The sequence below is a fragment of the Coregonus lavaretus genome (assembly GCF_964263955.1).
Source record: "Coregonus lavaretus genome assembly, chromosome: 1".
NCBI classification, from domain to species: Eukaryota; Metazoa; Chordata; class Actinopteri; order Salmoniformes; family Salmonidae; genus Coregonus; species Coregonus lavaretus.
In genome coordinates this window covers 28585693-28688506 of record NC_139988.1, presented here as the reverse complement: position 1 = coordinate 28688506, position 102814 = coordinate 28585693, and the positions used below count along the sequence as shown (strand labels likewise).

The following is a 102814-nucleotide window of genomic DNA, read 5'->3' as shown; positions in this document are numbered from 1 at the left end:
CTATGAAGAAGTACAGATCTCCATCCATTTCCATCCACTTGTATGGTACTGTGACGCCATGACACGTCATTTATTGAACATTCAACTGATTCCGACTGATGACATCCCAAAGGGCAGCTAATTAAATCCTTAGCAAACTAGAATTGTAGAATATAACACTATAAGGAGTTGAATTCTGTAATAGAACATGAATGACTGAACAAAAGCTCAAACTCAAAAGCTCTCAGCCTAATTATAATGGTAGAAATGACTTTGCACTCTACAGTGCCTTGCAAAAGTATTCATCCCCCTTGGCGTTTTTCCTATTTTGTTGCATTACAACCTGTAATTTTAATGGATTTTTATTTCGATTTCATGTAATGGACATACACAAAATAGTCCAAATTGTTAAAGTGAAATGAAAAAAAATTACTTGTTTCAAAAATTCTAAAAAGTACATAATGGAAAAGTGGTGCGTGCATATGTATTCCCCCCCTTTTCTATGAAGCCCCTAAATAATATCTGATGCAACCAATTACCTTTAGAAGTCACATAATTAGTTAAATAAAGTCCACCTGTGTGCAATCTAAGTGTCACATGATCTCAGTATATATATATACACCTGTTCTGAAAGGCTCCAGAGTCTGCAACACCACTAAGCAAGGGGCACTACCAAGCAAACGGCACCATGAAGACCAAGGAACTCTCCAAACAGGTCAGTGGAGAAGTACAGATCAGGGTTGGGTTATAAAAAATATATCAGAAACCTTGAACATCCCATGGAGCACCATTAAATCCAATATTTAAAAAAATGGAAAGAATATGGCACCACAACAAACCTGCCAAGAGCGGGCCGCCCACCAAAACTCACGGACCAGTCAAGGAGGGCATTAATCAGAGAGGCCACAAAGAGACCAAAGATAACCCTGAAGGAGCTGCAAAGCTCCACAGCGGAGAATGGAGTATCTGTCCATAGGACCACTTTAAGCCGTACACTCCACAGAGCTGGGTTGTACGGAAGAGTGGCCAGAAAAAAGCCATTGCTTAAAGAAAAAAATAAGCAAACATGTTTGGTGTTCGCCAAAAGTCATGTGGGAGACTCCCCAAACATATGGAAGAAGGTACTCTGGTCAGATGAGACTAAAATTGAGCTTTTTGGCCATCAAGGAAAACGCTATGTCTGGCGCAAACCCAACACCTCTCATCACCCGAGAACACCATCCCCACAGTGAAGCATGGTGGTGGCAGCATCATGCTGTGGGGATGTTTTTCATCGGCAGGGACTGGGAAACTGGTCAGAATTGAAAGAATGATGGATGGCGCTAAATACAGGGAAATTCTTGAGGGAAGCCTGTTTCAGTCTTCCAGAGATTTGAGACTGGGACGGAGGTTCACCTTCCAGCAGGACAATGACCCTAAGTATACTGCTAAAGCAACACTCGAGAGGTTTAAGGGGAAACATTTAAATGTCTTGGAATGGCCTAGTCAAAGCCCAGACCTCAATCCAATTGAGAATCTGTGGTATGACTTAAAGATTGCTGTACACCAGCGGAACCCATCCAACTTGAAGCGGAACCCGCCTGGCCTTGCTGCTATTCCAGTTTCAACTGTTCTGCCTGCGGCTACGAAACCCCTACCTGTCCCAGACCTGCTGTTTTCAACTCTTAATGATCGGCTATGAAAAGCCAACTGAGAGACCTGAGCCCTAGGACCATACGTCGGGACTACCGGCCGTGGTGACTCCTTGCTGTCCCCAGTCCGCCTGGCCTTGCTGCTATTCCAGTTTAAACTGTTCTGCCTGCGGTTATGGAACCCCTACCTGTCCCAGACCTGCTGTTTTCAAACTCTTAATGATCGGCTATGAAAAGCCAACTGAGATTTATTCCTGATTATTATTTGACCATGCTTGTCACTTATGAACATTTTTGAACATCTTGGCATGGTTCTGTTATAATCTCCACCCGGCACAGCCAGAAGAGGACTGGCCACCCCTCATAGCCTGGTTCCTCTCTAGGTTTCTTCCTAGGTTTTCGCCTTTCTAGGGAGTTTTTCCTAGCCACCGTGCTTCTACACCTGCATTACTAGCTGTTTGGGGTTTTAGGCTGGGTTTCTGTACAGCACTTCGAGATATTAGCTGATGTAAGAAGGGCTATATAAAATAAAATTGATTGATTGATTGAAGGAGCTGGGGCAGTTTTGCCTTGAAGAATGGGCAAAAATCCCAGTGGCTAGATGTGCCAAGCTTATAGAGACATACTCCAAGAGACTTGCAGCTGTAATTGCTGCAAAAGGTGAATCTACAAAGTATTGACTTTGGGGGGTGAATAGTTGTGCACGCTCAAGTTTTATGTTTTTTTGTCTTATTTGTTGTTTGTTTCACAATAAATAAATAAAATTGCGTCTTCAAAGTGGTAGGCATGTTGTGTAAATCATATGATACAAACCCCCCCAAAAATAATTTTGTTCTTTTAAATTCCAGGTTGTAAGGCAACAAAATAGGAAAAATGCCAAGGGGGGTGAATACTTTCGCAAGCCACTGTACATCAGTGTTTCCCAACTTCAGTCCTCCAGTACCCCCAACAAAACACATTTTTGTTGTAGCCCCGGACAAACACACCTGATCAACTCAGAGGGCTTGCTGATGAGTTGACAAGTTGAATCAGGTGTGCTTTGTCCAGGGCTACCATTGGGGGTACTGGAATTGGTATACATTTACATTTACATTTTACTCACTCAGCAGACGCTCTTATCCAGAGCGACTTACAGGAGCAATTAGGGTTAAGTGCCTTACTAAGGGCACATTGACAGATTTTTCACCTAGTCGGCTCGGGGATTAGAACCAGCGACCTTTCGGTTACTGGCACTACGCTCTTAACCACTAAGCTACCTGCTCTACGTGACAGACACACACACACACACACACACACAATTAATATTCTGCAAAAGAAAACGTATCAAAGAGGTAAACAAAATAAGTATCAGTATGACATCAATTACTGTTTTGATTGTGTTAAACATTGAAATGTGTATGTGTTTTGTGAATAAAACTCACCAGAGGAATCTTTAAGTAAAAAAATCAATTTCTAATGTTTAAACATTTTAAGAACTTTGCACCAAATTAATACATCTGAAATGCCATGCAGATGTGCAGATATCTCTCTGTCTGTGTGCCTGTCTGTGTCATTCTGTCTTTCTGTCTCTTTGTGAAGATCTCAATTGAATATTCTGGTCCAAATTAAAACCGTGTTTTCAGATTGACAAAATTGTTTCCATTCTATCTATTAAATGATAATATATCATGCAACAAGTAGGAATCCATATAATTACATAGTAATTTAATAGGAAATCTGTGAGGAATAGTTATAGTTGCTTTATGTTGAGCTTATAAGGGTAATTCTTCAACATCTTGAGTTGAAAGCTACTTTCAAGGCATTAGGCTAGGTTTGGGAATCCCCCACCTGTCCATGTAAATTAGGGTGTAACTTGTGTGGCACTAGTTACAGTACGTGTGTGTGCGTGCTTGAATGCGAGTGCGTGTGTGTGCATGTGTACGTGGTTACAAGCACTTGTGTGGCATCAGCCACAGGCAAACAGGCATTGGATGTAACAATGTTCCTGTTTAGAGTCATTTAAACTTTGTTTATTTTGACTTTATTTTTGACTTTATCTTTGACCGTCATTCTTCTCCCCAGCCAGCAACTTCACTCCCACTTGTCTCCAGTTCCACATCCCAACCCTCAGTTTCCCTCAGCCCATCCCACCTATCTCTGCTGGCCAGCCTCTTCGGATTTCTACGTGCCATATATCTTTCAACTATGCTGTGATGTTAAACATAACATTTTAATATATCTAATCGAATAGAATCTGCAGATTGCGAGTTGAAGATAAATACATTTACTAAGAGTATTAGTGATTCACTGACCAGGTCTCTCCAAATCTCTGAACAATGCTATTTCTAGGGTCAATTTTAGTTTAATATTAAGCTTTTTCAACCATTCCTGAACCTGAGACCAGAAACAGGCTACCTGAGGGCAATACCAAAACAAATGTTCTATTGATTCTGTATCCTCGCAACAAATTCTGCAGAGCTGCGATGGTTGTATGCCCCAAATATTCAACATTTTGTTGGTGGCAAGAATTCTGTAAAATAATTTTAGCTGAAAAGCACGAAGTGTTGAATCTTGCATAATTTTTATATACACTGTGCCATGGAATCAGTACATCAGTTTCATTTGAGGACCAGGATGGGCACAGCTGTCAACATCCTGGTCCTCAAATGAAACTGGTATACTTTCCCATTTATGCTATTTTTGTTCCACTGCCAGTTTTGATTGTTTATATTGGGCAGACAGTCCAGTTCCTTACCTTTTCCCTCTGCCACCTACCTCCTCCATTTTTGGGGTAGTGCTGTAATCAGTTGGTTGTAATCTTGGATTGAGCAGACCTTCCCATATATTTGCGATAGCTCCATGAAAGACATAACTCTACCATTCCAATTTACAATATAATTTACAAACAAAATACCTTTCTCAAACATATTTCCATAAATACAGGTATTTTTCAACCCGTACATTTGCGTTCAACCATAATATTTGTTGTAATATTTGTTCTATCATTTCTGGGGGATGAAATTGAAATTGTAACCAGCTCTGCATTGCTTGTTTGAAAAAGAGAGATACTTTGAACGGTTTAATTTTCAATTAATCAAAAAGGAGAAATGACCATCTGAACAAATGTAAAAAGGCAATTTTTAAACAAGGGATGGGCTTTTCTTAGTAATCTACTTGAGAATAATCCAGGCTCTGTCGTAGCCGGCCGCGACCGGGAGACCCATGGGGCGGCGCACAATTGGCCCAGCGTCATCCAGGGTAGGGGAGGGAATGGCTGGCAGGGATGTAGCTCAGTTGGTAGAGCATGGCGTTTGTAATGCCAGGGTTGTGGGTTCGATTCCCATGGGGGGTATGAAAAATAAAAAAAATAATGTATGCACTCACTAACTGTAAGTCGCTCTGGATAAGAGTGTCTGCTAAAATGACTAAAATGTAAAATGTAAATAATTTTGGGTTCAAGTAAAACTTTTGTATAAGTGAAGCTTTTAGAGAGAGGATTAGTGCTTTTATATTTAATAATCTCAGCCCACCCAGTTCATATTCATTATATAGATAGGCACACTTTATCTTGTCTGGTTTAGCATCCCAGATAAAGCAAAATATTTTTTGCTCATATAATTTGAAAAACGAGTCATCAGGAGTAGGCAGCCCCATAAGTAAGTGAGTAAACTGAGATATGAATAACGAGTTAGTCAGTGAATTTTTTTTCCATAAATAGAGAGGTATTTACCTCTACATGGTTGCAGGATCTTGTCAATGTTTTTGAATTTTCTATTGAAATTCATTGTGGAGAGCTCATATTTTGTGATATGAATACCAAGTATGTCTACTTCACCGTCAGCCCATTGTATAGGTAAACTGCAGGGTAATATAAATGTTGTGTCTTTTAAAGATCCAATACGTAATATGGGACACTTATCATATTTGGGTTTGAGTCCAGAGAGGCCAGAAAAGTTATCTAGATATTCAATGAGACATTGCAGGGATCGAGCTTGCGGACTTAATATAAAACTTGAGTCATCGGCATACATAGACACCTTTGTTTTTAAGCCTTGGATGTATAATCCCCTAATGTTGTTATTTGATCTGATTTTAATAGCTAGCATTTTGATGGCCATAATGAATATATATGGTGACAGCAGACACCCTTGTTTAACTCCTCTTGACAGTTCAAAACTCTCTGAGAAGTAGCCATTATATACTATCTTACACCTGGGGTTGCTATACATTACTTTTACCTATTGAATTAGAGACTCACCAAATCCAGTCGTACTTTATCAAAGGCCTTTTCAAAATCCATTATAAATACCAGGCCTGGCTTCTTAGACGTTTCATGTTGTTCTATTATTTCAAGTAGTTGTCGTATATTGTCTCCAATGTATCGTCCATGTAAAAAACCTGTCTGATCAGGATGAACAATACCCAGTAAAACCTTTTTAATTCGGTGTAAGAGGCTTCCAGTGTTTTAGATATAAGATTTGCCATCTGGGTCTTGTTTTAGTAATAGTGAAATCAGAACTTCCTGCTGAGTACCTGACAGACTACCATTCCTATAGGATTAATTAAAACAAGCTAAAAATTGAGCTTTGGGTATATTAAAAAATTGCTTGATATACCTCTACCGGTAGGACATCAAGCCCTGGGGTTTTTCCAGAATAAAATGATTTTAATAGCCTCAAAGTTATTCGTCTAATATATCTGGATTAGATAAGTATTCAACCCCCTGAGTCAATACATGTTAGAATCCCCTTTGGCAGCGATTACAGCTGTGAATCTTTCTGGTTAAGTCTCTAAGAGCTTTGCACTCCTGTATTGAACAATATTTGCCCATTTTATTATTTTAATAATTATTCAAGCTCTGTCAAGTTGGTTGTTGATCATTGCTAGACAGCCATTTTCAAGTCTTGCCATAGATTTTCAAGCCTATTTAAGTCAAAACTGTAACTAGGCCGCTCAGGAACATTCAATGTCATCTTGGTAAGCAACTCCAGTGTATATTTGGCCTTGTGTTTTAGGTAATTGTCCCGCTGAAAGGTTAGTTTTCCTCTAGGATTTTGCCTGTGTATAGCTCTATTCCGTTTCTTTTTATCCTAAAAAACTTTGAAGAGTGATGTGTTGTGTTGGATTTACCCCAAACATAACGCTTTGTATTCACAACAAAAAGTTCATTTATTTGCCAAATAATTTTCGGTATTACTTTAGTGCCTTGTTGCAAACAAGATGCATGTTTTGTCATTTTTCTATTCTGTACAAGCTTCCTTCTTTTCACTCTGTCATTTATGTTAGTATTGTGGAGTAACTACAATGTTGTTGATCCATCCTCAGTTATCTCCTATCACAGCCATTAAACTGTGTAACTGGCCTCATGGTGAAATCCCTGAGCGGTTTCCTTCCTCTCCGGCAACTGAGTTAGGAAGGGTGCCTGTATCTTTGTAGTGACTGGGTGTATTGATACACCATCCAAAGTGTAATTAATAACTGCACCATGCATTTTTTTTTTACTCATCTACCAAATAGATGGGGCCCTTCTTTGCAACCATTGGAAAACCTCCCTGGTCTTTGTGGTTGAATCTGTGCTTGAAATTCACTGCTTGACTGAGGGACCTTACAGATAATTGTATGTGTGGGTTACAGAGATGGGGTAGTCATTTAAAAATCATGTTAAACACTATTATTGCACACAGAGTGAGTCCATGCAACTTATTATGTTACTTGCCCTAAGGTTGAAAATCTAATTAGCATAATAAAAACAGCCCCATAAAATCTGTCAGTTTAAGCTAGAGAGATGTGTTTTATGCATTGGATATGTCTCAATTCACCACATCCGCCTATGTAACAATACCACATCTGCGGTGCAAGGTGACAGAGCTAGAGCGGTGTTTGTCAGACCATGAGACATCCCGAAAATTTCTCTTCTCACAAAATCGTCTGTAGTGTCCGAACAGAAAGACGCTCATGAACACGATGGTGTTCTCCATTTTGCTCTATGATCCCACACAAGAGTCTCGGTACAGCCGATTTGCCAACTTCTGTCTGTAGCGTCCGAACAGTTTGGGTTACACACTAATATGACTCTCACGAACACGTACATGTCAGTTGTTTTGCTCTAGGATGTCCACAGGCCTCACAAATTTATGGAAGTATACAGTGCATTTGGAAAGTATTCAGAGGTAACTCTGGGTCTTCCATTCCTGTGGTGGGCCTCATGAGAGCCAGTTTCATCATAGTGCTCAATGGTTTTTGCAACTGCACTTGAAGAAACTTTCAAAGTTCTTGAAATGTTCTGTATTGACTGACTTTCTTGTCTTAAAGTAATGATGGACTGTTGTTTCTCTTTGCTTATTTGAGCTGTTCTTGCATTAATATGGACTTGGTCTTTTACCAAATAGTGCTATCTTCTGTATACCGCCTCTACCTTGTCACAACACAACTGATTGGCTCAAACGCATTAAGAAATAAAGAAATTCCACAAATTAACTTTTAAGAAGGCAGACCTGTTAATTGAAATGCATTCCAGGTGACTACCACATGAAGCTGGTTGAGAGAATGCTAAGAGTGTGCAAAGCTGTCATCAAGGCAAAGGGTGGCTATTTGAATAATCTCAAATATAAAATATATTTTGATTTGTTTAACACTTTATTGGTTACTACATGATTCCATATGTGTTATTTCATAGTTTTGATCTCTTCACTGTTATTCTACAATGTAGAAAATAGTAAAAATAAAGAAAACCCTTGAATGAGTAGGTGTGTCCAAACTTCTCACTGGTAGTGTATATGGAGATAGTTTAGTGCCTAAAATAATGGGATAAATATACTGAACAAAAATATAAATGCAACAATTTCAACGATTTTACTGAATTACAGTTCATATAAGGAAATCAGTCAATTGAAATAAATGGGCCATAATCTATGGATTTTCACGACTGAGCAGGGGCGCAGCCATGGGTGGGCCTGTGAGGGCATATGCCCACCCCCTTGGGAGCCAGGCCCACCTACAGGGGAGCCAGGCCCAGCCAATCAGAATGAGCTTTTCCCCACAAAAGGGCTTTATTACAGACAGAAATACTCCTCAGTTTCATCAGCTGTCCGGGTGGCTGGTCTCAGAAGATCCCGCAGGTGAAGAAGCCAGATGTGGAGGTCCTGGGCTGGCGTGGTTACACATGGTCTGCGGTTGTGAGGCCAGTTGGACGTACTGCAAAATTATCTAAAACGACGTTGGAGGCGGCTTATGGTAGAGAAATGAACATTCAATTGTCTGGCAACAGCTCTGGTGGACATTCCTTCAGTCAGCATGTCAATTGCACGCTCCCTCAAAACTTAAGACATTTGTGGTATTGTGTTGTGTGGCCTTTTATTGTCCCCAGCACAAGGTGCACCTGTGTAATGATCATGCTGTTTAATCAGTTTCTTGATATTCCACACCTGTCAGGTGGATGGATTATCTTGGTAAAGGAGAAATGCTCACTAATAGGGATGTAGATAAATGTGTTGTTCCATGTAGTGAACCTGTTATTCAACACGTTTCTATTGGCTAATAGCAATAATGTCAAATTCAATGTTTCATCAAATTTTTGTATACCTTTAGTGGTCTTAAAATTCAAAATCAAATAGCTAAGTTATCCTTGGTATGACCATCTTAAAAAAATTCCTTATGTTCGCTTAGAACCCCCCCTCCACTAGATTAGACAGGGCTTAGAATCTAGAGGGTTAAGAAATGTAGTTTACTGCGAGTTGTGTATGTGTGGACCAGTGGCGATTTTAGCATGTAAATGTTGGTGGTGCAAACAAAAAAAATGTTTTTAAGATGCATGCCAGCAAAGCCAATACACAACACAACACTAAACAATACATTAATTGCTCTATAATGGTGACAAATGGTGCCCACAAACTGTTAGGGCCTACATTGTGGTCCTTTGTAGCTCAACTGGTAGAGCACGGCGCTTGTAACGCCAAGGTAGTGGGTTCGATCCCCGGGACCACCCATACACAAAAATGTATGCACGCATGACTGTAAGTCGCTTTGGATAAAAGCGTCTGCTAAATGGCATATTATATTATATTATATATACATAAAGCTGTCCCAACAGCAGAGTCCCAACAGCAGTCCCAACACCTTACCACTGCTACACCTGGCTATCAGCGGAGCCTTGTCTGGCAGCGAAACAGTTCATTCAGACTCATTTACTGCCTTTTTTTAAAACATAGCTGATATGGCTGACATGCTTAAACAAATGTGGTTTCTACTGACAATTGAGATGTACAAACTATGGCATTAGAGAACGACGAGCGGATAAGAGGCAATCCGTAATTTCGATTAAGATATTAATGAGCGAGCTAGGACGGACGTAGTCAATATAACTATTTGTTCAGCACTTTTGAAATGTACAGCGACAGAATTCAGAACATGGGCCATTCTTACAGTATTCTCTCTGTACACCAAGTCAGAACCGTAGGATAAATAAAGGGGTCATATAAGCAGACAATGAAAGCTCTTACAATATTCAATGATTACATTTCTCTAAAACAGGCTATAGGCTACATGTGCACCACCAAGTCAGAACAGTAGGCTAAGTTAAGAGGGGGAAAGGGACCAAATTATTAGCGTGAGGCACATGGGCTACTAACAGCTTACTACACAACATACACTTAGTATTACTTTCTTAGCTACAGTATACATATCTCCCTGGCATATTACATCATAATGCAACAGCATACAATACATTTTTGGACTCACCTTGTTGTTCTGTGATCACTTGAACAGGAAGGTGGTGCGGCGGTCCCTGTTGTGGGCAAATTTTGTCATCAAACTTTGTCATCAATGTCTGGCATTCTCTGGATTTATGGTGCTTTCAAGACAACTGGGAACTCTGAAAAAAACAAGGTTGAATCATGACGTCAGTGATCTTCTTGTCGGAGATCTAGAAAGAGGCCCGAGTTCCCGACTTGGAATTCCGAGTTTGATGACCGTTCAAAACGTATTTTCCCAGTCGGAGCTCGTTTTTTTCAAAGTTCCCAGTTGTCTTGCACTCACTGAAGTCTGAGATTTCCCAATTATGAGTTTCCAGTTGTTTTGAACGCGGCAGAAGTCATGCTGGATTGACAGCATGGCCAATGTATCCAACCTTTTCTGGCCCATGATGTTGTCTGTGAATGTTTATCCTTTTAAGTTTGGAAAAGAGACCCTAGACCGATGAGCACTGATACGTTTTATCTATAATTTCACTTCTTATGACAAGGATTGAAAAGGATTTGCCAGTAGATTGTTGACTTGATTCATGATGATGACTGCTTGTCTAGCTTGCTAGCTAAGATTTTGAAAGTATGATGTTGACATGATCAGTCCAATCAAAGCTACGGTAGATATAACGTGATTTGACATCATCTTATCGGTGACCAATGACTTTGAGCCTTCTTGGATGGGGATTTCTAATGTAAATCTATGGCAGCACCCAAGGGACTTGAAGTTTTGAGCTCTTCCTGTAGATTTTGCGGTGCTGTGGTGTCCCCATGAGTGACAGAATACTGAGCCAATCACAGCGCAACTAGAGAACATTACCAACCCCTACGCTCCGTATTTTACTGAGCTAGGCTGAAACACCTGCATTTTGGAGCTGCCTTACTCAAGAAAGCTAAAAAGAGACCATGTTTGTACGCAGCTTTATTATCTCAATTATTATTTATTTTTTACATTTTTTGCGAACTGATATGTGACAGGTATTAATTAAAAACTCCACTTTGTCCATGACAGCCAACAGAGGCTCATCAGAACACACCCCTTCTTACATGTTTCTCTTGGGGTCAGTCTTCTCCAGGTGAACCAGGGCTTGAGCTGCTCTGCCCCAGCTGCCCTGAATGGCGGGTCGCCACTGGTGTGGACTCTATTTATATCTCTCTTTCTTCACTCTTTTTCCCTATTTCTCTGTCTTTGTCACCTCCTTCTCTCTTCTCTCATCACTTTTCTCTCTTCCTTATCTCTTCTCTGTTCTCTCTCTCTCTTTTTCTCTCGCTCTCTCTCTCACTCTCTTGCTCTCTTTTCTCTGTAACAGTGGCAGTGGATAAGCTTCCTGACTTCCTAGCGGCCCCCACACCAGACGGCAAGCCTGGACCACACCACCAGTGTTCCATCCACCTTAACTGTGAGAGTGTGGAGGTGTTACAGACAGCCTACAAAGACTGCAAGGAGGGACGGCCCTCGTCCAGGTACACACGCACACAGGCACGCACGTACGGACACACTCACATCCAGGGACACACACATGTCCATACAGGTTCACATACTGCACGCACGCTCGCACACACACACACATTCTTCCTTTTCTCTCCCCTACAGGCCCATGATCGAGATGACCATTCCATCGGTGTTGGACCCAACACTGGCGCCCCCTGGAAGTCATGTGGTGTCGCTGTTCACCCAGTTTACTCCATATCGTCTGGAGGGAGGGAGAGCGTGGACAGAACAGGACAGAGAGGCCTTCGCAGACTCAGGTTAGAACGCACACACACACACACGGACACACACACGCACACACGTGGAGACACTCTTAGAGCAGTTGCCACTGATGCTAGTAACAAAAACATTGTCACCCACCCAGAAAGTGTTCATCCTCAGTAGATTTTGTATAACATTTTACTGCTCATCACAGGCATTATTGAACCTATATGAAACTGACTATGTCTCTGTGTATCTGTGTAGCATTTAGCTGGATTGAGCAGTATGCCCCTGGGTTCAAATCCTCCATCGTTGGCAAAGACGTCCTGACTCCCCCTGACCTGGAGAGGATATTTGGCCTAACTGGAGGGGTATGTATGTGTGCTTGTGTGTGTGAAAATGTCTGTGTGTGTGACGGTTCACATCCAGAATGTACGTGCATATCTATATTTCAAGTCGATTTGCGAATAGCTAGTAGTAGAGTAGATAGTGTTCCACTGGGAAGTAGCATGGATTTATACAAGAAACTGATATGCATACCACCAAAACACAGGCTCTGAACCAGGAAGTGATTTACATAGGAGTGCTCTCTTCCTCCTGCTTTTTTTCGTCAGAGAGAGAGAGAGTGTGTATGTGTGCTAACTAACGGCATTGAACGGTTTATGGTTACCAACAGTTACCATGATACTGTCCGTCAGAATCAAAGTTCATATCTGCTATTCAAAGTAGTTCAAGCACTTGTTTCTCGTTCATGGCTCATTTTGCATGCTTAAACTACTGTGCGCTTTTACACTGCTGCTTTCACAAAGCCGATGAATGGACTCTGAAAGTGCAGTTTAAAGATTTAAGTCTAAGACTAGTGCAGTTAGTAAGTCCCAAGTTTATTACCAGCTTGACTATGTTCACTTTTTCAATCTCATCTACTCATTCACGGACTCAATTCCATTACTCATTTTTTCACTCAGTCCTGTTCTTTCCATTCTCTCAGTTCCCCATCAGGGGACGACCATAGAGACGTGGATGAGTGAGTCAAAGCCCCTGTCTTCTTAGTCATGCCTAAATGAGAAGTAGGGTTAGCAAAGTTATGCCCTAAACCCTTACTGTTCCCTCTGTTCCCTGATTTCAATCATCTATTCCCCCCCCCCTTCTCATGGATCTAGGCCTAGAGCAAATCCATATTATCAGAAACTCCCTAATCTACTTTGATGGCTAAGAGGTTCAATGGAATGGAATATGGTTGAAACTCTTCCTAGCCCATGCTCACACCAATCCAATGCTTTTAGATCATTGTGGGGAATTGAACAAGAGTGCACTTTAGGGAGAAGAGGGCAAATTGGACTTGGGTTTATGTAGAATGGTATTTTATCCTCCACAGAATATCTTCCACGGAGCAATGTCATTGGATCAGCTCTACCTCGCTCGACCTCTGCCCTCCCTTTCAGACTACCGTTCACCAATCAAAGGGCTTTATCTTTGTGGCAGCGGCTCCCATCCAGGTTTGTGATTGGGTGTAAATGGTTTATTGGAGTTCTATCTGATGCCAGCTCCTAGTCATTCTAATGTATGTGTGTGTGTGTGTACTGATGTAGGATCTTCATTCGAGCCAGTTTGCTACAGCAGGAAAATAATCCTGCAGCAACAGGAACTGTGAATTATTATGTCGAATATAATTAATGGACATTTTTGTAGGGTATATAATCAAGTCTGAAATGTCAAAATGGAAATGACAAACTTTGGAAGCCTTTATAAAACTCAAATACACTACAAAAGTTTGCAAATTCTCAGCAACCAAAGAGTGATCAAATTAAGACCCTACATCTGTGTGTGTGTGTGTGTCTGTGTGAGTATCTGCACGAGTGTGTTACACTTAGCACCAGATTTTTGGAGGTGTACAGTGATGTGACTTTTGGACCTTTGTACTGTGTTAGATACAACTTCTCTAAGATAAGATAACTTGGTCAATGGGGATATGTTACTGCTGTTACTGCAGCTGTTCTCATATGCAACACAAAGAAATAGAATTACTAAAATGGACACAGTTTTGTGTACTCTGTGACAGGAGAAAATGTTTGAGTGAGTGTGTGTTCTCAGTTGTGTGTGTGTGTGTTCCATTCTTAAGTAAGTGAATTAATGTACAGTATGTAGTCGTATATAGTGCTCAGGTGTATGTGTTAATTCTGTTCTCAGCTGAGTGTGTGGACCAGTACGAAGAAAAATAAAATGTATGCACTCTACTGTAAGTCGCTCTGGATAAGAGCGTCTGCTAAATGACTAAAATGTAAATGTAATAGTGTGTGTGTTTCTCCTAAGGTGGTGGAGTGATGGGGTCTCCAGGGTGGAATGCTGCTCTGGCTGCCATGGCTGACCTGAAATGTGGCTGAAACCTTAACCCGCTCTGGTGGGATGATGGGCGGGAGAGATAGATGGAGGGAGGGAGGGAGAGATGGATGGAGGGAGGGAGGGAGGGAGGGAGGGAGGGAGATATGGAGGGAGGGAGATATGGACATCCATGCCTATGTCTCAACACTGCCCTCCCAGCTATAGGTGCTTCATAGCCCGGTGCACCGTTTGGGCAGAGTTTTAACTTTAGGAATAATGAAATGATTTCAAATGTGCAAACTCTGCCCACCTGGTGCACTTGGTGAGCTAAAACGAACACTCTGTTTCTAGAGGAACGATCTCGCATCCACAGACCTCAACACCCTATGAAGAAGTACAGATCTCCATCCATTTCCATCCACTTGTATGGTACTGTGACGCCATGACACGTCATTTATTGAACATTCAACTGATTCCGACTGATGACATCCCAAAGGGCAGCTAATTAAATCCTTAGCAAACTAGAATTGTAGAATATAACACTATAAGGAGTTGAATTCTGTAATAGAACATGAATGACTGAACAAAAGCTCAAACTCAAAAGCTCTCAGCCTAATTATAATGGTAGAAATGACTTTGCACTCTACAGTGCCTTGCAAAAGTATTCATCCCCCTTGGCGTTTTTCCTATTTTGTTGCATTACAACCTGTAATTTTAATGGATTTTTATTTCGATTTCATGTAATGGACATACACAAAATAGTCCAAATTGTTAAAGTGAAATGAAAAAAAATTACTTGTTTCAAAAATTCTAAAAAGTACATAATGGAAAAGTGGTGCGTGCATATGTATTCCCCCCCTTTTCTATGAAGCCCCTAAATAATATCTGATGCAACCAATTACCTTTAGAAGTCACATAATTAGTTAAATAAAGTCCACCTGTGTGCAATCTAAGTGTCACATGATCTCAGTATATATATATACACCTGTTCTGAAAGGCTCCAGAGTCTGCAACACCACTAAGCAAGGGGCACTACCAAGCAAACGGCACCATGAAGACCAAGGAACTCTCCAAACAGGTCAGTGGAGAAGTACAGATCAGGGTTGGGTTATAAAAAATATATCAGAAACCTTGAACATCCCATGGAGCACCATTAAATCCAATATTTAAAAAAATGGAAAGAATATGGCACCACAACAAACCTGCCAAGAGCGGGCCGCCCACCAAAACTCACGGACCAGTCAAGGAGGGCATTAATCAGAGAGGCCACAAAGAGACCAAAGATAACCCTGAAGGAGCTGCAAAGCTCCACAGCGGAGAATGGAGTATCTGTCCATAGGACCACTTTAAGCCGTACACTCCACAGAGCTGGGTTGTACGGAAGAGTGGCCAGAAAAAAGCCATTGCTTAAAGAAAAAAATAAGCAAACATGTTTGGTGTTCGCCAAAAGTCATGTGGGAGACTCCCCAAACATATGGAAGAAGGTACTCTGGTCAGATGAGACTAAAATTGAGCTTTTTGGCCATCAAGGAAAACGCTATGTCTGGCGCAAACCCAACACCTCTCATCACCCGAGAACACCATCCCCACAGTGAAGCATGGTGGTGGCAGCATCATGCTGTGGGGATGTTTTTCATCGGCAGGGACTGGGAAACTGGTCAGAATTGAAAGAATGATGGATGGCGCTAAATACAGGGAAATTCTTGAGGGAAGCCTGTTTCAGTCTTCCAGAGATTTGAGACTGGGACGGAGGTTCACCTTCCAGCAGGACAATGACCCTAAGTATACTGCTAAAGCAACACTCGAGAGGTTTAAGGGGAAACATTTAAATGTCTTGGAATGGCCTAGTCAAAGCCCAGACCTCAATCCAATTGAGAATCTGTGGTATGACTTAAAGATTGCTGTACACCAGCGGAACCCATCCAACTTGAAGCGGAACCCGCCTGGCCTTGCTGCTATTCCAGTTTCAACTGTTCTGCCTGCGGCTACGAAACCCCTACCTGTCCCAGACCTGCTGTTTTCAACTCTTAATGATCGGCTATGAAAAGCCAACTGAGAGACCTGAGCCCTAGGACCATACGTCGGGACTACCGGCCGTGGTGACTCCTTGCTGTCCCCAGTCCGCCTGGCCTTGCTGCTATTCCAGTTTAAACTGTTCTGCCTGCGGTTATGGAACCCCTACCTGTCCCAGACCTGCTGTTTTCAAACTCTTAATGATCGGCTATGAAAAGCCAACTGAGATTTATTCCTGATTATTATTTGACCATGCTTGTCACTTATGAACATTTTTGAACATCTTGGCATGGTTCTGTTATAATCTCCACCCGGCACAGCCAGAAGAGGACTGGCCACCCCTCATAGCCTGGTTCCTCTCTAGGTTTCTTCCTAGGTTTTCGCCTTTCTAGGGAGTTTTTCCTAGCCACCGTGCTTCTACACCTGCATTACTAGCTGTTTGGGGTTTTAGGCTGGGTTTCTGTACAGCACTTCGAGATATTAGCTGATGTAAGAAGGGCTATATAAAATAAAATTGATTGATTGATTGAAGGAGCTGGGGCAGTTTTGCCTTGAAGAATGGGCAAAAATCCCAGTGGCTAGATGTGCCAAGCTTATAGAGACATACTCCAAGAGACTTGCAGCTGTAATTGCTGCAAAAGGTGAATCTACAAAGTATTGACTTTGGGGGGTGAATAGTTGTGCACGCTCAAGTTTTATGTTTTTTTGTCTTATTTGTTGTTTGTTTCACAATAAATAAATAAAATTGCGTCTTCAAAGTGGTAGGCATGTTGTGTAAATCATATGATACAAACCCCCCCAAAAATAATTTTGTTCTTTTAAATTCCAGGTTGTAAGGCAACAAAATAGGAAAAATGCCAAGGGGGGTGAATACTTTCGCAAGCCACTGTACATCAGTGTTTCCCAACTTCAGTCCTCCAGTACCCCCAACAAAACACATTTTTGTTGTAGCCCCGGACAAACACACCTGATCAACTCAGAGGGCTTGCTGATGAGTTGACAAGTTGAATCAGGTGTGCTTTGTCCAGGGCTACCATTGGGGGTACTGGAATTGGTATACATTTACATTTACATTTTACTCACTCAGCAGACGCTCTTATCCAGAGCGACTTACAGGAGCAATTAGGGTTAAGTGCCTTACTAAGGGCACATTGACAGATTTTTCACCTAGTCGGCTCGGGGATTAGAACCAGCGACCTTTCGGTTACTGGCACTACGCTCTTAACCACTAAGCTACCTGCTCTACGTGACAGACACACACACACACACACACACACAATTAATATTCTGCAAAAGAAAACGTATCAAAGAGGTAAACAAAATAAGTATCAGTATGACATCAATTACTGTTTTGATTGTGTTAAACATTGAAATGTGTATGTGTTTTGTGAATAAAACTCACCAGAGGAATCTTTAAGTAAAAAAATCAATTTCTAATGTTTAAACATTTTAAGAACTTTGCACCAAATTAATACATCTGAAATGCCATGCAGATGTGCAGATATCTCTCTGTCTGTGTGCCTGTCTGTGTCATTCTGTCTTTCTGTCTCTTTGTGAAGATCTCAATTGAATATTCTGGTCCAAATTAAAACCGTGTTTTCAGATTGACAAAATTGTTTCCATTCTATCTATTAAATGATAATATATCATGCAACAAGTAGGAATCCATATAATTACATAGTAATTTAATAGGAAATCTGTGAGGAATAGTTATAGTTGCTTTATGTTGAGCTTATAAGGGTAATTCTTCAACATCTTGAGTTGAAAGCTACTTTCAAGGCATTAGGCTAGGTTTGGGAATCCCCCACCTGTCCATGTAAATTAGGGTGTAACTTGTGTGGCACTAGTTACAGTACGTGTGTGTGCGTGCTTGAATGCGAGTGCGTGTGTGTGCATGTGTACGTGGTTACAAGCACTTGTGTGGCATCAGCCACAGGCAAACAGGCATTGGATGTAACAATGTTCCTGTTTAGAGTCATTTAAACTTTGTTTATTTTGACTTTATTTTTGACTTTATCTTTGACCGTCATTCTTCTCCCCAGCCAGCAACTTCACTCCCACTTGTCTCCAGTTCCACATCCCAACCCTCAGTTTCCCTCAGCCCATCCCACCTATCTCTGCTGGCCAGCCTCTTCGGATTTCTACGTGCCATATATCTTTCAACTATGCTGTGATGTTAAACATAACATTTTAATATATCTAATCGAATAGAATCTGCAGATTGCGAGTTGAAGATAAATACATTTACTAAGAGTATTAGTGATTCACTGACCAGGTCTCTCCAAATCTCTGAACAATGCTATTTCTAGGGTCAATTTTAGTTTAATATTAAGCTTTTTCAACCATTCCTGAACCTGAGACCAGAAACAGGCTACCTGAGGGCAATACCAAAACAAATGTTCTATTGATTCTGTATCCTCGCAACAAATTCTGCAGAGCTGCGATGGTTGTATGCCCCAAATATTCAACATTTTGTTGGTGGCAAGAATTCTGTAAAATAATTTTAGCTGAAAAGCACGAAGTGTTGAATCTTGCATAATTTTTATATACACTGTGCCATGGAATCAGTACATCAGTTTCATTTGAGGACCAGGATGGGCACAGCTGTCAACATCCTGGTCCTCAAATGAAACTGGTATACTTTCCCATTTATGCTATTTTTGTTCCACTGCCAGTTTTGATTGTTTATATTGGGCAGACAGTCCAGTTCCTTACCTTTTCCCTCTGCCACCTACCTCCTCCATTTTTGGGGTAGTGCTGTAATCAGTTGGTTGTAATCTTGGATTGAGCAGACCTTCCCATATATTTGCGATAGCTCCATGAAAGACATAACTCTACCATTCCAATTTACAATATAATTTACAAACAAAATACCTTTCTCAAACATATTTCCATAAATACAGGTATTTTTCAACCCGTACATTTGCGTTCAACCATAATATTTGTTGTAATATTTGTTCTATCATTTCTGGGGGATGAAATTGAAATTGTAACCAGCTCTGCATTGCTTGTTTGAAAAAGAGAGATACTTTGAACGGTTTAATTTTCAATTAATCAAAAAGGAGAAATGACCATCTGAACAAATGTAAAAAGGCAATTTTTAAACAAGGGATGGGCTTTTCTTAGTAATCTACTTGAGAATAATCCAGGCTCTGTCGTAGCCGGCCGCGACCGGGAGACCCATGGGGCGGCGCACAATTGGCCCAGCGTCATCCAGGGTAGGGGAGGGAATGGCTGGCAGGGATGTAGCTCAGTTGGTAGAGCATGGCGTTTGTAATGCCAGGGTTGTGGGTTCGATTCCCATGGGGGGTATGAAAAATAAAAAAAATAATGTATGCACTCACTAACTGTAAGTCGCTCTGGATAAGAGTGTCTGCTAAAATGACTAAAATGTAAAATGTAAATAATTTTGGGTTCAAGTAAAACTTTTGTATAAGTGAAGCTTTTAGAGAGAGGATTAGTGCTTTTATATTTAATAATCTCAGCCCACCCAGTTCATATTCATTATATAGATAGGCACACTTTATCTTGTCTGGTTTAGCATCCCAGATAAAGCAAAATATTTTTTGCTCATATAATTTGAAAAACGAGTCATCAGGAGTAGGCAGCCCCATAAGTAAGTGAGTAAACTGAGATATGAATAACGAGTTAGTCAGTGAATTTTTTTTCCATAAATAGAGAGGTATTTACCTCTACATGGTTGCAGGATCTTGTCAATGTTTTTGAATTTTCTATTGAAATTCATTGTGGAGAGCTCATATTTTGTGATATGAATACCAAGTATGTCTACTTCACCGTCAGCCCATTGTATAGGTAAACTGCAGGGTAATATAAATGTTGTGTCTTTTAAAGATCCAATACGTAATATGGGACACTTATCATATTTGGGTTTGAGTCCAGAGAGGCCAGAAAAGTTATCTAGATATTCAATGAGACATTGCAGGGATCGAGCTTGCGGACTTAATATAAAACTTGAGTCATCGGCATACATAGACACCTTTGTTTTTAAGCCTTGGATGTATAATCCCCTAATGTTGTTATTTGATCTGATTTTAATAGCTAGCATTTTGATGGCCATAATGAATATATATGGTGACAGCAGACACCCTTGTTTAACTCCTCTTGACAGTTCAAAACTCTCTGAGAAGTAGCCATTATATACTATCTTACACCTGGGGTTGCTATACATTACTTTTACCTATTGAATTAGAGACTCACCAAATCCAGTCGTACTTTATCAAAGGCCTTTTCAAAATCCATTATAAATACCAGGCCTGGCTTCTTAGACGTTTCATGTTGTTCTATTATTTCAAGTAGTTGTCGTATATTGTCTCCAATGTATCGTCCATGTAAAAAACCTGTCTGATCAGGATGAACAATACCCAGTAAAACCTTTTTAATTCGGTGTAAGAGGCTTCCAGTGTTTTAGATATAAGATTTGCCATCTGGGTCTTGTTTTAGTAATAGTGAAATCAGAACTTCCTGCTGAGTACCTGACAGACTACCATTCCTATAGGATTAATTAAAACAAGCTAAAAATTGAGCTTTGGGTATATTAAAAAATTGCTTGATATACCTCTACCGGTAGGACATCAAGCCCTGGGGTTTTTCCAGAATAAAATGATTTTAATAGCCTCAAAGTTATTCGTCTAATATATCTGGATTAGATAAGTATTCAACCCCCTGAGTCAATACATGTTAGAATCCCCTTTGGCAGCGATTACAGCTGTGAATCTTTCTGGTTAAGTCTCTAAGAGCTTTGCACTCCTGTATTGAACAATATTTGCCCATTTTATTATTTTAATAATTATTCAAGCTCTGTCAAGTTGGTTGTTGATCATTGCTAGACAGCCATTTTCAAGTCTTGCCATAGATTTTCAAGCCTATTTAAGTCAAAACTGTAACTAGGCCGCTCAGGAACATTCAATGTCATCTTGGTAAGCAACTCCAGTGTATATTTGGCCTTGTGTTTTAGGTAATTGTCCCGCTGAAAGGTTAGTTTTCCTCTAGGATTTTGCCTGTGTATAGCTCTATTCCGTTTCTTTTTATCCTAAAAAACTTTGAAGAGTGATGTGTTGTGTTGGATTTACCCCAAACATAACGCTTTGTATTCACAACAAAAAGTTCATTTATTTGCCAAATAATTTTCGGTATTACTTTAGTGCCTTGTTGCAAACAAGATGCATGTTTTGTCATTTTTCTATTCTGTACAAGCTTCCTTCTTTTCACTCTGTCATTTATGTTAGTATTGTGGAGTAACTACAATGTTGTTGATCCATCCTCAGTTATCTCCTATCACAGCCATTAAACTGTGTAACTGGCCTCATGGTGAAATCCCTGAGCGGTTTCCTTCCTCTCCGGCAACTGAGTTAGGAAGGGTGCCTGTATCTTTGTAGTGACTGGGTGTATTGATACACCATCCAAAGTGTAATTAATAACTGCACCATGCATTTTTTTTTTACTCATCTACCAAATAGATGGGGCCCTTCTTTGCAACCATTGGAAAACCTCCCTGGTCTTTGTGGTTGAATCTGTGCTTGAAATTCACTGCTTGACTGAGGGACCTTACAGATAATTGTATGTGTGGGTTACAGAGATGGGGTAGTCATTTAAAAATCATGTTAAACACTATTATTGCACACAGAGTGAGTCCATGCAACTTATTATGTTACTTGCCCTAAGGTTGAAAATCTAATTAGCATAATAAAAACAGCCCCATAAAATCTGTCAGTTTAAGCTAGAGAGATGTGTTTTATGCATTGGATATGTCTCAATTCACCACATCCGCCTATGTAACAATACCACATCTGCGGTGCAAGGTGACAGAGCTAGAGCGGTGTTTGTCAGACCATGAGACATCCCGAAAATTTCTCTTCTCACAAAATCGTCTGTAGTGTCCGAACAGAAAGACGCTCATGAACACGATGGTGTTCTCCATTTTGCTCTATGATCCCACACAAGAGTCTCGGTACAGCCGATTTGCCAACTTCTGTCTGTAGCGTCCGAACAGTTTGGGTTACACACTAATATGACTCTCACGAACACGTACATGTCAGTTGTTTTGCTCTAGGATGTCCACAGGCCTCACAAATTTATGGAAGTATACAGTGCATTTGGAAAGTATTCAGACCCCTTGACTTTTTCCACATTTTGTTACAGCCTTATTCTAAAATAGATTAAATTGTTTTTCCCACTCATCAATCTACACACAATACCCAATAATGACAAAGCAAAAACAGGTTGTTAGAATTTTTTGCAAATGTATTGAAAATAAAAAAAACATATCACATTTACATAAGTATTCAGACCCTTTTCTCAGTACTTTGTTGAAGAACTGTTAGCAGCGATTACAGCCTCGAGTCTTCTTGGGTATGACGTTACAAGCTTGGCACACCTGTATTTGGGGAGTTTCTCCCATTCTTCTCTGCAGATCCTCTCAAGCTCTGTCAGGTTGATGGGGAGCGTCGCTGCACAGCTATTTTCAGATCTCTCCAGAGATGTTCGATCGGGTTCAAGTCCGGTCTCTGGCTGGGCCACTCAAGGACATTCAGAGACTATTCCAGAAGCCACTCCTGCGTTGTCTTGGCTGTGTGCTAAAGATTGTTGTTCTGTTGGAAGGTGAACCTTAGCCCCAGTCTGAGGTCCTAAGCGCTCTGGAGCAGGTTTTCATCAAGGATCTCTCTGTACTTTGCTCCATTCATCTTTCCCTCGATCCTGACTAGTCTCCCAGTCCCTGCTGCTGGAAAACATCCCCACAGCATGATGCTGCCACCACCATGATTCACCGTAGGGATGGTGCCAGGTTTCCTCCAGACGTTACGCTTGGCATTCAGGTCAAAGAGTTCAATCTTGGTTTCATCAGACCAGAGAATCTTGTTACTCATGGTCTGAGAGTCCTTTAGGTTCCTTTTTGGCAAACTCCAAGTGGGCTGTCATGTGCCTTTTACTGAGGAGTGGCTTACGTCTGGCCACTCTACCATAAAAGCCTGATTGGTGGAGTGCTGTAGAGATGGTAGTCCTTCTGGAAGGTTCTCCCATCTCCACAGAGGAACTCTGGAGCTCTGTCAGAGTGACCATTGGGTTGTGACCAAGGCCCTTCTCCCCCGATTGTTCAGTTTGGCCAGGCAGCCAGCTCTAGGAAGAGTCTTTGGTGTTCCAAACTTCTTCCATTTAAGAATGATGGAGGCCACTGTTTTCTTCGGGACCTTCAATGCTGCAGAATTTTTTTGGTGCCCTTCCCCAGATCTGTGCCTCGACACAATCCTGTCTCGGAGCGCTACGGACAATTCCTTTGACCTCATGTCTTGGTTTTTGCTCTGACATGCACTGTCAACTGTGGGACCTTATATAGACAGGTGTGTGCCTTTCCAAATCATATCCAATCAATTGATTTACTCCAGGTGGACTCCAATCAAGTTGTAGAAACATCTCAAGGATGATCAATGGAAACAATGCACTTGAGCTCAATTTCAAGTCTCAAATCAAATCAAATTTTATTGGCCACATGCGCCGAATACAACAGGTGCAGACATTACAGTAAAATGCTTACTTGCAGCCCTTAACCAACAGTGCATTTATTTTAAATAAAAAAAGTAAAATGAAACAACAACAAAAAAGTGTTGAGAAAAAAAAGAGCAGAAGTAAAATAAAATAACAGTAGGGAGGCTGTATATACAGGCGGGGTACCGGTGCAGAGTCAATGTGCGGGGCACCGGCTAGTTGAGGTAGTTGAAGTAATATGTACATGTGGGTAGAGTTAAAGTGACTATGCATAAATAATTAACAGAGTAGCAGCAGCGTAAAAAGATGGGTGGGGGGTGGGGGTGGGGGGCAGTGCAAATAGTCCGGGTAGCCATGATTAGCTGTTCATGAGTATTATGGCTTGGGGGTAGAAGCTGTTGAGAAGTCTTTTGGACCTAGACTTGGCACTCCGGTACCGCTTGCCGTGCGGTAGCAGAGAGAACACTCTATGACTAGGGTGGCTGGAGTCTTTCACAATTTTGAGGGCCTTCCTCTGACACCGCCTGGTATAGAGGTCCTGGATGGCAGGAAGCTTGGCCCCAGTGATGTACTGGGCCGTACGCACTACCGTCTGTAGTGCCTTGCGGTCGGAGGCCAAGCAGTTGCCATACCAGGCGGTGATGCAACCAGTCAGGATGCTCTCGATGGTGCAGCTGTAGATTTTTTTGAGGATCTGAGGACCCATGCCAAATCTTTTCAGTCTCCTGAGGGGGAATAGGCTTTGTCGTGCCCTGTTCACGACTGTCTTCGTGTGTTTGGACCATGATAGTTCGTTGGTGATGTGGACACCAAGGAACTTGAAGCTCTCAACCTGTTCCACTACAGCCCCGTCGATGAGAATGGGGGTGTGCTCAGTCCTCTTTTTTTTTCCTGTAGTCCACAATCATCTGCTTTGTCTTGGTCACGTTGAGGGAGAGGTTGTTATACTGGCACCACACGGCCAGGTCTCTGACCTCCTCCCTATAGGCTGTCTCATCGTTGTCGGTGATCAGGCTGTTAGAAATTGCGTAATTCAAATCTGGTATTGGAATAAGAGAAAACATAATCAAGAGATATTCAATCCAAGCTAAATTTATTATATGCAAAATGTATGTATGATAAGTATGTTGGTTCGTATACGGGCTCACTGAAATACCACGCAGGGCAGACAGAGAACTAATCCATTGTTATGAGTTCTTCTTAAAATACTCTGACAGAGATAGTTCCCGCTCCCTGCTGGGCCTATCAGAGTAGAGACTGAGCGTGGTTTAGACTTACTCAGCCAATCCGTTGGCGCACCGGCTGGTCCCAGCCCCTTGGCGCTCCACTGTTGCACACTGTTGCCAGGCATAAGTTGCTATCATAACAACCTGTAGAGTCATCACCCATAGACACCGTTCCACTGTACTGTAAGTACCTACGTTCAAGGACGGTTCACAGACAACAAAGAGGCAGTGTTTGTATCTGTAAGAAATACAAGTCTTATCTGTAAGAAATACAAGTTTTATCTCATCCTAGCCCCTAACGTTCCTCACATGAATCACAGCTTGTTATGTGAAACAATTCATATCAGTACAGTATAAACCTTATATGCTTTAATCATTAATGCATTCTTTGTAAGTTAGTCATCCCATCCAGTTATGAGAAAATAGATCCCCACAAGGCCTACCACTGTTGTGTCGTCGGCAAACTTAATGATGGTGTTGGAGTCGTGCCTGGCCATGCAGTCATGGGTGAACAGGGAGTACAGGAGGGGACTGAGCACGCACCCCTGAGGGGCCCCTGTGTTGAGGATCAGTGTGGCAGATGTGTTGTTACCTACCCTTACCACCTGGGGGTGGCCCGTCAGGAAGTCCAGGATCCAGTTGCAGAGGGAGGTGTTTAGTCCCAGGATCCTTAGCTTAGTGATGAGCTATGAGGGCACTATGGTGTTGAATGCTGAGCTGTAGTCAATGAATAGCATTCTCACGTAGGTGTTCCTCTTCTCCAGGTGGGAAAGGGCAGTGTGGAGTGCAATAGAGATTGCATCATCTGTGGATCTGTTGGGACGGTATGCAAATTGGAGTGGGTCTAGGGTTTCTGGGATAATGGTGTTGATGTGCGCCATGACCAGCCTATCAAAGCACTTCATAGCTACAGACGTCAATGCTACGGGTCGGTAGTCATTTAGGCAGGTTATCTTAGTGTCCTTGGGCACGGGGACTATGGTGGTCTGCTTGAAACATGTTGGTATTACAGACTCAGTCAGGGACATGTTGACAATGTCAGTGAAGACACTTGCCAGTTGGTCAGCACCAGTGGCGGCTCCTGAAAAAATTCTCGGGGGGGGCAATTTTTCTGATGATTTAGGTGACCTACACACATTTTTAAAAAGATATGTCCAGCAACAACATGAAGACAGGGGCGGCATATAAGTCAATACCAGAAGCATTTGTTGACTGATCTCAAAACTGTTGGCTTACAAAAGCAAAATAAGTTATCACAGTAAAAATAATCAAGGGTGTTCTTTCACATTCCTCAACACTGCATAAACAATATGTATGGCTTTGTAAAAATGAACAACCATATTCTGGCCAATTGTATAGATTTGTAAATATGAACAACCATATTCTGGCCAATTGTATAGATTTGTAAAAATGAACATGAACAGATTTTTTATTTTTTTTAATGGCAGTACCTTTCAAACATGTCTGCTTGCAGTAAGGTAGCACTCACAAGGTGGCCAGAGAAAGAGAACCTTTCTTTCGTGTGATCCAGGATGGTGTTGCAGACCTCTTCAGACAGCCTCTGCTTCTCCTCTTCTCTCAAAGCTGTTCTGGGTCTTTTGGCTCCTGTTGCTTCTTGCAGCTGCTGTTGAGAGGAGTCCCTGAAGGCAAACAGACCAATGTGTTTGTTGGCTTTGTACAGTATTGTTGTCTACGTGATGCACAGGTATATGCAATGTATCCATGTATAGTACAAATACTTCAGTTCCACTTAAAATGGGCAGGGATGCATAAAGTCTTTAGTGTTTAAGTTAGCCTTTGTGTCTCACATAGCCTGGATGTTCAGCACAGTATACAGTGGTGCTCATAAGCTTATGATCCCATGCTAAAGTTGACTAAAAAGAGGAATAAAAAAGAAAATAAAATTGGTGTCCTTAAAGGTTGGATTTTCCAACTTTTTTAATTAAGTCATTAAGATCAATTTCCAAAAGATGATTTTTTTATTTTTTTATTCCTCTTTTTAGTCAGCTTTAGAATGTGTTCATACACTTATGAGCACCACTGTACAGTACACATAGTATATAAAATAAGATAGATTACACCACTGGCCATATATAATGAGAATAATGTAATTTCAAACACAAATGCAGTCTCCTTTCATGCATACATTTTCAAATAAAGCTCTGCTTTGAGAAAGATCGAATGATATTGTTTAATCTTTATCTTACCTTATGGCCTGCACACTGCTTGCGAAGCTGTCGAGGGCACGTTTGATAAAGACAGCATCGATGTCCTTCTTCTGTAGCTTTTGGTACGGTGGGCTGGTCAAATGAACCCAATGAACCCGTCCGGATGGCTTCAAAACATTCTATGAGGTCGTCTCGATTCTCGTAGACAGTGTTCACGACTCTGCTGTTGCTAACCTCATCGTTGTGGCGGCGGACAGCTACCCTGTATCCCTCATCCAGTTGAGTGGCAATATTCACTCTCCCCAAAGCAGACAATCTCAAACAGCTATCAATGTGGGTCTTTGACAGCTCATTTTTCTTAATCTTTTCTGAAAGATGGTGCATGTCGGTTACACCAGTCGCTGTCCAAGCGTTGCTGTCTGCCGTGCCGCCTTCAGGGTGAAAGAGTAGTTTCTTAGTTATGTTCATGGTTACGTTACGTTACGTATGACGAAAGCGCGTAAGTGCAAGCCCTCAGACACCCATAGAGATTGTATTGAAAGCTCAGAAATTTGAAAAAAAAATATTTTACATTAGAGGCTATGAGAGACTTCTGGGCGATTTTCAACCTGACTGAAATCGCCCCAAAACGGGCGGGGACATTTGAAGCACGACTTTAGCCTGATTGGACATTTAGTGGCTGGCAGATCAGACGTGAACACTGAACTACTGTTGCCGTGATATAATTGATTAGAAAAAAAATCCCTTCCTTTTCCCGTTTGGCAGTGCGTCGCCCATATCGCCCTATTGAACACACCGCCCATGGTCAGCACATGCTCGGAGTACACGTCCTGGTAATCCGTCTGGCCCTGCGGCCTTGTGAATGTTGACCTGATTAAAAGTCTTACTCACATCGGCTACGGAGTGCGTGATCACATAGTCATCCGGAAGGGGTCTGATTACTTATAAGGTATTTCTGTTTTTTAGTAGCATCTAGTAATGACTCCCTCATCACCCTGTTTTTGCTGAGTAGACAATCCATGTTGGAATCGAGGGTTTTTACCTTGGCTGTGACCTGGGAGTGCTTTGTTCTCTCCTTGGAGCGTGAGAATTTCACTCTGGCTAAACTCCAAACTCCCCCTCAGACCTGCTACCTCCTCACAGAACTTTTCCAGTGTTGCATGGATTCCAACAAGCGCACTAGCCTCTACTTCAACAGTGAGTAAATTGTCCGTGTCTGTAGATGAATCTGTCTTTCTTTTTTTGTCAGGTTAGAGTTATGTTGTGAGGTAGCCGGATCTTTTCACGATGGAGTATGTTGTTCCTCCATAGCATAAAGCTGTTGATACTTATCGATTTCCCTCAGGATCTCCTTAGTATCCAGGTTGGCTCAGAACTGCAAGCAGTTGTTTACAAATGTTTTAACGATGTGTCTTTCCCACGACGACCGAAGATGCAACAATGAAGGGTTTGCCGCATGTACTTGTCGTTGTTCTGAAATTAAATGAAATTAGATGTATCTTTGGATTAGACCTCGTAGTAAATCTCTGATCATCTCTGTAAACAAACTGTAGTCCCATACTAAATCACCCACAGAAAATTGGTGGTTCCAAACTTCTTCAATTTAAGAATGATGAAGGCCACTGTGTTTTTGGGGACCTTCAATGCTGCAGACATTTTTTGGTACCCTTCCCCAGATCTGTGCCTCGACACAATCCAGTCTCGGAGCTCTACGGACAATTCCTCCGACCTCATGGCTTGGTTTTTGCTCTGACATGCACTGTCAACTGTGGGACCTTATTTAGACAGGTATGTGTTTTTCCAAATCATCATGTCCAATCAATTGAATTTACCACAGGTGGACTCCAATGAAGTTGTAGAAACATCTCAAGGATGATCAATGGAAACAGTATGCACCTGAGCTCAATTTCGAGTCTCATAGCAAAGGGTCTGAATACTTATGTAAATGAGGTATTTCTGTTTTTTATTTTTTATAAATTTGTTTTTTCTTCATCATTATGGGGTATTGTGTGTAGATTGCTGAAAAAAATACATATTTAATCAATTTTAGAATGAGGCTATAACGTAACAAAATGTGGAAAAAGGGAAGTGGTCTGAATACTTTCCGAATGCACTGTATATGGAGACTGTTTAGTGACAAAAATAAGAGGTTCTATCCTATATCTCTCAGATATAGGATAGACACTTCAGAACAAACTTCCTTTAGATTTTTTTTTGGGGGGGACTATCTGTTGTTCCATGTAGTGAATCTGTTATTCAACACCTTTGTATGGGCTAATAGCAGTCAGGACAAAACATTGTTTTATATATTTCTTTGCTACTTCAAGAGGTCTGAAAATGCAAAATCAAACAACAAAATGATCCTTGGGCCTGAAGGCAGCTGGTTGGCATAGCTAGCTTACAGAAATCGGTGGCAGTAGTCAAATTTGTTTTTAATTGTAATGCAGTTGATTGATGAAGATGACATGAACATGTGTTGGGATTGACATCCATACAAGCATTATACTCCTATTTTTATTTAAACATAGTGTGAAATACTCATATAAACAATAGCCAAAATGTAGGCTAATTTTGCTGGGGGGCAATGAGGAGATTCGGGATCTTTCCCTGGCAGCCCTTTTCCCCACGCGTTTCCATGGCAATTACATTGTTTTGGCCGAGTTCAATTGACCTCTTTACCGCATCTATTTGACTATGCAATCGTTTCCATGGTAATATGGAATGTTCTATCACTGACGCTGGATTACATGATAATGTAGAATATTAATTCAAATTATGCTAACTGATGTGGCTCATGGAATGGAATGTATTTGTTGTAGCCTAATGTTAGGCTGGGTACCAGTCTGTTTAGCTATCATTCCACTCATTGCCACTCCTTGTCATGCTAAACAGACTGGCCTTTCTGCCATTTTCAAATATGAACATTCTATCATTAATGAGCTTGAGGAGAACAGAGGATTTTATCCTGATTGATAACCCTCACAGCTATCATCCAATCACAACGATTATGCAAATATAACTTTTTATCATGTTGGTATTCAGTTGCTAAGCAACCGTTTGTTTGTCGACTCTGTCCAGACATTCTTATTATACCTCAGTGTTCCAGACTATAAACCAGTCTGAGTCTGTTAAAAGTTGCTAGCTCACAACTAAATACATACAACAACTTGCCTAGCAAACGGCTAAATGTTTGTTTTTGACTTTGTTGTTATGATTCTAATTCTATTTTCGAGACTCTACATGTTGTCATGGAATTTTTTATATTATGTTTAACAACCAATCAGCAACTCTGCTGTAAATCCAGCTGCATATTGAACATTGAGAACTCTTTGGCAATGACAGGGAGTACAAGGAGTGGAATGAAAGCTAAACAGACTGGTATCCAGGCTAGCCTAATGTCAGTTGAGTTAACTAAAAAAATCACAGGACAGATTGAAGGTACTCTTTCTGTTTCTAGATTCTATTTCGATGTGAAAAACTTCTGTAAACATTGGATTTGAGTGAATGGTGAGCCAGCTCATTTGGCTCCATTCACGTAGAAGAACAGTCTCATTTGGGTCCCAAATGGCTCTTCGTTCAAAATGCTTAAAAATCGACCTAGAACCATGAAAAATATTGCAAATCTCAAAGCCCAAAAGGTAGGCTACCATTATGTCAGATCGTGAAATGCACATTCAAATACATTTCTAGCTGTCCAAATTATTAGATGGCCTGCAAAAACATGGCCTGCAAAAACACACCGAAGAAATGAGCGTGGTACTGATTGACGCGCTCTCCCAACTATTTATTGTTTCTGCAGTGAGGATTCACCCTCTTTAGAGAATTATTTTGTAACTTATCTGCAGAAAAACGTTGTTTTGAGCTCAAAAAGCAGTAGTACCAGTATGCAAATCAGGGAGCCAAATGAACGTCTCTTTTCTCCAATGCGATTCGGTTCCCGACGTTCACCAAAAAGATCAGCTCAAAAAGAGCCGTTCATTCGCGAACAACCCATCACTAGTTGGCATTGTGCTGTACCACCAACGACAATATGCCGATGCCCAGGAAGCTCCGACTACTCCGGTATCTCAGAAATTGAACCTGACAAGAGTGAGGATGGATTACCGGCAGTGGCAGGTGCGGTGTAGACTGCCGAGTTCGGGCCTAGTTCCGATGATGACAAGGATGATTCTGGCCCAGTGGGAGTGATATTTTTGGAGAGAATGGATCATTGCCTTCTGGCTGACCCATATGTGGTGTCCAGATGGGTGGAGAAGAGGTTGGAGACTGTTGAATTGGTGAAAGTAACTCAAAGTGGACTTGTGCTGATTTTTTTGTGTTTCTTCTGTCCAGAAGGCACCACGCGTTTCGGGACAAGACCTGTGACTTGCTTGCTCTCCGGAGCAGGGCGCCTTTGGAAGGAGTGAAAACTGGAGTGGAGCGAAGTGTTGAGGAGGACCAACTGAAATAGAGGATTCCTGGTGTCTGTGATGCCCACCGTTTGGTGTGACGCAGACCCGGTGGAGAGTGTGGTGAAACAAAGAAGAAACTGTCTGTCCTGCTGAGTTTTGATGCAGTCTTTACCTGACAAAGTCAAGTTAGGATGTGTCAGTTATCCCGTGAGAGTTTTTGTTCCAAACAATTACGGTGTTTTAGGTGCCAAGCTTTTGGTCATGTTGCATCAGTGTGTAGAAGGGAGATTCCTAGATGTGAGAAGTGTGCAGGAGGGCATGAGACAAAGGAATGTGTATTATCGGTGGAAAAAGCTGTGTGTGTTAACTGTAGGGGTACCCATCGTGCTTGAAATCAGAAGTGTCCGGTGAGAGAAAGGCAGGTCGAGCAGTGAAGAGAAGTAGAGGAAGATAGGGCGAGGAATCCTAAGAGGCTCCATGTGAGTAGGCAGAGGCCAATAGAGAGTGATAGGAACAACGTGTTTCAGTAAGGTTGGCTTCTTAGCACTCATAGCCATGTTTAACAAGTGTACCACAGAAATTGAACGTAAATAACAGAAAATAGACGTTGTGGTGGCAGCTGCAGAGAAGTACTTCGGTGTACAATATTTTATTGCAGAGGAGTTACAAGGTGTGTTGAATGATAGTGTCCTGCAGACCCGTCGCCAGACCTCAGTCTTAAGGGGGGCATATGAAATGCATGGGAGGGCAGGGCACAATTATTATTAGCCTACAGTCCGTATATTTAATAATAAATTCCCTCAAGTGGGGTTGGGGTGGGGGTGGGGGGGGGGGCGGGCCCGGCCCCCTATGGCACGCCCATAGCGACGGGTGTGGTGTCCTGTCCTCCCATGCTGCCGGCCTAGTGTAGGATCAGATAGGGCCAAGTAGTGGAATAGTGGGGAGGTTTTAATGGGTGTAGAGTTTTCTGGAGGCATGCCGAAATTCGGAGCCGAAGTCTACGCCACTTAGTCAGTGATTGGACAACACTAGGGATTCTTCAATAAAGTATTTGTTGTCATTCAACGAGACAACAACGTTTTCATTCAAAGTTTTTCATTAAAAAAGTTAGATGTAAAATTGCGAGACAAAGATCTCTTCAGCAAAAACGTCAAAATTAATGACTCATTCGATTCAGCTAGGTGCCAGCCTACGTGGCAGCTGAACTGAAGCATGCTGAAGCATTTAGTTGGTTGGCCAATTTTTCTTCCCCTTTCCCTGTCCTTTTTCCCGTTCCTTTTTTTTTGGTCACAAAGTGTAATGAATTCACACTCCAGAACAGTAGGCGGAAACACGGGGCTAGATAAGAGAAATATGACTGACCTCACACTCCAGTACAGTAGGTGGCGGTATATGCACCTTTCATTTGGTTGCGATCCGCCAATTCATATTTGAAGAAGAAGAAGAAGGAAGCCTGGACAAAACCTCCCAGATTCCCGCAGACATCAATTGTTCCCATGTTCTAATCGTGTTTACTTTGTAACAATGTGTTTTGGTTTTATTAGCGGGTATTTGAGACGATAATGCTAGAAGGTCGCAGTCATGCGGTTCACACGGGACATTTGCAGGCTGTTGGGGCTTGGGAGCGGTAAGAAATCTTCACTTTTTCCAACTCTTCGAACTTTCCTTGGCCTTTGAACTAGGATTGTAACAATTTTATGGAGTGTTTGTAACATTTGACTAGTTACACGGGTAGAATAGCTACTTGGTAACAAAGTTCGGCGCTTTTGTTGCTTGTTGATGATTTAGAAGTTGAAATGCATTCAAATAATAGGGCTACACATGACGCTCTCCCGCTAGCCTTTTCTGCTACATTGGTCTAATGCGGTGGTCGACCGAGCGAAGGGGCTACAACTCTCACATTGATAAAAGTTGGTTTGATTCGATATTCGCCAGACATTCGGACCTTCAAACTTCAATAGCTCGCGAACAGTTTGAGTTACATACATCAGGTTAGGCTCTTTATGAAGCAATAAAAGTGTACAACATTGCACAGTTCTTATTTTCCCGATTCCGACCCGAGTTTCATAATCACACAGCAACAGTGTAGACAGCCTGGAGCACTGTCAATGCAACTAGTTAGGGACCGTCAACAAAGTGCATTATCACAATATTCAAATTTAGCAAAAACAGCTATATTCAATAGCTGTTACACCATGTGACTTAGCTACCTCATTTAAATGGTCCATTATTCCTTACATAGAGGCAAGCTGCACACCTTTTAGGGCTCAAAATATTCCTGCATTCATTTATTTATTTGATACAAAATCACAATATTCAGTCACTCCTTGACCATGTGACCTAGACACCACAAACCAACTTCAGAATGTTCACAGGGTAGGGACACATTGCACACCCTTTGGTTTTCCCCATTAAGCGCATACACAATTTTTATATAAATATTTGAAAATGTAACATTTCAATAGCTCTTCAAGCATGTAATTTAGCAACCTAATTTCGACTATCTATTATTCTTTATATAGAAAGGCATGTTGCACACCCTTTAGTTTTCTCATAAAATGATTCCTACATAAATGTTTGGACACACCTTCTTCTCATTCAAGGCTTTTCTTTATTTTTACTATTTTCTACATTGTAGAATAATAGTGAAGACATCAAAACTATGAAATAACACATATGGAATCATATAGTAACCAAAAAATTGTTCAACAAATAAAAATATATTTTAGATTCTTCAAAGTAGCCACCCTTTGCCTTGATGACAGCTTTGCACACTCTTGATGTTCTCTCAACCAGCTTCACCTGGAATGCTTTTCCAACAGTCTTGAAGGAGTTCCCACATATGCTGAACACTTGTTGGCTGCTTTTCCTTCACTGCGGTCCAGCTCATCCCAAACCATCTCAATTGGGTTGAGGTTGGGTGATTGTGGAGGCCAGGTCATTTGATGCAGCACTCCATCACTCTCCTTCTTGGTCAAATAGCCCTTACACAGCATGGAGGTGTGTTGGGTCATTGTCCTGTTGAAAAACAAAAGATGGTCCAACTAAGCGCAAATCAGAAGGGATGGCGTATCGCTGCAGAATGCTGTGGTAGCCATGCTGGTTAAGTGTGCCTTGAATTCTAAAGAAATCACCAACAGTGTCACCAGCAAAGCACCATCACACCACCTCCTCCATGCTTCACGGTGGGAACCACATATGCGGAGATCATCCGTTCACCTACTCTGTGTTTTACAAAGACAATTTGGACTCATCAGACCAAAGAACAGATTTCCACTGGTCTAATGTCCATTGCTCGTGTTTCTTGGCCCAAGCAAATCTCTTCTTATTGGTGTCCTTTAGTAGGGGTTTCTTTGCAGCAATTCGACCATGAAGGCCTGATTCACACAGTCACCTCGGAAAAATTGATGTTGAGATGTCTGTTACTTGAACTCTGTGAAGCATTTAGTTGGGCTACAATCTGAGGTGCAGTTAACTCTAATGAACTTATCCTCTGCAGCAGAGGTAACTCTGGGTCTTCCTTTCCTGTGGCGGTCCTCATGAGTGTTAGTTCACAGAGGGTGTGCTGTGGGATTATTTAAGATGTATGTTTTCGGAAGATGGGCAGGGACTCTGTTGTCCTAGCCTCAGGGAAACTGGTTCCACCTTAGGAGTGCCAGGATAGAGAAGAGCTTTGACTGGGCTGAGCGAGAGCTGCCCTCCCGTAGAAGTGGGAGGACCAAGGACCAGAGGTGGCAGAACGTAGTACTCGGGTTGGGGTGTAGGGTTTGAGCATAACCTGAATGTAGGAAGGGGCAGTTCCTCTTACTTCTCTGGAAGCCAGTGGAGTGTGCGGAGGAGCAGGGTGACATTGGAGAACTTGGGAAGGTTGAATACCAGGCGGGCTGCAGCATTCTGTATAAGTTGCATGGGGTTGATGGTACAAGTGGGGAGGCTAAGATGGTTTAGAATAAGAGTTTGTCAGCTCTATTCATGGCATTTCTATCTGAAATGTTCCACAACATTTGCCTACTGAATATAACCTTTTTTCTCTCTGCTATACTGATTAGTGGGAGTGGAGGCTTGTCTCTGAGAGCTCCTCAGATATGCTGTTTTCACTAGAGAACGACCGATAATCGGTCAAGCCAATATATATATATATATATATACATATATAGGCGGCAGGTAGCTTAGTGGTTAAGAGCGTTGTGCCAGTAACCGAAAGATCGCTGGTTCTAATCCCCGAGCCGACTAGGTGAAAAATCTGTCAATGTGCCCTTAGTAAGGCACTTAACCCTAATTGCTCCTGTAAGTCGCTCTGGATAAGAGTGTCTGCTGAGTGAGTAAAATGTGAAAAAAATTGTGCCGATATTGGCCTTTTCTAGTCCTTTCTATCTGCTATCGGCCCTTCTCGGCTTTGCCGATAGTCCCTCTACATGGCAAAACTGCTGCCATGCCAGCTGTCACTCACCGCCTGAGCCATGAGCACTGCACAATGCCAAGGAATGTTTAGCTGGGAGAAACATCAGCAGCAAGCTAGCTCATTCTCCAACAGAAAGGTGCAGTATTGAGAAACGTATGAATTGACACAGTGACCAAAATCCTGTTGCAAATATCAGTTTAGTTAGTCACTAATAAGGCTTGTGTCGACGTGCCCGACATGCATTCAATAAGCAAGCTAGCTAGCTAACTAAGCAGATAGCTATGTGACCTGTTAGCAAAGATTACGATAACTAACCCTTTCATCTGTGGCGTTAGCTAGCTAGCTATATTAGCTACTATGCTAGCTAGCTGGCTAGATAAACATTGTGCTAAGATATCAGATAGGAGTTCATAGCCAATGTAGCTAGCTAACGTTAGCTGGTTATCATTTTGAACATGCACCATTTTTGGCAACGAGCCATCTGACTTGCCATGTAACCAGAGTTTCTAAACCTCTTTGGTGTAACGTAAGATATTTACTGGTGTGCTCATCTGACCAGCCGCAACCGTATCCGTAAATTGACTGTTGACAGTCGGATTAGATGATTGTCGTAATAGGGAAAGAAGGAAGTGTTTTAAAATGCCATATAAAGGTTGGCTATAGGTTTAGCTACCTAAGAATCTCCCTGCATGTTTATGGACCAAGAAAGCTTTAGATCAGCGCCAGCATGTGCGCATTCTCACTTCTCAAACTTGAGTCATTCAGACAAAGTGCATCGTCGTTTAATCTTTTTTCCTACCCTCGCTCTCCTTGTTAGACATTATGCACATTTATGGCTTGGTAGCAAATGTCATTGCCATTGAGCTAGTTATCATAGTAGCAGAAAACTGCAGCCAGCAAGTGATATTTTGTTACGATTTAATCCATCTACACACAATAACGACAAAGCAAAAACAGGAAATATATTACATTTACATAAGTCATCTGACCCTTTGCTCAGTACTTTGTTGAAGCACCTATGGCAACAATTACAGTCTTGAGTCTTCTTGGGTATGACGCTACAAGCTTGGCACACCTGTATTTGGGGGGTTTCTCCCATTCTTCTCTGCAGATCCTCTCAAGCTCTGTCAGGTTGGATGGGGCACCATAGGGATGGTGCCAGGTTTCCTCCAGATGTGACACTTCGGCATTCAGGCCAAAGAGTTCAATCTTGATTTCATCAGAACAGAAAATCTTGTTTCTCATGTGCCTTTTACTGAGGAGTGGCTTCCGTCTGGCCACTCTACCATAAAGGCCTGATTGGTGGAGTGCTGCAGAGATGGTTGTCCTTCTGGAAGGTTCTCCAATCTCCACAGAGGAACTCTGAAGCTCTGTCAGTGACTATCAGGTTTTTGGGCTCCTCCCTGACCAAGGCCCTTCTCCCCCGATTGCTCAGTTTGGCCAGGCAGCCAGCTCTAGGAAGAGTCTTGGTGGTTCCAAACTTCTTCCATTTAAGAAAGGGATATTCAAGATGGCGTAGTAGTGCAGTCCTGTTTTTTTCGTGTGTCTGTAAATAGCCTGTAAATACCCTGTTTTTTTGTATTTTTCTTACATATTTCCCTATCAGACTTTTCATCGTTCTACAAAATATACTTTCCTGCAACCCGCCTCACTCAATGTGGAACAGATTCTATTATTGACTTACCTTTTATCTCCAGTTGAAACTAGCTAGCCAGCTAACTAGCTACTTGCTATTAGCCACAGTTAGCGGTATTTCACCCAGAACATTGGATTTTTCTGCCGGAATAATTTAATCACTGGACATTAATCACCGGATCGCAACTAGCTAGCCGCAACCAAATGGATGTTGCTGTTTAGTTAATCACCACTGCCCCCGATGCAAGCACCAGTTAGCCTCGAGCTAGCCTAGAGCCAGGCCCATATCCCGGCTATCTACCTCTCGGTCTACCGAACGGGAGTAGCCAGCTAACTAGCTACTTGCTATTAGCTACCGTTAGCGGTTTTTCACCATTATCCGTGGCCTGCACCACCTACCAGCCATCTCTAGCCTGGACTATTATTCGGCCAGTCTGCACTGTCTGTACAGTGCGTTATCGACCCAGAACATATACGTTTTTCTGCCGGAATCACTGAATCACTGGACCTTTAACTCCGGATTCATCGCTAGCTGCAACAAAATGGACATTGTGGTTTGGCTAATCATCCTGAGCTAGGCCCATCTCCCGGCTATCTACCTCTCTGTCAACTGGACGGGACCACCTAGTGTTGACACGGAGTCCCGCCGATCCTACACGACTGGTCTGCCGACGAAATCGTCTGATGTGGTTACAACAGGCTTCCTGTTACGACGTCAACCACGAAGATTCCATCTGCTAGCCCCGGCCCGCTAGCACGCGCTAGCCGTGGCCTCTTGCTCGCTAGTGCTTTAGCAGCCCCCGAACTACCTCCGAACTATCCTATTGCTGTTCACCGGACCTTATGATAACTCAGCTATACAGCTGAATGACTGCTGGACTGTTCCTTTTTACGGTACCGCATCCTGTTTATGTTTAGCCTCAGCTGTTGTCTTAGCTCTCTCAAATTACACCTGTGATTGCTTTATCCCTCTCTCCCATGTCAATATGGTTTGCTTATTGCTGTTTCGGTTATTTCTAATTGTACTATTTCACTGTAGATCCCCCAGCCCAGCTAAACCTGCCTTAGATAGCTCCTTTGTCCCACCCCCCCATACACGCGGAGACCGACTCAATCAGTGCCTCCAGTGATGAGAGCTCTTTCATTGTTACCCAACGCTTAGGTTTACCTCCACTTTACTCATATCCTTCCATATCCTTGTCTGTACATAATGCCCTGAATCTATTCTACAACACCCGGAAATCTGCCCCCTTTATTCTACAGTGGGGAAAAAAAGTATTTAGTCAGCCACCAATTGTGCAAGTTCTCCCACTTAAAAAGATGAGAGAGGCCTGTAATTTTCATCATAGGTACACGTCAACTATGACAGACAAAATGAGAGAAAAAATTCCAGAAAATCACATTGTAGGATTTTTTATGAATTTATTTGCAAATTATGGTGGAAAATAAGTATTTGGTCAATAACAAAAGTTTCTCAATACTTTGTTATATACCCTTTGTTGGCAATGACACAGGTCAAACGTTTTCTGTAAGTCTTCACAAGGTTTTCACACACTGTTGCTGGTATTTTGGCCCATTCCTCCATGCAGATCTCCTCTAGAGCAGTGATGTTTTGGGGCTGTCGCTGGGCAACACGGACTTTCAACTCCCTCCAAAGATTTTCTATGGGGTTGAGATCTGGAGACTGGCTAGGCCACTCCAGGACCTTGAAATACTATTTACGAAACCACTCCTTCGTTGCCCGGGCGGTGTGTTTGGGGTCATTGTCATGCTGAAAGACCCAGCCATGTTTCATCTTCAATGCCCTTGCTGATGGAGGAGGTTTTCACTCAAAATCTCACGATACATGGCCCCATTAATTATTTCCTTTACACGGATCGTCCTGGTCCCTTTGCAGAAAAACAGCCCCAAAGCATGATGTTTCCACCCCCATGCTCCACAGTAGGTATGGTGTTCTTTGGATGCAACTCAGCATTCTTTGTCCTCCAAACACGATGAGTTGAGTTTTTACCAAAAAGTTATATTTTGGTTTCATCTGACCATATGACATTCTCCCAATCCTCTTCTGGATCATCCAAATGCACTCTAGCAAACTTCAGACGGGCCTGGACATGTACTGGCTTAAGCAGGGGGACACGTCTGGCACTGCAGGATTTGAGTCCCTGACGGCGTAGTGTGTTACTGATGGTAGGCTTTGTTACTTTGGTCCCAGCTCTCTGCAGGTCATTCACTAGGTCCCCCCGTGTGGTTCTGGGATTTTTGCTCACTGTTCTTGTGATCATTTTGACCCCACGGGGTGAGATCTTGCGTGGAGCCCCAGATCGAGGGAGATTATCAGTGGTCTTGTATGTCTTCCATTTCCTAATAATTGCTCCCACAGTTGATTTCTTCAAACCAAGCTGCTTACCTATTGCAGATTCAGTCTTCCCAGCCTGGTGCAGGTCTACAATTTTGTTTCTGGTGTCCTTTGACAGCTCTTTGGTCTTGGCCATAGTGGAGTTTGGAGTGTGACTGTTTGTTTGAGGTTGTGGAGGGGTGTCTTTTATACTGATAACAAGTTCAAACAGGTGCCATTAATAGGTAACGAGTGGAGGACAGTGGAGCCTCTTAAAGAAGAAGTTACAGGTCTGTGAGAGCAAGAAATCTTGCTTGTTTGTAGGTGACCAAATACTTATTTTCCACCATAATTTGCAAATAAATTCATTAAAAATCCTACAATGTGATTTTCTGGAAAAAAAATTCTCAATTTGTCTGTCATAGTTGAAGTGTACCTATGATGAAAATTACAGGCCTCTCATCTTTTTAAGTGGGAGAACTTGCACAATTGGAGGCTGACTAAATACAATTTTTCCCCACTGTATGTACCCAATGCACTAGAAGACCAGTTCTTAAAGCCTTTAGCCGTATCCTTATTCTAGTCCTCCTCTGGTGATGTAGAGGCTAACCCCTGCAGCCCTCAGTATCACTCCTACTCCCCAGGCGCTATCATTTGTTGACTTCTGTAATCGCAAAAGCCTTGGTTTCTTGCATGTTAATATCAGAAGTCTACTTCCTAAGTTTGAGTTATTCACTGCGTTAGCACACTCCGCCAACCCTGTTCTAGCAGTGTCTGAATCCTGGCTTAGGAAGGCCACCAAAAATTCTGAAATGTCCATCCCCAACTATAACATTTTCCGTCTAGATAGAACTGCCAAAGGGGGTGGAGTTAGCCTGCAGAGCTCTATCATACTATCCAGGTCTGTGCCCAAACAGTTTGAGCTTCTACTTCTACAAATCCACCATTCCAGAAATAAGTCTCTCACTGTTGCCGCTTGCTACAGACCCCCCTCAGCCACCAGCTGTGCTCTGGACACAATATGCGAATTGATTGCCCCCCATTTATCCTCAGTTCGTACTGCTTGGTGACCTAAATTGGGATATGCTTAACACCCCGGCCATCCTACAATCCAAACTAGATGCCCTCATTCTCACACAAATTATCAACGAACCTACCAGGTACAACTCTAAATCCGTAAACATGGGTACCCTCATAGATATCATCCTGACTAACTTACCCTCTAAATACACCTCCACTGTCTTCAACCAGGATCTCAGCGATCACTGCCTTATTGCCTGCGTCCGTAACGGGTCCGCGGTCAAACGACCACCCCTCATCACTGTCAAACGCTCCCTAAAACACTTTAGCGAGCAGGCCTTCCTAATTGACCTGGCCCTGGTATCCAGGATGGATATAGATCTCATTCCGTCAGTAGAGGATGCCTGGTTGTTCTTTAAAAGTAATTTCCTCTCAATCTTAAATAAACATGCCCCATTCAAAAAATACAGAACTAAGAACAGATATAGCCCCTGGTTCTCCTCATACTTGACTGCCCTTGACCAGCACAAAAACATCCTGTGGCGTACTGCATTAGCATCAAATAGCCCCCGCGATATGCAACTTTTCAGGGAAGTTAGGAACCAATATACACAAGCAGTCAGGAAAGCAAAGGCTAACTTTTTCAAACAGAAATGTGCATCCTGTAGCACTAACTCCAAAAAGTTTTGGGACACTGTAAAGTCCATGGAGAATAAGAGCACTTCCTGCCAGCTGCCCACTGCATTGAGGCTAGGAAAGACTATCACCACCGATAAATCTACAATAATCGAGAATTTAAACAAGCATTTTGCTACGGCTGGCCATGCTTTCCACCTGGCTACCACTACCCCGGCCACCAACTCTGCACCCTCCGCTGCAACTTGCCCATGCCCCCCCCCGCTTCTCCTTCTCACAAATTCAGACAGCTGATGTTCTGAAAGAGCTGTAAAATCTGGACCCCTACAAATCAGCTGGGCTAGACAATCTGGACCCTTTCTTTCTAAAACTAGCCGCCGAAATTGTCGCAACCCCTATTACTAGCCTGTTCAACCTCTCTCTCGTAACGTCTGAGATCCCCAGAGATTGGAAAGCTGCCGCGGTCATCCCCCTCTTCAAAGGGGGTGACACTCTAGATCCAAATTGTTACAGACCTATATCCATCCTGCCCTGCCTTTCAAAAGTATTTGAAAGCCAAGTTAAGAAACAGATCACCAACCATTTCGAATCCCACCGTACCTTCTCCGCTATGCAATCCGGTTTCCGAGCTGGTCATGGGTGCACTTCAGCCATGCTCAAGGTCCTAAACGATATTATAACCGCGATCGATAATAGACAGTACTGTGCAGCCGTCTTCATCGACCTGGCCTTTCTCAAATGACTGCCTCGCCTGGTTCACCAACTACTTCTCAGATAGAGTTCAATGTGTCAAATCGGAGGGCCTGTTGTCTGGACCTATGGCAGTCTATGGGGGTGACACAGGGTTCAATTCTTGGGCCCGACTCTTTTCTCCGTGTATATCAATGATGTCGCTCTTGCTGCTGGTGACTCTCAGATCCACCTCTACGCAGACGACACCATTTTGTATACATCTGGCCCTTCATTGGACACTGTGTTAACAAACCTCCAAATGAGCTTCAATGCCATACAACACTCCTTCAGTAGCCTCCAACTGCTCTTAAACACTAGTAAAACTAAATGCATGCTCTTCAATCGAACGCTGCTGGCACCCGCCCACCCGACTAGAATCACTACTCTCGACGGGTCTGACCTAGAGTATGTGGACAACTACAAATACCTAGGTGTCTGGTTAGACTGTAAACTCTCCTTTCAGACTCACATTAAGAATCTCCAATCCAAAGTTAAATCTAGAATCAGCTTCCTATTTCGCAACACAGCCTCCTTCACTCATGCTGCCAAACATGCCCTCGTAAAACTTACTATCCTACCGATCCTTGACTTCGGCGATGTCATTTACAAAATAGCCTCCAACACTCTACTCAGCAAATTGGATGTAGTCTATCACAGTGCCATCCGTTTTGTCTCCAAAGCCCCATACACTACCCACCACTGTGACCTGTACGCTCTTGTTGGCTGGTCCTCACTACATGTTCGTCGTCAAACCCACTGGCTCCAGGCCATCTATAAATCACTGCTAGGCAATTCCCTGCCTTATCTTAGCTCATTGGTCACCATAGCAGCACCCACCCGTAGTCTGCGCTCCAGCAGGTATATCTCACTGGTCATCCCCAAAGCCAACACCTCCTTTGGCCGCCATTCCTTCCAGTTCTCTGCTGCCAATGACTGGAATGAATTGCAAAAATCTCTGAAGCTGGAGACTCTTATCTCCCTCAATAACTTTAAGCATCAGTTGTCAGAGCACCTTACCGATCACTGCACCTGTACACAGCCCATCTGAAATTAGCCCACCCAACTACCTCATCCCTATATTGTTATTTATTTTGCTCTTTTGCACCCCAGTATCTCTATTTGCACATAATCTCTTGCACATCTAGCATTCCAGTGTTAATACTAATTGTAATTATTTTGCACTATAGCCTATTTATTGCCTTACCTCCAGAACTTGCTACATTTTCACACACTGTATATATATTTTCTGTTGTATATTTTTACTTTGTTTTTTTACCCCATATGTAACTCTGTGTTGTTTTTATCGCACTGCTTTGCTTTATCTTGGCCAGGTCGCAGTTGTAAATGAGAACTTGTTCTCAACTGGCTTACCTGGTTAAATAAAGGTGAAATAAAATAAAATAAAAGAGTGATGGAGGCCACTGTGTACTTGGGGACCTTCAATGCTGCAGAACTTTTCTGGTAGCCTTCCCCAGATCTGTGCCTCGACCCAATCCTGTCTCGGAGCACTATGGACAATTCCTTCGACCTCATGGCTTGGTTTTTGCTCTGACATGCACTGTCAACTTTGGGAACTTATATAGAAAGGTGTGTGCTTTTCCAAATCATGTCCAATCAATTTCATTTACCACAGGTGGACTCCAATCAAGTTGTAGAAACATCTCAAGAATTATCAATGGAAAAAGGATGCACCTGAGCTCAATTTTGAGTCTCATAGCAAAGGGTCTGAATACTTATGTAAATAAGCTATTTCTGTTTTGTTTAAATACATTTGCAAACATTTCTGAGAACCTGTTTTTGTTTTGGTATTGTGTGTATATTGATGAGGGGAAAAAAGTATTTGAATCCATTTTAGAATAAGGCTGTAACATAATGTGAAAAAAGTCAAGGGGTCTGAATACTTTCCGAATGCACTGTATGTGAAAGGGAGCAGAGTTACAGCCTCACTCTATCCAATCGTAGCAGTAGGATCAAGTTACAACCCGCCCACTTGACAGATAGCTGAACTAGCCAATTGAGTCGTTTCGAATTTTGTCCTGGCAGCCGAGTTGTTTAGAGATATGTCCTGACAGCTTTAAAAAAAAAATTCAGATCATGGAAAATGACAAAAAATACTAGTTCCATTAGCATCCGTGATCACAAATCATGACGTTACATTGGACCATTTGCCAAAATAAGCTCAATAACGGAATGCATGCTCACTCTCCTGTTGAATATGCATTCACCTATATTGTGAGTATGGCGTCTTAATTTACCCAGTTTATCAAGAGATTTACCGTTCAAATAAAATGATTACCATTATGTTATGTAGTTAGGTTGGTAGAAACAAAGTCAAATTTGTTTGATTTTAAAATTGATGCATACATGGCTGTCTCTGGGAAATTTTGTCATCAACATTTTCGAATTTAATGATATTGAATATCGGCCTAAAATATTGGCGATCAGCCTCCTTGACCCCCAAAAATCGGCATCGGCCCTAAAGAATCCATATTGGTTGTTCTCTAGTTTTCACACACAGCTCATAGTCCACTGAGATCAACGTGGGGCATGGTGTCACAGCCAGGCTATCACTGAAAAGCTAACTGCAAGCCATACAAAGTTGATCCCTGTGTAAGGTTATCTTATCAAGGACATATTTCTAGAGCAGTCACATGTACACCTCTTGACTGCCATTTCACGTCTTTTGAATGCCCACGTTTTGGTCTATTGGTCTCCATCAGAATTCAATTGTTTGAAATGTAAAAATACAAAAGATTGACTCCTGTTGGTTTAAGGCATGCTTTCATAGTAAACAAAAAAAACTGTTCTCCTTCTGCAAAAGGAACTGTTCGGTCATTAGACTTCTGTGCGTGACTGACTGTTTTGAATCAGACCGCAGCGAAGCCGTGACCGGGTACAAACCAAATCTGACTTACCTTTCACAGTTCAGATGTTGACTTTAGCTTGGTTTCAACCCATTCTCTACACCAGACATTGATTAGGTTCTCTTTCAGCATGTAGCGTAAGGATCGAACCCTGATGTATGTTGTGCTTTTTACCCAGAAACCCCCAGTGCTCAGCGCCAGGAGGAGATGGAATGTGGAGCAGCTACCGCTGATCCCACTGACGATGTCACACAGGTAAGGTAATGATGATGTCACACTGTCCTAGGTAAAGATATGTTACACTGAAGGACAATGTACTCTGTTTGACAGTGTTCAGATCATTGTGGTCTTGAAGTTTAAGTGTGTGTGTATATACACTACATGGCCAAAAGTATGTGGACCCCCCTTCAAATAAGTGGATTCGGCTATTTCAGCCACACCCATTGCTGACAGGTGTATAAAATCGAGCACAAGGCCATGCAATCTCCATAGACAAACATTAGCAGTAGAATGGGCTTACTGAAGAGCTCAGTGACTTTCAACGTGGCACCGTCATAGGATGCCACCTTTCCAACAAGTCAGTTCGTCAAATTTTTGCCCTGCCAGAGCTGGCCCGGGACAACTAATTGCTGTTATTGTGAAGTGGAAACGTCTAGGAGCAACAATGGCTCCGCTGCGAAGTGGTATGCCACACAAGGTCACAGAACGTGACTGCCAAGTGCTGAAGCGTGTAAAAATCGTCTGTCCTCGGTTGCAACACTCCCTACCGAGTTCCAAACTGCCTCTGGAAGCAACGTCAGCACAAGAACTGTTCGTTGGGAGCTTCGTGAAAGGGGTTTCCATGGCCGAGCAGCCACACAGAAGCCTAAGATCACCATGCGCAATGCAAAGCGTCGTCTGGAGTGACGTAAAGCTTGCTGGCATTGGACCCCGGAGCAGTGTACCTGCCCCAATGCATCGCGCCAACTGTAAAGTTTGGTGGAGGAGGAATTATGGTCTGGGTCTGTTTTTCATGGTTCAGGCTAGGCCCCTTAGTTCCAGTGAAGGGCAATCTTAATGCTACAGTGTACAATGACATTCTAGACGATTCTGTGCTTCCAACTTTCTGGCGACAGTTTGGGAAGGCCCTTTCCTGTTCCTGCATGACAATGCCCCGTGCACAAAGCGAGGCCCATATAGAAATGATTTGTCGATTGGTGTGGAAGAACTTGACTGGAATGCACAGAGCCCTTAGGATGAATTGGAACGCAGGCTGCGAGCCAGGCCTAATCGCCCAACATCAGTGCCCGACCTCACTAATGCCCTTATTGGCTGAATGGAAGCAAGTCTCCGCAGCAATGTTCCAACATCTAGTGGAAAGTCTTCCCAGAAGAGTGGAGGCTGTTATAGCAGCAAAGGGGGGACCAACTCCATATTAATGCCCATGATTTTGGAATGAGATGTTCGACGAGCATTGCGCTCCACACTGCCCTCACCCACCCAGATAAGAGCAATACCTATGTGAGAATGGTGTTTATTTCCTATAGCTCCGCTTTCAACACCATTTGTCCCCTTCAAGCTCAACACTAAGCTAAGGACCCTGGGATTGAACACCTCCCTCTGTAACTGGATCCTAGACTTCCTGACGCGCCGCCCCCAGGTGGTCATTGTAGGCAACATCACCACCTCTTCGCTAATCCTCAACATGGGGCCCGATGGGGGTGGGTGCTTAGTCCTCTCCTGTACTCCCTGTTCACCCACGACTGCGTGGCCACGCACTATGGTGTAGAACACTGAGCTGTAGTCAATAAACAGCATTCTCACGTAGGTGTTCCTTTTGTCCAGATGGAAAAGGGTTGTGTGGAGTACAATAGAGTGCGTCATTTGTGGATCTGTTGTGGCGGTATGCGAGTTGGAGTGGGTCCAGGGTGTCTGGGATGATGGTTTTGATGTGAGCCACCACCAGCCTTTCAAAGCATTTCATGGCTACAGATGTGAGTGCTACAGGTTGATATTCATTTAGACAGGTTACCTTGGCATTCTTGGGCACAGTGACTATGGTGGTCTGATTGAAGCATGTAGGTATTACAGACTGGGTCAGGTAGATGTTGAATGTCAGTGAAGACACTTGCCAGCTGGTCAGCGCATGCTTGGAGTATTGAGCCTGGTTATCCATCTGCCCCTGCGGCCTTGTGAATGTTAACCTGTTTAAAGGTCTTACTCACATCGGCTACGGAGATTGGAAGAGCTGGTGCTCTAATGCATGGTTCAGTGTTGCTAGCCTCGAAGCAAACACAGATGGTATTTAGCTCGTCTGGTAGCTTGCAGCTGGGTTTCCCTTTGTAATCCGTGATAGTTTGCAAGCCCTGCCACATCTGACGAGCGTCAGAGCTGGCGTAGTAGGATTCGATCTTGGTCCTGTATTGACGCTTTGCCTGTTTGATGGTTCGTCAGAGGGCATAGCGGGATTTCTTATAAGAGTCCGGATGTTGCCTTCAATCCATGGCTTCTGGTTGGGAAATGTACGTACGGTCACTGTGGGGACAACATCGTCGAGGCACTTATTAATGAATTTGTGTGTTAGGAACAGGACATCAGTGGAGAGGACGGTCTGTCCGAGGAGGAGAAGGCCAAACACAGAGCGGCACGACGCAGAGCCAAGAGGAAGGTAGGCAACACACTAACATTAATTTATACAGACTGTACATACACGCACGCACGCACGCACATACACACATGCTCACGCATACTCATAAACCTACACACACCAACTCTTCCTGAGCCGTAGTATTTGGTTAAAAACTATGATGGACCTGCTCAGTCCATAGTGAACCACATAGTCAGCACCCAATCTGTGTATCCTGATGCATGATGCTGTTTCTATGTTCCACTCAGCGTCGACGGGAGCGCAAGAAGCTTGAGCAGGTGAAGAAGCCGGAGAGCACTGACCAGGTAAACTACAAACCAGTATTATATGTATTCTGAATTAATCTGAATCATGCGATGCTTAACAGCCTCATTTACAGTAATTTGAAAACAAATGTGTGTAAAAAGGAATGGACCGTTTGCATTTCAGGTAGTTTATGATATGCTGTCTCTACTGTGTTTTCCAGGATGTGGAAGATGATGATGGTGAATCTGAGGAGGAAGAGGAGAAAGATGAGAGTGAGTCTGAAGAGGAGGTAGAGGAAGAAGAGGATAAAGCAGCCATCCCTCGCTCCAAGCAGCCCCCCGTCCCATCGCCAGCCCCCTCAGGAAATAAAGGACCCCAGAAGACCGCTGCACAAACCTCTGAAGAGGTAGGGACAGACTGACTCATTCATCTTGGTAAAGCAATGGCGTAGAAGCCTGGTCCAAGATCTGTTTGTGCTGTGGCACCTTAATTGGGGAGGACGGGCTCATAGTAATGGCTGGAACGGAATAAATACAATGGTATCGAACACATCAAATACATGTTTGATACCATTCCATTGACTCCTTTCCAGCCATTATTATGAGCAGTCTTCCCCTGGCTAGTTTTTAGGGGAGCTGTGTGTACTTGAGAAGGAGTCTTCATATACAAGCTGATGGGCACCTTAGTAAACCAGTCCCTCTCTCCTGTAGGAACCGGAGTGGGATGTGAGCAGTGCGTTCTTTGCTAACGCTGCTAGCTACATCAGGCCAAAAGGCTGGACCAAACCTGGCCGCAAGTCCAAAGAGAATAAGGAGAACGAGGGCAGGACCAGAGAGGTAAGTGGTCCCTGAGTTTTGGGATATCTACATTGCTGACTACTTGCTATTGTAAGAGTGGTGATAGCCAGGATATAGCTAGCTAGCTAGATAGTTGCTGTGGTGGATGTTTTGTCAATAGCTGTCAGTCTGTAAGAGGTGTTGGGGCCAAGGATAGCTAGCTAGCTACTTTGAAGTTGCTATGGTAGGAGTGTTGTTGGCTAAGGATGGCTGGCTAGCTAGCTTGTTTCTGTGGTAGAAGTGTTGGTGGCTATAGGGCACTATAAAATCATTTTTGTAAAACTTTTTTTGAGGTTTCAGATTTTTCTGTTTTTGTAGGTTTTCCCTCTGAATCACACCGATGCTTAAACCACATCAGGAGACTCTTTAATTGATGGTTATCATTAGCATCATCGCTAACAGCTACTCAAAGTGGTATACAAATGCACACAGACAGTGTTACCAACTATTAAGACCAGACAACCCAGCTGATTAATTTCCTGCTCTGTGTACAGGTGACACAAATTTCTCAAGATTGTGTTCAGTGTTTTGTGTTCCTTGCATCTGCTATGTTCGCTGTAGTAATTTTTCAGTGAGAATCGCTAGTGGCTCCTTGATTAGTTGCTAGAAGACGTGATGCTGCGATGGCGTCACAGCACCGATTTGCCTTGGTGCGAAACAGCTGCGGTCCCTGATGTAGAGTTTTCACCGCCGCACACCCCCTGCCCCTGTCCTTCTCTGCTTGTGTGTGCACCGTTGCTATGACTTCTGTTGCACAGACGGCTTCTCCCAGTCTCTTTTGTGGTAGAATTGAGTGGGTAAAGTTGCTATATGCTATATAAACCATAGAAACTCTCTGTGGCAAAACTCCCACAAGAATTTGTCGCTAGCCTCTTTTACCAACAAAAGTCACTGGAGGGGTCTGAAAACTCACTAAATAAAAATATTGCCAACACTGTTCACACAGGCAGGGGCATTCCCGCATTGCCTCTTCAGAAAGTTGAAGGAAACTACGAATCACTGTTAATGTCTTAAGATAATTTAGTAGTGCTGAGCGATTTTGTGCTTTTTGAGGTCTGTTTGGTCTTGGTTCAATTATTTAAAAAATAATCATGGTTTTCAATTTTGGTTTAGATTATTTTGGTTGAATGCTATAACAGCATAGAATAAAACAATGACTATAAGTCCCATGATGGTAGTGACTGCCCATTATTGCTTATCACTTAACAATAATCTATTCACATTGCTTTAATAAAAAATGTCAGTTGTGTATATTCCATTTATTTTATTCGATGACTTTATTATTTCACTCCAAGTCATCATCTCATCTCTAGGCTGCTGCATATGCTGTCTGACAAAATCACTATTTTTGTAGTTCTTCAAAGTAAATAAGACATACTTTTATGACTGCTGAATACCAACTATCAATCACTTAGATCAGGGGTTCCCAAACGTTTTAACTCTGGGCTCCCCTTCCAGCATTGGGGAACATCCCGCGCCCCCAACGTCTATTTCTATGGGCCCAAGCACTGTTCATGACAAACTGTTTACACCCCTCTTGTTGGTGGTGAGAAATTGTTGCAGATTTAAAGCTTATTTCCTGAAATACTACACATTTTGTCATGGGGTGCAGAGAATTTAGTTTAGTTTTAAAGCAGATTTTCTTGCAATTCTATACATTTTGCCATGTCTGTGTATTCATGTGATATTTCAGTGACTCAAACATTACAACAAAATCTATGGGCAAAAAAAACCTAGCTGAAAACCAATTAGCTGACTTGAGCTAATTGATCTGGACATTTCTGACAAGTTATAAAAAGGTATGCAATGACTGACATGAGATGATGAGGAAAACTGATGATGCACTACCCCATTTTCGAAATTGCACCTTATGCATTCTAGTATGGACTGAATTCCTTAAACATTTATTTTACAAATTTTAACATTGACTGACTTAGATCAGGGCTTCCCTTGTATAATAATAGTTATATACATTACTTTATACTGGATTAAGTGAACATTTTTGTTAATTGTAATTTTGTTAATTATGTTCAAACATTCCCTTCATCTTGTGCCAATATCGCTTCTTTTTAAGTCCTGGTAACAATAGTTTATATATTTTTCCAAGAGATTGTCAGTTTGATAGGCTCTCTGCAAGGTTTTGTTTATCTTACCTATGTGAATATCCTTTTCTGATGCTTAGAATAACTTGCTTGCTAGAAGTCACTGTGTGGGTTCGATTCCCACGGGCGGCCAGTATAAAAAATATATATGTATTCACTAACTGTAAGTCGCTCTGGATAAGAGCGTCTGCTAAATGACTAAAATGTAAATGTTATAGGAATGCCGTTGGCGCTAAGGATAGCTAGGTAGCTAGCTAGTTGGTGAAAGTTTGCTGTTTGATAGCTGTGGTAGCAGTTTTGATTATGGCTTGCTCTCTAGTAGGAGTGTTGGTGATAGCTGTGTTCTCTGGTAGAAGTGTTGGGTTAGTGGATAGCTAGGTACAGTAGCTATTTACTGTGATAGGAGTGTTGGCGATAGGTTGCTGTCAGTAGTAGGAGTGTTGGTGATAGCTAACTGTCTGCTGTAGTAGGGGAGACTGGGGCTAATACGGGGTCAGTTGAAATGGCTAAACTCAATTAGAAACCATTTAGAAAAGTTGTTATTCAATGTGCTAATGCTTGGTTAGTGTGTCCACATACCTGAAGTTTTATGCGTACCCGTCAAATTACTATAATTTTTTTTTATTGACAAAAGTGTCTCTTTTTTTTAGGCCTAAAGTGAATATTCGTGCCGCCTCCCTTTTTTAATTATTGACCTGTGGAACGTTCCCCATGTATCTAATCATATCATTTCTATCAGTAAGAAGAGCTTTTTGATTGGTATAATTGAAAATAATGATTATTGTACTTTCTCATTAGACTCAAATTAGTAATTGGGGGTCAAATGTACCCCTTACCTAAAGTCTGTTATTTTATATGGTATTTAGACACATTCACATAATTATATTGAATTTCACTTCTTTACATCAAGTTTACGAGTACAACTAAGATAATACCTTAGAAAAATTGAAAAAAAAGTCAAATTCATACTTCTGTACACAACATTTTGGCTACTATTTTGGATACTTTTGTCAATAGGACATGCCTAAAAGATCAAATGAAAATATGTTTGGTCAATTAAGTGTGTTTTCATTCAAATATCAATTTTCAAATCATTACATTTTTCAATTACCACTCATTTTTACCACTGAAGACTGTTATCGCTCACATACACTGGTAGGATTGTCAAACGTTTGTTCACACAGCAAAGACCTTGAAGTCGTCAGCCACTCAGGCTTGTTAAAATACTCCAAACCAGAAGGTGGCAGTAGTGTTTTGCAATGCATGTCAGAATGTTGCTTTATGGTCTAGTCCCCTCAAACTCAACTCTGGACCTCGAAGCCAGTTCCAATGCGGTTTTTCATTGTTACCTTCTAATCAGGGACTGATTTTAGACCTGGGACACAATTCATTATCAGCTAGAACAGAAAACCAGCAGGCTCCGGACCTCATAGGGTAAGAGTTGAATACCCCTGGTCTAGTCTGTTAGCTAGCTAGCTGTGCTAATGTTGCTATTGTTGTAGAAAGCCCTTATTGACACTAGCCAGATGGCCACAGCTAGATAACTAGTTAGCAAGATGACAAAGAAACAATTTAATTCACTCTCCATAATTGCATACAGCCCATAGATACATTTTTAGCTAGCTGGCTAAAGTTAGCTAAATTGTTAGCATAATTCGCTAGCTAGCTAGGTAAAGACACTTCTTTGACTCTCGGCAACCAGCTTCAGCCAGCTGCTTTATGGAAACCATTGTGATTTAATTTTTACTAGCTACAGTGGCCACTTAATTGTTTGCAGCTTTGTTTTAGTTAGAACAATTCTGATGAAAAGAGTGGATTAGACCAGAAAAGTGCCCTCTTTTCCTCCTTGTCAATTCTGTCGGCTCCCTAACGTGGAGGTTCATGCTCTCTGATTGGCTCAAAGTAAAGTTGTCGGCCACTGCCGAGCATTGCGATTCTACAAGTAGAAACGGCAGTTTCGTCGGTACCAGGTCAGTGCACAGCAGGTACGTACTTTTGCTCTAGCAAGAGAAGAAACTGTAAATTACTTTGTAACAGGAAATACATTTATTTCCATGACAGAATTAAAAATACATTTTGGACTGACTAATAGTTTCAAATACATGCAACTTAAAAGTTACATATCATGAAATTTCGATTTGAAATCTTTTGGCCATCAGAGCAACCTTGAGGGAATCTTAAACATGATGTCAGAAAATTATGTTCATATGATGGGGAAGATGTACGAAATCTTGCAGAGAGCAGATCCAACTGACAATCTCTTAGGGAAAAAGTATTAACTATTAGAACCAAGACTTAAGAACTGATGTTGGCACAAGATTGAGGGAAAGTTGGAGCATAACTAATGAAATTACAGTTAATTAAAATGTACGCTTAATCCAGTATAAACTAATGTATAGAATTTATTTTACAAGAGACAAAATTCACAAATTCTACAGCACAACGGCAGAGTCATGTCTCAAGTGTAAAACTAACAATGACTCCATAATCCATGCTTTCTGGGAATGCTATAAAGTCTGGAAGTTGTGGGTGGAGCTATAAAGTTGGCTGTCAGAAATATTACAATGTAAACTTTTAATCCGTCTGTCTGCATAGTTCAAGACATGGCATATGGGGGTGTAGTGAGAGAACCAATTGCCTGGACGATTCTCTTATCACTCATCTTGAAAAAACGTATACTAAAAACGTGAAGTCAATCAATCCGCCATCATTGAGACAATGGAAAAATCAAATTATTTATTATTGAAATATTGAAATGGCATGGGTGACCGAGGAAAAATAAATGATTACAATTTAAGGCCAAGTGGCAAAAAAAATACAGGCACTAGGGATGGGGGTGTGAGCAAGCGGGTCTGGGCAGATGAGATGTAGTCATTGTTTGTGTGTGTGTCTGTAAGTTGTTGTTCGTATTTATGTTTGTTTTTGGAGTGAATAAAATAAAAAGGGGAAAAAAAGGAACATATTATAAATAAATAAGAATATTCTCTGTGTATTTTTATGCTTTTACATCTAACCCTGCAGCAGCTATTTTAGATTTAGTTTTAGTCTTAGTTGTAATTCTAAAATACCTTTTTTAGTCTGTCACATTTTAATCATTTCACATTTTAGTCATTAGTTGGAGTTATCAGTCGACTTAAACTCTGGAAAATTGTCTAGTTTTTTTGTTAAATAATTCATATTTACCACTAGCTTCTATCGTGGACATTCAGATAACCTTGTCCAACTCGGCCTACTATCCCCTCGTGTACCTTAGCTGGCAACATTGCTATTGTGGCAGATTGTAACCAATGCCAGCCATAATTAACAATATGGCTATAAGCCTTGGCTACAGGTTAAACAATTTACAGCTCTGATTTTATTCCCATCATAACCATTGGAATGGGGTAAATGAGAGTGAATTCCTTAAAGTGGAGAATCTGAGATTTCCAACAATGCCAGAAGTATTACTGTACTCCTAATATTCAGAAAATAGCATTAGCTTTTCCAATGAAAAAAAGCAACCGCAACTCTCATTTGGACCACGTGAGCGGCAACAAAGATGAATAAATGTACACATGGAAAAATTGAGCTTATGATGTGATCAGAGCAAAAATGGCCTACAGTGAGGGAAAAAAGTATTTGATCCACTGCTGATTTTGTACGTTTGCCCACTGACAAAGACATGATCAGTCTATAATTTTAATGGTAGGTTTATTTGAACAGTGAGAGACAGAATAACAACCAAAAAATCCAGAAAAACGCATGTCAAAAATGTTATAAATTGATTTGCATTTTAATGAGGGAAATAAGTATTTGACCACTCTGCAAAACATGACTTAGTACTTGGTGGCAAAACCCTTGTTGGCAAGCACAGAGGTCAGTTGTTTCTTGTAGTTGGCCACCAGGTTTGCACACATCTCAGGAGGGATTTTGTTCCACTCCTCTTTGCAGATCTTCTCCAAGTCATTAAGGTTTCGAGGCTGACGTTTGGCAACTCGAACCTTCAGCTCCCTCCACAGATTTTCTATGGGATTAAGGTCAGGAGACTGGCTAGGCCACTCGAGGACCTTAATGCGCTTCTTCTTGAGCCACTCCTTTGTTGCCTTGGCCGTGTGTTTTAGGTCATTGTCATGCTGGAATACCCATCCACAACCCATTTTCAATGCCCTGGCTGAGGGAAGGAGGTTCTCACCCAAGATTTGACGGTACATGGCCCCGTCCATCGTCCCTTTGATGCTGTGAAGTTGTCCTGTCCCCTCAGCAGAAAAACACCCCCAAAGCATAATGTTTCCACCTCCATGTTTGACGGTGGGGATGGTGTTCTTGGGGTCATAGGCAGCATTCCTCCTCCTCCAAACACGGCGAGTTGAGTTGATGCCAAAGAGCTCCATTGTGGGCTCATCTGACCACAACACTTTCACCCAGTTATCCTCTGAATCATTCAGATGTTTATTGGCAAACTTCAGACGGCCCTGTGTATGTGCTTTCTTGAGCAGGGGGGACCTTGCGGGCGCTGCAGGATTTCAGTCTTTCACGGCGTAGTGTGTTACCAATTGTTTTCTTGGTACTATGGTCCCAGCTGCCTTGAGATCATTGACAAGATCCTCCCGTGTAGTTCTGGGCTGATTCCTCACCGTTCTCATGATTATTGCAACTCCACGAGGTGAGATCTTGCATGGAGCCCCAGGCCGAGGGAGATTGACAGTCCTTTTGTGTTTCTTCAATTTGCAAATAATCGCACCAACTGTTGTCACCTTCTCACCAACCTGCTTGGCGATGGTCTTGTAGCCCATTCCAGCCTTGTGTAGGTCTACAATCTTGTCCCTGACATCCTTGGAGAGCTCTTTGGTCTTGGCCATGGTGGAGAGTTTGGAATCTGATTGATTGCTTCTGTGGACAGGTGTCTTTTATACAGGTAACAAACTGAGATTAGGAGCACTCCCTTTAAGAGTGTGCTCCTAATCTCAGCTCGTTACCTGTATAAAAGACACCTGGGAGCCAGAAATCTTTCTGATTGAGAGGGGGTCAAATACTTATTTCCCTTCATTAAAATGCAAATCAATTTATAACATTTTTTACATGCGTTTTTCTGGATTTTTGTTGTTATTCTGTCTCTCACTGTTCAAATATACCTACCATTAAAATTATAGAGTGATCATTTCTTTGTCAGTGGGCAAACATACAAAATAAAATAAAATAATTTTTTCCCTCAGTATATATGAAAGAAAAGATTATCAAATACATTTGTTTCTAATTGTGGTAAATTACAATTTAAGTGTCATTGTTGCACATCAGTTCAAAAGAGACGAGTGATTGAAGTGCCCGCCCTGGAGCTGTACGTGTGGGAGAGCCGGGTTTGCTCAATCAGCCCGAGCAACTGAAATACGTTATCGGCCAATGAGAGGATTGCATTAGTCTGCAAAGGCATGCATGCTTATGATCAAAAGAAGCTTCATGTCAAATTGAATGTCCATTAGTCTCACGTGGAAGTCTCGTTACGTCAACTAAAATAAAAAGTAATTTCTGTGTTTTTTTTCAGGGCGTCTTGTTAGCGTCATTCATTTTTCGTCAGGAAAAATAGGTAGTTGACTAATATTTTTCGTCATACTTATTATTGACAAAATTAACACTGCCCTGCAGCCTGTTGAATTTAACCCTGCCTACGGGGTGAATTGAAAAATGTCACTTCCGCCAATGTTTAATTTGTAAATGACTGGTATGTCCTAGAAACGTAGTTACAGCGTGTAATGTATAAGAATATTATTAATCTATCTTTTCATAAATAAGCAAAAGGCAAAAAGTGTTTAGGCTCGGTCTCCACTAGTGTTGATGGCTAGCTGTAGGTTGTGCAGGTTCAATGTGCTCCCTAATGCGAATTCTGGACCTGCAAGGCATGATAAACAGTTCTTGGAATGTTTGTGTGTTTGACCTCAGTGCGCAGTCTAGTGCGCAGTCTAGAGCATGGTCACTCGAGTTGCTGGGTCGGAAGTGACCAACAATTTGATCGATATAAATTGTTTCTCTGGTTTCACTCTAGGTTAATGAAAAAGATGCTGTGACCAAGAGAAGCGCCTTGTTGACAGGTGAGTGTTTATGTCCATCCAGGTTACATGTTGAAAATGGAGTGTGCGGAACCGTTAGGCAGTGATCAATTACACACGCGCGCACACACACTCCTCTGTACACACTCTCGTGCACACACACACACCTTGCTGTACAAACATGCTCAGATTTTGTTTGTGTACTTGAGCCTCTGACTGTGTGTGTCCTGTAGAAAAGGGGATCAAGCTGGTCCAGGAGGGCCAGTATTCTCAGGCAGTCAGTATGTTTACAGAAGCCATCAGATACGACCCAAAGGATTACAGGTAATATCACACCATTACATGTTGTATAGCTACATTATATCACTAACTAATAGTGCTGAGCAATTAATCGAAATGTCGGTTATTTTTTTGTTTTTGAAACAACAAATTGACATTTTCTTTTTCTGTGAGCTCAATGTGCACATTGCACTGCGGTTTCTCTAGAGATAAATCCGATCATGCCCGAACTGTGCGACATAGTATGGAGTTGTAGTTTCCAACAGGCCAATGTTCTACATAGTTAAGCGCAGAAAACATGATAATTAACTACAATGACCATAATCCATTGCGCGGCTACTTGTCCGTTTCTTTTACGCCTGCTATGTAAGAAACAGAAGAATGTGTGATCAAGAGGAGATGCATAGAGAGCAGTTGCTTCGCGGGCTATTGGGATTTCTGCGGTCATAAAAGTATGCCTAATTTACTTTGAAGAACTACTAAAATAGTAATTTTGTCAGACAGCATAGGAAGCAGCTCTATAGAGATGAGATGATGACTTTTAATGAAATAATAGTAGTCAAAAATATAAAATGTGATACACAACTGAAATATTGTATTAATGTGAATAACTGATGGTTAATAAGCGATAAGCAGTCATGGGCAGTCACTACCATCATGGGACTTTTATTAATCGTTTTATTCTGTGTTACAGCATTCAACCCACAATGCATAGTGTATTTAAAAATAATAATTGAAATGGAAATTGAAAATCGTGAATATTTTTTATAATGTAACCGAAACGACCTCAAAAAGCACTAGTTGCTCAGCACTACTCACTACCGCATGTCCTTCGACTAGGGTTGCAAACCTACCGGTAATTTACCGGAATCTCCTGTAATTTTGGTAATTAACAAGTTTATGGCAATCTATGTTAACTTTGGTAATTTATACTTGAAAAACTTTTTAGAAAAAATATATATATAATATCTGTGTCCATATTATGAGTTTAGTGGATAGACCATATGGTTCAAGAGATAATAGCCTAATTAATTGAAAAAGCATCTAGTCAGTGGCATTTTCAATTAACTCTGCAACTCTTCCAACTATTGACTTTTTTCACAACTGCCACCAGTTTATGCACCAAAACATTAACAACAAAGACAAAGTTCACTAAGTTGATGGTTTATGTTTAGGATAATGTTTTACAGCTTGGTCATTCTATTTTAAATTTTAAAATCATTTTATTTGATTATTTTGTTTATTTTACGTGATAAGGCCACACAGATGGCCAGAGATAATTACACACCTGTGATAATCTGAAGTACCCACAAAGGCCACTAGATGTCAACTAATAAAATCCCCCCCAAAAATGTAAAGTTACCCAAATTCTGGTAGTTCACTGGTAAACTTTTGAAAGTTTCAAGAAATGTACCCTCCCTTTGCAACCCTACCTCTAACGCCAATACACTTATTGTATAGCCGATATCAATACATTGGCAGCAGTGTACATGACATTGATAATTAACAACAATTTATCCTCTGTCCACCTGTGTATTTGTATGCATATGTCTGTTTGTCTATATCTCCAGGTTCTTTGGGAACCGGTCGTACTGTTATAGCTGTTTGGAGCAGTACCCCCAGGCCCTGTCTGATGCTGAGAGGTCCATCCAGCTGGCAACTGACTGGCCTAAAGGACACTTCCGCAAGGGTAGCGCACTCATTGGCATGAAGGTGGGCCACAGACTACTTAACTCTCCTGTCCTATTCTATTGTCATGTATTGTAATCTATTCTATAGGACGCATATTCTGCATTTAGTGCTTATTCATCAATTCTATAATATATGTTTATGCCGGCCTTTTGTGTCTTGACCTCTAAACGTGTGTGTCTGCGTGTGCGTGTGTGTGCGTGTGCGCGCGTGTGTGTGTGTGTAGAGGTACAGTGAGGCGGAGAAAGCCATGGAACAGGTGCTGAAGCTGGATGAAGACTGTGAGGAGGCCGTCAACGATCTCTTCAACTGCAAAGTCCTACAGCTTATGGTACACGCACTCTCGCTCGCTCACACTCTTTCTTGGTGAATCCCAAACCACCCCCTTGCCCCTACCAACTGTCTTGGATGGCGCTCTGTTGCTGACGAAACTCAGAGGGTGACTTCCAGAGAGTGGCGAGGGGATCAATTAACCCATCAACTTCGGGACACACTCGTGGCTTGAATGATACAATTCATGTTCCACTTTTAAATAATAAAATAGCATGAAATTCTAATTAACAAATCACCCCTGTTGTTTTACAAGATGTAAACCTCAGTAGTAGTTAAAAACAGCTGCATTGGACTTTTATCTCAATATCAAATAATTTCTTTGTAACAATGAAGTAACTTACTGTGATTGTTTTCAATCAAAATGGTCAAAAATAAATAGCTTCTTAGCAAAGAGCAATCTCTCAAGCAAGAGATTTTCTATGACTGTCTGGGAGTGGTCTGAGTGGGGAGGGGGAAACTGAAAACTAGCTGTTATTGGTAGAGAGGTTTGGAACGGTCTTTCTTATTGGTCTATTAACTAATTTACCTCCTGATGATTGCACCAGGCAGGGCAAAACTCTATCCCACCATTACACGCTGAAATCTCAGGTGGTCTTTTCAAACAGCTCTTACACTAAAAGGACATTATCATAATTTTCACATTATTCCAACCTCATAGTGTGGAAATATATGTAAAACACAGGAACATCACATTTGTGACGGCACAGGGCGTTTAAACATTTAATTTGGGAGGCATTTAATCTGTTACATGTGTCAAGTCTCGAAATGAGACATAAACAAATGCACATGGCATATAATTAGGCACACCTCTCCATTCTTTTCAAATTGCGTGTCGGGATAGCACTTCGCTCTGAAGCCTGCCACCTTGCTGGCTTGGCCGAAGTGGCTACCGGAGGGTCTAATTAGCCCCTACACCCTTGATAATTTTCACTCCCTCAGCTTTGGACACTTGTGCATATGGCGGAGGCGCATGTGAACGCTTAAGTGGAGGGGCGAGGTGAAGGAGAAGGGAGTGATTTTGGATTCAGCCTCTCTCTCTCCCTTGCGCACACACACACACAGCCTTTTCGACTTCAGAGTACTACATCAAATATTAATACACACAATTCAAGCCTACACACACACACACACGTGCTGATGTGCTGTCCATGGGCACACAATACGTATGTGAAATGGCAGAGTATGGTTATGTTCCAGATCGCCTACACTGCTTCCTTTCCCTGTCTCCTTTCCTTCATGACAAGCAGCTAAGGACAGGAAGACTGGAGTTTAGGTCAGGTTTTCAAACCGCTCCTCTGGGACCCCCAGCCGTTCCATGTATTCTAACTACATCACACCTGATTCAACGTGTTAATTAATCATCAATTCCTTGAATAGGTGAATCAGGGGAGTTAGTTCAGGGCTACAACAAAATTGTGAAACATCAAGGTGTCCGGAAGAGAAGTTTGAAAACCACTGAGCTAGTGTGCACACAAGTGTTCATGCACTTTGTCCTTAAGTTTTAGGGTCATCTCAATAGTCTAAAGTGGTCTCCTACATCTGCACTGATCTGAAAACACAGGACAGGGGAAAGCATTGTGCTGCATTCTTAACAAAGTTTGCTTTTAACTCTCCAATCACTCTCCAAGCAGACGAGAGGACGCCACTAGACTGTTGGGATGGATCCTTAGTCTTGCCTCCTAACTCTCTCTCCCTCTGTCTCGCTCTCCTTTTCTCTCTGTCTCTAGGAGCTGGGTTTTGAGGAGATGCAGAGTGTGTTGCTGCTGGAGAGATTCACCACTGTACAGGCTGTACTGGCCTCACCTGAGGCTTCTAGGGGTGAGGACTAGGGCTGTGGCGGTCATGACATTTTGTCAGCCGGTTATTGTCAAGCAAAAGACTGCCGGTCTCACGGTAATGTACCGTTAATTAACATAGACACGTTTAGCATTTCCAGGCCTCCACGCATACAAGCCGCTGATGTGTGCCTTTCGAACATCTACATTTAAAAAAAATCTAATAAATCAATTTAATATACACCATAACAATAAATCCATTATTTATTTTAGGTAGGTGTAAAGAAGCATCATGATATGAAGATAATTTCAGAAGAACAGAATGAGTTGGCCTACTGTATGTTATCTGGCTATGCTCCAAGTCCTGTGTCATTATTTTATATTATATGATTTTATAGAAAAAATAATATTATTGAACTTAGCTGAATAAAATAAAAATGATATTTTTCCCATTCCAGAATGAGTGCGCATATGAGGTGGCTATCATTTTAAACAGGTCCTATACGCTAGATTTAGTTATTTGGCAACTTTAGTTGTAAATGATACAGACCTTAGACTGTCTTAGAAATCAAAACATATATGGGCTGCATGATGCGACTATAGGCTATTGATGATTTGAGTCGGGGGAAAAAGCTTGCTCCGTTCCTTGTCTCAGCCTGCACACGATGTGATCTTATTTATTTGTGTCTTTACTAATATTTAAAATGAGTTTTAATTTAGAATGGCCCATTATCAAATGGGCAGGAACAGGGGCAGGGGAATAAAGACGTCATCCATATGCACTGGAAAAGCTGGTTTGTTTTTCAATCATGCTGGTTATTTCACTCCATGATTTAACCACCGTTTGAGGCGCATGCAGCCTCTCGCTGCGTGACAGGTAATAATACTCTGTATGCCATGGTCTCTCCAAACCTGTTCCAGCAGCTACCAAGTGCTTAATTTGGGAAACCAAGGGAAATCTGTTCGGGAATATCGATAGTAACATGTTTTCACAACAAAACATATTTCATTAAACTGCGCGCTCGAGAAAGGAATGGAGGAGGAGATGGAAATGCACAGTGGTGAGATATTATGTAGCTAAAGGGAATGTGCCAGCCTATTAATTATGAAAATACAATCAATGAACCAACCACATCGCCTAGGCCTATACATTCTCTCCCAGACTCATGGATAAAAAGTTTAGAGCATAGAGTAAGGCCCATCCAATATGCATAATAATACGGTCCACACTCAAAGGTGATTACTAGAATTTGTTTAATTTTGGAGTATAGGCTAGACCAAATATGTACCAAAGAAATCTTAAATCGGTTTTATTTTTTTTTAATTCTGCCATGCATAATATGCGGTAGGCTATGTATTGTATAACGGCACAATCATTATTTTAATTTAGTTTTTTTTGGGGGGGGGGGGCTTTGGCTCATAAGCCTATTCATATGCATAAGCTCTAATATGCGTATGGTGATTTTAATTGATCATCACCTTAGAAAGCGCTGTCCATTTTGTTGTTAGGCTTTGAAACAACATCCACAGCGACCATGTTTTCCACTCAGTTTCAACCTGTTGTTGAACTTCTTTCTTCATGTCCAGAGTGCATAAGTCCAGAGTGCACATGTCCAGAGTGCATAAGAGGAAGTTACTGTGACTCAACTGTCACGTGGAATTTTACTGCGGTCATGACTGCCTGTGTGGTGGAAATACGGTCACCGCAACAGCCCTAGTGAGGACGCACACACACATTTTAAATACTGTATTTGAATCCACAAATTACATTACAGTTGAGAAGGATTCAACCATTTCAAAGAGCATGGCTATTTGGACACTTATGGATGTCGTGGTCAAAAGTTGAGAATGACACAAGTATTGGTCTTCACAAAGTTTGCTGCTTCAGTGTTTTTAGATATTTTTGTCAGATGTTACTATGGTATACTGAAGTATAATTACAAGCATTCCATAAGTGTCAAAGGCTTTTATTGACAATTACATTAAGTTTATGCAAAGAGTCAATATTTGCAGTGTTGACCCTTCTTTTTCAAGTCCTCTGCAATCTGCCCTTGCATAATGTCAATTAACTTCTGGGGCACATCCTGACTGATGGCAGCCCATTCTTGCATAATCAATGCTTGGAGTTTGTCAGAATTTGTGGGTTTTTGTTTGTCCACCCGCCTCTTGAGGATTGACCACAAGTTCTCAATGGGATTAATGTCTGGGGAGTTTCCTGGCCATGGACCCAAAATGTCGATGTTTTGTTCCCCGAGCCACTTAGTTATCACTTTTGCCTTAAGGCAAGGTGCTCCATCATGCTGGAAAAGGCATTGTTCATCACCAAACTGTTCTTGGATGGTTGGGAGAAGTTGCTCTCAGAGGATGTGTTGGTACCATTCTTTATTCATGACTGTGTTCTTAGGCAAAATTGTGAGTGAGCCCACTCCCTTGGCTGAGAAGCAACCCCACACATGAATGGTCTCAGGATGCTTTACTGTTGGCATGACACAGAACTGATGGTAGCGCTCACCTTGTCTTCTCCGGACAAGCTTTTTTCCGGATGCCCCAAACAATCGGAAAGGGGATTACCCCAGTCCTCAGCAGTCCAATCCCTGTACCTGTTGCAGAATATCAGTCTGTCCCTGATGTTTTTCCTGGAGAGAAGTGGCTTCCTCGCTGCCCTTCTTGACACCAGGCCATCCTCCAAAAGTCTTTGCCTCAATGTGCGTGCAGATGCACTCACACCTGCTGCTGCCATTCCTGAGCATGCTCTGCACTGGTGGTGCCCCAATCCCGCAGCTGAATCAACTTTAGGAGACGGTCCTGGCGCTTGTTAGAATTTCTTGGGCACCCTGAAGCCTTCTTCACAACAATTGAACCTCTCTCCTTGAAGTTCTTGATGATCCGATAAATGGTTGATTTAGTTGCAATTTTACTAGCAGCAATATCCTTGCCTATGAAGCCCTTTTTGTGCAAAGCAATGATGACGGCGCGTGTTTCCTTGCAGATAACCATGGTTAACAGAGGAAGAACAATGATTTCAAGCACCACCCTCCTTTTAAAGCTTCCAGTCTGTTATTCTAACTCAATCAGCATGACATAGTGATCTCCAGCCTTGTCCTCGTCAACACTCACCTGTGTTAACGAGAGAATCACTGACATGATGTCAGCTGGTCCTTTTGTGGCAGGGCTGAAATGCAGTGGAAATGTTTTTTGTGGATTAAGTTCATTTTCATGGCAAAGAGGGACTTTGCAATTAATTGCAATTCATCTGATCACTCTTCATAACATTCTGGAGTATATGCAAATTGCCATCATAAAAACTGAGGCAGCAGACTTTGTGAAAATTAATATTTGTGTCATTCTCAAACCTTTTGACCACGACTGTAGATAGCACCTTCTATAGAGCTACACTGCATATGACAGCTGACACGGCGCAGTACCTTGCTAGCTGCTTTGCCTTCGTCTTATGCAAGCACACACACCACCTCCCACCCACCATCCAGGCTGTGCCAGTACATTACATTTCTCGTCTAAACCCTAGAGGGCAGCAATGTCAGGAATTAGTCTAATTTCAATGACTGGGAAGGAAAGCGACACATTTTCTATGAGTTATTGCTCTGAAATGTGAAGGTTGCACATAAGTAATGTAAAAAAAAAAAAACATTCTAATTCAGTTATTGTCTTCTCTCTCCTCAGTGGTGAGCCAGGACTCCTCCTTGGGCCTGCCAGGGTAGGTGGATATTAGCCAATCATGTTTACCCAAAAAGGGTCAGGGGGTCATGGCCTCTGATTTTGATTTCTGTATTTGGTGTGGACGTGTGTGTGTAACATGACGTCTGTGTGGACGTAAGTGTGATGTCTTTTCGGTCTCGCTTTCTTTCCTTCAGGTCCCTGTGTGCGTCTCTCTGGGTGGGGAACGTGACCGCTGAGCTTGCTGAGAAACACCTGTTGGACCTCTTTAAAACCTATGGGGAGATAGACAGCATACGAGTTCTCCACGAGCGGTTCTGTGCCTTTGTCAACTTCAAGAACGCCAACATGGCATTGCGGGCCATGGAGAAACTCAATGTGAGTGGCCTTCTCTGACGTCATAAGATGCTGTGGCCTTTTAATTTGGCTCTCTTTTCTGTTTTGTATATTGTAGGTCTTGTTTTAAAACTTTTTCTTTAAATTTATTTTTATCTTTCTGATTCTCACAAAAATGCACAATAAAGTATTATATTCTATTGATCTTAATGGATTTGTATTTTGTGGGTGTATGTGTGTGTTCCCCCACAGGGCTACAGTATAGAGAACACAAGGTTGGTGGTTCGCTACCCAGACCGTCACACCCAGAGGGTTCTGCCAATCCCCATCAAGACTAGCCCCCCCGCATCGCAACAGGCAGCTGCTGCTACTGGGTAAGGAACCACACCCTTTTAAGGCTGTGATATGCTAAATGTAAAACGGTGCCACTGATCGCCCCCCAGGCGCATCTTTTATTTTTTTTGAAAAGGAGATTAGCCACCAGCAACATAATAAAAAATAGAACTAGTACATACTCTGTTGTAATACTGCAAACGGACGTGGCAGTTTCACTGCAACTTTAAAGGGATAATCCAATTTATTTTGTTTTAGCCTATTTTCAACACCCTAGGTAAGTCGAGAATAAGCTAAAACTTTGAAAAGGTGGAATAGTTATCCCTTAAAATAAACTCTTTATAAACCAAGAGGAAATCAGTTGCGGATGAGCGATGTTGCCTACTTGAAAAGGTGTATCATTTCATCCCAAAATCAGTTTTATGTAACATTCCAACCTTGCCCCTTTTCCAGTCCCAGACGTCGTGGCCCAGTGAACGGAGATGAGTGTTACTTCTGGAGGACCACCGGCTGCCATTTTGGGGACAAGTGTCGCTACAAACACATTTCCGAACAGAGGGGCAAAGACAGGAAGCCCTGGCAGCCCTGAGCACAGTTTCCTCCCCACCTCTGGGCTTATATAGAAACTGGAACCCCATTACGGACACTGACTGAGCTGATGAACTATTAAATTGGGCCGTGTTCTCCCCCCAAGGACAGCAGTAGGACTGTTGTTGTTATGGAGGACAATGTTAAGACTAATAAAATGGTGGACACCATAATTAATGAGTGAACACCATCATTAATCTAAGAGCACATTATGACTGTAATAATGGACCAATTGACAGCAGTCCCACTTGACCACAGCTGGGCCTTTAGGCTCATTATGGGAACCAACCTCAAAAGCTTGAAGCCTTAAAAACTTACTAGCCTTGCAGTTAGCCTTACAGCTAGCATCAGCCAGCATCCGTTAACCTAGCCAGCCATGGCCTGTCTAGTTCAAGGCTTAGAGGAAGGATGATGACATAGATTGTCAAGATTCTCTAGGAGGGCTCCTTTCTCTGCTTTGGTGAAGGTAACCAACTGAAACAATTTTCTATGACATCTCTGTTCTATCCTTTGTCTGATTTGAGGCTTGATCCTGGGAAAGGGAAAATGGGCGCGGTTTCTCTAGTAAGGGCAAGCTGCAGTCTCGGTCCCTTCAGCGCTGGCTAGGAAAGGCTATGCTATGCTAAGCTACAGCCACTACTGTCTGGAGTTTGTGGCCTGGGAAACTGTGCTGTCCTCGTCCTCCTTCTCTCATTTCCCAACCACATCTCTCTCTTCCTGTGCCAATACCACCAGACCAGAACAGACCAGGCCCTCCACATCAAAGGATACCCAGCATCCATCCAGCATGCAGCAGATTCACCCTGACGTTTCAGTTCCTCCCTAAGAAAATGGTGCCTCCCTTCCACTCTGCTTTGGTGCTAAGTCACCTGCCTAATAATAGGATAATGTTCCTTAGGCACCAAATGGAAGAAAACAGACAAACATAAACAAATTTTCCGTTGCCAAACATTTTCTAAAATGTTCCTTGGCATACCCTGATACCTAATACCCTACACTGGGCTATGGTCTCTGTGCCATTGGCCTTAGCTATGTGGGCCATTGCAATGTGCTTTCGCCCCTAGTTATATAGATAGATATAGATATAATTTAAAAGAGAGAGTGGGGCAGAGAGCAGTACCACCAACTTAACAGAGAACCTAACTTGTTCTTCAGTGTATTAATGCATGTTTCTATTATCTTTCATTTTACCACTGTACCCGATGGCCAACCGCTTAAATGCACACATAATCTGTTGGGTGATTATGGCACTGAGAATTGACACCGACTTTTCTATGTGTTTGTCAAGGTTTCAGTAATTTTAGTTGTTTAGTTTGCTAGTTTTTAAAACATCTGGGAAATAAGCCTCTTGTTTCTAGAATGAACCAAATATATTTTTCTTGCGGTTTCCATCTACCCTCTATTCTCTAGAGACCCCTCACCCTCTTTGTGTCCTATGAAGGGACAGAATCACTGAATTTACAGTGCATTTTAAAGGTATTCAGAGCCCTTGACTTTTTCCACATTTTGTTACGTTACAGCCTTATTCTAAAATGGATTACGTAGTTTTTTCCCCTCATCAATCTACACACAATATCGCATAATGAGAAATTGAAAACAGGTAAAACATTTTTTGAACATTTATAACAAATAAAAAACATACCTTATTTACATTAGTATTCAGACCCTTTGCTATGGAGACTTGAAATTGAGCTAAGGTGCATCCTGTTGCCGTTGATCATCCTTGAGATGTTTCTACAACTTGATTGGAGTCCACCTGTGGTAAATTCAATTGATTGGACATGATTTGAAAAGGCACAGACTGGGCCTCCCGAGTGACGCAGCGGTCTAAGGCACTGCATCACTACAGACCTGGGTTTGGTCCCAGGCTGTATCACAACCGGCTGTGATCGGGAGTTCCATTGGGCAGCGCACAACTGGCTCAGTGTCGTCCAGGTTAGGGCAGGGTTTGGCCGGGGGGGCATTACTTGGCTCATCGCGCTCTAGCGACTCCTTGTGGCGGGCCAGGCGCCTGTAGGCTTACTTCTGTTGTCAGTTGAATTGTGTTTCCTCCGACACATTGGTGCGGCTGGCTTCCGGGTTAAGCGGGCGGGTGTTAAGAAGCGCGGTTTGGCGGGTCATGTTTTGGAGGACGCATGACTCGACCTTCGCCTCCCGAGCCCGTTGGGGAGTTGCAGCGATTAGACAAGATCGAAATTGGGAAGAAAAACCCGATCTAACATCTCTGGAGAGACCTGAAAATAGCTGTGCAGTGACGCTCCCCATCCAACCTGACAGCTTGAGAGGATCTGCAGAGAACAATGGGAGAAACTCCCCAAATACAGGTGTTCCAGGCTTGTAGCGTCATACCCAAGAAGACTCAAGGCTGTAATCGCAAGTACTAAACAAAGTACTGAGTAAAGGGTCTGAATACTTATGTAAATTAAAATATTTCCGTTTTTTATTTTGAATACTTTTGCAAAAAAATCTAAACCTGTTATTGCCTTGTCATTATGGGGTATTGTGTGTAGATTGAGGGGGGGGGGGGGAAACAATTTAATTTTAGAATAAGGCTGTAACATAACAACATTTGGAAAGAGTTAAGGGGTCTGAATACTTTCCGAATCCATTGTATGTAGGCTTAATCAAGTGTCTTAAAAATAGTATAAAGTGGCTAGCTAAAGCTACGTAAAACTAAACTAGCTGCATCTTTTGTTTACATCTGTCTGATTTGACTAATGGTGGTTATTGGAGGAGCGTTTTCAGAAAGGGGTCTACCACATTGCAGTAAAGTCCACTTGGTCTCTTCTCACACTATCCCCTGTCCCTACAACGTTATGCTGTCATTTTCAGCTCCCCATGTAATTTACATGCCAGTATTTAGTCTGAACCAAAGAATGCTTCAAGCAAACCAAAGGCTGTCTGCATTGGCCACACATTTAAGGTGTTTCTTTATTCTGTCACTTACGCTTTGCAACACGATGTGCCAGTTTACCTCACCCAGATTAAGCGTAGTCCTTAACTAAAAGCACTTTTAATGGCAAGTTTCCATTGAGCACGCTTTTTAGTCTAGGACTTGCCTTAGTCTGGATATGGTAACTGCTCACAACAAGCCTCAAGTGGTGGGTGATGCTGTAGCTGCCACTAGAAATTAGAATTCTTTGTTTAAAAAGTCAACACTACTACTCTATCTCAAATTGAGTGCCTGCTATTTATTTACGAATTTATATGCATGTGTCTGCTATACGTGCAAGACCACCGTTTTTCACCTGTCAGTGATGCGTTCTCCCTTTGACACTGGTGTTGTTTTTTTTTTTTTTATGATTCAAATTCAATTGATGACTTGCCAGACGCTAGAACTTTATCTGTTCAGTAACTGTCTATAGAATGATTATTGTAAGTGGTGGGGAGGTTCTGCTTTTCTGTGGTTGCGTTATTTCCAGCCTCGTAGAGATTGGTCAAAGAAATCAGAACTTCATATTGGGAAAATATCACGAGAAACAACTAGAATATTACCTTTAAACGACTATCAGAAGTGTATTTTCTTAGTTGAATGACCCCAAGTGCACAGTATTCACTCATTTGGGCCAATGCATGTTTTATAAATTTGATAGAAAGTAACAATTAAGTATTTCTGTGTGAGGCCCACTTTTTTTTTTTAGTTGGCACGTGTGGTTTTAGTAAAGGAGTCCATTTCTGTTTTTCTCGAGTCCCTATTTCAGGAGAAAGTGTTTTTAATGATATACGCCCTAAAATTGATATACGCACCAAAATGTTTAACTCAAGCACTGTAATCTATGTTCATGCTAAATCTACCAAATATTTATGTGTTAAAGTATTCTGCACTGCGAAGTGTCCTTTGTAAGTAATACATTTATTTGAATCATTTCAGCCTCCCAATGTTTTTTTATTAATTATTTTTTTACCTTTATTTAACCAGGTAAGCCAGTGGCCAAGATAAAGCAAAGCAGTGCGATTTAAAAACAACAACAACACAGAGTTACATTACATTTACGTCATTTAGCAGACGCTCTTATCCAGAGCGACTTACAGTTAATGAATACATATTTTTTTATACTGGCCCCCCGTGGGAAGCGAACCCACAACCCTGGCGTTGCAAACGCCATGCTCTATCAACTGAGCTACATCCCTGCCGGCCATTCCCTCCCCTACCCTGGACGACGCTGGGCCAATTGTGCGCCGCCCATGAGTCTCCCGGTCGCGGCCGGCTGCGACAGAGCCTGGATTCGAACCAGGATCTCTAGTGGCACAGTTAGCACTTTGATGCAGTGCCTTAGACCACTGCGCCACTCAGGAGTACAGAATAATCAAATATGGAATAATCATATGGAATAATCAAAAACGTACAGTCAATAACACAATAGAAAATATAAAATCTATATACAGTGTGTGCAAATGTAGTAAGTTATGGAGGTAAGGCAATAAATAGGCCATAGTGCAAAATAATTACAATTTAGTATTAACACTGGAGTGGTAGATGTGCAGAAGATGATGTGCAAATAGAGATACTGGGGTGCAAAATAAATAACAATGTAAATAACAATATGGGGATGAGGTAGTTGGGTGGGCTAATTACAGATGGGCTGTGTACAGGTACAGTGATCGGTAAGCTGCTCTGACAACTGATGCTTAAAGTTAATGAGGGAGATAAGTGTCTCCAGCTTCAGAGATTTTTGTAGTTCGTTCCAGTCATTTGCAGCAGAGAACTGGAAGGAATGGCGGCCAAAGGAGGTGTGGGCTTTGGGGATGACCAGTGAGATATACCTGCTGGAGCGCAGACTACGGGTGGGTGTTGCTATGGTGACCAATGACCTAAGATAAGGCGGGGATTTGCCTAGAAGTGATTTATAGATGACCTGGAGCCAGTGGGTTTGGCAACGAATATGTAGTAAGGGCCAGCCAACGAGAGCGTACAGGTCACAATGGTGGGTAGTATATGGGGCTTTGGTGACAAAACGGATGGCACTGTGATAGACTACATCCAATTTGCTGAGTTGAGTGTTGGAAGCTATTTTGTAAATGACATCGCCGAAGTCAAGGATCGGTAGGATAGTCAGTTTTACGAGGGCATGTTTAGCAGCATGTGTGAAGGAGGCTTTGTTGCGAAACAGGAAGCCGATTCTAGATATAACTTTGGATTGGGGATGCTTAATGTGAGTCTGGAAGGAGAGTTTACGGTCTAACCAGACACCTAGGTATTTGTAGTTGTCCACACATTCTAAGTCAGACCTGCCGAGAGTAGTGATTCTAGTCGGGCGGGCGGGTGCAAGCAGCGTTCGATTGAAGAGCATGCATTTGGTTTTACTAGCGTTTAAGAGCAGTTGGAGGCCACAGAAGGAGTGTTGTATGGCATTGAAGCGCATTTGGAGGTTTGTTAACACAATGTCCAATGAAGGGCCTTATGTATACAAAATGGTGTTGTCTGCGTAGAGGTGGATCTGAGTCACCAGCAGCAAGAGCGGTAACAATGTATTTTGTTCTGTTTTCTTCCTGCCGTTATGGTGTATGTTAACCAGTGGTGTCATCACGCACACGCCCTATTCTATTCACTGTGTTCATGGCACAACTGTCCTCTCTCCTTTCCCAGATGTTTAGTTCATTTCATTCCGATCTCCTTTGCATTATTGTAGCCATTTTCTGTAGCCTGTCAACTATGCCTCTGTCTATCCCTGTTCTCTCCTCTCCGCACAGGCTATACAAACGCCTCACACCGCGTGGCTGCTGCCTCTCTAACCTGGTGGTCCCTGCACGCACCACCCACGTGGAGTTCCAGGTCTCAGGCAGCCTCTGGAACTGACGTTCTGCTGCCAACAAGGCAGAATTAATCTCAGCCTATACTACCCTCCAGTCCCTCGACTTCTTGGCGCTGACGGAAACATGGATTACCACTGAAAACACTGCTACTCCTACTGCTCTCTCCCCGTCTGACCATGTGTTCTCGCATACCCCGAGAGCATCTGGTCAGCGGGGTGGTGGCACAGGAATCCTCATCTCTCCCAAGTGGACATTCTCTATTTTTCCTCTGACCCATTTGTCTATCTCCTCATTTGAATTCCATGCTGTCACAGTCACTAGCCCATTTTAAGCTTAACATCCTTGTCATTTATCGCCCTCCAGGTTCCCTTGGAGAGTTCATCACTGAGCTTGACGCCTTGATAAGTTCCTTTCCTGAGGATGGCTCACCCCTCACAGTTCTGGGGGACTTCAACCTCCCTACGTCTACCTTTGACTAATTTCTCTCTGCCTCCTTCTTTCCACTCCTCTCCTCTTTTGACCTCACCCTCTCACCGTCCCCCCCTACTCACAAGGCAGGCAATACGCTTGACCTCATCTTTACTAGATGCTGTTCTTCTACTAATCTCACTGCAACTCCCCTCCATGTCTCCGACCACTACTTTGTATCCTTTTCTCTCTTGCTCTCCTCCAACACTACTCACTCTGCCCCCACTCCTGAGTGGCGCAGTGGTCTAAGGCACTGCATCGCAGTGCTAACTGTGCCACTAGAGATCCTGGTTCGAATCCAGGCTCTGTCGCCGCCGGCCGCGACCGGGAGACTCATGGGCGGCGCACAATTGGCCCAGTGTCGTCCAGGGTAGGGGAGGGAATGGCCGGCAGGGATGTAGCTCAGTTGATAGAGCATGGCGTTTGCAACGCCAGGGTTGTGGGTTTGATTCCCACGGGGGGCCAGTATAAAAAAATATGTATTCACTAACTGTAAGTCGCTCTGGATAAGAGCGTCTGCTAAATGACTAAAATGTAAATGTACTCAGATGGTAATGCGCCGTCGCAATCTTCGCTCTCTCTCTCCCGCTACTCTCTCCTCTTCCATCCTATCATCTCTTCCCTCTGCTCAATCCTTCTCCCTCCAATCTCCTGATTCTGCCTCCTCAACCCTCCTCTCCTCCCTTTCTGCATCCTTTGACTCTCTATGTCCCCTATCCTCCAGGCCGGCTCGGTCCTCCCCTCCAGCCCGTGGCTTGATGACTCATTGCGAGCTCACAGAACAGGGCTCCGGGCAGCCGAGCGGAAATGGAGGAAAACTAGACTCCCTGCGGACCTGGCATCTTTTCACTCCCTCCTTTCTACATTTTCTTCATCTGTTTCTGCTGCTAAGGCCACTTTCTACCACTCTAAATTCCAAGCATCTGCCTCTAACCCTAGGAAGCTCTTTGCCACCTTCTCCTCCCTGCTGAATCCTCCTCCCTCTCTGTGGATGACTTCGTCAACCATTTTGAAAAGAAGGTTGACGACATCCGATCCTTGTTTGTTAAGTCAAATGACACTGCTGGTCCTGCTCACACTGCCCTACCCTATGCTTTGACTTCTTTCTCCCTTCTCTCTCCAGATAAAATCTTGCGACTTGTGACGGCCGGCCGCCCAACAACCTGCCCGCTTGACCCTATCCCCTCCTCTCTTCTCCAGACCATCTCCGGTGACCTTCTCCCTTACCTCACCTCGCTGATCAACTCATCCTTGACCGCTGGCTATGTCCCTTCCGTCTTCAAGAGAGCGAGAGTTGCACCCCTTCTCAAAAAACCAACACTCGATCCCTCTGATGTCAACAACTACAGACCAGTATCCCTTCTTTCTTTTCTCTCCAAAACTATTGAGGGTGCCGTCTTTAGCCAACTCTCTTGCTATCTCTCTCAGAATGACCTTCTTGATCCAAACCAGTCAGGTTTCAAGACTGGTCATTCAACTGAGACTGCTCTTCTCTGTGTCACGGAGGCTCTCCGCACTGCTAAAGCTAACTCACTCTCCTCTGCTCTTGTCCTTCTAGACCTGTCTGCTGCCTTTGATACTGTGAACCATCAGATCCTCCTCTCCACCCTCTCCGAGCTGGGCATCTCCGGCGCGGCTCACTCTTGGATTGCGTCCTACCTGACCGGTCGCTCCTACCAAGTGGCGTGGCGAGAAGCTGTCTCCGCACCACGTGCTCTCACCACAGGTGTCCCCCAGGGCTCAGTTCTAGGCCCTCTCCTATTCTCTCTATACACCAAGTCACTTGGCTCTGTCATATCCTCACATGGTCTCTCCTATCATTGCTACGCAGAACGGCACCTCCTTACCTCCAGGCTCTGATCAGACCCTACACCCAAACGAGGGCATTGCGTTCATCCACCTCTGGCCTGCTGGCTCCCCTACCTCTGCGGAAGCACAGTTCCCGCTCAGCCCAGTCAAAACTGTTCGCTGCTCTGGCACCCCAATGGTGGAACAAACTCCCTCACGACGCCAGGACAGCGGGAGTCACTCACCACCTTCCGGAGATATTTGAAACCCCACCTCTTTAAGGAATACCTGGGATAGGATAAAGTTATCCTTCTACCCCCCCCCCAAAAAAATAAATAAATAAATAAATAAACATTGTAAAGTGGTTATCCCACTGGCTATAAGGTGAATGCACCAATTTGTAAGTCGCTCTGGATAAGAGCGTCTGCTAAATGACGTAAATGTAATATTCTGCACTTTAGTGGTTATTTATCAATTTTTATAAAATATGGTTAGGCAGACCTCTGAACGTGTGTGTATAGAGGTACAGTGAGGTGGAGAAACAATTGGAACAGGTTCTGAAGCTGAATCGAAACTGAGGAGGCCGTCAACGATATCTTAAACTGCAGCGCATGGTAAAACACACACGGATGACTGATAGTGGGTTAGAAGTACAGTTTATGGGCTCAGTGACGTGTGCAGAGTGTAGTTTAGGTTGCCTAACACCAGGGGGCGCAATAGCATCTATTAATACTAAACTTAACTCAAATAGAAAGGAGAGTGGCGTTTGTAGATGGATTGTATATTTTAAGTTCCAGAATAGGCATTGAGATTTTGGTTTAAGTTGCTCATGTAACACTTGTGCCAGCAGTAATTGCAGAGCTTGATCAAAGCTGCTGCTAATCAGATGGGGCGTATGGTGCCCCATCATCACACACAATGAAGCTGACGTGTGTATCAGTCACATGTTTGTGTATGTGAGCGAGATGAAAGCTGACAGTGGTTAGTATATGCGTGGAGGATGGATGGATGGTGTGTGTGTCACAGATATAATCTCATAGTGGTTAGTATGTGTGGTGGAGGATAGATGCAGTAGGGCGGATGTGTAACCATTCTAAACAGGGGGAGAAGGATTGATGTAGATTACTGTACTATTGGAGGCGTGGGAAAATTCAACTACACGCCCTATTTCTAAAGATGTTTAAAGCAAGTGTCTGACCCTCCATACAGTGTGAGTGTTACAAAACCCTTACTAAAGCTCTGGGAAGGAGGTGTGAGTTATGTGTCATTTGGAAAGACACTTGTTTATTGTTAGAGCATGTATTTAACCCCTGCCAGTGTAGTGTGTGTGTGTGAGCATCTATTTATGCCCTGCCACCGGAGGCTGAAAAGATTTGGCATGGGCCCTCAGAACACCTTGACTGGCTGCATTACCACTTGGTACGGCAACTGCAAGGCACCCGACCGCAAGTCGCTACAGAGGGTGGTGAGCACGGCCCAGGACACCACGCCGAGCTCCCTGCCATCCAGGACCTCTATACCAGGCGGTGTCAGAGGAAGGCCCCCCAAAGAATCTGACTCCAGCCACCCAAGCGATCGACTGTTCTCTCTGCTACTGCATGGCTAGTGCTACCAGTGCACCAAGTCTGCAACCAACAGGACCATAAACAGCTTCTACCCCGTAGCCATAAGACTACTAAACAAGGTTTCTAAATAGCTATTCAAATGGCTACCCGGACTACCCTTTTTTGAACTAACTCTCTTGCACTGACTCTTCACACACACACTGGACTCTACCCACACACACACTCACACATACTTATACTGACCCCAACACACACGCCCATACACACACATGTGCACACATGCATACTGCGACCACACACACACACGCTCACTCACTCAAACACACAAACTTTCACACTCACCATATACATCTGCTGCTCCACATACGCTGCTGCTACAGCTCAGTCTATCTACCCTGTTGCCTAGTCACCTTACCCCTACCTATATGTATATAGGTGCCCCATGTTGGCGGTGGGGTTATGGTATGGGCAGGCATAAGCTACGGACAATGAACACAATTGCATTTTATTGATGGCAATTTGAATGCACAGAGATATGTGACGAGATCCTAAGGCCCATTGTCGTGCCATTCATCCGCCTCCATCACCTCATGTTTCAGTATGATAATGCACGGCCCCATGTCGCAAGCATCTGTACACAATTCCTGGAAGCTGAAAATGTCCCAGTTCTTCCATGGCCTACATACTCAACAGACATGTCACCCATTGAGCATGTTTGGGATGCTCTGGATCGATGTGTATGACAGCGTGTTCCAGTTTCCATCAATATCCAGCAACTTCGCACAGCCACAATCAATAGCATGATCAACTCTATGCGAAGATGTTTCGTGCTGCATTAGGCAAATGGTGGTCACACCAGATACTGACTGGTTTTCTGATCCACGCCCATACTTTTTAAAGGTATCTCTGACCAACAGATGCATATCTGTATTCCCAGTCATGTGAAATCCATAGACTACAATTACATTTACATCATTTAGCAGACGCTCTTATCCAGAGCGACTTACAAATTGGTGCATTCAACTTATGATAGCAAGTGGGACAACCACTTTTTTTCTTTTTTTATGTGGGGGTGGGGGTGGGGGGGGGGTGTAGAAAGATTGCTTTATACTATTCCAGGTATTCCTTAAAGAGGTAGGGTTTCAAGTGTCTCCGGAAGGTGGTCAGTGACTCCGCTGTCCTGGCGTCGTGGGGGAGCTTGTTCCACCATTGGGGTGCCAGAGCAGCAAATAGCTTTGACTGGGCTGAGCGGGAACTGTGCTTCTGTAGAGGTAGGGGAGCTAGCAGGCCAGAGGTGGATGAACGTAGTGCCCTCGTTTTGGGTGTAGGGTCTGATCAGAGCCTGAAGGTAAGGAGGTGCCGTTCCCCTCACAGCTCCGTAGGCAAGCACCATGGTCTTGTAGTAGATGGAAGCCAGTGGAGTGTGCGGAGGAGCGGGGTGACATGAGAGAACTTGGGAAGGTCGAACACTAGACGGGCTGCGGCGTTCTGGATAAGTTGTAGGGGTTTAATGGCACAGGCAGGGAGCCCAGCCAACAGCGAGTTGCAGTAATCCAGACGGGAGATGACAAGTGCCTGGATTAGGACCTGTGCCGCTTTCTGTGTAAGGTAGGGTCGTACTCTGCGACTAGGGCCTAATGAATTTATTTCAATTGACTGATTTCCTTACTTGAACTGTAACTCAGTAAAATCTTTGAAATGGTTGCATGTTGCGTTTGTTTTTGTTCAGTGTATGTATATACAGTCCCTTCGGAAAGTATTCAGACCCCTTGACTTGTTCCACTTTTTGTTACGTTACAGCCTTATTCTAAAATGGATTTAAATTATTATTTTTTTTTACACACAATACCAGATAATGACAAAGCGAAAACAGGTTTTTAGAAATGTTTGCGAATGTATTAAAAATAAAAAACTAATGGGTCTGAATACACTGCTCAAAAAAATAAAGGGAACACTAAAATAACACATCCTAGATCTGAATGAATGAAATAATCTTATTAAATACTTTTTTCTTTACATAGTTGAATGTGCTGACAACAAAATCACACAAAAATTATCAATGGAAATCAAATGTATCAACCCATGGAGGTCTGGATTTGGAGTCACCCTAAAAATTAAAGTGGAAAACCACACTACAGGCTGATCCAACTTTGATGTAATGGCCTTAAAACAAGTCAAAATGAGGCTCAGTAGTGTGTGTGGCCTCCACGTGCCTGTATGACCTCCCTACAACGCCTGGGCATGCTCCTGATGAGGTGGCGGATGGTCTCCTGAGGGATCTCCTCCCAGACCTGGACTAAAGCATCCGCCAACTCCTGGACAGTCTGTGGTGCAACGTGGCGTTGGTGGATGGAGCGAGACATGATGTCCCAGATGTGCTCAATTGGATTCAGGTCTGGGGAACGGGCGGGCCAGTCCATAGCAACAATGCCTTCCTCTTGCAGGAACTGCTGACACACTCCAGCCACATGAGGTCTAGCATTGTCTTGCATTAGGAGGAACCCAGGGCCAACCGCACCAGCATATGGTCTCACAAGGGGTCTGAGGATCTCATCTCGATACCTAATGGCAGTCAGGCTACCTCTGGCGAGCACATGGAGGGCTGTGCGGCCCCCCAAAGAAATGCCACCCCACACCATGACTGACCCACCGCCAATCCGGTCATGCTGGAGGATGTTGCAGGCAGCAGAATGTTCTCCACGGCGTCTCCAGACTCTGTCACGTCTGTCACATGTGCTCAGTGTGAACCTGCTTTCATCTGTGAAGAGCACAGGGCGCCAGTGGCGAATTTGCCAATCTTGGTGTTCTCTGGCAAATGCCAAACGTCCTGCATGGTGTTGGGCTGTAAGCCAACCCCCACCCGTGGACGTCGGGCCCTCATACCACCCTCATGGAGTCTGTTTCTGACCATTTGAGCAGACACATGCACATTTGTGGCCTGCTGGAGGTCATTTTGCAGGGCTCTGGCAGTGCTCCTCCTGCTCCTCTTTGTACAAAGGCGGAGATAGCAGTCCTGCTGCTGGGTTGTTGCCCTCCTACGGCCTCCTCCACGTCTCCTGATGTACTGGCCTGTCTCCTGGTAGCGCCTCCATGCTCTGGACACTACGCTGACAGACACAGCAAACCTTCTTGCCACAGCTCGCATTGATGTGCCATCCTGGATGAGCTGTACTACCTGAGCCACTTGTGTGGGTTGTAGTGCTACCACTAGAGTGAAAGCTCCGCCAGAATTCAAAAGTGACCAAAACATCAGCCAGGAAGCATAGGAACTGAGAAGTGGTCTGTGGTCACCACCTGCAAAACCAGTCCTTTATTGGGGGTGTCTTGCTAATTGCCTATAATTTTAATCTGTTGTCTATTCCATTTGCACAACAGCATGTACAATTTATTGTCAATCAGTGTTGCTTCCTAAGTGGACAGTTTGATTTCACAGAAGTGTGATTGACTTGGAGTTACATTGTGTTGTTTTAGTGTTCCCTTTATTTTTTTGAGCAGTGTACTTACCGAAGGCACTGTGTGTATAAATACAGCGGCTTGAAAAAGTATTCATCCCCCTTGGCATTTTCCGTACTTTGTTGCGTTACAACCTGGAATTAAAATTGATTTTGGGGGGTTTTGTATCATTTGATTTACACAACATGCCTACCACTTTGAAGATGCAAAATATTTTTGAGACTGCAAGTCTCTTGGGGTATGTCTCTATAAGCTTGGGACACCTAGCCACTGGGATTTTTGCTCAGTTGGATGGGTTCCACTGCTGTACAGCAATCTTTAAGTCATACCATAGATTCTCAATTGGATTGAGGTCTGGGCTTTGACTAGGCCATTCCAAGACATTTAAATGTTTCCCCTTAAACCACTCAAGTGTTGCTTTAGCAGTATACTTAGGGTCATTGTCCTGCTGGAAGTTGAACCTCCGTCCAAGTCTCAAATCTCTGGAAGAATGAAACGGGTTTCCCTCAAGAATTTCCCTGTATTTAGCGCCATCCATCATTCCTTCAATTCTGACCAGTTTCCCAGTCCCTGCCGATGGATGGTGTTCTCGGGGAAAAAATCTCAATTTTAGTCTCATCTGACCAGAGTACCTTCTTCCATATGTTTGGGGAGTCTCCCACATGCCTTTTGGCAAACACCAAACGTGTTTGTTTATTTTTTTCTTTAACCAATGGCTTTTTTCTGTCCACTCTTCCGTAAAGCCCAGCTCTGTGGAGTGTACGGCTTAAAGTCGTCCTATAGACAGATACTCCAATATCCGCTGTGGAGATTTGCAGCTCCTTCAGGGTTATCTTTGGTCTCTTTGTTGCCTCTCTGATTAATGCCCTTCTTGCCTGGTCCATGAGTTTTGGTGAGGGCCCTCTCTTGGCAGGTTTGTTGTGGTGCCATATTCTTTCAATTTTTTATAACCCAACCCTGATCTGTACTTCTCCACAACTTTGTCCCTGACCTGTTTGGAGAGCTCCTTGGTCTTCATAGTGCAGCTTGCTTGGTGGTGCTGCACTCTGGGGCCTTTCAGAACAGGTGTGTATATATATATATACTGAGATCATGTGACAGATCATGTGACACTTAGATTGCACACAGGTGGACTTTATTTAACAAATTATGTGACTTCTGAAGGTAATTGGTTGCACCAGCTCTTATTTAGGGGCTTCATAGCAAAGGGGGTGAATAAATGCACGCACCATTTTTCCATTATTTATTTTTTAGAATTTTCTGAAACGTTTTTTTTTTTTCACTTCACCAATTTGGACTATTTTGTGTATGTCCATTACATGAAATCCAAATAAAAATACATTTAAATTACAGGTTGTAATGCAACAAATTAGAAAAACGCCAAGGGGGATGAATACTTTTGCAAGGCACTGTGTGTGTGTGTGTGTGTGTATGTGTGTGTGTGTGTGTGTATATGTGTATGTATATATCTACATATGACCTGTAATTAAAAATGTTATCTGACTCCATTTAACATTATAGTAAAACCATGTGCAATCAAGTATTATGTGTTTAGCTGGCTAAGATCAAGGAATGGTCATGAGAAGCGAATATCAAAGCAAGTATTATTTAATAACTTTGCAAAATGAATGGATTCACATACAAGGCATAAAGCAATGCTGACGTTAACAAAGCATAATTCTAGGCATATAGATTAAAAGGTTAACTTACAATACAAAGCATGAACAAAGAGATGCTTACTAGGCTAGAAGCCTTGGAAATTAGAAAATATACAATCGTTCTCCAATGGACAGGATACAGGATAAGTGAGAGGGAACAGACCATTTCATTTATAACATCTGAAGGTGTCCCCTGGATACTGTAGAGAGAGAAAGATACAGTTTGGCCCCTCAGTGGGGAAGGGCTGACTGGTCTTTGGGCATTGTCCTTGATCCATTTGCCATGTGGCCGGAGGTGACAGAGAGCACATAAATTAGGGCCGAGCCTACACCTCCATTCTAGCACCCAGCCATACACACCCTGTCCCGGCCTGCCTGGCTAGCACACAAACAACTAGATTGCTGGTTCTGTATTCAGACACGCACACACACTCTACCGTAGTCGGCATGAACCAGGTCTTGCCCCTTAGTTTAAATATCTTTATAATTAGAGCATGTAGTTGATTTTTCCCATGCATCCAATAGTACAGTAATCTACATCAATCCTTCTCCCCCTGGTTAGTAGTTACATTCTCCCTACAGTATCTATCCTCCACCACACACTTATTAACCAATATGAGCTTTCATCTGTGACACACACACCATCCATCCATCCTTCACGCGTATACTAACCACGGGCAGCTTTCATCTTGGTCACATACACAAACACACAAAACTGCATAAAAAGTAGATTTACAGTATATGAAAACATAGCTGTTTTCATAATAAGTTAGAAATCTGCAGAGCCATGCCATCTGAGTTTATCTGTGAATTTATGGTAATCACGGATGGTTCTGTCCCCCTGCTCCCCTCCTCTCTCGTGACATGAGAATATGAAGTCTATGAATACACCCTGTCCTTCTCAAAATGGAGACACTGAGGTTTGCGTTTACACTGAAATATCCTTTATCAACAAAGCACCCGGGGGAGGAATATTCCAGGTGGCTAATTCTGTCGCTATTTGCCCCACACCCCCACCCCCCAACAGCTTCCCAACAACAAGCAGACAAACGAACCTGGACACCTGGAGGAGGGAACCCAGAGACTTGGGCTGTGTTTATTAGGCACCAAATCGAGGAACATTTTACTGAAACAGCCAAGGACTGTGTGGGGACTTATTGGATTTGTCCAGTAAGAAACAAAACATTTTATTTTCCATTGCAAAACGTTTTAAAACATTTTCTGTTGCATGCCCTAATTAACATGACCCTAATCAACTGAGCACTGAACTGAACCCAGAATAAGCCATACATAGATACTGTATGCCATATAAGGAAGAAAGCGCATTTACAAATTAGTAGTAGAAAACATCATTCATGGGGGAAGAATAGAAGAATCCCTAACGTATAAAAACACATCACTACAATGATGATTGACTAAAAGACAATCCCATGGAGATGGCTCCTTTAGAAAATACATAAATAGTTTTAGATACAGTGTATATATAGGCCTACTACAATGTATAAAAGAAACAAGTCTATCAAAACCCTGTATCTGAGGTCAAATGGTTCCTGATTTATCAGTAAGTTAAGTACTCACTCAGGTAGTCCCAAAGTGAAGTGAGGGCAAGTTACCTCACAAATCCACCTCTCGTGTATCACACGTACCACAATGGGGCTATACCATCCCACCAACACTCCCATCTCTGACTACCGCCCTTACACTGGGGGAGAGAGACAAGGAGGCTGGGCCTATTTTAAAACGCTGATTTACGGTTGGGCTCAACAAGAAAATATCTACCCTGTGGTTTACGCAACTTCTTTAGAATACTTGGAACTTTACATTTTGGAGCTATTCCTGACATAGCAACTTCCTGTTGGTAGCATTTAACACACACACACACACACACACTACACAGCTATCTGTTGGTAGCGTTTACACAACACTGGCCTCCTCAATGACTCGTTGTGTAAAACGTCCGACCGAGGTTGTGTAATGGCAACCAGCAGAGAAGAGAATCATGTGACACTTTAAATGTGAATAATTTCATGATTAGGTTTATTCATTCATTTGTTCATGTGTTTGTTCATTCATTCATTCGTTCATTCAATCATAAATTAATTTGTTCATGCATTCAGGACACATAATCAATCTTGAATGTACAGGACATTACCCTCATATTCAATTATTTAAATGGCAAAAATATATATTTTTTAATGTTTACCTTTATTTATACAGGTTTTTCTCATTGAGATCAAATCTCTTTTTCAGGAGATACCTGGTCCAACAGCAGCAGGGGCAACAAAGTTTCAGACAAAACAACTTACACCCACTAACAAAACATTGAACAAAACTATAGACACACATACAGCACAACAATTACATATTACATAAAGAAACACAAAAGTCATAATAAAAAAACAGCTGTCATAAAGAAAATTACAAACTTCTATGATATTTACATCGACCAAGTGTTTAAACTCCACCAACATGACTAGATCATCACATTTTTTTAATGTTCTGGAAAGAATTCCAGGAGCACAGAGCTGAGTAACTAAAACTAGTTCTACCATGACTAGTTCTAATTCTTGGTACTGTTAAAAGCAAATGAGAAAGGGACCGTAATTTATATTTATTTACTGACCTGATTAAAAAATTACAGAGAAAGTGGCATTTTACCCTATATGGCCTATAAATCAGTGTATGTCAGTATTTAAGCCTACGCAAGGTCCATGACGACCAGCTAACGGCGCTGTAGAGATCACAATGTGTTAGGTGTTTTTGATTTGATAATGATTCATTGATTAATTAGTTCAAAGGACAGACACAGATTTGTCTTTCATGTGAAATATGTTACCCCAGTATTTCATGTTTCTGTGTTGGAAAGTTTGAATTGACATGTTTTTGACATTAAAGTGATAGTTCGGGATTTTGGCAATGAAGCCCATTATATACATTTTAGTCATTTAGCAGACGCTCTTATCCAGAGCGACTTACAGTTAGTGAGTGCATACATTTTCATACTGGCCCCCCATGGGAAACAAACCCACAACCCTGGCGTTGCAAGCGCCATGCTCGACCAACTGAGCTACAGGGATCTACTTCTCCCAACTAAGCTTTTTATAAGTTATATACTTTAAGAATCAATGGATACATAGATATACAGTACCAGTCAAAGGTTTGGACACACCTACTCATTCCAGGGTTTTTCTTTGTATTTACAATTTTTTTCATTGTAAAATAATAGTGAAGACATCAAAACTTTGAAATAACACATATGGAATCATGTAGTAGCCAAAAAAGTGTTAAACAAATCAAAATATATTTTATATTTGAGATTCTTCAAAGTAGCCACCCTTTGCCGTGCTGGCAGCTTTGCACACTCTTGGCATTCTCTAAACCAGCTTCATGAGGTAGTCACCTGGAATGCATTTTGTCTCCTGAGTGGCGCAGTGGTCTAAGGCACTGCATCGCAGTGCTAGCTGTGCCACTAGAGATCCCAAGTCTCTTGGGGTACGTCTCTATAAGCTCGGCACATCTAGCCACTGGGATTTTTGCCCATTCTTCAAGGCAAAACTGCTCCAGCTCCTTCAAGTTGGATGGGTTCCGCTGGTGTACAGCAATCTTTAATTCATACCACAGATTCTCAATTGGCTTGAGGTCTGGGCTTTGGCTAGGCCATTCCAATACAATAAAATGTTTCCCCTTAAACCACTCAAGTGTTGCTTTAGCAGGATGCTTAGGGTCATTGTCCTGCTGAAAGGTGAACCTCCGTCCCAGTCTCAAATCTCTGGAAGACTGAAACAGGCTTCCCTCAAGAATTTCCCTGTATTTAGCGCCATCCATCATTCCTTCAATTCTGACCAGTTTCCCAGTCCCTGCCGATGGAACAACATCCCCACAGCATGATGCTGCCACCACCATGCTGAACTGTGGGGATGGTGTTCTCGGGGTGATGACAGGTGTTGGGTTTGCTCCAGACATAGCGTTTTCCTTGATGGACAAAAAGCTCAATTTTAGGCTCATCTGACCAGAGTACCTTCTTCCATATGTTTGGGGAGTCTCCCACATGCCTTTTGGCGAACACCAAATGTGTTTGCTTATTTTTTTCTTAAACCAATGGATTTTTTTTTTCTTTTTTTCTTTTTTTCTGGCCACTCTTCCGTAAAGCCCAGCTCTGTGGAGTGTACGGCTTAAAGTGGTCCTATGGACAGATACTCCAATCTCCGCTGTGGAGCTTTGCAGCTCCTTCAGGGTTATCTTTGGTCTATTTGTTGCCTCTCTGATTAATGACCTTCTTGCCTGGTCCGTGAGTTTTGGTGGGCGGCCCTCTCTTGCCAGGTTTGTTGTGGTGCCATATTCTTTTCATTTTTTAATAATGGATTTAATGGTCCTCCGTGGGATGTTCAAAGTTTCAGATATTTTTTTTATAACCCAACCCTGATCTGTACTTCTCCACAACTTTGACCCTGACCTGTTTTGAGAGCTCCTTGGTCTTCATGGTGCTGCTTGCTTGGTGGTGCCCCTTGCTCGGTGGTATTGCAGACTCTGGGGCCTTTCAGAACAGGTGTATATATGCTGAGATCATGTGACACTTAGATTGCACATATGTGGACTTTATTTAACTAATTATGTGACTTCTGAAGGTAATTGGTTGCACCAGATCTTATTTTGGGGCTTCATAGCAAAGGGAGTGAATACATTTGCATGCACGCACCATTTTATTTTCACTTCACCAATTTGGACTATTTTGTGTATGTCCATTACATGAAATCCAAATAAAATCCAATTTAAATTACAGGTTGTAATGCAACAAAATAGGAAAAATGCCAAGGGGGATGAATACTTTTGCAAGGCACTGTGTGTGTGTGTGTGTGTGTGTGTGTGTGAAAATATATACACTACCGTTCAAAAGTTTGCGGTCACTTAGAAATTATCTTGTTTTTGAAATAAAAGTATTTTTTTTGTCCATTAAAATAACATCAAATAGTTCAGAAATACAGTGTAGACATTGTTAATGTTGTAAATGGCTGTTGTAGCTGTAAACTGCTGATTTTTAATGGAATATCTACGTAGGCGTACAGAGGCCCATTATCAGCAACCATCAGTCCTGTGTTCCAATGGCACGTTGTGTTTGCTAATCCAAGTTTATCATTTTAAAAGGCTAATTGATCATTAGAAAACCCTTTTGCAATTATGTTAGCACAGCTGAAAACTGTTGTGCTGATTTTAAAGAAGCAATAGAACTGGCCTTCTTGAGACTAGTTGAGTATCTGAAGCATCAGCAATTGTGGGTTCGATAACAGGCTCAAAATGGCCAGAAACAAATAACTTTCTTCTGAAACTCGTCAGTCTATTCTTGTTCTGAGAAATGAAGGCTATTCCATGCGAGAAATTGCCAAGAAACTGAAGCTCTCGTACAACGCTGTGTACTACTCCCTTCACAGAACTGCGCAAACTGGCTCTAACCAGAATAGAAAGAGGAGTGGGAGGCCCCGCTGCACAACTGAGCAAGAGGACAAATACATTAGAGAAACAGGTGCCTCACAGGTCCTCAACTGGTAGCTTCATTAAATAGTACCCACAAAACACCAGTCTCAACGTCAACAGTGGCGACTCCGGGATGCTGACCTTCTAGGCAGAGTTAATAATAAGACTAGCCAATTAAAATGTCTATCTGACTCCATTTAACATTATAGTAAAACCATGTGCAATCAAGTATTATGTGTTTAGCTGGCTAAGATCAAGGAATGGTCATGAGAAGCGAATTTCAAAGCAAGTATTATTTAATAACTTTGCAAAATGAATGGATTCACATACAAGGCATAACGCTTATGTTACAAGGCAATGCTGACGTTAAAACATTAATTCTAGGCATATAGATTCAAAGGTTAACTTACATTACAAAGCATGAACAAAGAGATGCTTACTAGGCTAGAAGCCTTGGAAATTAGAAAATATACAATCGTTCTCCAATGGACAGGATGCAGGATAAGTGAGAGGGAACAGACCATTTCATTTATAACATTTCATTTATAACATCTGAAGGTGTCCCCTGGATACTGTAGAGAGAGAAAGATACAGTTTGGCCCCTCAGTGGGGAAGGGCTGACTGTTCTTTGGGCATTGTCCTTGATCCATTTGTCATGTGGCCGGAGGTGACAGAGAGCACAAATTAGAACCGAGCCTACACCTCCATTCTAGCACCCAGTCATACACACCCTGTCCCGGCCTGCCTGGCTAGCACACAAACAACTAGATTGCTGGTTCTGGATTCACACACACACACACACACACACTCTACCGTAGTCGGCATGAACCAGGTCTTGCCCCTTAGTTTAAACATCTTTATATAATTAGAGCATGTAGTTGATTTTTCCCATGCATCCAATAGTACAGTAATCTACATCAATCCTTCTCCCCCTGGTTAGTAGTTACATTCTCCCTAATGTATCTATCCTCCACCACACACTTACTAACCAACATGAGCTTTCATCTGTGATACACACACCATCCATCCATCCATCCTGCATGCATATACTAACCACTAGCAGGTTTCATATTGGTCACAAACACACAAAGCTGCATAAAAAAATAGATTTACAGTATATGAAAACATAGCTGTTTTCATAATAAGTTAGAAATCTGCAGAGCCATGCGATCTGAGTTTATCTGTGAATTTATGGTAATCACAGATGGTTCTGTCCTCCTGCACCAGTCCTCTCTCGTGACATAAGAATAAGAAGTCAAATCAAATCAAATTGAATGTGTCACATACACGTGTTTAGCAGATGTTATTGTGGGTGTAGCGAAATGCTTGTGCTTCTAGCTCCGACACTGCAGTAATATCTAACAATTTCACAACACATACCCAATACACACAAATCTAAGTAAGGAATGGAATTTAAGAATATATACATATATGGACAAGCAATGACAGAGCGGCATGGACTAAGATACAGTAGAATATTCTAGAAAACAGTATATACAGTGAGGGAAAGTATTTGATCCCCTGCTGATTTTGTACGTTTGCCCACTGACAAAGAAATGATCAGTCTATAATTTTAATGGTAGGTTTATTTGAACAGTGAGCGACAGAATAACAACAAAAACATCCAGAAAAAAGCATGTAAAAAATGTTATAAATTGATTTTCGTTTTAATGAGGGAAATAATTAAGATTTCTTGCTCCCAGGTGTCTTTTATACAGGTAACGAGCTGAGATTAGGAACACACTCTTAAAGGGAGTGCTCCTAATCTCATCTTGTTACCTGTATAAAAGACACCTGTCCACAGAAGCAATCAATCAATAAGATTCCAAACTCTCCACCATGGCCAAGACCAAAGAGCTCTCCAAGGATGTCAGGGACAAGATTGTAGACCTACACAAGGCTGGAATGGGCAACAAGACCATCGTCAAGCAGCTTGGTGAGAAGGTGACAACAGTTGGTGCGATTATTCGCAAATGGAAGAAACACAAAAGACCTGTCAATCTCCCTCGGCCTGGTGCTCCATGCAAGATCTCACCTCGTGGAGTTGCAATGATCATGAGAACAGTGAGGAATCAGCCCAGAACTACACGGGAGGATCTTGTCAATGATCTCAAGGCAGCTGGGACCATAGTCACCAAGAAAACAATTGGTAACACACTACGCAGTGAAGGACTGAAATCCTGCAGCTCCCGCAAGGTCCCCCTGCTCAAGAAAGCACATATACAGGGCCGTTTGAAGTTTGCCAATGAACATCTGAATGATTCAGAGGAGAACTGGGTGAAAGTGTTGTGGTCAGATGAGACCAAAATTGAGCTCTTTGGCATCAACTCAACTCGCCGTGTTTGGAGGAGGAGGAATGCTGCCTATGACCCCAAGAACACCATCCCCACCGTCAAATATGGAGGTGGAAACATTATGCTTTGGGCGTGTTTTTCTGATGAGGCGACAGGACAACTTCACCGCATCAAAGGGACGATGGACGGGGCCATGTACCGTCAAATCTTGGGTGAGAACCTCCTTCCCTCAGCCAGGGCATTGAAAATGGGTCGTGGATGGGTATTCCAGCATGACAATGACCTAAAACACACGGCCAAGGCAACAAAGGAGTGGCTCAAGAAGAAGCACATTAAGGTCCTGGAGTGGCCTAGCCAGTCTCCAGACCTTAATCCCATAGAAAATCTGTGGAGGGAGCTGAAGGTTCGAGTTGCCAAACGTCAGCCTCGAAACCTTAATGACTTGTAGAAGATCTGCAAAGAGGAGTGGAACAGAATCCCTCCTGAGATATGTGCAAACCTGGTGGCCAACTATAAGAAACGTCTGACCTCTGTGACTGCCATCAAGGGTTTTGCCACCAAGTACTAAGTCATGTTTTGCAGAGGGGTCAAATACTTATTTCTCTCATTAAAATGCAAATCAATTTATAACATTTTTGACATGCGTTTTTCTGGATTTTTTTGTTGTTATTCTGTCTGTTCAAATAAACCTACCATTAAAATTATAGACTGATCATGTCTTTGTCAGTGGGCAAACATACAAAATCAGCAGGGGATCAAATACTGTGTAATGTAAACAGTATTAAAGTGACTAGTGTTCGATTTCTTAAAGTGGCCAGTGATTTCAATAGGCAGCAGCAGCCTCTAGTGTGCTAGCGATGTCTATTTAACAGTCTGATGGCCTTGAGATAGAAGCTGTTTTTCAATCTCTCGGTCCCAGCTTTGATGCACCTGTACTGACCTCATCTTCTGCATGATAGCGGGGTGAACAGGCAGTGGCTCGGGTGATTGATGTCCATGATTATCTTTTTTGCCTTCCTGTGACATCGGGTGCTGTAGGTGTCCTGGAGGGCAGGTAGTTTGCCCCCGGTAATGCGTTCGGCAGACCACACCACCCACTGGAGAGCCCTGCGGTTGCGGGTGGTGCAGTTGCCGTACCAGGCAGTGATACAGCCCGACAGGATGCTCTCAATTGTGCGTCTGTAAAAGTTTGTGAGGGTTTTAGGTGCCAAGCCAAATTTCTTCAGCCTCCTGAGGTTGAAGAGGCTCTGTTGCGCCTTCTTCACCATACTGTCTGCATGGGTGGACCATTTCAGTTTGTTAGTGATGTGTACGCCAAGGAACTTGAAGCTTTCCACCTTCTCCACTGCGGTCCCGTCGATGTGGATAGGGGGGTGCACCCTCTGCTGTTTCCTGAAGTCCACGATCATCTCCTTTGTTTTGTTGACATTGAGTGAGAGGTTATTTTCCTGGCACCACACTCCCAGAGCCCTCACCTCCTCCCTGTAGGCTGTCTCGTCATTGTTGGTAATCAAACCTACTACTGTTGTGTCATCTGAACTTGATGATTGAGTTGGAGGCGTGCTTGGCCACGCAGTCATCGGTGAACAGGGAGTACAGGAGGGGGCTGAGCACCTTGTGGGGCCCCATGTTGTTTCCTACCTTCACCACCTGGGGGCGGCCCGTCAGGAAGTCCAGGACCCAGTTGCACAGGGCGGGGTTCAGACCCAGGTCCTCAAGCTTAATGATGAGCTTGGAGGGTACTATGGTGTTGAATGCTGAGCTACAGTCAATGAACAGCATTCATACATAGGTATTCCTCTTGTCGAGATGGGATAGGGCAGTGTGATGGCGATTGCATTGTCTGTGGATCTATTGGGGCGGTAAGCAAATTGAAGTGGGTCTAGGGTGACAGGTAAGGTAGAGGTGATATGATCCTTGACTAGTCTCTCAAAGCACTTCATGATGACAGAGGTGAGCGCTACGGGAACATAGTCATTTAGTTCAGTTACCTTTGTTCCTGTACCCAAGAAAGCAATGGTGGCCATCTTGAAGCATGTGGGGACAACAGACTGGGATAGGGAGAGATTGAATATGTCCGTAAACACACCATTAAGCTGGTCTGCGCATGCTCTGGGGACGTGGCTAGGGTATGCCGTCTGGGCCGACAGCCTTGCGGGGGTTAACATGCTTAAATGTCTTACTCACGGTGGCTACGGAGAAGGAGAGCCCACAGTCCTTGGTAGTGGGCCGCATCGGTGGCACTGTGTTATCCTCAAAGCGGGCGAAGAAGGTGTTTAGCTTGTCTGGAAGCGAGACGTCTGTGTCGGCGACGTAGCTAGTTTTCCTTTTGTAGTCCATGATTGTCTGTAGACCCTGCCACATACATCTCGTGTCTGAGCCGTTGAACTCCACTTTGTCTCTATACTGATGTTTTGCCAGTTTAATTGCCTTGCAGAGTGAGTAGCTACACTGTTTGTATTCTGCCATATTCCCAGTCACCTTTCCATGGTTAAATGCGATGGTTCGCGCTTTCAATTTTGCGTGAATGCTGCCATCTATCCACGGTTTCTGGTTAGGGTAGGTTTTAATAGTCAGTGGGCACAACATCTCCTATACACTTCCTGATAAACTCAGTCACCGTTTCAGTGTATTCATGTAAATTATTTTCGCACGCTACCCGGAACATATCCCAGTCCGCGTGATCAAAACAATCTTGAAGCGTGGATTCCGATTGGTCAGACCAGCGTTGAATAGTCCTGAGCATGGGTACTTCCTGTTTGAGTTTCTGCCTATAGGAAGGGAGGAGCAAAATGGAGTCGTGGTCAGATTTGCCGAAAGGAGAGCGGGGGAGGGCCTTGTAGCCACCCCGGAAGTTCGAATAGCAATGGTCGAGGATTTTAGCAGCCCGAGAACAACAGTCGATATGTTGATAGAACTTCGGCAGCCTAGTCCTCAAATTTGCTTTGTTAAAATTCCTGGCTACAATAAATGCAGCCTCAGGATATGTGGTTTCCAGTTTGCATAAAGTCCAATGAAGTACTTTGAGGGCTGTCATGGTATCGGCTTGAGGGGGGATATACACGGCCGTGACTATAACCGAAGAAAATTCTCTTGGGAGATAATACGGTCGGCATTTGATTGTGAGGTATACTAGGTCGGGTGAAAAAAAATAAAAAAAGGACTTGAGTTCCTGTATGTTACTACAATTACACCATGATTCGTTAATCATGAAACACATACCTCCGCCCTTCTGCTTCCCGGAGAGATATTTATTTATGTCTGCACGATGAACTAAGAACCCATCTGGCTGGACCGATTTCGACAGAATATCCCCAGAGAGCCATGTTTCCGTGAAACAAAATATGTTACAGGCCTTGATGTCACTCTGGAAAGAAATCCTTGTCCTGAGCTCGTCGACCTTGTTATCCATAGACTGAACATTAGCGAGTAATATTATTGGAAGCGGTGGTGGTGTGCGCACCTCCCTAAGTCGAACCAGCATGCCGCTCTGAGTGCCTCTCCTCTGCCGGCGATGTTTTGGGTCAGCTGCTGGAATCAGTTCAATTGCCCTGGGGAGAGCAAACAAAGGATCTGCTTCGGGAAAGTCGTATTCCTGGTCGTAATGCTGGTGAGTTACCGCTGCTCTGATATCCAATAGTTTTTACCGGCTGTATGTAATGAAACAAAACACTTTCTGAGCTAATAATGTGAAAAATAATACATAAAAAAACAAAATACCGCAAAGTTTCCTAAGAGCTAGTCGTTAGGCCGCCATCTTCATCGGCGCCAGGTCTACTCTGTCTATGAATAAGTCTATGAATACACCCTGTCCTTCTCAAAATGGAGACACTGAGGTTTGCGTTTACACTGAAATATCCTTTATCAACAAAGCACCCGGGGGAGAAATATTCCAGGTGGCTAATTCCACCCCCCCACCCCCCAACAGCTTCCCAACAACAAGCAGACAAACGAACCTGGACACCTGGAGGAGGGAACCCAGAGACTTCGGCTGTGTTTATTAGGCACCAAATCAATGAACATTTACTGAAACAGCCAGGGACTGTGTGGGGACTTGTCCAGTAAGAAACAAAACATTTTATTTTCCATTGCAAAACGTTTTAAAACATTTTCTGTTGCATGCCCTAATGAACATGTCCCTAATCTACTGAGCACTGAACTGAACCCAGAATAAGCCATACATAGATACTGTATGCCATATAAGGAAGAAAGCTCATTTACAAATTAGTAGTAGAAAACATATCATTCATGGGGGAAGAATAGAAGAATCCCTAACGTATAAAAACACATAAACACACACTACAATGATGATTGACTAAAAGACAATCCCATGGAGATGGCTCCTTTAGAAAAGACATGAATAGTTTTAGATACAGTAGATATAGGCCTATTACAATGTATAAAAGAAACAAGTCTATCAAAATCCTGTATCTGAGGTCAAATGGTTCCTGATTTATCAGTAAGTTAAGTACTCACTCAGGTAGTCCCAAAGTGAAGTGAGGGCAAGTTACCTCACAAATCCACCTCTCGTGTATCACACGTACCACAATGGGGCTATACCATCCCACCAACACTCCCATCTCTGACTACCGCCCTTACACTGGGGGAGAGAGAGACAAGGAGGCTGGGCCTATTTTAAAACGCTGATTTACGGTTGGGCTCAACAAGAAAATATCTACCCTGTGGTTTACGCAACTTCTTTAGAATACTTGGAACTTTACATTTTGGAGCTATTCCTGACATAGCAACTTCCTGTTGGTAGCATTTAACACACACACACACACACACACTACACAGCTATCTGTTGGTAGCGTTTACACAGCACTGGCCTCCTCAATGACTCGTTGTGTAAAACGTCCGACCGAGGTTGTGTAATGGCAACTAGCAGAGAAGTGAAAAATTATATATTTGTTATTCTTTTAATGTTTACCTTTATTTATACAGGTTTTTCTCATTGAGATAAAATCTATTTTTCAATAGAGACCTGGTCCAAAAGCAGCAGGGGCAACAAAGTTTCAGACAAAACAACTTACACCCACTAACACAACATTGAACAAAACTATAGACACACATACAGTACAACAATTATATATTACGTAAAGAAACACTAATGTCATAATTAAAAAAACAGCTGTCATAAAGAAAATTACATACTTCTATGATATTTACATAGACCAAGTGTTTAAACTCCACCAACGTGACTAGAACATCAAAAAAAATGTGTGTTCAGGAGAGAATTCCAGGAGCACAGAGCTGAGTAACTAAAACTAGTCCCGTGTAGCTCAGTTGGTAGAGCATGGCGCTTGCAACGCCAGGGTTGTGGGTTTGATTCCCACGGGGGGCCAGTAGGAAAATGTATGCACTCACTTACTGTAAGTCGCTCTGGATAAGAGCGTCTGCTAAATGACTAAAATGTAAATGTAAAATGTAGTTCTACCATGACTAGTTCTAATTCTTGGTACTGTTAAAAACAAATGAGAAAGGGACCGTAATTGATATTTATTTACTGACCTGATTAAAAAAGAACAGAGATAAAGTGACATTTTACCCAATATGGCCTATAAATCAGTGTATACTAGTATTTAAGCCTACGCAAGGTCCATGACGACCAGCCAATGGCGCAGTAGAGATCACAATGTGTTAGGTGTTTTTGACTGCTAATGATTCATTGATTCATTAGTTCAAAGGACAGACACATATTTGTCTTTCATGTGAAATATGTTACCCCAGTATTTCATGTTTCTGTGTTGGAAAGTTTGAATTGACATGTTTTTTACATTAAAGGGATAGTTCGGGATTTTGGCAATGAAGCCCATTATCTACATTTTAGTCATTTAGCAGATGCTCTTATCCAGAGCGACTTACAGTTAGTGAGTGCATACATTTTAATACTGTGGGAAACAAACCCACAACCCTGGCGTTGCAAGCGCCATGCTCTACCAACTGAGCTACAGGGATCTTCTATCCCCAACTAAGCTTAGTTAAGAACAATGGATATATAGATATACAGTACCAGTCAAAAGTTTGGACACACCTACTCATTCCAGGGTTTTTCTTTATATTTACTATGTTCTACATTATAGAATAATAGTGAAGACATCAAAACTATGAAATAACACATATGGAATCATGTAGTAGCCAAAAAAGTGTTAAACAAATCAAAATATATGTTATATTTGAGATTCTTCAAAGTAGCCACCCTTTGCCTTGATGGCAGCTTTGCACACTATTGGCATTCTCTAAACCAGCTTCATGAGGTAGTCACCTGGAATGCATTTCAATTAACAAGTTAACTTGGGGAATTTCTTTCCTTCTTAATTCGTTTGAGCCAATCAGTTGTGTTGTGACAAGGTAGGGGTGGTATACAGAAGATAGCCCTTTTTGGTAAAATACCAAGTCCATATTATGGCAAAAACTGCTCAAATAAGCAAAGAGAAATGACAGTCCATCACTACTTTAAGACAGTCAATACGGAACATTTCAAGAACTTTGAATGAAGTGCAGTCGCAAAAACCATCAAGCGCTATGATGAAACTGACTCTCATGAGGACCGCCACAGGAAAGGAAGACGCAGAGTTACCTCTGCTGCAGAGGATAAGTTCATTAGAGTTAACTGCACCTCAGATTGTAGCCCAACTAAATGCTTCACAGAGTTCAAGTAACAGACACATCTCAACATCAACTGTTCAGAGGAGACTGCTTGAATAAGGCCTTCATGGTCGAATTGCTGCAAAGAAAACACTACTAAAGGACACCAATAAGAAGAAGAGACTTGCTTGGGCCAAGAAACACGAGCAATGGACATTAGACCGGTGGAAATCTGTCCTTTGGTCTGATGAGTCCAAATTTGAGATTTTTGGTTCCAACTGCGTGTCTTTGTGAGACGCGGTGTAGGTGAACGGATGATCTCCGCATGTGTGGTTCCCACCATGAAGCATGGAGGAGGAGGTGTTATGTTGTGGGAGTGCTTTGCTGGTGACACTGTCAGTGATTTATTTAGAATTCAAGGCACACTTAACCAGCATGGCTACCACAGCATTATGCAGCGATACGCCATCCCATCTGGTTTGCTGTTAGTGCGACTATAATTTGTTTTTCAACAGGACAATGACCAAACACCTCCAGGCTGTGTAAGGGCTATTTTACCAAGAAGGAGAGTGATGGAATGCTGCATCAGATGACCTGGCCTCCATAATCACCCGACCTCAAACCAATTGAGATGGTTTGGGATGAGTTGGACCGCAGAATGATGGAAAAGCAGCCAACAAGTGTGGGAACTCCTTCAAGACTGTTGGAAAAGCATTCCAGGTGAAGCTGGTTGCTTAGAGTGTGCGAAGCTGTCATCAAGGCAAAGGGTGGCTACTTTGAAGAATCTCAAATCTAAATATATTTTGATTTGTTTAACACTTTTTTGGTTACTACATGATTCCATATGTAATATAAATAAAGACAAACCCTTGAATGAGGAGATGTGTCCAAACTTGACTGGTACTGTACAGCGGCTTGCGAAAGTATTCACCCCCCCCCCCTTGGCATTTTTCCTATTTTGTTGCCTTACAACCTGGAATTAAAATGAATTTAGGGGGGGGTTGTATCATTTGATTTACACAACATGCCTACCACTTTGTAGATGCAAAATATGTTTTTTTGTGTAACAAACAAATAAGACAAAAAAAACAGAACTTGAGCGTGCATAACTATTCACCCCCTCAAAGTCAATACTTGGTAGAGTCACCTTTTTGCAGCAATTACAGCTGCAAGTCTCTTGGGGTATGTCTCTATAAGCTTGCCACATCTAGCCACTGGGATTTTTGCCCATTCTTCAAGGCAAAACTGCAACAGCTCCTTCAAGTTGGATGGGTTCTGCTGGTGTACAGCAATCTTTAATTCATACCACAGATTCTCAATTGGATTGATGTCTGGGCTTTGACTAGGCCATTCCAAGACATTTAAATGTTTCCCCTTTAACCACTCGAGTGTTGCTTTAGCAGTATGCTTAGGGTCATTGTCCTGCTGGAGGGTGAACCTCCATCCCAGTCTCAAATCTCTGGAAGACCGAAACAGGTTTCCCTCAAGAATGTCCCTGTATTTAGCGCCATCCATCATTCCTTCAATTCTGACCAGTTTCCCACTCCCTGCCGATGGAAAAACATGGATGGTGTTCTCAGGGTGATGAGAGGTGTTGGGTTTGCGCCAGACATTTTCCTTGATGGCCAAAAAGCTAAATTTTAGTCTCATCTGACCAGAGTACCTTCTTCAATATGTTTGGGGAATCTCCCACATGCCTTTTGGCGAACACCAAACGTGTTTGCATATGTTTTTCTTTAACCAATGGCTTTTTTCTGGCCACTCTTCCGTAAAGCCCAGCTCTGTGGCGTGTACGGCTTAAAGTGGTCCTATGGACAGATACTCCAATCTCCGCTGTGGAGCTTTGCAGCTCCTTCAGGGTTATCTTTGGTCTCTTTGTTGCCTCTCTGATTAATGCCCTCCTTGCCTGGTCTGTGAGTTTTGGTGGGCGGCCCTCTCTTGGCAGGTTTTTTGTGGTGCCATATTCTTTTAAAAAAATTATAATGGATTTAATGATGCTCCGTGGGATGTTCAAAGTTTCAGATATTTTTTTATAACCCAACCCTGATCTGTACTTCTCCACAACTTTGTCCCTGACCTGTTTTGAGAGCTCCTTGGTCTTCATGGAGCTGCTTGCTTGGTGTTGCACCTTGCTCAGTGGTGTTGCAGGCACTGGGGCCTTTCAGAACAGGTGTATATATACACTGAGATCATGTGACACTTAGATTGCACACAGGTGGACATTATTTAACTAATTATGTGACTTCTGAAGGTAATTGGTTGCACCAGATCTTATTTAGGGGCGTCATAGCAAAGGGGGTGAATACATACGCATGCACCACGATTCCGTTATTTATTATTTTGAATTTTTTTAAACAAGTTATTTTTCCATTTCACTTCACCAATTTTGACTATTTTGTGTATGTCCATTCCATGAAATCCACATAAAAATCCATTGAAATTACATGTTGTAATACAACAAAATAGGAAAAACGCCAAGGGGGATGAATACTTTTGCAAGGCACTGTGTGTGTGGACTCCTGACCAAAGGACACATTTTCAACATAGCGCTTGATGGTTTTTGCGACTGCACTTGAAGAAACTTTCAAAGTTCTTGACATTTTCCGTATTGACTGACCTTCACGTCTTAAAGTAATGATGGACTGTCATTTCTCTTTGCTTATTTGAGCTGTTCTTGCCATAATATGGATTTGGTATTTTACCAAATACAGTGGGGAGAACAAGTATTTGATACGCTGCCGATTTTGCAGGTTTTCCTACTTACAAAGCATGTAGAGGTCTGTAATTTTTATCATAGGTACACTTCAACTGTGAGACACGGAATCCACACATCACATTGTATGATTTTTAAGTCATTAATTTGCATTTAATTGCATGACATACAGTGGGGAAAAAAAGTATTTAGTCAGCCACCAATTGTGCAAGTTATCCCACTTAAAAAGATGAGAGAGGCCTGTAATTTTCATCATAGGTACACGTCAACTATGACAAACAAAATGAGAAAAAAAAATCCAGAAAATCACATTGTAGAATTTTTAATGAATTTATTTGCAAATGATGGTGGAAAATAAGTATTTGGTCAATAACAAAAGTTTCTCAATACATACAAGTTTCTTATATACCCTTTGTTGGCAATGACACAGGTCAAACGTTTTCTGTAAGTCTTCACAAGGTTTTCACACACTGTTGCTGGTATTTTGGCCCATTCCTCCATGCAGATCTCCTCTAGAGCAGTGATGTTTTGGGGCTGTCGCTGGGCAACACGGACTTTCAACTCCCTCCAAAGATTTTCTATGGGGTTGAGATCTGGAGACTGGCTAGGCCACTCCAGGACCTTGAAATGCTTCTTACGAAGTCATTCCTTCGTTGCCCGGGCGGTGTGTTTGGGATCATTGTCATGCTGAAAGACCCAGCCACGTTTCATCTTCAATGCCCTTGCTGATGGAAGGAGGTTTTCACTCAAAATCTCACGATACATGGCCCCATTCATTCTTTCCCAGATCAGTCGTCCTGGTCCCTTTGCAGAAAAACAGCCCCAAAGCATGATGTTTCCACCCCCATGCTTCACAGTAGGTATGGGGTTCTTTGGATGCAACTCAGCATTCTTTGTCCTCCAAACACGACGAGTTGAGTTTTTACCAAAAAGTTATATTTTGGTTTCATCTGACCATATGACATTCTCTCAATCCTCTTCTGGATCATCCAAATGCACTCTAGCAAACTTCAGATGGGCCTGGACATGTACTGGCTTAAGCAGGGGGACACGTCTGGCACTGCAGGATTTGAGTCCCTGGCGGCGTAGTGTGTTACTGATGGTAGGCTTTGTTACTTTGGTCCCAGCTCTCTGCAGGTCATTCACTAGGTCCCCCCTTGTGGTTCTGGGATTTTTGCTCACCGTTCTTGTGATAATTTTGACCCCACAGGGTGAGATCTTGCGTGGAGCCCCAGATCGAGGGAGATTATCAGTGGTCTTATATGTCTTCCATTTCCTAATAATTGCTCCCACAGTTGATTTCTTCAAACCAAGCTGCTTACCTATTGCAGATTCAGTCTTCCCAGCCTGGTGCAGGTCTACAATTTTGTTTCTGGTGTCCTTTGACAGCTTTTTGGTCTTGGCCATAGTGGAGTTTGGAGTGTGACTGTTTGAGGTTGTGGACAGGTGTCTTTTATACTGATAACAAGTTCAAACAGGTGCCATTAATACAGGTAACGAGTGGAGGACAGAGGAGCTTCTTAAAGAAGAAGTTACAGGTCTGTGAGATCCAGAAATCTTGCTTGTTTGTAGGTGACCAAATACTTATTTTCCACCATAATTTGCAAATAAATTCATAAAAAATCCTACAATGTGATTTTCTGGAAAAAAAAATCTCAATTTGTCTGTCATCGTTGACGTGTACCTATGATGAAAATTACAGGCCTCTCTCATCTTTTTAAGTGGGAGAACTTGCACAATTGGTGGCTGACTAAATACTTTTTTTCCCCACTGTAAGTATTTGATCACCTACCAACCAGTAAGAATTCCGGCTCTCACAGACCTGTTAGTTTTTCTTTAACTGCACCTGTTTGAACTCGTTACCTGTATAAAAGACACCTGTCCACACACTCAATCAAACAGACTCCAACCTCTCCACAATGGCCAAGACCAGAGAGCTGTGTAAGGACATCAGGGATAAAATTGTAGACCTGCACAAGGCTGGGATGGGCTACAGGACAATAGGCAAGCAGCTTGGTGAGAAGGCAACAACTGTTGGCGCAATTATTAGAAAATGGAAAAAGTTCAAGATGACGGTCAATCACCCTCGGTCTGGGGCTCCATGCAAGATCTCACCTCGTGGGACATCAATGATCATGAGGAAGGTGAAGGATCAGCCCAGAACTACATGGCAGGACCTGGTCAATGACCTGAAGAGAGCTGAGACCACAGTCTCAAAGAAAACCATTAGTAACACACTACGCCGTCATGGATTAAAATCCTGCAGCGCACGCAAGGTCCCCCTGCTCAAGCCAGCGCATGTCCAGGCCCGTCTGAAGTTTGCCAATGACCATCTGGATGATCCAGAGGAGGAATGGGAGAAGGTCATGTGGTCTGATGAGACAAAAATAGAGCTTTTTGGTCTAAACTCCACTCGCCGTGTTTGGAGGAAGAAGGATGAGTACAACCCCAAGAACACCATCCCAACCGTGAAGCATGGAGGTGGAAACATCATTCTTTGGGGATGCTTTTCTGCAAAGGGGACAGGACGACTGCACCGTATTGAGGGGAGGATGGATGGGGCCATGTATCGCGAGATCTTGGCCAACAACCTCCTTCCCTCAGTAAGAGCATTGAAGATGGGTCGTGGCTGGGTCTTCCAGCATGACAACGACCCGAAACACACAGCCAGGGCAACTAAGGAGTGGCTCCGTAAGAAGCATCTCAAGGTCCTGGAGTGGCCTAGCCAGTCTCCAGACCTGAACCCAATAGAAAATCTTTGGAAGGAGCTGAAAGTCCGTATTGCCCAGCGACAGCCCCGAAACCTGAAGGATCTAGAGAAGGTTTGTATGGAGGAGTGGGCCAAAATCCCTGCTGCAGTGTGTGCAAACCTGGTCAAGACCTACAGGAAACGTATGATCTCTGTAATTGCAAACAAAGGTTTCTGTACCAAATATTAAGTTTTGCTTTTCTGATGTATCAAATACTTATGTTATGCAATAAAATGCAAATTAATTACTTAAAAATCATACAATGTGATTTTCTGGATTTTTGTTTTAGATTCCGTCTCTCACAGTTGAAGTGTACCTATGATAAAAATTACAGACCTCTACATGCTTTGTAAGTAGGAAAACCTGCAAAATTGGCAGTGTATCAAATACTTGTTCTCCCCACTGTAGGGCTATCTTCTGTATACCATCCCTACCTTGTCACAACAACTGATTTGGCTCAAACCCTTTAAGAAGGAAATAAATTCCACAAATTAACTTTTAAGAAGGCACACCTGTTAATTGAAATGCATTCCAGGTGACTACCTCATGAAGCTTCCCACAATAAGTAGGGTGAATTTTGGCCCATTCCTCCTGACAGAGCTGGTGTAACTGAGTCAGTTCTGCCCACAAATGTTCTATAGGATTGAGGTCAGGGCTTTGTGATGGCCACACCAATACCTTGATTTTGTTGTCCTTAAGCCATTTTGCCACAACTTTGGAAGTATGCTTGGGGTCATTGTCCATTTGGAAGACCCATTTGCGACCAAGCTTTAACTTCCTGTCTGATGTCTTGAGATGTTTAAGAAATGTTCTTTCCTCATGATGCCATCTATTTTGTGAAGTGCACCAGTCCCTTCTGCAGCAAAGCACCCCCACAGCATGATGCTGCCACCACTGTGCTTCACGGTTGGGATGGTTTTCTTCGGCTTGCAAGCCACCCTATTTTTCCTCCAAACATAAGGATGGTCATTATGGCCAAACAGTTCTATTTTTGTTTCATCAGACCAGAGGACATTATTCCAAAAAATACGATCTTTGTCCCCATGTGCAGTTGCAAACCGTAGTCTGGATTTTTTATGGCGGTTTTGGAGCAGTGGCTTCTTCCTTGCTGAGCGGCCTTTCAGGTTATGTCGATATAGGACACGTTTTACTGTGGATATAGATACTTTTGTACCTGTTTCCTCCAACATCTTCACAAGGTCCTTTACTGTTGTTCTGCGATTTATTTGCACTTTTCACACCAAAGTACGTTCATCTCTATGAGACAGAATGTGTCTCCTTCCTGAGTGGTATGACGGCTGCGTGGTCCCATGGTGTTTATACTTGCATACTATTGTTTGTACGGATGAACGTGGTACATTCAGGCGTTTGGAAATTGCTCCCAAGGATGAACCAGACTTGTGGAGGTCTACAATTTTTTTTCTGAGGTCTTGGCTGATTTCTTTTGATTTTCCCATGATGTCAAGCAAAATGGCACTGAGTTTGAAGGTAGGCCTTGAAATACATCCACAGGTACACCTCCAATTGACTCAAATGATGTCAATTAGCCTATCAGAAGCTTCTAAAGACATGACATCATTTTCTGGAATTTTCCAAGCTGTTTAAAGGCACAGTCAACTTAGTGTATGTAAACTTCTGACCCACTGGAATTGTGAAACAGTGAATTATAAGTGAAATAATCTGTCTGTAAACAATTGTTGGAAAAATTACTTGTGTCATGCACAAAGTAGATGTCCTAACCAACTTGCCAAAACTTTAGTTTGTTAAAAAGAAATTTGTGAAGTGGTTGAAAAACACGTTTTAATGACTCCAACCTAAGTGTATGTAAACTTCCGACTTCAACTGTATATATATATATATATATATATATATATATATATATATATATATATATATATATATATATATATATATATATATATATATATATATATATATATATATATATACACACACACACAGGGGCACAACTTTCACTGGGGACAGGGGGGGACATGTCTCCCTGTGAGTGTATAGGAGATATAGTGCTTTGTGAGAAGAGACTTTCTTTGTTACATGTGACTACATTTCAGCTCTATTCGTACAAGAGAGAGACACAGAGAGAGAGCGAAACACAGAAAGAGAGTGAGAAAAAGAGCGACAGAGAAAGAGAGCGACACAGAGATCGAGAGACACAGAGAAAGATCGAGAGACACAGAAAGAGAGACCGAGAAAG

General features: G+C 42.6%; 2 protein-coding genes across 4 annotated transcripts; both read left to right on the top strand.

Annotated features, from left to right (window-relative positions):
* Positions 1 to 8532: 8532 nt before the first annotated feature.
* Positions 8533 to 14462, top strand: LOC311132964 (pyridine nucleotide-disulfide oxidoreductase domain-containing protein 2-like; the record flags this gene model as incomplete). The annotated part of the gene is made up of 6 exons (XM_084166360.1): positions 8533 to 8536; positions 11638 to 11791; positions 11922 to 12076; positions 12285 to 12391; positions 13396 to 13516; positions 14331 to 14462. 6 exons carry the CDS (start codon positions 8533 to 8535, stop codon positions 14399 to 14401), a joined length of 612 nt encoding a protein of 203 aa, XP_084022486.1. The 3' UTR covers positions 14402 to 14462.
* Positions 14463 to 33069: 18607 nt separating this feature from the next.
* LOC311108223 (uncharacterized protein) lies at positions 33070 to 83720 on the top strand. 3 transcript variants are annotated; one of them, XR_014610489.1, is made up of 16 exons: positions 33070 to 33264; positions 45440 to 45516; positions 47825 to 47908; positions 48136 to 48192; positions 48354 to 48539; positions 48844 to 48969; positions 57088 to 57133; positions 57325 to 57415; positions 58942 to 59083; positions 59286 to 59390; positions 61120 to 61210; positions 64849 to 64882; positions 65040 to 65220; positions 65431 to 65552; positions 81813 to 81955; positions 83036 to 83720. XR_014610489.1 is itself a non-coding variant. In XM_084150842.1 (15 exons), the coding sequence occupies exons 1-15, from the start codon at positions 33219 to 33221 to the stop codon at positions 66098 to 66100; spliced, it is 1524 nt and encodes a 507-aa protein (XP_084006968.1). In that variant the 5' UTR covers positions 33070 to 33218; the 3' UTR covers positions 66101 to 69964. The 3 variants fall into 3 exon arrangements, 2 of the variants coding, with proteins under 2 accessions (XP_084006968.1, XP_084006969.1); XM_084150842.1 differs by lacking the exons at positions 81813 to 81955; positions 83036 to 83720 and adding an exon at positions 65965 to 69964; XM_084150843.1 differs by lacking the exons at positions 81813 to 81955; positions 83036 to 83720 and adding an exon at positions 65965 to 69964 and having other exon boundaries at positions 33095 to 33264; positions 47831 to 47908.
* The last annotated feature ends 19094 nt before the right edge of the window (positions 83721 to 102814 follow it).

Bases quoted from the DNA above. Each gene is read 5' to 3' on its own strand.
- LOC311108223 (XM_084150842.1), top strand. From the start codon at position 33,219: ATGCGGTTCACACGGGACATTTGCAGGCTGTTGGGGCTTGGGAGCG. The intron at 48,193-48,353 runs GTAAACTACAAA...TGTGTTTTCCAG, and splicing joins AGCCGGAGAGCACTGACCAG to GATGTGGAAGATGATGATGG. The intron at 57,134-57,324 runs GTGAGTGTTTAT...TGTGTCCTGTAG, and splicing joins GAGAAGCGCCTTGTTGACAG to AAAAGGGGATCAAGCTGGTC.